A 144,179-nucleotide genomic window follows, 5' to 3' on the forward strand; every position below is an offset into this window, starting at 1 on the left:
AAACATTTCTCTTGTCAGAAGCAGCTCCTTTCAGCTGTTTGAGTAGCATTTACAATGTTTATCATGCATTGTGCATTCTTCATGTTCAAGAAGGTATGCTAAGGCAGTACTGGATTATGAGTCACAATAGGTTTAATGTTTCTGTTTTCTTTACCTTTGTATGTTTCTGTAGTTGCCTGGGCATTTATAGTTTGTTTTTCGAAGCTCTAGTACTCAAATAATAGGGGCATGAAAAAGAAAAGCATGAGAGGAAAAGAGTGATTTTTTGCTTAGCTCTTTATTTTTGGAAATGACATTATTATTATTCATTCCTCCTACATACAAATTAGATTCAGATTTCAAATATTATTAAGAGGAGACTTAAAATTCATCACTCTGCAGTTGTTTAATCCATTTCCTCTTGGCTTGTCCCCTTGGCAACAAAAAATAAAGGACAACCATATAATGAAAAAAACAAATTGCACTCATCTGAGCCAGTCTTTGCATAACGCATTTTGAGATTCTGACTGGATGTAGGCAAATGTTGTCTCAAGTCATAAAACTGAAGGAAGTCTATTATAGCTTGAGATCTCACCCTGTGCTCTGCACATTGTATGAATACTTCAAAGGCTAGAGAAAACAACAAAAAAAGTGATACTTAGCCAATAAGAACAGCTAGACCATCTAGCTAGAAAACAAACTATATTTTGCATACAAGGTTTTGAGTACTGATAGGTAACTGATTAACTCCTGAAAATGAGGGATTGGGTGGCTTGGATGAAGTATTGATTCTTATTTTTACTTATATTGCCAGTTTCTGGCACTTAATGACCAGATGAGGGCAAATTTGCTCATTGAATTTCAAAGTTTTTAAGACCTCCTTATGACAATATCACTATGAGAAGGAACCTTTATCTGTAGGAGAAGCAGCTGACCTAAACCAAAGTGTATTTTAACAGAAAAAAGGCATTTACTGAAATAGTTTCCTTCTCTAACAGAGCTTTTAAATGTTGCAGTTGGACTAAATCTAAATTTGTTTCATTTGCTAAAATGATTTTCACTTAGTGTTAAATTCCTATTTAAGAACAAACTAAAATGAAACTTCTGTTTGTCAGATATTTGTATAAATGAGCTTATTTCAGAAACACCAACCATTTTTATATCTTCTGGTCTGCTGAAAACTCTTTTCTCTCTGTGTTTTTTCATAGTGTTAGTACTTTCTGGTGGCTTGTAGGAATGGTGAACTCTATTGCAGCACTTGAGTATCCACAGAGGAAGGAAAGACCTTCCACGTATCGAAGCAAACTGTAATGAATTTATATCAGTGAACATTATTGAGGCTCCAAAAGCTTTGGCCAGTTACAGACATGCTCATATCTGGGCCCATAGTCTGTAGCACAATGCATCAGAAGTTTCCTCCTTACATCCATCTGGCTAAATAGGAGATATCCTCAATGACAGAAATGTTCTCCCCACTCTTCTTCTTTTTACAGGTGCCAATCTTGCTAGACAAAATAGCTTTGATATAGAAGGACAGGTATAATAGCTAATAAAGCCTTTTTCCTGGGAAGTTCTTCAAAAAAGCAGAGTGGCCTTCTTTGGACATATCATCTGCCATCCATAAATGACTTGGCTGATGTGAATGAGCAATATTTAGTTTTCAAGTTCACAGGCAGATGGATATATTCTTTGAATGTTTGGATTTTGGACTCTCTGTACTTAGAGTCCAAAACACCAAAACACTGGTGTTTGTTTAATGCTGATAATTTGTAGACTGTAGTAATTACATTTTCAATGCAACTCTGTAATTGTATGAATGGTGGTTAATAATAGTGGTAAATACTAATAGCTTTACTTCTGACCCAAAGCTCACCTGTTCCATAAACAAGATGAAAGGACACAAATGTACATTTCTGCCTCTTCTCTACATGTAAATTAAAACTAAGAACATGCAGAGCCATGTGGAATCAACTCCTTCAGAAAAGCAATGGAGCAGGATTGTTTGCTTGGTCTCTCTGTTACACACAATGACTTGGCAAAGCTAACTGTAGAACTTTACTGCCTTCTCAAACAGACTACAGCTCCAATACTAGTCCATGACAGGGACAGTGTAGTGATACCACATTGATACCACTTTGATGGTCTGTCTTGGTTTGAAAAGACAGGTGTCTGCTAAGGAAGGCAGGAGCATTCCTTGAAATGGAAAATTTAAACCCCTTCCCTCTGAATTATTATTATTTTTAAATTAAGGGGCTCTTAGGAAAAGATATGGGAATAGGAATAACAGTTCTTTACTAGGAAAACTAAAAATACAAATGTAATAGTACAAAAAAAAAAAAACAAAACAAACTACTGACAGAGTCTGAATATGGCCTGACACCCTGTTGGTCAGGGTGTTGGTAGTAGTTTTGATTAAATGGTGATTGTAGTCTTTTTGGAGTGATAGATGTGGTTTTGTTGAAGCACTGATTTTGTAGAAGGGTGTAGTTTTCTTTTGAAGGTCTGGTGGTGGTGTAGAAGGGTCTGGTTTTCTTCTGGGAATCTAGTGGAGAAGACAGCTGTTCTTCTGCAAATCTAGTGGGAAAAGACTGTTCTAAATATCAGGTTATATCCAGGTCAGAATGCTTGGCTCCTCCCCCTGGGTGGAGTATCACAGTGGGATGATGCAATTTTATCAGTCATGCAGTGAGACTCAATGGCCCATTAACAGAAGATATTTCTTGGAGGTAGGGTTGTTGGTGGAAGAGATAAAGAAAACTGCCTAATGACAGAGGATAACCGGCCCACTTCTAACAGATGGCAAATACATAACCCAGCTAAATCTTTCAACCTAAGACATGGTCCAATATGTAGAGAACTACTTATCCAAAATGGGTAATATCATGACTCTTTCTGGGAACAAAAGACCTAAGACTGAAAATTCAGAGATGTAATTTTTCCTAAGATTTCAACTCTGAACACCACTGAAAGCAAAACATTTCTCCAATTTCACATTTGGATCAGAAGCAGAGACTTGAATGCAATCTGCATTGTACACTGCACAGGGCAAGATACCAGATACTTTGATTGGTTAAATAGTGCATACAGAGGTAAATACTATTTGGACAATGATAAACTGCAGAGGCATACAACAAATCATTCTGTACATATTGCTGTGCTTTACTTTAGTTTTACCAATTCATCTGTCCATAAACTCCTGAACTAGACAGGTCAGGTTCCTTCCATTCTAAATTTTTTAACTCTAAAGAATATGTCATGCAGGACCTCCCAATATTGCTAACACAAGAATTGCTAATAAGATATTGCCCTATCTTTTCAAATATTGGAACAACTGTTGCATTGACAAGTATACCAGAGCACATGTTGCTCTGGACAACATCCCTTGAAGGACTTCTGAGGAAAGCTTTTAAAATTAGATTGTCTGAGAGTGGGGTCTGTCAAATATGTGGCAATCTTTAGCAAAATACAACATTTTAAAAAACCAAAACCACTATAATCTGACAAAACCAGACACTCCTTGTAGGTATTATGTGTCTGAAGAATTATGATAAGGTTAATATGCTTTGTCACTTATTTGGCTTCACTTCTCTTCTACGGGCAAGGCCTGTAGCTTTAAACAATCCTGTTTGTGTGTAAATAAATGCCCTTTTAATTTGTCATAATTGCAAGTATTTTGTTTTGTAGTTATAAATAATTAATATACCTTCTATGATTTTTTTACTCTGTTTTACCTTACAGGGCATACTTCCCCTTCTATTTGTATGTGCAACCTCCAATAGCAATAATAACAGTTACGAAGTATGTCCGCAGGGAAGACCATTTCCCAAAGAATCTTTAAAATGTAAATCTATGCACCATTCTTGCCAACATGTATGCTTCGGTATGTGAAACTAATATTCACTACTTGCAGCATAATAATCCAAAACCCGTAAATTTCAAACATAAAAATTATGAGAAAGTTTCCGATTTTAGCTCTGTATAACAACATACATGGTGCTACCTCCAGTAACAGAAGTAACTGTGTAGTTATACCATCTGACTTTTGAAGTGTAACTTTTATGTTGAAATGAAGAAGAGTGTTATATTTAATACTGAATGCTTCTGCTAGTATAACTTATTCTACTCTTGAGAGCTCCATGAAAAAAGATGGTGATCCATCCTCGTTTGGATAAAGACAAAATGCATAACCACATACTTAATATATTTAGATTAGCAGCTATAACAGTTAGGATCATAGTTACCTTTGATCTCAGATTGGTTTTCTACAGCTTAATTCCACTTAATGCAATGGATTACTCTTGCATTATAGAACCAGGACTAAAATTTGATCTATAGTAAATTATTACCATTCTCTAAAAAGGAAAATGGTAATTCGTGGTTTTTAACTTGAAATTTGAGCAAATGCTGTAATGAAAAGTTTAATATTGTGTCTATGTATGTATATATATACATATGAATATACATTAAGAAAATTATGCTGTAATATTGAAGAGTAAGGCTATAAAAGAGAAGTACATACAATTTTTAATCACGGTGGTACTTATGAAAAGTGTTTATTGGTCCCTTTTCAGGTTCTTTTCTAAGTTCAGGGATGGAATACTTCAAGCATAAATAAAAAATTTATAAATATTCCTGAGTCCTTTCTCACAGGGTACTTCTAGGTCCCTAAAATATATATTCTACCCATTCTTCAGTGGAGCATGCAATAACAATGACCATGCCAAATATGATACACACAGTGATGAAACGAAACAATTATTGTTATGAACACTTTTTTTTTTAGGGAATAAATAGTTCTGTGTCAAATAAATGTAATCAAATGTGTTTCATAGTCAAAATCTTCTCAAAGTGAAGTTAGTACTTGTGACTCAGAGCAGAATCAGACTCTTATTTCATTGGCTAGATCCTGTTCCCATTACTATTTTAAAAGGCTGCATCCCCAACAGCAGCCTAATGAATGATTTAATGGACACACAGCCTTGTTTCTGGTGACCCTGTTATATCTGTAAAGACTTTTTTTCTCAGTTTACTTCTCCTTCATGTTTTTCAATAAATCTAAGCAGTGAATCATTAATATTAACATTTTATGTATTTAAGTAAATCAGCAAGGCAGGCATCTCATCCAATATTGATACTTTGACCATGACTATATTATAAATTGACCAGAGAAATGAAATATATCAGAATGTTAATACTAGAGAACATAAAATGAGGGTCTCTTTAGATCCCCTTCATCTTCTCCTTAAGAGTCCTTTCTGACAGAATATTTTTGTCGTCATAGTAGTCTTTTGAGGAAGGTTTATGATTTAAAAAGTTGCTTGCAATTTTTATTTACAATCACTTGAATAACATGTGTAGACACATCAACCATTTGTAGCTTGTTAAAATATTTAGCCTTGAAACACAAAGTAGATTCTCTTTTCTCACATTTGAAGGATCCCACAAGATTATAAAACACCAATGGCCACACTCTTTCCACTAATAAAGCTGTGACATAACTTAAAACATTGTGTGTCACTGTACATGACTTAACCCACACTAACAAAATCATTGATACATTGTGACCCTCTTTTTCTAGGGAGGGGCTGGAGAGGTCCTATTTTATAACAAAAAGAAGAAATAATTAAATATGAATGTTGGATGTCTTTAAAATTAACTTTCTAAAGCTAGTACCAAATATATCCATGAGACCAGTTGTGTACTCTGAACCCTAAGAATTTGCTTTGCTATTTGCTAGAACTGTGCCTGCATGGCTCTTCATCAGTGTCATCAGCTACTGTCTGCAAGAGGCCATTAGATTACTGTGATGCCAATTCCCATTACAATTTCATGTTTATTGTATGTACAGTTGTATGTTTACTGAAAGGGCTCAGTTTCTCTGTACAGCTATGTTGGCATAAATATACTCATGCAAATATTTTTAATACAGGCAAGGCCTAATGGAGCACAACGCTCTGAACTTCACTAACTATCATCTACTTAATATATACTCCAAGGATTTGACAAAATCTGAATAGAATTTAAAATGTATGTCTACTTTAGAAAAGCAGTCTGTATGTTAAAAAACTTTCTGAAAGGTATATCCCATACAAAGACAAATTGCACTGGGAAGAGTTATTACACAAGTGATGCTGTTGTACATCGTGAGTACTGCGGCACTTTTGACCATTTTTTTTGTCCAAAAAATTAATAGAATCACTGCATTTTGTTTTAGTCATAACCCATAGTTAAATCCTGAGCAACAGGAAAAATAACAATAACATTCTCATCTTATCTAATCAACTGTGGCTTATTCATTGAACAATGATATATGGAAACAAACTGTAACTTATTTTTTAAATTTTATTCTGGATTTAATAAAGGCTCATGTAATACACAAAGTTGGCGGGACAGTTATAGAGCATTCAATGTCCTAGCTATAGCAGAGCCTCTGTGTTTGATTAAAAAAGCAATATGCTTTTAGCACATGCCAGACTGAACAATGGAACCTGTGAATAAAATCTTGAAAATTACTTTTCCTAGTTAAAAAGTGGAAGAATTATTGTTAAAAATATATATTATATAATACAAATATGTATAATATAAATGTGTATATTTGAATATTCAGCCGAGTGATTCAACCTTTTTTCAGGATTTAGTTTTCCAAATAAAATAATAATTAAAAAAAAAAAAACAACAACAACAAAAAAACAAAAACAAAGCATGCAATGTACAAAGACCTGTGTTTCTTAAAGTTAACATGTAAAGTGGTCTGCTTAAGAAAGTGTTGGTACTGGGATTGCATTTATTGATACTATTGAAAATAGATAGGGCAGTACTCCATTCTAGCTTCATAACATTAGGTTTCTTTAAAATTTTTGTGTGAGCAAAGAAAAAAAACACCAAACCACCAAACACTCAAAGAAGCTCATCAACCAAACAACACCACCACCCCTCAGCCACAACTACCAGAACTTTTGATGACACTTAAGGTTAACCTCTGTTTGGAAAAAGAACCAAGCCATGCCAGAAGGCAAGCAGATAAAAAGCTCATAGAGTCTCTGCAGAGCCAGAGGAGCAGCCAATATGCCTAGTGGAGCAGCCGTGGTCCATCTGCAGGGGCTTTACCTCAGCTGAGCTGCCTGAGAGCACTGACACCAAAAAATTATCTTATGTAAAGGAATAGGGGAAACCATGACCCTGATAATATTAGTAGAAGCAATGTCAACAAATAGCAAAATAACCTTTAGCTGAACTTATGTTTTTGGGTATTTTGTGGTTGCTGCAAACATCTCTGCATTATGTCCTTCAGTCTTAGACATATATCTGTGAAACACACAGCATCTTCCTTACTTCTAGTTAACACAACAACCAGCTGCTGCATTGAGGGAAAAGTCATCCCTTTATAAATTCTAAGACTTTTTAAATCATTTTGTCTAACTTCATGACGTGTTGTTTGGTGAACTTGTTTTGTTTTTGGTTTTTTTTTTTTTTAACATTTCCAAACATTTCCCATTTTCTCCCGTTCCAGGCCAGGCTCATCTTGTTGCACCAGAAGGGGTACGGCGGTGGCTGGGCTGGGCTGGCAGCAAGCGGGGCCAGGCCCGGCCGCAGGCGTCACCGCACCGCTGGAGAGAGGCGGGGGCCAGCCTGCCGCCGCCTTCACTTCGCAGGCGAACCGGAGAGCTAAGCCGGACCAGCCCGGCCCCTCGGTGTCATCCCGGCACGGCGTGTGCTCCGGCAGCCGGGGGGAGACAAACTCGGCGGCAAGGGCCGCGAGGCTACAGGCCAGCAGGGACGGGACCGGGCACTCCGAGCGTACCCCGCTATCCCCCAGATACCCCCGCCCACCGTCGCTGCGGGCGGCCGCCCAGCCCACCCCGGTGAGACCCGCGGGCGGAGGGTGCCGGATTAGGTTTCAGGCCGCCGGGGCGTGCCCGAGCGCGCTGCCCCCGCGGCGAGGCTCGCTCGGCGCCGCTACTCGGGGGCGGGGAGGGCGGAAAGCCGGGCCGGTGGCGGGGCCCGCCGAACCGCTGGGGTAAGCAGGGTGCTGCTGGGCCGGGTGGCGGGGAGCGGGGAGAGCCCTCCCGAGTCGTCCCGCGGGGATGCGGGCCGGGAAGGGCGGGGAGGGTCCGCCGCGTCGCTGGAGTTTGAGTGACCATCTAAAATGCGTTTGCCTCTCGAAGTTTTATTTATTATTGTTCATTTGATCCGAAGGGTTTTGCCGGCGGGGGGGGGGGCTGGAGGAGGAGAGAGGCCGCGGAGCCGCGGGCCGGGGGGATGAGCCTGTTGCTGTGTCCCGGCACATCCCCTCTTCCTCCGCCTCAGCCGACCGCGGGCGGCGGGAGCGGGTGTGGGGGCCGGGCTGGGCCGGGACTCTGGCCTGCGGCGGGCGGGCGGTTCGCGGGCTCGGGCGGCCTGGCGGGGCGTCGTCCTCACGTAAACAAAAGCCAAACCTCCCCTACCATCTGCAGGGAGCCCCGCTGCCCGTTCACGCATTCCTTATATATCTCCCGCGGGCATTTCATGACGGGAGGCGGTCTCCTTCTCTGCCCCCGCTGCCACCGACCTTAATAGCGGCCGCGGCCCGCGGCCGGCGCTTGTGGGCGGCGGCGTTGACTCTCGCTCGGAGCCACAGCCGGACCGGAGGCCCCTGCGACACTGGCCGTGTCCTCGGGCTCCAGGCGGGGCGGTGGCCGCGGTTCTTCGGGACCTGTTGCCGTGCTGGTGTCGGCGCTGCCCGCAGGTCCGACCCCGCCAGCAGCTCCCCGGTAACAGCTTTGGCTGGGTGGAAACGGAGATGTGCTCTTGGATGAGCCTGGGTGCGCTAAGGAAAGGGATGGTTCGTTTCGCGTGTCCCCCCTTGCTGCCAGCACCTCCCTGTGTTACTGGAAAGAGTATTAGGAGGAAGGAAAGAAAAAGAAAAACTCACAAAACCGACCTTTTGAACTCCGGGTACAGCATTTAAGAGGTTTGATTTGCCGTTTGGCTGAAAAACGTTGGTTATAATTTTTTTCCTTTTCCTTGCCTTTTGCTTTTATAAACACTGTATCGTCCAGCTATATTTTTCTGTCCTAATACGTGTAGAAGATTTTTTTTTTTTAATTACCAACTGTTGGATAGGAAAGGTCCTTACTGGCTTTGGTCCCTGAAAGGGTGTTAGGAGTCTGTCGCAGTAGGAGAGCAGAGATTTACTGAGATAAAGAGGAAGGGTCTGAATTCTGCAGTTGCGGAAGTTCTATTGTGTGATGCCCTGTGGTTTTCGTATCACTTGTGCGTTTCCTTAGGAAACAGCAACTCCTTGGTAGGGAGGAATCTAAACTGGAAAAGGGGAAAGTGGTAAAATGCTTTTTGGGAGTGTCACTTGATGCTTCTGTGGAAATTGAAAGTAATTGTCGCACTAAAAGAGAAGAATGCAAGTGGAAAAAAACTAAGGACATACCCACCTTAACAAGCAGCATTATTAGACAGAGAACATAATTAAAAACAATATCAATTTTTAGTTGCATATTTTTATGTGTCGTATCTTGTTAACAGTAACATGCATGTAACATTTACTGATTAGCTGTGGTGTTTCTAATGGTTTCCTTAGTGCTTTGAAGAGGCTTTTCACTAGGAAATGGGTACATTCTCCCCCCTTCGTGCGGGAAGTGCACTACGGAAGTTAGATAGCTGTCAGCACTAGGGAAAGAGAGCTGCACTACGTAGATACTAATGGATCTTTTTATTCCACCTGGCCCTGATGGGGCCCTGGTCTGTGAATTCTTCAGGCAAGAATGCCTTACATCTTCTCAGTCATGCAGATAGCTGTAGATGGTTTTGTTTTAACAAGTAGCACTTAATTCAGCATATTGAGAACTATTGTAAAGACCTTTTTAATCTCTGCTCCATGTTTCAAACACAAAAAAAAAATTAAAATTTTGTGAAGTGCATCCAGTACATTTTCTAATTGGCTTTATATTTGAGCATCCTGGTGAAGCAGTTTTGGCTAATATAATGCCATGCTGGCAGGATACTATATTATCATTGATAAGGACAGTCTTGTTTCACTGCTGGTGTTCCTGACAAGTTGATAGGAAAATGCGCTATTTTTGCCTTGGCAATAATAACATATTTCTTTTGTAGGCTTTTCAGACCCTGTCCTTATATCTGAAATCCCTTGCCCAGTGGTCTTGTTAAACAGTGTTATGATTTTCTGTATAAGTCACTTGTTATTGTCACAATACACAAAGAGAAAGTTCTGTTTTCAGTTTGTAGGGAAAATGATGACTCTTTGTTGATGCTTACTAGCAGCTGTTTGGAGAGGCTTTGCATTTATTCATTTATGTATGCAGTTGTCACCTCTGTGAAGAATCCAATACACATTGAGGTGCAACTGCTGTAAAATCTGTGCTTCATCAGGTTTAATTGAATTTAATGAATATGGTTATCATTTGCCTATGCTTGAAAACATAAAGAGCCAATATTAACCATGCCTGTATTTCATCAATTCAGTATATTCAGTAGCATCCCCTATATTCTGTATATGCTAAAAGTTGCTTTTCAGTTCCTGAAGCTAATGTGAAAGGATGCCAATTGATCTTAATTTAAGATATTTACTGAAAAAAAAAATTTTTAAAGATGATCCGTTTGTTTCATTAACAAAAAAAAACCCAACAAACCCCACCAGAAACACCCTACCTTCTATGCTGTTGTTTTTGAAATGGTCTTTGCAAATCAATTTCAAATACACTATATCACACACATTTGTCAGTAGGTGCAATCATTATGGATAGTTTAGTCCCATTTCCCAGTTGCAATTATTAGCATGTCAGTTACCATGGATATTATATCTTATGCTGATGTACGGCTTCTTACATGTTACAGAAAATTATTAATTATACACAAGGAACAGATTGCCAGTTCATGGAGAAGGATTTTAAGTTTCTTTAATACATTAGAGTGATGCATACAGAAGGTTAAAAGTAGTTGAATGTTCAAAATTCTGTTTTCGTAATTGATTCAAAGCACATGGTGCTGTTCATCAGCTCTATCGCAGAACTTTCCTTCAACATATGCACCACTACCTCTATATGTATTTTTGATGCATTCAGCATTTTGCTAAATTCAAAGAGGCAAGTAATGTTTTTTCAAAGTACTTAGAGTCTTAATATAGGCTGTGCGATACTGCCTTTTTATTTCTGCTTTGAATGTTTCAGAGCAATTTTCATTAGCATTCTTATCAAATGTAGATGTCAGGCATCTCTTGTTTGCTTGTTACATTCCAGGTAGTTGATGGAAATCTGCTTTGTTCCTTGTGGAACAGTGCACATTAATTTTGCTTTTTCTTTTTGTTCTCTTTTTCCCTGTTGGTCATTGCTGTCTTGCATTTATTTTCACACCCTTTGTGTGCTTAAAAAGTACTGTATGCAACAGCAAAATTGCATTTGTAGAAAAGTAGCTAGGGAAAAAAACATAGAAAAGCATGAGATCTTTGAATTTACTGTGAATAGTTTTCACTGCCTGAATTTTCACAAGACTGCTCAGTGTCTGGGGATCCACCTTAGTTTTCCTCCTGGGGTTAGTAGACATCTTTAAGGAAGTAAGTGGGAAAAATGGAAGAGCTCTTAGAATCTGCAGGGAAGGCAGAAAGTTAAGCAGTAATGAGCATCTTTCACTTCCTGTGTGGTTTGGTTTCTGTTCCTGCACCGCATGGGTGCTAACATGATATGCCTATTTGAGTGATAGCCAGAAAACTGGGGAGGAAGATGACATGGGATAAAAATCATGTACTAAAGGATATCTTCAGCCCAGACAAACACAGGCCAAAGTGTTGGATTAGAAGTTCCAAAATACTCTCTTTAGCAGTTGTAAAATGCATGTTGTAGTTACTTTGCTGCTTAATTGAAATAGATTTAATTTTAATCTCATGCAACTCCAAGCCAGAGTTTGGGCCTAGAGATCACTCTTAAGATAGGCATTTCTTCTGTATACTCAGAGTATTTCAAGTAATGCAGGAGCTATGGGGCAAAGCCTATTACTATGTTTTCTATCTTTGGCATTGCATGTTTCCTAATCCATGCTATGAGCATTAGTTTCCAAGGTATTACCTAAAATGGCTTTGTGAAACAGTAGATGGAGTATCTGTCAATGAAACAGAGTAGGTTTCCTTGTAGAAACTAAGCGATAGATGTGAAAGAATGATCAATGGAAATGGGTTGCCTTACCATTTTCACAGATCTTTTGTCTGTTTAGCTAAATACGTTCTGCAATTGTAGTGGAAAGGAGGTGATCAAATAAATTTCAGAAGTTAAAAAAAAATCTGCCACCTGTGCATTTTAGTGTTTCAGAAGTGGACAGATAGAAACCAGAGTTGCAACATGCCACCTGTTTTTTGGCAACCAGTGTTATCAAAGAAGGGTAGCATGGAGAGTGGTAAAAAACCCCATTTTTGTTCATTAGCATTGGAAGAATCAAATTTTGAAAGTGCAAGCTTGAAAAGGATCATCTTTAACTTTGGTTTGTTCTTAGAGTGAATATGGTGTGTTTGTCACCTTATACCTTATTCCTTGTGTTTTCTATTCTAATGTTCTAAAACAGCAGAAAAGCAAGAGATCATGAGGTTTCATTTTTTTCCTTTTTTTTTCTTTTTTGGTTTGTTTGGCTGTTTGTTTTTTGTTTACATCACAGCTTTTACCTGTGTGTTTAGAACTTGAACATAGATTTAACTTGCTGTTTGCTTAACTGTCTTTCTTCGATTTGCTTATAAAGTCTTGACTCAGACAGCCGGTGTTCTTATTACTGTGAAGAGATTAATGAACTTAGCACTGAAATACAAAAATAGTTAAATCTACTTTGAGCTAAGCTCCTAAGCTCTTTGAGGTGTGAAGATTGTTGTATCCTGTATAGAAGGGGTGGTTTTGGCTTCAGGTTCCTGTGATACAGGAACCTGTATCCTCCTGCCAGGAGATTGCAAAATGCGGAAATCAGAACTAAACTCCCCACTCTGCATCTAGAAATGCCATTATAAAAATATCCAGTATAACAGAATTAGGCCATTCAACAAGTGATCATGCATTCCATTCTACTTCTCACTAGCATGTTGTTGCTAAAATACTTAGAAGCAAGCTGGTTTAAAGGCCAGTGTGTCCTGTAGTGGGTGGGGGTGTTTCTGGATACGTCTCTGCAGTGTATTTTGGAGAGATATGTGGTTGCTTCTCCAAGTACTTCACTATGTTAATGTGCCACTAAGCTGGTGCTGGCAGATCCCACTTGTTAGCATGGATGCGGCACAGCAGGAGCAGTCGTGTGTCTATATGTCCGTTCAGAGTGCAGGGAGAGCGAATAGGGGTCATCTTGGCCTCCAGCACTGTAGAGGCAAACATGGGTGTCCCTCAGTGCATTGCATCTGCCTCAGAGGAGGTGTCTGAGGGAAAACATTCTGATGACAGTTTTGGTCTTTCTCATGCTTATTGGTGATGTCGACAAAAGCATTAAGCTGACCAGCTGGGAAGGGATTCCCTACTAATATAAACCCAAATAAAGCGAATAAATGGAGAGTTCAAAATGGATTTGCTGATACTAGCATGGTGCTAGAGCAGTATTCACTCCTCTCTAAAGCATGAGATGAATAGAAAGTAAGTAATGAGTGTCTTAGCAGAGCTAAGGACTTCTTTTCATTGCAAATTACATGGCATAATCTCAGCCTATAGATAAGTTTAGGACTTGTGTCTGCTTGTAGAATTCTCTGCTGTAAGTTGTTAGTGTTCATATCTTCAGAATTACATGAACACAAAGATGATTGTGGGTACTGTCACTTGTAAAATTTACATTTCTCGGCACAAGAAGAATGAAATTTTAGTCAAATTGAGTCATAAAATAAAACAATATCCAGCTACCCCAAAAGGTAGAGACATTTTAGAGCTGCATCTCTTCTCGAGGTTCTTGCAGAGCTAAAGCAGAACAGTGACCCTCTATTTTTTCCTGAGTAGTTTCATCTGTGGAACGTAAGATGTTATGTGCTTATGCATATAGTGCTGTAATAAATGAAATAACTGAAAAAATACTCAATTTCTTATTTTTTGCACAGCTCTCTGGTTCCATCCACTACACAGCCCCAAGGGTAGGTATTGAGAAAGAACTGGAACAGTAACACAGGAAAGAACTGCTTTGATTTGAATTGGTACTGAGGAAAACATCTACAAGCATGGCATAAATACCTCTGATTTTAAATAGTGGCTCTGAATAGAAGTGATAGTAGTTTTTAATCTAGAAAGAAAAGCTATGGTTGATAAAGATTTGGGGAAGTCAGCTTCTTTCATAACATTTAAATAATCTCATCCAGCCCTTCCCATGTAAAATAGACTGTTTTGTCCTGTTTTATAGAGTGACAAGGTGAAAAAAACAAGATATATTTGAGTAGTTTTTCAGATCTGGTAATCACATGTTGGGATTTTCCTTGCCAAATAAGAAAAAAAAAAATTATAAAGGCTTATTTTTATTTAAAAGCATAATTTGGACCATGGAGTAACATTACTTTGACAAAGTCAGGTTTAAGGGGTTTAATAATAATCCTAAAAAGGATGATCAGTGATTCTGTATCAATGTATTGTCAAATTCAAATGTAGTCTTCAGAGAGGTTATGTACTCCCCATTCTTTTACTGGGCTGGACTGGGCTCTTGAGTAACCAGATCTAGTGGAAAGTTCTCTGCCCACGGCAAGTTTGGAACTAGGAAGCTTCAGGCATATTGAAACTAGGGAAGTCATATTGCTGGAACTTGAAACCATTTTAAATCCATTTGGTTTGCTTTTTCTGCACAAACTGCAAACAGTATAGGCTTTACAAAATGATCAGATTCTATAACTAATGATCCTGTTAGGCTGTCTTATCTAGTGATCTCTCAACATCATTCCTTTTCCTCTTTTTATCCAATGTCTCAAGAAAGAATTACTTTTCTTGAGTGCTTTGAGGTCACAGTTCTGCATGTTTTTAGGTTCTCCAGATTCAAGAGGGAATGCTGTACTGGTTTTTTCCTACTATAAAGAAAACAAACTATGAAAGATAAGATCAACAGTTCATACACCTGCAATGATATTTGAACACCTCACTTCTCATCTATCCATCTCCATCAAACGTGTTCTGTCACTGCAAATTTCTGAGCAATTGCAGATGTACATTTTTAAAAAGCCCCAAACAACCATTAAGAGCAGCAAAAAAGGATAAGCAAAGCAATTTCAGAATTTCTTCCTCCCAATGTGGAATTTCCTTCCTGGAAACCCACACTGATAAAAACTCAGCTATCTGAGTGTCAATTCCATTAGATGTTAATAGTAGAGGCTCTAGTGTGAGAATCCTACAAGCTTGTAGCCTTGTGGTTTATATGACCTCTCTTTCAAAGGTGACTGTAAAAAGTGTGCTGTGGCTCATGCGCCTGAAATTGTCAACACAATTGACAATTGAGCTTGAAAACTGATCCCGCAGGGAATGTCTTTTTGTGAATCACTGAAAAGGAAAGCAATGAAACTGTAAAATTTCAGTGGCAGCTATGATTCATAGTGTCTGATTAAAGCAGTGCAGGACATGTTGTGCAACAGTATGCAGACAGCTACTTTGATATGGAAATGCAAATAAATTACAAAGTATATTCCTAAAGCAATTTTCAGGAAGATTTTGAACACCAAAGTGAGTCAGACTTTGACTTTGAGGTTATTTTAATTATCTGTGAAGATGGGTTTTTTTCGTGGATCATTATTTTGCAGTTTATTGCTTTCAAAAGTCAACCTCTTTTCTTTCCCTTCAGAGCTTAGTACTTCTATAAATGTGACCTTTTTTTCTTTCTGTTACTTTTCAGGGAAATATTTACAGTCTCTTTCCAGTGTTGAAATTGAAGCTGAGAAACAGAAAACATGTTGGAAACAATTGGTAATTTTTTTTCATTTGTATTACAATATTTTTGTGGCCACATTGAGTGGGTGTGATAGATTTGGGATAAGGGTGTATACTGCTGAAAGAGGTTTTGAAAAAAAAATTATATACTGTGCTTAGAAGTGCTGTTGTGTTTGGGTTTTTGTATTTGAAAACAAAATTTGTACAACCATATGTTTAGTGTATTTGAATTTGAGCCTGTTGTCTTGATTTCATTGTTTTATTCTTTTCTTGAATTAAAAATTTGCATAGAAAATAAAGATGTTTTCTATTATGACTATCTATGCCCCTATTTATTTGCAGTGGACTGTAGCCACAGTTCCTGTAACTGAATTTCAATTAAGGCTCTTTCATTTTGTAACCCACTTCTTGATGGACAAAAATACAATTTTCATTGGCTTCTGATTTATGCAGTCTAGAAACTGCTGCTGACTAGGAATGATTATTGCTACAGATACTCATCGGGCCCTCCAGGCCATGGACCGCTTACAGACAAAACTTCGGGATCGAGGTGACATTGCAAATGAGGAGAAACTGAGCCTATTAAAATCAGTGCTGCAGAGTCCCCTTTTTAATCAAATTTTGAGCCTTCAGACTTCTGTTCAACAACTGAGAGATCAGGTAGGAAAAGTAGTCTTGCAAGTGCAAGGGGAAACTTGCTAAGGTAATGCAAATATGTTTGTGTTTCTGCTTTTTGAACAGTGAAATAGCTTAAACTAAACATCTGATCCAAAGGTCTGGGGACATACCACATGGACTTTTTGGGGCTTTGTTGAAGCTATATTTTGTGTATGTGATTTTTATGTGTATGTGATTTTTATGTGTATGCTCATTACTTAAAATGTGCAGTGTAGGGAAATGGTGATATGGGTGGGGGGGTAACATAAAGCTTTTTTTCTCTGACCTTCAAAAGGAGCATGCTTTCTATGAGGTCTAGAACTTGTTTCCTAGGAGCCTTTTATTGCTCCTTTGTGTCTTACCCTGCTAAAATAAGGATGTAGAGGGAAGCTGTAGGATGGTTGACTTCAGAAGGAAACGAAGATCTATTTTGTACTTTGTATAGGAATAAAAGATCAAAGAGAAGCCAGAGCTCTTGCCTCCTTTTTGCTTGCTCAGGGTATTAAGTATTAATTTTCTACAAGTTTTCAATGAGCTTGAGAAAAGGGTCAGCAACTTGGCTAGATTGACTTTATTTGTGGCTATAATTTTCTTGTCAGCAGAATAAGAATTTGAATAATATAGAAAGTAGTTCAGTAACTGAATTAGGACTAAACTATGTATCTGGCTTTGCAAATTGTCATTCCTGTTGACTCCTCCAAGATGGCCAGCTCTGTCTGGTATGCAGAATTGCTGGTGGGAGGGAGCAGACTCTGCACATGGACCTTATCATCAGTGTGGAGCCTCATCTGGTCTCTGACCAGACTATGATGAGACGGATTCCTCACAATACTCACAGTACTTCAGCTGTGCGGCAGAAGAATGTACTGTAGCCCTTTATTGCTTCTTGTGGAACATCTTGATGCTATTTTGCAAGACAAGAAATAAATTAGAATGGTGTCTATGTTGTATTCATCACAATGGTTTTCAAATTTTGTCTGTTTAGTATTTAGAGACTTAATGACATTGGAGTAATTTAAAAAATCTCAGGAAAAAAAAACTGTCCTGAGGGTTTGCTTGCACTGCCATTTGGAAATGAGAATTTAACAGTGACATCCAGAAATTGTGTGAGTTACATGAAGAAGACCCTAGGAACATGTAGTGAGAAGTAAAAGTATGCCTGAAACATTAATAAATATTTTTTAAATGGCAAATTAAATTTTCACTTTTGGACATTAGCTGTGAAGTTAAAGGATGGCTATCTTTTTAAGTACACTTTCCTAAATTAGAAAATGAAGCAGAAGATGCTAGGATACGTAATTTAAGTCATGTATTTTTTAAAAAGCAAAGAATAACTTCACTTTCTGTCCTGACTCTGCAGGTTTGTCTGTGAAGTAACTTTAGTGATCTGTGCATGTTGCATGGTATGTACCCAGGTCTATTTGACAGGGGAGCTATTTGGATGTGAATTCCTTTCTTTTTTATGTGTGCTTATATGAACACTTACACGTGTAAATATGTGTTTCCAGCATTCTTAGATTTGTGTCAGTTCTTTATCTTATATTTTTTCTGTAGAATTTCTTCCCTACAATATGACATGAGATTATTTGTTTTTATTTTGTGGTAAATATTTACAAGGCATACTGAAACAGGACAAAGAATAAAAGCATAAAATAGGTAGTTATGTTAAGAAAACCTGTGTTTTCATAGATGCACTTTTGAGGACACCATTCAAGGACACCCTTTTTACAACTGTCAGGGTACTGTGCTCTTGAAGCTCTTAAGCAACAGGTTGATGAAAGCTGCAAGGCATGTGAGTAGTGACCAGTTTTTTTTGGCCAAGCTGTGTCAGACTAAGGAGAGAAGTTGTATCCCTACAGTTGCAGTCAGAGCCACGTTCGAGACAGGATGACAAATGGTGCTGACTTGTGCAATGACAAGATGTTGCAGCTTCTACCCACTGGAGATAAGGATGGCTAATTTTTTTTATGTATAATGATGAGCTGCAGTGACAGTTTAATGGCCATTTGATTCTTTTCGAGGTGAAGTGTGACAGTCTGTTTAACTGCCCCTCTCTTTTCAATGAGTTTTTAAAGAGCTACAAGACTACTGCAAAATTCTTGAGGAGGTCATCTTTTAGGACAGTGTAGTTTAAAAGAGGGGATGGGAGCAGGGAAGACAGAATGGCAGTTTACTTTACAAGTCAAACAGATTCTTTGCAAGTATCCCAGCAGAAGTAGGTCAACCAGTGAGACTTCATTGTGGACCTCTAGGGTCATCAATAAATTTCAAGGTAAAAATGTATTCCTGGCTTGAGGCATTGTGTCTTGAAAGCACAGAGATGACAGTGGAAGTCCTGCCCTCTTTTTGGGCAGTGTGTGGACTGGGTGGTATGTTGCTTTACCTTGAGGCATGGTCTAAAGTCAGCAAATCTGATGCCTTGATTCTTATTAGTCGGCTTTAATGTTGAGGAGCATTTTTTTTCCCTAAATGAGCAAGCAGGATTTGTTTGTACTGCTAAACTGTCATTGTGAAGTTAACTGAAGTGAAAAAGTCTAAGCACAACAAAGGGATTTTTTTTGTGAATTACTGTTTTGACTTCAGAAGTCTCTTGAACTGGGGAGCACTGAAGGAAAAAAACATTTTTTTCTTGTCTCTTTCTGTCCTTGTTCTTCAGTTAATGCTTGTTTTCTGATGTTGAAGAGCAGTCTTGTTGTTTGAAGATAAGACAGAGACAGAGAAGAAAAATAGAGATTGTGGTGTTTAAAATATTTTAATAATATTTTATTTTCTTTATGAAATATTTTAAAGAAAATGGTTGGACTATGTTAGCATCCCTGTCCCCCTTCTTTTCTATTCCTTTTTGTCTCTCAGTTGTTCACCTCCTCCTCCACACCTTCTCCTATCTCTTTTCCACTCCACAGCCACATAGCTGTTCCTGAACAAAATATCTAGTGGTTGGCTCAGATGGCAGGGCTGCATTTCTCAGTTTTGGGGTTGTTTTTGTTTGATAGTTTGTTTTGTTTGGTTGGTTTTTTGTTTGTTTTGGGTTTTGTTTTTGTTTGTTTGTTTTTCTGTTGTGTTTTTTGGTTTCGTTTTTTTGGTTTTACTTGTGAGTTTGACCATAGTTTTTTCTTCACAATGTAGTGAGGAAAAAGGTAGTGGGTTGCAGCTGGGTGTCTGTACAAGAGAGGATTTAGGGAAGAAGTGGGAAACTGTCTTTTCCTATTGCTGGTGAACACTTAACATTGTTAACTCAACTCTGTATTTTGGACAACTAGAGATTTTTAGTTCATGTTTTGAGCCCCTCTTGGCAACAATACTGTTTGTGCTTTTAAATGAAGTGATAACAAGAAATGCTAATTTGGGATCTACTTCATCTACTCTGCGGATGGAGCCATAAAGGTGCAGCCAGCAGAGTGGTGCTGGTGCCAATTCCTGTTCCTGGCAGCTCAGGGCCCTTTCCTGCTGTTGTGCATGTTCTCTGGCTTGTGCTTCCTCCCTTCCAGTGTGATTGCAGTTGCAGCTGGCCTTCTTGCTACTCAGGAATCTTGAAATCAGTCTCGTGCTTCTTGGGGTGTCCAGGGTTGCTGCTCAGTGGCTGCAGTGCAGAAATACTGAAAATTTCTTTTTGTTGAATAAGTTGAGACCTAGAGATGTTGAGGACACTGCTTTAAGTTTTGATACAGTACAGACATGGCTTGTGTTGCTTTTTTGTTAAAGTATTTTGAGCTACTGCCTGTAAGCACTACTTGTTTGTATTCTCTGTCTGTGTGACTAAAACATATATTTTGTCATAATAAGTGGTATTTATGATTTTTTCTTTTTATCTTATGCAATTTTTGTCCGTGATGGAAATGTTTATACCAGCAGAGAAAGCCAATCAAGGAAAAACAGCATAAGCAAGCTTATAAAAAAAGGAGTAATGTCTCATTCCGTAATTATACAATCAAGGGGCTATAAAGCTACTTTTTAATGGAATTATGGTAGTTTGCAAAAGTAGTGCAATTTGTAAGTTAAGAAAAATATTTCATTTTAAGATTTGCGCTTGAGGTTTATTGCTCCCCCTGGAATGACCTATACTGCTGTGGTTAGCAAGAATACATAGCAGTTGCTCTCTAGTTTTTTGTGCTATAAGCCTGGATTTCGTGAGGCATGTGGAAGAGAGTGGTCATCACATTTCTGCTTATAAATATGTCTTGGAATTCTGAACTTCTACATTAAGAACTACCGTAAATATCACTATAAATGTTTTTATAGTTTTTAAGGTGTAACCATGTCTGTTTCAGAAGAGGAGATGTGAAATGTGAGGTTTTTGCACAGACATACAGAAAACTTTATTCTGTTAACAGTTTAACTTTTTTTTAGTTTAATTGTTTCTTGGAGTTTTTGAGGTCAGATGAAATTTTATGTGAGGTTGGCTTCATGCACTAAGCACATTCTCCATTAAATATGAGCTGTGTTTGTTTAAAAAGGGTGTAATGAAAATGAGATGTTGCTGTCAGTTGCTGTTGATGTGACTGTCTTCAATACTGTGTTGTAACTGTGCGGTTGTACTGAAATTTTGAGGAGAAGGTTTTAAAGTTCTAGTTAACCTAGTCTGAACTGGAAGGTTATTTTTTCCTTTTCCTGCAATATATATAGTATGCAAGACTTCCTTTCAGTGGTATTTTAACCATTGTGCAAATAAATATAATCCAGTTTTTTTCAGAATAGTGCAGTTGTTACTTCATTATGTGTATTAGAAAAACAAGAACAGCTTCCATCTTTTGCTTTGAAAAACAATGGGAAAAGTCAGTCTATTCCTGTATGTCTATATACTCAGAAAAGTATGGAGAAAGGATGAACTTTCAAATGGAGGAAATAACCACTGTATTTGCCAGTTTGAACAGGACTTGGTCAGTGAAAACATACAATGTAGAAACTAAAAAAATTAATTGGCCTGTAGCTACTTCTGTTTCAGCATGAGAATGTGCAAATTCTCTACCAGGGGGAAATCCAGAATTCCCTAAGGACATTGCCTTACCTTTTTTGAAAAAGTCCTTCAAACTTGAATAGAGAAAAGCACGGTGATACTGGACAGATGTTCAGGTGGAAGTTGAAGTGCCCATCATGACTACTCTGCTCTTAGAACACTGCAAACAGTGCAATGAGCTGCCTAAAGCAATCAATCCACTGTTCAGTAGTACTAGGAGAACATACTTAAATCATAGTACAAGTTTGAGTGGTACAAGTAGTATTTTGGTTTCAGATTAAGCATGTAATACTAGTCATAACGGCAATATGTCATACTCTAAAACCTTTTATTTTTGATGTGTAGTTCCATTTGTTCTTTGGTGATTATAGATACAGAGAGTCTTTTATGGTATACTAGAGAAAAACAGTATCATAATGCAAACACCATTTATAACATCCATACTATTTTAAAACTGACATAATTTTGTTTACTGTGGTTTGATGTAGATTTTTATGCATGATTTTTCTAGTACAACTTGCTCCCTACACATTTTTGTGTTAAGAAGTACTTTAGATTCATAAGGAACATAGGCTTTTTATGCCAAGAGAGGTTTCGCAAACTGGGACTGTCTCTGCATTAGCAGTCTGAAACATTGTGTGGTGTCGTGGAATAAATTCAAAGCAGGGGGCTCCCAGCTACAGTCAATTTCTGTGACATAAAATTCTGTTTCTCTCCTTTTTGGCCAGTGTGGCTTGTGTTTTGTAAAGTAGAAGGTGCTCTAGCTTTCTGTACATTTCAAATTTTGCTTTTATCATTATTACAGAATTTTCCCTCTTTTGTCTGAGAAACTGACTACACACTCTACTCAAAGTGGGGAATTCGCACACAGTTGGGTTTTATAAGACTATCAGTAATACCAATGACTTTCTACTTTTGCCACCCTGAAATGTGAAACATCCAGAAACTCCTGGATGAAGGAGTCCCCAGGACAGAATAATGCAGTTAGAATGGTGCTAAATGAAATTGCAGACATTTAATGTATTTTTCTCTAGGTGTAATCATACTGATTGAAGTCAATACCATGCTCAGCTGCTGAGCCTGGCTCACTTAGTTTGAAGTTACCACTCCAAAAGCTGCGCCAAAATAGTTTAGTGAGCCCTCACTAATGGACATTGGATAAAATTGGTAGTTTTTACTTGTACTGTTCTGTTCTTTGTTTAGGCTAACTTTGCTGGCTTTGCCAGAGCAGGTGATTAGTTCTCTAGGGACTCCTTTAACCAGGAGTGCTCTGAGGATGGTAACTTACAGCAGAATGGGTAACTCTGTGCTATTTTCTGCAATGACCACTGCGATTTAGAAAGAGAACTTGAATCTAAGACTTACTAACATTTGTGATACCAGACCCTGTATACTATGGCCTTTAGGTGCACATGAAAGGTAGTTTAGGTGTGTATCTAATATACTCTTAGGCTGTTTCATATGAATGGTTAATTGCCATAATTTTAGATACTCCTAGGGTTAATGATTTCACCAATGACCATTTTTTGTGGGAAGAAGCATAGCAACAGCCTCTATAAGAAGATTTGAAGATGGAGGAGAATAAGAAATAAAGCACATAATTGACCAAGTTCAGCTATACAGTTTTACACATTGAAATGGACAACATTGTGAAGGTGGAAGTGAATTAACCTATTATATGGCCTTATGTGGATAAGAAACACAAGTATGTCGTAGACTTTACTAGTTTCAAATCCATTCATATAATGTAAGGGGAAGTCTTGTATTCTCAAAAGGGTAGAATTTGATTATCTCTCTGTGTTTTGTTATGTGTAATGAACTGTGAAACAAGGCTTATCTATCTGTGCATTACAAGCTTTCCAACACGAATGTATGCGGTCAAAGAAAGTGCATATGTGTACATTTTAGGTGTTATAATTTGTTTGAAACATAACCCAAATGATTCCTCACAAGTATGGATAAAGAACATAATTGTTGGGATACAAAAATCACTGCATTCCAAACATCAAATTTTCTTCTTTACAGTTTTTTTAGGTCAGAGCAGACTTAGAAATGCTAATGAAAACTCTTCTTTTTAATGCTGACTTGTGGTATTTTTTCTTTAACTTGAGGGCCTTCCCAGCCATATAAGTTGTTCAACAAATTATGTTTGTTTTATTGCATTTTCCTAAAACACTCAGATGAGATGGAATTGTATGATGAAGAACAATATTGACCTTTTAATAACTGGACTGTTGGAGAACTGATATGATAAACCCAATGGATGTAACATGCTTGAACAATTGAGACTGGTGCAGTAGATATTTCAGAATAAATTTACTGTTTTGAAATTTTTATGGTACTTGAAGTATAAAATATGACTTTAAGGAAGGAGAACCTTAGGTTTCTGTACTGTGATGCAGAATGCTAGAAAGTGTGCGTTGTCAAACTGTGAAAAGCATTTGAAGTTGCCATAATAGTTAGTATGCCAGGCCAGTAGGAAGCAAATTTATCTGGAGTAAAGCAGTACCAATTGAAAGTCAATAGGCACGTGGGACAAAAGACAAATGAGGGTTTCTGCTTTACCTGAGCTTTATATCACCAGCAGCTATTAGATTAGTTGGCACATATCTGCTGGGAAGAGGTGATTTACTATGGCTGTGCAAAACAGTTTTTTTTCTTTTCTGTTCTGAGAAAAGTGGCTGTAAAGTCTGTGTAAGTGTATGATTGTGACTTACAGATCAGCCTGGTGGTTTCAGACTTGTTCACTAATCTTGTATTTAATCCTAGCTCATGCAGATAGTAACATTGGTAGGTGTAGTACATAGTGATGCAGAAACCCTGACCAGTGAAATTTGTTCTCTATGTAGCTGTGTGATTTACTTATTTTTTCATCAATTTGTGCATGCTTCTTTTTAAAATTGTAAAACAACTGATAACATTTTTTGTTTTGTTTTTTGGGGTTTTTTTCCTTAAATACTGATGTTGTAGAAAACCTTTGTTCTTGTTTACCTCTAGCATAGTGATGGAGTACTTCAAGATGCTATGGTGATGGGATGAAATGAATTTTAGACAGAGTACAGAAAATAATTTTAAGTTACTCTAATCAATTTGTTTTGTACTTGTAGTGTGCAACTCAGTTATACTCAATTGGGTATAAATATTGAAGGTAATTTTTCTCCTTAAAGTGTCTGTTTAAAATTGCAAATTGGAATTTCAAGTACTTCTGATGGGCAGTTGGCTTATGATAATGTCCTTACCTAAGGAGGTTTCTGCTGTGTCTATAAATCTGTGTTGCCTTCAATCTTTTACAGGTAAATATTACTCCTTCCATACATTCCAGTGGTGAATTCCCTCAGCTTCTCCATCATGGTGTAAACATGGGGTCCTTGCCACTTAATGAGTCATATTTGTTGGCTCAGCAGAATGGCAACCCAGCTAATGTGTTAGAAACATCAATGAGATCCATTACTCCTCAGATTAATGGCAAATTCTCTAGTGATGACTTCGAGCAGCTGATCAGAAACATGTCCCAGGTAACCCTATCATATAATAACTACAAAATATGAATTACTGATTATATGAAGATTAAGATACATGTGTATTTATTTAAAAGCAATTGAGTTACTGTACAAACCACAATACCATTTATGTATAAATAAAAGTAACCTTTTAGTTTGAAAAACAATTAGTAAATGAGAAAGCAGTTGAAAAACTAGCCCTAACATAGTCATTCCTAAGCTGTCCTTAGCTGAGCAGTGTGTGTATTACAGATCAGCATGCCATTATTTTTTCATGCTCATTGTAGAGCTGCTGCTCTGTGCATGAGGGAGGTACTTTGTCAGAGCATGCTCTTGTATGCATAATTAATGAAATCTATCTGTTTCTTGGAAATAAAATGGAAAATTTTGACCTTGCTGTGTGCTGTTCTCTAATCTTACTACTTTCCTGTAGTAGGCAGAAATGGTGCACGAGTCCCTTCAGTGGCTGGAGCTGGGAAAGCCCAAGCATATTTTCTAGGATTTCTCTATTTAATCTGTAAGAGAGCAGGATAGGAGAAGTCTAATGGTGTTCAGGAGAGCCTTTTTGCATAGTCCAAGTTTTTTTCATCTTTCTGAAATTCATCTGTTTCTAGTTTTGCTTGAAAGTTGTCCTGTATCCTCTAAAATAGATATACATATATATATATATATATATATGTATATATTATTCAGTCACTACTAAACCAAAACTTAGTATATTTATCTTTTTTCCCTGATTTCCTCTTCTGGGCTGTAACAATATTTATTTCTCAAACATTTTCTGTATGATAGCAAGAAATTGGAAAGGAACAACTGTGTTTCAGTTATTAGCTTGTACGGTTTTGCCCAGCTGTAGGTGTCATTAATTAGTGACAACTTATTTGTTTCAAAAATTAATTTCCAAGTTGTTTGCCACGTTTATTATTGCTGCTTTTCAACATTTTTAACCTTTGTTCATTTTTAACCTTTTAACATTTGTACCCTTTTTTTAACTTCTGCTAAACAGGGTCGTCTTGTTGAGATAATTGACCTTATTAAACCTCTAAGTGGTGGTCTGGGCTTCAGTGTTGTGGGACTCAAGAGTGAAAACAGGGGAGAACTAGGAATATTTGTGCAAGAAATCCAGGAGGGAAGTGTGGCACATAGGTAATATTACTACTGAATATTTTACTATACCAAGTGTGCATATGACACTGCAGTTCAGTTGTGTTACTACTGTTTTTTTTATTATTTTGTTATTTTTTACCTTCTGGTACAAGGAGATGTTTACATGTTTCTCTCTTCATATTCTGAGCATCATCACAGATGTAAAATTACTTGCCACAATTGATGTGATGTTGAAACAGTCATCGTATGAACTGTTCTTAATTTACAGAAATTACAGATGACTTTCTCTGTGGTTTTAAATAGGGAAAAAGAGGAAGCTACTGTTCTGTGTCATGCCTTTTAAAGTAGAAATACATATTTTGCCATTGTTGAATGCACTGAAGAACAATTTGATGCAAAAAAGTCAGCTGTATCTGGCAGTGTTATTTGTTAGGTAGAGTCCCATAGAGCAGGTGTGAAACCCAGATTTGAGGTCAGGCAAGTCTTGCCCTAAAGTCAGGGATATTCACAGAGATACTCAGCTGATATTACAGAAGCTCAGCAATAATGGCTTGCTGAATTATGCTTCAGACTTAAACACAGATTCCACAGCTAATGTTGAGAGAACTGCCGAGGCAGCACACAAACTCAAAGGTAAATGGCAGCAGCACTGGTTCACTGCGGACTAGTAAAGTGTGTCACTGGTCCAAGCTGCTTTGTGGTGTACTCTGTACGTTGTGTGGAGAGCCTGAGTCATGTTGGTGCTGTTTCTCACTGTGCTTTAGGGAGATATTTTTGGATTATTTGTGATCTGAATATTCACTGTAAGTCTAAAAAGAACATGGGCAAGAGAGACAAGAACATGGTATACAGACTTAATTGTAGTTAATCAGGTACAAAATGTGGCTTGCTTTATACCCTACAATATGTTTTAGTCTCCCTAATTTCCACTTTCTCTTTTTGTTTTCGTTTCTTTTGGTTTAGGCGAGGTGGCTTTTTTTTTTGTTTGTTTTTTGGGTTTTTTTTCTGTTTGCTTGTTTCTTGCAAGTTGAAGCTAGTTTTTCCCTACCTTGGTGCTCTACCTCGGTTTCTTGAGTGGGGGTGCTCACAAAGGGTGTTGTAATAGAGATTCTTGTTTTCCTTGCTGCCCTTTTTTATCAAAGCATTGCCACTTTGGGATGCAAAGAAGTAGTGGAAGAAAGAGAGGGTAATCCAACTATGTAGGCTTCATTCATTTCCTTTGGAGTAGATATGAGGAAGGACTCAGTATGTGATTTTACAGTGATGCTTTCTTTGTCAGAAAGTGATGAGGTTTTTTTAATTTGTTCAGGACTTTTGTTTGGTTTCTTTCTTTGTCCTTTTTTTTCCCCTTCCCCTCCCCCTCCCCCCCTTGTTTTCCAGCAAAACAAAATTTGTTTCTGTAACATAGTGATGAAAGTGTGTTCCGCTCCATGGTTTGATGAATATTTAGAATGGGTGCACTGAACAAAGTGGAGCACTTGGTCTGTAAAGCAAGATGCTCAAAGTCTAGGATAAACATAAGTTCCCAGGCTGTGGTTGGGAGCAACTGAGATTAATATACTTAGTCTCGCATGGGAGTTCAGGGAGAGAAAGCTGGCTAGGGGGTAGTCACCAGGGGAAAGTAGCAGTGGGATTAGCTTCAAAGGGAGCCATCACCAGGATGCCACATCAGCTCCTTTCAGCAGCACTGCAGGGGGGGATTAAAAAAGTCAGGGGAATTGAGACCAGGTTATTAAAAATCCTGTAAAGTTGTCAAAATACTGCAAATTCTGTGGCAATGCTTCCTTGATTTTTCTTTTTTGTTTATTTTGTCATCTGTTTACACCTGTGTGACAGAGATGGAAAGCTGAAGGAAGCAGATCAAATCCTTGCTATTAACGGACAAGCTCTTGATCAGACAATTACACATCAACAGGCTATCAGCATTTTGCAGAAGGCAAAAGATAATGTCCAGCTAGTTGTGGCTAGAGGCACGTTTCCTCAGATCATCAGTCCTGTAGTTTCCCGGTCTCCATCTGCTGCTAGCACAGTTTCAGCCCATTCCAACCCGGTGAGTATAGCTCAAATATCTGTGTATTCAGTTCTAGATGTGCATGTACTTACTGCATATAGTCTTTTGAGTAATTTTTTGTAACTTGAATGTACATTTCTTCACAATTCTTGAGGTTTTTCTTCTATTTATCTTTATTATACCTTTTCCCTTTAAAGACTAGAAAATATTCTGGCTTGCTGGGGGAAAAATCTTCATCTTGGATGTATTCCCTGCTCCCATCTGCCAAATTATCTGTATCCACCAGTGCAAATGCAGCATGTTTACCTTACTTGATGAAGCATTATTTTGAGGTTGCACTAAACAGGATATTTTTTTCTTTGCATTCTGCTTAAGCAAACAATTTTTTGAGGCTTTGTAATCTGATCTGCACCACCAGCTGGATGGGTGCTTTTGTGTTTGTTTCTCTGTTGTCTGTTAGCATGGGAGCTCCAGTGAAATTACAAGATGTGCTTAAGGACTCCCTAAAAAGCAGCTCTACTACAATTCCTTTCTTATGAGAGCTTTTGCACATCTACGTGTAGACAGCACAGTTCAGAAGCATGGTGATATCAGGCTGATATTAACTGTACTTTCTCTTCCTCTTACTTCACTCATGTAATGGATTGTCCTGGGATGAAACAGCCTATATTCAATTTTTTTATATTCAAGTTCAGTCTTCTGTGGCCCTTCTTTAAGGGAGTCAATTACCAGAAGTGTAGAGAGCAATCATTCTGGAAAAAGGAACTGTTTAATATTATTATTATTATTATTATTATTATTATTATTATTATTATTATTATTATTATTATTATTATTATTATTATTAATAATAATAATAATAATAATAATAATATGATTATTTATATAATCATTATATATATCATTATATTATTCCTTTAGTGGAGGAATGTCAGAAATGTTCTTTATATCTGTGTACAGGAGGGCAGCTGACTGACCTAACGTTTCCTGCCAGAACGTAGGGGAAGCCTGCTCTTTTCCAGTATTGCTGTGACAAAATTGTTATCTATGTGATTGCCTCTGTATTCGCTGAACAGCTTCCCTTGAATGAAAAGATGTTCCTTACAAACATTCCATAGCTGCTTCTGGTTTGTTTAGCATACCTTTCCCAGTTTTCTTGTTCTCTTTGCTTTCAAATGCAACATACTAGGAGCCATTCTTTTTCCTTCTGGCTTTGCTTTATTATACTGGCTTTATGTTAACACTGGATTTCCAAACAGGTACCACAGGGCTTTGAGTTTGCGATACCTTGATTATTCAAAAAAAACTTATTTTAAGATTATACCTGGTGTAGCACCAGCTGTGGTTTTAAATTTCAGACGAGTTTACTGTGGAAGTTCTTGTTCAGAAGAAAGAGTACCATGAGCTTCCAGCTGTCCCTTCAAGGAGTGCCCCATGTGAGTGAGATAGGATTTGCCTTTCTTTCAGAGCAGTTTTGCCCCTTTCAGAGTACAGTCTGCCATCAGAATGACTTCATTCTCATGCTGTTGCCATCAGACAACCCAGAAGAATACTACATGGGGTATTTCTGTTACTACCTGCCTCACAATATTTAGTTCTGCTTTCACACTTAGAAGTACTGAATTGGGATTTTGGTTTCTCTTTTGCTTTGTTGTAATGGCTGATGTGAACATGCCTGAAGAACAGACCTGAAAATTTTAATTTCCAGTCCTGTGTGGTTTTCTAGAAGCAGTATTTACTGGCTGCAAAGGGGCATGAAGGTGGGCAGCGCTAGGCTGCTGCCTGTATTCATTCAATGAGTTCTTGGAAGTTCTGACTCATTATTCAACTCTGGTTTGTATCAGAGAAGCTCCACCTGTTATAGAATTAGTAATTTACTGATTAAATATTATGTAATATCACACCTAATAGTAATTTTTGAAAAGGTATTATATGTAAATCTTCCTCCAACTTTCCATTATTAAAAATATACTCAAGGAATACAAGAAAATATGCTGCAAATTCCTATATGCATATGAATAGTTTGACTTGATAATCTTAAAGGCCTTTTTACACCTGAACAATTCTATGATGCTATGTTTTTAATCATTTGCAAGCTTTTATTTATTCCTTTTAGGTTCACTGGCAGCATGTGGAGACCATAGAGCTGGTCAATGATGGCTCAGGTCTGGGATTTGGGATAGTGGGAGGAAAGTCAACTGGCGTGATTGTTAAAACCATCCTTCCGGGAGGGGTGGCCGATCAGGTAAGTTCAACCTACCTCTCTGTTACTGTTCAGTAAGGTGTGAAATTACTCATTACTTTTATGATCAGACCAAATAGTAGTAGCTTTTATCCAAATAAATGAAAAAAAAGAAACAGTAATTATGGAAAATTTTCCTCTGTAAAGGTGTCTTTAATGCAGGAGTCTGCATTTGAATGTTAAAGATGAATTAGGTTCTAAATTACATTTTCAAATCTAGTAACATTATACATGTTGTGTGGATTTACAGTCTTAATTCTTTCACGAGTGTACTTTCATGAGTGTATGAGGTTGTAATCAGGGGTGGTGAGGATTCCAAAGATTGACTTTCTGTGTCCTAATAGCTAAGAGCATCTGCTTTTCTCTGCTGAGCTTACTGAAATTTGGAGCAGGTATGTGGCTTCATGTGTCTTCTTCAAGACATGGGCTCTGCTCTTGCCTGAAGGGGTCATGTGAATTGAATTTGGTTTTCACACCTGATTTCAAGCTTGTTCATTGGACAGGTACCTTGGGCTGCATTTATGATGGTCAAGGATTGGGTAGGCACAGAGACTGGTCAGTCTTCCAACAATAGTAGTAGTGGCCTGATAACAGGGCCTGGAGAGGCATGGACAGCATTTACTGCTGTCCTGTTTCCCCTGAACAGGTAGATAGGTTCCTTTTACAAACCTGTCTTTTTAACACTCATCATATGTCCTAAATTCATATGAAGCTTTTTTATTAATTAAAGGTTAATCAGTAAGAGACTAAACCAGTGTAAATCAGTTTAGATAGCTGGATCACAGGAAGAGAGAAATGAATTTTATTTTGAAGTCATGGTTAATCCTGTTACTACTAGTAGTAACTTTTTAGTATCAGTGCAAACCTTAATATGCATTTCTATTCTGTTTTTTGGACGTGTGCTTGAAAATGAAACCCAAAGTTCTGCAATCTACATGCAGTTGTTAAATACCAGTTTTAAAACCAGGAGCTGGTAGCTGTAGCACATTTTTTGTAGCTAAGCACATTTTTTTCTCTGTGCTTGGGTGATGTCTTGAAAAAGGATCTCCTGGATATCTCTGGGAAAATTCCTAATAAAACTTAGGCTGCCATTAGGCAGCCTTCTTTTCTTCTCCATGTTATCAGGATATTGACTTGGCATCCAAAAAAAGTCACCTGATTCATATGTCATAAGTGACTAAAGCTATGTGCTATTTTTCTAGTTGAGTAGTACATGGGAGAAATGGCATTTTTTTGTATTATTTTTCCTTCAGCATGGAAGACTGTGTAGTGGAGATCACATCTTGAAAATTGGTGATACAGACCTAGCTGGAATGAGCAGTGAGCAGGTGGCACAAGTTCTAAGGCAGTGTGGAAATAGAGTGAAATTGGTAATTGCAAGAGGTCCTGTTGAGGAACCCCTTCTACCTGCAGTTCCTCCAGGAACACCAGTACCCACCTCTACACCAGAGAAACAGGTAAGCAACAGTGAACATATGTAACACATTGCAAACTTCCTTTCTTTTTAACTGCTCTTTGAATATCTTTTGTATTAATTTTGTATCTGTTCTCAGAAGCTAGGATTTTCTTCCCCAGTAGTGCAATTCTGGGAGAATTTAAATGTAATGAGTCCACAGTGCAAGGAACTGTATTCTTGAAGACTTTTGGGATTAAGGTTTAGGACTTCAGTAAGTATAATCTGATTAACAACTTGTTCTGAGTTGCTTGTAAGGGTATGTTATTACATTGGGACAACTGAAGCAACGCAGTCTTTTCTTCAGGACTGAGCTAGTTGAGTCTTTAGCATTTCTCTGTCTGCCTTTTTTCTGTATAATTTCATCTGTTCATCAGAACTTTTCTCCCTGTGCCAAGCAGCACACAGATGCTAATCCTTTCCTACATCACCTGTCACTGCTCATTTGCTAGATATTTTCTAAAAAAAGTAAGCCAGCTGCTCCTCTTACTCCCCTGCTGATGATTCTACTTCGTATCTTTACTCCTCTACAAGTGTCAGCCACTTAAAAAATGCTGTAAATATTATCATGACTTGTCAGCTCAAAACCTCTACAAAACTGGTAATTTGCATGTTTGTAACAAAGTCTGGTTTCATGGGATTTAGAAACAGTACTGTTTTGCCACATACTGCTATGGCCAGATACATTAAAATGTAAATATATCAAGTAAATTAATGAGAGAAGAAAAGGTTTGTTGTTTTTGAGCGTATCCTTATATAGAATTTTTTGTTTTACTTTTTCCTGTTGTTTTTCTGGACATTTTCTTCAGTTCCAATGTAGATTTGAGTCAAGTCACATATGAAGAGAAGTCCTTGCAATTTATGCATGGATATTATGTAACAATTTAGATGGTGTTACCATCATTTTGTCTCTGTCCATTGTAGTGATATCTGTGAAAAATTAACATATATTCATCCCCTATTTTGTGGCTATAAGGCAAAGAAAGTTAATTTTAACATGGAGATTTTTGAGCATTAAAGATAAGAAAGAAACTAGTACTTTTGTGTCTTTACAGCTCAGAGATATAAAATCTTTCTGCATTTTAGATAGAGATTAGTATTTAACACTAGTATTACTTGTCTGAAATGCATCTCTCAAAATAAAAGCTGAATTTGATAATTTAATCTGTGCATTAATTCTGCAGTATTTGCCTTTTTGAGGTTACATGATGCAGTGTTAGAAGATGTATCTGCAGCTGCAGAATATATGCAATTTCGAGTACTGACAAAATAGCAAAGGGGCGCAATTTGAGGTTTTTGCCACCTTCCCAATTTCCATACTTTTCAAAACCGTTTTCCTGGCAGGAGGCAGGCTATTTTTAAGCTGTTCCTGCCTACACAAAGTCATGTTCTTGGAATGAACCCCCGTGTTAGCAGTCACGCAAAACTCATTGATTTGGGTCTGGAGTAAAGATGTTGATTCAAACAGCTTGATTTTTAGTTTCTTCCTATCAGGTGCGATGTAGGTGAAGTCTTCATGATGCTCTTAAAACTATTATTGGGACCAGAATGGCTTTGCAAAATGGGCACTTCTTGTCATGTTACCTGCAGATGTCTATCTTGTATAAATTCAGGAGGCTATAAGAATTGGATCTTTTTTTAGTGGCATTACTTGTGGCCAAAATAATTAATCATCAATGAGAGGGATGATTAATACATTAGAAATTTTCTTTTTCTTGTGTTCAATTTGGTTTCTGGTGGAGTCGCTTGGATAAAGAGCTCAAGTCAGATTCTGTTGGGAAGTAGCATCATAGTTCTCCTGAAACCTTTTTTGGTCCATACTTACCTAGTCAAACTGGCTTTAGTTAATATCTGCCTGGTTGCCATATTGTCACTTAAAAAAAAATAGCTACTATTTGGCATGCAGAAGGGGCAGAATAAAAACTTCTAATACAAATCCCCATTGTTAAAATAGGATTTTAATATGTATTCCACTTTCATTAACAACAAGTAATTAAATAGACCCAAAATCCATTGGTACTGAAATTCAGAGAGTTATAGCAGGTATTAATGAAGATTGTAATTATTTAGCTAGCTGGAAATATAATTGTTATATGCTAAAATGAAATTTTTAAGCCTTTCAAAAGTAAAAAATACAATTGCCTGACTAGTGATAGCTTTTAGCATATTTTAAATTTGCAAGTTTTTAAAAGACACCTATAGTTAATGAACAGAAATTTATACAAGTAGAATAGAAAATACAATTTAGTTTTTTTTTCTTCTTTTTAATAACACAGCAGTCTAAAGCTAGTTCTGAGGAGATCCCAGAAAATCAGCAAGCTACATATTCATATACATATATATGTAACTTGCGGTACAAGAAATGAATTGTTCAATTTGTGCAAATTTTACCAATCATTTTATCAATTAAATAATGATTTGATAGGTTGAAGGTAATATCCCAGAGTAATGGGGTGAAGGAGGACATGACCTGACCTGCATTGCTTTACTGTGAGGAATGTTACCTACCTCTTGTTTGACAGATGAACAGCAAATAAGAACAGAAGCAAATTTCATACTTCCTTTTTTGTGGTTTTATCTAATTTTATGTGTTACTGACATTAAAGAATGTGGTGAATCTTTAAAGAAAAAGAGCTTCCTTTCTAATCCCCCTTTTCTTTTTAGGATGATGCTTCTGCTGATAGCTGTGAGGATGGGGAGAAATTCAATGTTGAACTCACTAAAAACAACCAGGGTTTAGGAATAACTATTGCTGGTTACATTGGGGACAAGACATCAGGTAATTGTTGATTCCTGCACTTTATTATGCAGTCTATTCCATACTATGGTATATGTGCATCAAAGACTTAATTTTGATATAACTTATCTTAAAAGAACCCTTAACCATTTAAAATCTATTTGAAATTTGAAAAGGAGAAAAAATGGTTTTCATTTTTTAAAAAGGATGTTCAGAATAAAAGCAATTGATATTATTAAAAAATCCCACCTCAGTATTTTTAAATCTCTTTTTATCTTCACTTTTGGCTAAACTCATAGTTGCGTGTTTTTGAAAAGCAATGGTAAAATAGTTTGAGCCCTTTCTGTTAGAAGTAGCCTTCTTACAGGGCAACACAGTAGCATTCTGAGTAGTTTTTAGAGATTGTTACTAATTTTTAAACAATGTCCATAATGCTACTTGCACATCCCAAATTCTTTACTGACTTCTGGATGTAATAACTGTTTCTTCATCTGTGTGCTATGGCAGACAATAAATAAGTTTATTTAAAGAAATAAATGCAGAAATGTTCATGGACAGTTGCTTATTTTTACTTCGTAATTTCCACTACATTTTTCACAAAAATAATTCAGATCTCTCTTAGGCTTCTTTAGGGGAAATTTGGCAAATTCAGTGATGCTAGGAAGGGATGTCTTTTGAACGTGTCATAAAGCTTCTCAAAGAGCTGTTGCTTTGATTTGTATATTGTTTGAAAAATGTATGGATTATGGTACATTCCATATTTTTGGCAGTTCTAGCTATAATTTTTTGGATCAGAGATAACTGGACTTCCACGGGACCAGACAGTCAGAGTTCATGAAAGTCCACTCTTTAGCAGCTTCCAGTTGAATTTCAAAAGACAAATTTAGATGTAGAACATGTATAGATCTGAGGGCACATTTTGACTTATTTAGTATTTGGGTGTCATTGGTCTTCAGTTTGAAATTACTGTGTTGCATGTAGCTATGTTAGAGAATATCCGTGTCTCAGGAACTAGTTAGGTAACTCAATTTTGTGGCATAACAGTTACGGAACAACTTGGCTGTCAGAGAAGGAGTTGTCATGTTATCTTACAGCTGTTACAGGATATAAGAATGCTTGGAAGTTAGGAGGACCAGCTTTGTAATTATGCACAAAGCCTGGGCAAACAAAAACCCACCCCAACCCCCTGCCCCCCCAAAAATAACCCCAAAACCTGACAGAAATAGAGAGACTTCTCAATGAGATGACTTGAATATATATGTAATCTTATTTTTCCTAAGCTGAGTTGAGTCATTAACCCTCCTTCCTTATAACTTTTGTCATATTGAGGGCCATTAAAAAGATAGCTTGAGGTCTGCAAAAGGTGTGACAGCTTTCAAAATATATTTTTTAGTGTATTATGTTCACATCAAGTATATTCATTTAATAGAGTGAGAACATTTATTGAGAAAAAGTAGATGCTGTTTAGATTTCTGATACCAGTGTTACAGGCCTGAGACCATCAGAGTGATTTCATGCCTGTTTACGCTGTTATTTTTCCTGATTTAATGTAAGCTGTGCAAAATGTTCATGTAGGAACTCCATATATTTGTATTTTATTGAGCTGTTGAAGTTATTTCAAAGCAAGTGTGTTTTTCTTGAAATGTTTTCTTTTAGTAAAATGTCCCATCTGTGGGTGTTTTCTATGTATTATTTTCCTTTTGATTCAAAAGTAGTAACTAGTTAGTAACTAAAATGTTTTTGATGGATGTTTTTTTGTTTAATTTTGTTGTTCTGTTTGAGTTTTTAAAACTTTGTGACCTTTTTATTAAATAGTGATAACGGCAGTTAAAAATTGGTTCAAACGTAAAGTTGTGTTCCTGTTCATTTATAATTTTATCAATATGGCAATCCAAGCATGCATTTTTTTTAAGCTGTTATTAGGTGCATAGAAAATTCAGAAATTGCCGGATTAGTGTACTCAAGCTGAATTTTCTGTCCAAATCTGGCAAAAGTCAGAAATATGTTTTTTGTCTATGCTGGTTTCAACATTTAGATTAAAGGAAGTTAGAATATTTCTTGTTTTGCATCAAGAATATTTCTTGTTTTGCATCAGGAATTGTGTATTTGGCATTGTAAGGTTTTGAATTAAATCTGATCCAATGCAGACAGACAATCTGGCTCATTGTTTAAGATAATAATATATATGTTTTTCTTAAATCATTGCCTTCTTTATGATTCTTTTATTATCTTATTTTGGGATTGTTTTTTCTTTATCTCCTTTATTGATTGGTGCCTTTAGTTGCATTATTTAAATTGTTTCTTAATAAATCAGTTAATTTAATTTTCCCTGTTTTTTTCATCCCAGAACCTTCTGGTATCTTTGTGAAAAGCATTACAAAAGGCAGTGCTGTTGAACATGATGGCAGAATCCATGTTGGAGATCAAATTATAGCTGTAAGTAAACGCAGGATGAACTGAGATCGCTTGTCTACAAGACTCTGCTTCCTGATGTTGCAAAGAAAAGCTCATGAAGTACTTGTTTAAAATACTCAGGATCAGTGTTCTGAGTCCTGCAGTTCTGAGTCCTTTCCTGACAGAGTATCTCACCACAAGTTTTCTGATTATGCTACCTGCATGTAACTTATAATTCTTAAAAAAAATCTTGTATGTGAGGCTATATCATTATATATCGTCCTTATCAGTAGGAGGTTGGTAAGTGTGAAATTTCAAAATCTGATTCAAATTGAGCAACTGTTTTCAAAATTATTTTAAGAAGTTATGTTCAAAAGTTTTAGGTGTTCAGAGAAATAAGAACATATTTTCATCTATAAACTCTTGGTTTTGTGGTGGAAATCAGGTCCTGAGTGCAGGGAGTGCATTTTTGTGTCTCTCATATATCTGTCCTTGCATTTGTGTGAAAACAGCTCTAAGAACAGGTTATGGTCTCTCTCCAGAAGTGCCTGCATGTTTATTTGTGGAAGTACATATATTTTTTGTAATGATTTACATGCTGAATACAAATGGCTAAAATGGATTATTCCAAAGTTTGTTTTCTTCTTCTACTCCAGCTGCAGAAGGAGAAAACTATTTGAGTGATCTCAGACACTGAAGAATGAAAAATGTTTTTTAAATATGGTTTTAGTGTGGAGGAAAAATTAAATAGTCACACCTTATTTTTAGTTACTTTAGAAGAATTTCAGAGAAGGACAACAAATGACTAAGGGTCCAGGAGATTCATTCTTCATTTAGGAGGACTTAAAATAATGAAGGATGTGTTTTGTGTAGATAGGCAGAAACAAATACAGGAGTCAGAGAACATATTATTGTAAGAAGTATTTGAGACATTTAAGGCACTGTGAGGTAGATGTAGGAATAATAGAATATAATGGAGTTTGCAGGGAGAAGAAGAATAAAACATGGTGGGTGCTAGGTAGGGGTAATGGGATAGAATTAAGAAATGTCAAAGTTTTGAATTTCATAAAAAAAACCCAAGTTAATGAGATAATAAAATAATTCGAAACAAAAGAGGCAGAATTTTATTCTTTAAACTCTTATAATGATGAACCAGCGATAATGTCTACTTGCTTGCAACAGTGTTCTGTTTCTAAACTGGAATTCATGGTGTTCATTGGTAGGCTTCTCTCTATCTAAGTTTATTTGACCTCAGAATGACTGCACTCTGTAGGTCTTTCTGCCCTAGTGGATCGATGTGTGTCTCCTTGTTTCTCCAGAACTCCTAGCCATGGCTGTGTTGTTTATTCACCCAGTATTATCCCTCAGAGGTAGGGATGGCTGAAGTGGTTGAGTGACAGGCCGTACAATATGCCCTGCACAGCACATGCTATATCCTCTCCCACCTTGCAGAGCAGATCTGCCTGGCTGCATCATGGTGGATGCTCCTCCCCTCTTTGCTGTGGTGCTGGTTGTCACCTAGCTCTGGGCTACTCCAGTGGGTGTGCTTAGCATATCCAATTACATAAAACGGTATAGGTTTTGTTCTTGCCCCTCCACTTACTTTTTGCTTAGGCTAACAAATGCTTAGAGCTCACTGCATTGTTTTGCCCTGAACTTTTTCTCTGTGGGTGAGCTGAAAAGCTGCTTGATCCTGCAGGTGGATGGAACAAATCTTCAGGGTTTTACTAACCAGCAAGCAGTTGATGTTTTGCGGCACACGGGACAAACGGTTCGGCTCACTTTGATCAGAAGAGGTCTTAAACAGGAAAATCGTATTCCACCCCAGGAAGACTTCAGTGCTCCTGTTGAGCAGGACTTATTATTCCAAACAAGGGATAGTACCACAGCCAAAGGTAATTAAAACTGGCTTTGCTGTTAAGTTGGCTTGAAACATTTTTCTTTTCAATTGCAAACTGTAAGTAAATGGGCCAGATTCATTCTGGTTAGCCATTACAGATGGTAATGGTAGCTGCTGTACATAAGGGTGGAGTTTTGTCTGCAATGGTTTGATTAATCTTTTAGATACAGTGGTATTATTTGCTGCATTTTCAAAGTGAGTGTTGAAAGTTCTTTCCTGCATTGCACTTCTGTCTGAATTGCTTCAAGCCTTTGATCCTGCAAATCTTTGAATGGTAAGAAGGCAGCAAATGTTTTATTCATACTCAGGAGTGAGAGCTGCATTCAAAAGCAATCAGAGAAAGACCCTCCTTGATGAGCATAATCAGTCTCATCCCCTTTTACTTTTGCTTGTTACAAGGTAGAGGAATGAGAGGAGTAGCCTGTATTTAAGGGCTGATAGGGTATTGACAATGCATGTGTAAAATGTTCAGATGCCAAAGACCAGTAGTAATTTTGCTGCTGATGACTTGAGACTAGTGCAGCTTTATCTTACATATTCTGCACATACTTAAGTATATGTGCCATGTCTTGAAAGTCACTGTTTGAATGAAAGTTATGTATCTGCACAGGGGCTGGAAGCACAAAATAGCTGCTTGTGTTATAGTTTGATGTCAGTGAAAGTATGTCACAAGTAGTCAACAGAGGCTTAATCTCCATCTTGCACAAGATTTGCAAAGAGCCAGTAGCATCTTACATGTATTTCATCCTCCCACTCCCACCATTAACAAGAGGTATAGGCCAGTGTTCAGGATGCTGTTTCTCCAGCCAACAGGTGTTCGAGACATCTGACAGGTCACAACAGACATAACAGAATTTGATGGAAGGAGAGGTTTTCTACATATGAAAAGTGTGCCAGCTATACAGCTCTCCAAGGCTGAAGCATTTTTGTTTCCAGTGTCAGCTTTCTAAATTGCACAAAGGAAAAAAAAAAGAAACAAATACAAGAATGTTAAAGAATGTTATATTTAGATGTATTTTTAGTTAGTCATAGAAATGCAGGTACTGATGGTTGTGGTGGGTTTGTTTGTCGGATTTTTTCGTTGAACTCACTGGAGAAGGCAATGCATTAACAGAAGACAGTGTCTTTGAAATGTGATGTTTCTTCTGGGCCACACATGCCAGATTCCATTTGCAAAATATGAGTACTCTGAAGTCCAGTGAAGGAGAGAGTTGGTGTCCCAGAGCATACCTGTGAGCTTGATAAGTATTATGACATATAAAATAGCTAAATAGCTGAAAAGATTTCTTCTTTTTTTCAGATAACAATGAAACAGAACAGAGATCCCCATCACTGCCATGCAGTGCCAGTGTGGTAAATATGGGAACTGACGAGAAACAACAGGAAACAGGTTCTCAAGGTTTAATATTTTATTCTGTGAAAATGCCCTTCTATGTGCTTACACAAAGATCAGGTGTTTTGTGTGTCTTTCCATCTTCTGCAATCTCTGTAGCTGAGGTAGAACTAGAAAGTCAGAGTAGTCATACATTTAATCATGGGCTCTCAATTGTAAGTTTTGTCGGAACAGGACTACTGTATGTGACTGAAAATAATTATATGCTGAAGATATCACATGAAGCAGTCTGCTTTGGCTACTTGCTCAACCCTCTCCTAGTCTAATTTTGCATATCTCTTAGTCTAGCCTAGGAAAAAAAATGTTTCTTTCCCATTCCCTGTTATCTTTACAATTGTCTGCAGCTGTGCAGCTGCATTCCAGCACTTCTGCATCTTCTGATGAATTTCCTTTTCCCAAATTCTTGAGCTTACATTTCATTTAGTATTCTCTGGTAATGTCTGAAATTCAGTCAGTTCTGGTTTACTGATACTCTCCAAATTTTCCCATACTTTTTGTCAAAATTCCTATTTTCTATGTTTTTCCTGCTTGATCTTCTAGAGCACTGTTCAGCATTTTCAGAAGTCCTGTGTGATGATATGCTTTTCAGATTTAGACATAACTTGATGTGTCAACTTGATGGGTAACATTTTTGTGCTTCTGAAGTAAAAGGAGGAACTGAAAAGTTCTGCGATATATATCTTTTCATAACTCATGCTTTCTGATCTTCTTGGATAGCTGATGGAATTTCTTTTTAACTTCCTCCCTTCAGATACTGCTGTGTCTTGGCTTTGGGGAAAGTATTGTCCTCCTTGAATACAATGCAACATCTGACTTTATATTTAGTAATGTCTCTGGGCAATGACTAGACTTAAAACACTGTCTGAGGCTCCTAGTCATTTTCTTTTCTTACTATAATTACTTTGAGATTTTGAGAACTTTGTAATGAAGATTCTTCTCCTTGCTTGTGATAAGCATTCAGATCTGAAGAGTTTATTTTGATACTTACTGTAGACACAGCCTAGACCATGGACCTTGAGTATGTAGGATCCTGCTAAACTTGCTGTGTTTGCTGGCAGCTGTATCTAAATACTGCTTTTTATTGGTTTCTGCCATAGAGCCTAGACAATGTGAATGAGGGGGAAATGAGCAGAAAGAAAGCATTTCTCTGTTTTTAAAACCTGCAAATAAACTTTCAGTCAAATTAAGATTTGCCACAGTTTACTACCTAGTCTGTCACTGTATCACTGTACTTCTCCCACTTCCTTCCTTTCCAAGTTTGTTACTATTCTTTAGCTATTAAAATAATTTTTTTAAAAAAAGCAAAGAACTTGGACTTCTTGCATTCTGTTACTGACCTTTAGGGCTTACAGTTTCAGAAAGGTCTTTCACAGTTGTTCTCATGGTTTTAAAAATAAAAAAAAAAAAGATCTCCAGATTGTGTTTTTTGGACATTCTCTGTAAAATACAGGGTCTGTCCAAAAGGATCAGTGTGCATTTTTAAGCCGTATTTTAGCCGTCCCCCTGAATTAATCTGACCAGCACACATGTAGTCTGATTTGACATAGGGCTTGAATACAACATTTTCATTTCCTTTGTGTCTATTATCTTGAAAAATTGCAAATACTTGACTTAACTCTGAGGCTAGTATGTATCTTTTTTCCCAGCCGCCAAACTATTTGACTGTTCATGTCTTTCAAAATACACAGTTTTTCATGATTGGAATCTTTATACTGCTTTGCGAGTTTTTGCTGTGGTAACCCCAAGCTTGGTGAGACTAAACATGCGAAATTTTTAGTCATATTTAGGGGAGTTCTGACATCATGGGAATGATTGTGTCATTGTGCATGTTCCATATACTTTATCAGTTGTAGGAGTTTACTAGGTTTTTTAATTTTTTGTCACAATAATCTTAAATATAAATTTTAGATTTCCAGCTAACTAGTACAGAAGAAGCAGCTGCAAAGATAAAATGGCAGAGGATTATGGGTTCGAATTATGAAATAGTGGTAGGTAAATTTTGTTTACTCTTGTTAAATATGCATCTCTTTCATCTGTGCATCTATTATCTTGACAACATATGGATAGAAATATGCTTGTATTGCATTTGTTCCTTCATGTATGAAAATTACACATATGCTCCTTAGTATCTTCAGAAGATTATTCTAATTATAGACTTTGAATATAGATATGTATTTTTCTGTATTTTATCAAAACCATAGCAGACTTGTATGATTACTGTGCCCATGACTATTGTTTCACTTATTTTCTAGCTTCAGGAGAATAAATGTTTTTAGAGAAAAAATATTTAATGTGAACTTCAAAGCTCACTTCATTAGCTAGGACTTGAACCTTCATTCTCATTCTGCATACTGAGTAAATGATTTCACGTAATGATCTAAATAATGCATAGAACACATACTGTAGATACAGAAGAAAAGTAGTATCTGATTTTAGGAGATCACGTCACAGATGTAGGGTCTGCAGAACTAGATATTATTAGATACATTGTTGTCATAAGCAGTTCCCACTTGTGTATTGCAAAGTGGTCAACGAGTCAGTTTTTACCTGACTCCCTATTTTATGTGATAGTACTTCTGGTTTCTCACTTCTGGAATTTTGACCTAATTGCATGTTAATTGAAGTGGAAAGTAACAGATCTGGCTGTAAATATGACAAATGTAACCATTTCTTCATCTTATTTTAGGTGGCTGTGGTTAATAAATTTAGTGAAAGCAGTGGGTTAGGGATAAGCCTTGAAGCTACAGTGGGTCACCATTTTATCAGATCTATCTTACCTGAAGGGCCAGTCGGACGAAGTGGCAAGCTGTTCAGTGGAGATGAACTGCTAGAAGTAAGAATAAGTACTGCTTTTTCTTAGTCTGCATTCAGTAAAGTTTTTGAGCAGTAAGTTTGTTCTCATAGGCTATGACCATGGGAGTGATGTATGCCTAACGGCATGCCAGTTAGTGGTTGAGTAGTCACTTCATATATACTTACATATATTTATGTGAGTACATGTGCTTACATACATACATTTCTTAGCTGACTTTTCGATAGTCCAAGGTCTCTCGCATAGTCTAAGCTCAGCTGGCCAGTAAGCACCATGCAGCCACTTGCTTACCTACCCTACTCACCCCCAGTCTGCTGGGATGAGGAGGAGAATCAAAAGTAAGACCTTGTAAGTTGAGATAACGGCAGTTTAATAATTGAAACAAAGTAAAGTATAATAATAATATTAGAAATATTAGTAGAAAGGAGAAAAACCTTCAAGTGATGCACAGTGGAAGTGTTCACCACCTGCTGATCAATGCCAGAACCTGTCCCTGAGCTCTGATCAGTGCACTTTCCCGTTAATTCCCCAGTTATATACTGGGGACATGACGCTCTTGGGTGTGAAATATCCCTTTGGCCAATTTAGATCACTTATCCCTGCTGTGTTCCTTCATAGCTTTTTTTTTCCTTTTTTTGTACCTCCTCACTGGCAGAGCATGAAACATCAAAAACTCCTTGATTCAGCTTAGCAGCAGCCAAAACACTGGTGTGTTATCTAATCCAAAACTGAATCCAAAACACAGCACTGCACAACTAGTGAGAATAAATTAACCCTATCCCAGCTGAAACCAAGACAGTCACCAAAAAAGAATATGTAGCAAAAGTATTAAGATTTAATAGGCTTATCCCAACTCAGTGAATGGACTATACATCTAATTACTTTTCTAAATTATTCTTTTAGAATTAAGATGCGAATTTCGTTTATATTAATGCAAGAAACATGAAGGTACATTGTATATGGTGTTTGTAGGGCAGTGTCATGCAATTTAAAAGACCGTACATACATTTAGTTCAATACGTATCTTGGTACTGAGAACCAAATTGAGTAGAAATTAAGGGTTGGAAGTGTCTATTAGCATGGGGATTTTTGTTGCTTTTATTTTACTTTTTTTTAATGAGGTGATTAGTGAGTTGGGGTTGGCTTGGGTTTTTTTTTACTCATTTTTGTTATTGTGCTTCAAATGAACACTGTAGTTCTAATCAGTGTGTATTCTTTATTTTTTGAGGTGAATGACATCTCTCTGCTTGGAGAAAACCACAAGGATGTGGTCAGTATCTTGAAAGAGCTGCCTATTAAGGTGACAATGGTGTGCTGTCGTCCAGTAGCTCCACCTGTTACTCAACCAGAAATACTAGAGAGTCTAAGCCTATCTGAAGTTCAGCTCACAGAAAAGGTATTTTGTCTTTAAACAATCACTGAAAATGACAGTTTCCTTGAGAAAAAAGAAGATTAAGTTCTTCTATATGATTAGAAATATATTTTAATATTTTTGGAATTGGAGCCAGTCTAATAGGAAACAGCAAATAATGTTTATATGCTATTTTTAGGCCCCCAGAAGATATGAATTCTGGCTGGTCACAGGCAAAATATTCTAGGATGTGGGGCTTTCTCTCTAAGTACTGTACTTCTTGTCCTGTAGGCAAGATACAGGAGTATAGCAAATTGAACTTGGGTTCTTTAGAATCTGAATGTATTTAATCTAGGTTTGAACATTACTACCTGGGTTTGCATTGCACATAGCTGTGTTTGCTTTCCTTGACTTACGCTTCTGTCACTTGTAAGTGCACAGCTCTGGGCAGCCTGGTGAACTAAACATGTAGGAATAGCCTAGGGTGTAGTATACAAAGCAATACCATTTGTATGAAAAGAGAAACAGTTAACTCTGAGTTCTGAGCAAGGCACCAAATTCAGCTTATAGTTTCTAAACTTCTCTATGAAACCAAGTGAAGAAAAGTCTGTGTATGTACATATTTGTTTGTTTTTACTTTTATTAAATATTCTGGCTACTATCAGTATGATTACATTTAATGAAGGCATATTTTAGACATAATATTTAATAACATATATTTCCCATATATTTGAATGCATATACTAAAAAGGTTTTTTGAAGATTTTCATTCGACAGAATTTTCTAAATATTTTTGTCGTGAGTAGTTTAATATACTTGCATCTTGGCTATGAAGGATATGAATTTTACACGAGGTTTATCAGTGTTTGTTAAATCTCCTGAGTGCTTGCACTTCTTCTGTGTTTAGAGATATCACTTAGGTTTTATCATTTTTTTGTAAGCAGGTTTTTGTCTCTAAAGATTCTCAAGTGTTTACATTTTATTGATGAACATTTACTGTTTTTCTCAGGGTCATATAGAGCTTGGATTTGTCGGCTCCTCAAACACAGAGGGAACAACTTTGGAAACAGCTGATAATGGTCAGAGTATGGAAGAGGTGCAAAGCTCATCTCTGGCAATGTGGGAAACAGAAATACAGCACATTGAGCTGGAGAAAGGGAGTATGGGGCTTGGATTTAGCATATTGGACTATCAGGTAATTTCTGCACTTCTTTGGATGGAGGACAAAATACTTCATATTGTTTGGATCTTGCAGTATGTTCTATGCATTTTAAGGGTCAACATTAATTGAAACCAAGCAATAAAGTAGAACTAATCACAACTGGTAGGCATTCCAGTAATTATATTACATATTTGTCTCATTGGATTAAGACTACAGTTTTGAATGATAGTAATACCGGTTCAGAAAAACAGATGATCCATTATATGCTAGGGTTTTCAAAAACCTGTCTCCTAGTGATCCAAGGACAAGAAGTTATGTAGACAGCATATTTAGGCATTTAGCCATATATTTTGCACCTGCAGTGAGGTGTTTAGGGCAAGATCCAATAAAGGACTTAAATGCTTAAAGCAGGATTTACTAAAATCCAGAACTGTAATTCTGAAATCCCTTGCTTAGCTGCTGTGTGTCGGGGACATGCTTAAACATCCCCATTCATTTTGTGTTTGACTTCAGAATTCCTGGATATCTAAAATACGTTTCTTGGTGTGTCCCAGTCAACAGCTTACTGCCTGTCTCTTGCCTTCACTTGGTAAGGATGCCAGAACAAATCTTCCTCCTGTTCCCAGTTTTCCAGTGGATAATTTTTAATTGAATATCAAGTAATTTCTCCCTGAGGTCAATGTAGGCTTTTGTGGGGGTCACATCTCTTTCCAGGTTTCTGCTCGATCTTGTCCATAGAAATGCATTTGCTTCTGGAGATAACTTCCAGGGGGAAATTATGGCCCCAGGGCACTCCTTACAATTAAGCTATGGCTTAGATTTTGCATTTGCACACTGATAAAATGAAGAGCAGTGTAGTGTAATAATGTGAAGGATAAAGGCATAGTAAAGTGTCTTTTATGAATGCTGAGCACTGACTACTTTTTAAAGTGTTGCTCATGATGCTCTGCAGTGAGACATCACAGATGAGCCTGAGTGTTTAAGTCCATGTCAGCACTCAGTAGAAGATCTTTTTGCTTCAGCCTCTTTTGAGCATTAACACAAATGGTGGGTGCGTATGTGGTTAGTGACTGAAGTTTGTTTATGGATAATAGTACTATAGGCTTGTGGGAAGTGCCTTAAGCTGGTTAATGTATTTTTCAAATATAAGGTAGTATAACTTATATTTTTCAAATAGAAGTTAGTCTTCCAGCTTTACTCAGCTTTCTAACACTTAGCTTTTTTTTGATGTTGCAATATTTGGGTACTGTCATGTGTTCTCTCCTTTGATGTGGCAGTAAAAAAATTCCACTCTGTCACTGAAGTTTTTTTTCTTATAAGACTGTGAACAGTAAATTTACAGGGAGATTTACATTTCTATTTTTCTGTTTCCATCAAATTCTCAATTCATTTTCAGTGAAGGGTGAACTAAACTTAAGGAGATTTGTGCTCGTACTAATGCATTCCTTATGTTTTATACAATGGCAGGCCTGTAGAAAGGTCTGCATAATTTCTAACCCTAAAGAGGACTGTCACATAGACGAGAGAGGCTTGTTTCTTTTTTTTCCCCCAAAAATATGTCATGCAGTGCCATCTAAAGTGACAGTGTAAGTATTTACTGTTAAAATAGTAAGGAAAATGTCAATGCTCAGCAGCACTGCTAGTTACATTTTGACTTGGGAAGTGTTTTATTGCTCCATGGCATTTTTTTTTTACTGTCATCAAGTGCTAAGGGTCTTCTTGATGTCCTTCCTTCTTTCCCTCACTCCCTCCGTCCCTCTCTCTCTCCCTCCCTCCCTCCCTCCATCAACACTTCTCTCTCACACCAGCTTTCAGCGGTCTCCGTATTCCTGTGGCATTTTCATGTTGCTTTGATGGTGTCTGTCCTTTCAGATGTACATCTTGACATAAAAACTTGTTACAGCTGCATGCTGGTCTGTTCTCTACTTTTGCTTTCAGTAAAACTGTTACAGGGTTACATTTTTTGGGGTTTTTTTTCTGTTCATGCTCTTAAGTGAACTGTATGTTGGAAGTATTAACATGATGTTCCTTGTGAATGTAGTTCTGTAAGAATTGCAGAAATTTTTTGCGTATGTGATAATTGTTATAGAAGAATTATATATCCCTTTTAATAGTATTTGATGCTAGTTTTTTTTTAATAAAAATCAGTATATTGGAGGATGGTCACTTAAAAGCAGTTTTCTTCCTTAAAAGCAAACATCACTTTGTTTTGTCTTGCTGATTAGTCCTATATATTGGTATGTTCTTCTCTCATATAAGTGTTTAATTAGGCATGCACAAGACCTTGCTTCTTGAAAACTACTTTCTCATTTGAGCAATATCATGAAGTACAAGTCAGTTATTGAAAATAAGTAATTCATTCCACTAGAGTGTATGTGTTACATTTGCCCCCATCTACATTCCCCACCTGCATCCTCTGAGTGCGAGGGAGGATGGAGTTTGCAACACTGTTGTTACAGTAGGAAGTCTATGAATTTCTGATGTGCATGAATGACACTGTGCACATATAGTAGTATTTTAAATTGGAGATACATGATGGAACATCACTTAGACAGGAGTAATAATTTTTACATTTAAGAATTGAAATTAATGGAGGTCTAAATGTATGGAGTGTACAGACAGCATGGTTTGCTCCTACTGAGGGTTCATCTAGAGGAGAGCAACACTTCTTAATAACACAACTCTAGTCAATAAAAGGTCATGAATAAAAATTGTCCTCTCAAGATATAAAAGAGTAAAAAAAATTAAATATTTTTCTTCCCTTTTATTTAATTAGGATCCTGTTGATCCAGCAAACACTGTAATTGTAATTCGCTCATTAGTTCCCGGAGGTGTGGCTGAGCAAGATGGCAGACTTCTTCCTGGAGATCGGCTTATGTTTGTCAACGATATCAACTTGGAAAATGGCAGCCTGGAAGAAGCGGTGCAAGCACTGAAAGGAGCCCCAACAGGAACAGTTAAAATAGGAGTTGCCAAACCATTGCCTGTAAGGATTTGGGAATTCAGTGTGTATTGTTCATATAATTGAAGCTGGTACACGCTGATCCTGACTTCTCCATACATTTGTGTGTTTTGAGGTACAGTTGGGTGGCCCAAATATTACCTCACATGTAGGAGTAGCCTGGGTAGTATATTGCTGGTGTAGTGATTGCAGGACCTAGCACACCTGTCCTGCAGATGAAAAAACAGCAAAACACCTTGCAAACAGCGGAGTCTTTCAGGGATGAAAGTTGCCATAATATTGTACACTGTACACTTTACATGGTTCTCTGAATGTGTGAGATGGTGACATAAAAGTTGGTTTTGATTTGTGTGGAATTTACTGATTCTTTGCTCTACAAGGTATAGTATTGTTACAGCTGCTATTCTGCTTGGGGAGGTTGTTTTATTTATTCTGGGTGTTGTGTGGGAGAAACAAGAAAACATTCCAGAGGTTCAATAACAAATTTCTACTTGCAAGCTTAAGAACCTTAAGGTAGAATAATACTTGGCTAATTTTAAAATGTAGGTATTTTAGTTAGAAATGCAGCCATATAAAAGCAAAAAAATAACACTTCAGAAAATGTATATGGGAAAAGAGAGAAAAAGAAGGGATAAGGGTAGAAAGGTATGTAGTCACCACCCATGGATCCAGTGACAAGACTTGATTATTGCAATTTCAGTGCCCCTTCAAAGTGCTGGTCACAGTCTTGATCCACTGGGGATGGGGGAAACCCTTGAAACACAAAGTTCAAAGAGTTAATACACGCTCAGGCTAGGTGAGAATGCCCAACTACCTCCCATGAGGTGGAGAGTTTTACACTGTCTCATGTAACACCATAGATCATGGGGCATTTCTCCCTTTGATGGCTTATGACACCTAAGATGTTACAACTTCCTCTCAGGTTACCATAATGGAGCGAATTACAGCCCATGAGAAGGCATGAATACCTTCAGGCTTTATGTGAGTGTCCTGGTAGGTCTCTAGAGGGGAGTTTCACACCTGAGCCACTTGTGTAAGGACATGGATATGATAAAAAGCACCCTGGCACCTTGCAGGATTTGCTTTTTACCAGCCTCTTCCCTTATCTGGCTCAAAACCCAGCTTGTAGCCTTGGGTGGTGGGTGTGCACCCCCTCTGTAGCTGGGTGGTTACTTTGTGCTTGGTCAGCAAAGTGCCTGCTGCTTCTGCAAATGTTTGATGCGTTGACGATTAACATTCCAGCCCCTCACACGTTTCTATGCAATCTTTGTATTTAAATAGCACACTTTGTTTATGTTATATTGTGTGGTCTTCACTTTATATACATCTAACTGGTTATTTCAGGTTTGGTTTTATAAGGCAGTCTGGAAAAATTTGAAAAAGGAGGTTAAAGGTTACCTATGGTCACTGAGATAGTATCGCAGTAAGAATGCTAGTGAACGAGCATCCCTGGTGGGTTAAGTTCAAATCAGGAGAATGGCATTAGTTCATACATACAAGGAAGATACCTTTCTCTATATTAGTAAGTGCAAGTATAGTTTAAGAGGTTCATTTTTGCCTTTCATAAATTTATAGTCTTGTAACCCTTGTGGATGTAGATACCAAATTTTCATTCTTAGTAGATCTTTGTGGAGAGAGTGGGAGGGAATGTCTATTGTTTAAGTTCCCAGAAACCTTGCTTTTTATAGTAAGAGAGTACATTTTAACTTGCTCTGCTAAATTAATTTTTTTTTAATTGGAGACTCCATATTAATTGCAATTGAAATTTCATACTCTAGAAGATGCCACTCTAAAAGAGAAAATGCATGTGGTTTTGTTTCCCTAAAGTTGTAAACATATGGCATTTGCACTTCGATATTTCATGTACTAAGTTTGCCAAGTAATTAAATGTTGCAAATAATCCCTGCTTCTTTTGCAGTACTGGACAAATGCACCTACTATCAAATTATGTTGGAAAAAGGACTTGGTTTGTAGTCAGATTACATTTTGTCCTCTAGAGGCTGACAGATACAATTGTGAAACACAGAGAGTAGATGAAGTCTTCCTGCCTGCAAGCAGGATTGCTCTGTGGCTAGCAAGATTATAAAGACCTCTGCTGTTAGGTTCTTTCTCTGTTGGCAGCTGTGATGGCAGTTTTAATTTATCTTTATTAAGACCAGAAATTGAAAATGAGCCTAGACTTAACTTGTGGGCTCTCTGGTATACCTGGACAAACCTTTTTCATTATTTGGGGTTTTAGAATGAGGTGTGAAGCTGAATCAATTCAGGTAAATTAAAAAAAAAAAAAGTCTCTTTACCCACTGGATACTGTGACTGTGATTAAAATGATCTCTTTGCTGCATTTGGAATCCATTTGCTTTTCTGAACAGCCCCCTGCCCCTCTCACAGAATGCACACTGCACCTGCTGTGTCCAGGCCACTCATCCGACTCAGAGCTTCGTTCTTTCTGCAGCTTTCACCTGAGGAGGGCTATGTCTCTGCTAAGGAAGATTGCTTTTTCTACACTGCCCAGTCACTTGAGGAAGAGGGGCCAGTTGATGCAGCCCTCTTCCATGCTGAGCTGGCTCTGGTTAGTGGCCCAACTTACCACAGATTTCTTCAGTCTTTGCATTTTGTAGTGAAAGGAGTTGCCTTGTCACTGTCCATGCTTATTTTTAGTGTGCACTGTCTCCACATTACTCATCCACCATAGGTGGGATGGATTCTGACTTTGTAGAAACTGGTGTCTAGAGACTTCGTCTTTTTGCATGAGCTGTGAATCTGGCCTCTGATATGTTCACTGCTGGGGAAAAAAAAAGTATTTTGCTGATGTTTTCAAAAGTGCATGGCTATCCCCTTGTCCTTGCATGCACTGAACAGCCCTTTGGAAATCTCACCTTTTCAGATGTGCACCTTTTCATGTGCCTATTTTTCTATGTATCGTAATACATCACTTTTCTACTGTGGAAGGTTTTTGATATTCCCTTTTTGCATGTAATCCAGCGTTACAAGGAATACTCTATCTTCAAAAGCTGCAAATACTTCCTCCTAATAATATTCTTCAGCCTTCAACATCAATCAGTGATTATGAGATTTACAAGGTCAAAAGGTCTTCACTTGTACGAACAATGCGGCTTACCTGAGCATTCAGTGCCTTACATAGCCCAGAAGTTGCCAATAAGAACTCAGATTAAAAAGACACAGGACCTAGGGCACAGCAAAAAATCCCCCAACCTCTCCTCCCACAGAATAAAATAAAAAAAAACAATGAAGCGACAACCCAGAATACACATGTATATGTATGTATTCTAAGTGTGTATTCTCATGGTTGTTTGTCCTGTTCTGGGTCTGATGTTGAAATTATTAGGCCCTCATTTTCTGGGCACCTGAGCAGGGAAGCAGCTTCTAAACATGAGAACTTAGTTCATTAGAGAAAAAGTCAAAATTGAACAAGAACCTGAAATGTATCCTGTCAAGGAGAAAATCTCTGCATTACTGCTTCCAGCAGTTTTGCTGTTTTTTCACATTTGTATATGACAAGCTGATTAATAGCTTGCTTTTAAACAAGACTGCCTGTTTTTAATTCTTCAGTTTGTTACCTTTAGCAGTTAGGTAACAGTATTTTTCTTGCTCCATTCATTTAGAAGAAGCACGAGTTTTGTATTCTGAATAGCCTTTAATTGAAGATATGTTGAAATGATCAAATTCAAACTGTCTAAAAAATTTGACTTCTATCTGTGCTTCGAATAAAAAAAAACTTGTGAAAAAAGCAATGAAAATACATGGCTTAATAAAATTGTCAGTCAAGTTTGTCAGTTGTCTTAATTAAATGTGCAAAATGGGAAATTAAATGTGTAGTCACCCAGCTGAAGATATGTTTTGAGAGTGCACATATGAGATACTGTTTTTCATAGACAAATCGGTACTCAGATTTTACAGATATGTTCTGAATTTTCACAATATTTTTAGGCCATAGCTTTGGTAAAATGAATATGCATTTTCAAGAAGATGAACTGAGAGTAAGTTACAGCAAAGAAGCAGTTTGGATTAGCAGTTAAGTCTGTGGGCTTGAAATAATAAAAAAAAAATAATTCTTTTTACCCTGAAAAGGAATCAGTGTGTTGAATTACTGCAGATTGTTGCTACTGCTATAATGGATTCATAATATGATTAACCACAGGGGCTGAAAAACAAGTTAGATCCCATCTCAGTAGATGGGTGCACTCATCTGCTTCATACAAGTTTATCATATGAGGATGGCTTTTAGTCCAGTGATCATTTTGTTGGCCTACAATATGTTCTTGAGCTCTGCCAGGGAGATGAAATAATAATCAAAGTCTAGTGTATGAAGCACCATAAATTAGGGGTTTTAGGGCTTAATTTTATTCTCGTATTTAAAAGAATATGAGTCTTTGAAAAAAATATGTTTCATTTTTAAAAAAAGGCAAAAATACTACCCATGTCAATGTCTGAAACTTTTAAAAATTTTATTTCTCATGTAAGCATAATAGAAATGTACAAATCCTTATTGTAATTTTGTTGTCAAAAGCAAAATAATTTAAAATCTGTTAAAAAAATCACATAAAGATTTTTTCTTATAAATTCACTTTAAAGCTCTGTAGTTTTCGAAATTGTTTTTAAGAGAGTTTAAAAATAACTGATCCTAAGAAGTTGAGTGAAGAGAACATTCCTGACATGTGGCACCAAGTGAAGTTCACTATTTTTTCCATGCCAAAAAAATATTAAAAAGAAAAAAGAAAAAAACTCTAAAGAAATCAAAATATAGACACTAAAAAGTACAGTGGAATTCTACCAACACTTTGTACTTCTAGTAATAGGCATGAGCATGCCTCAGCCCCACAACTTACTCTGGTTCAGACTCTTGCATTACTTCAGATATTCTTTGCAACCTTTGAAGAAGTAGTAACACAGATTTACTGGAAGCAGAAAGTTTTTCTTCTGCACTGTGCAAATGTAATTTCAATCTAAAACATGGAATGAAAAAGAAAAAGATGAAAAGTCTCAGTATGTAGTGGCTGGTGTGCATGTGTTTGAGGCTTATGTGATGTGATGGCAACAGCCTGGCTGATTGAATTGCTTTTGTTGTTAGGTGGACTCTGGCGAGGCAGATCTAGCGGATGAGTCCACCTTAGAATCACAGTATTCTCTGGAGAGAGACGTCTTCCAGGACTCAGTAGCAGCTCTGCATGACAGTGCCTGTAGCAGAGAGGTGAACGACAGCTTCTCTCTTCCATTATCAACTCCCAAGGTAAAATTGAGGATGGTTTTATTGATGGCAAACTTTGATTTTAAGTGTGAGCAGGCTGTATTATCAGATAGAAATATTTTGTGTCATGCTGCTTCAAAATGCTCTATTTGCTAGCAGGGTAAAATTTTGTTTAGAGTAGTGCTGATATCTTGCAGATGTCTTTGTTGACGAGAGAGGCACATAGAAGGCACAAAGCTTGGATTTTTGCTAGATAAAGCATGATTTAGCCAGAGTATGGTGAACTGTTTATAGTATTAAAGGTGTGGTGAGCAGTCTGCTAGAAAAATATAATTGTCATTCAAAGTATAGTAAAGAGTGGTAACACAAAATTACTCTGTTGCTCATATTTTAGTATGAAAAGCAAGAGTAAATTTTCATCCTTATTTTTACTTTTATGCTTCATAATTTGTTTGTTTCTGTGGTTTTGAATGAAATTTTCATAATGATGCTGTCATGAAAAGCAAATCCTTGTATGTCAAAACTCTGGTAATAGTTTTTATGTAAAGCAATAAATGAAGATTTATTTCAGAGTATTAAGAAGATAATAGCTTTTTTGGTTCTTAGTCACATACCTATAATCACCTGATTGTGTTATCTTTCTTTCCATGGTTTTTCATGTTTTTTTTAATCTTTAGATTTTAATATCACTAACCTAGAGCTTTCCAATTCCATTTTCCTAGCAGTCTTCATTGAAAACCACTGGGTTTGCAGTCTGTGGTCTTGAATCGAGTAGCTGCTGCTTTTTCTGTCACACCTGAGCTGCAGTAACTCCCATTAACCTTTCTGGAATATGTTTAGCTCTTACGAGGTGCTGGTTAGAAAGCAAGATTAATCTTCTAATGGTTTCTCCTAATCCACAGAAGAGCACATTTCTGCTGTGCCAGTGGGACAGCTTGCATTGTTTAACTCCATAATTGTTACTTAAATGGATTATGCATTTTACATGCTTAGGAGCATTTTGTGAGATAGAGACTGGATTTACATTATATATTGCATTGAGGCTCTAGAAAGTCTTTAGTTATTTTCACCATTGACTTAAAGATAGCTTTGGTTTACATACTCTATTAAAATACCATGGTCCTGACTTTTCAGTGTCCGTCTCTGTACACTAGTATGAAGTGAGTACTAAGTTCTCATCAAGTAGCCTATTCATGATTGAAAAAACAAAATAGTGGGAAGATCTGTCTGATGAAGACTTTTGAAGCAAGGAAAATGCAGTAAAAATTAAAACAGCACTGTTTGATGCTGTGAGGAATTCAAAGATATTTCAGTTATTTTTTCAGTTATTTCTGGCTACAGGGCAGTTGGCAGATTCTGCCAGGTCACTTTGGTGTCACATTAAAATAGGTGTTGAAAAACCTATTTTAAATAATGCAGATGCTCTAGTAAGGCCATATGTTACTGTAGTTATGAAATCCTGGGATTGTGTTTGTCCTAAAAAATTTCATCATTGGCTTTTCTTTAAGTGAAACAAAAATAAAAATGAGCATATGATGCAACTCTTAATATATGGCATACAAAATAAATGTTGAGTATGATTTGATGCTTGTTTTCACTGATTTGGAAATGGATATGAAACAAGGTTAAGAGTAGATGTCCCAGCTGCATTTGAAACCTTGTAAAATAATTTAAATAGATTGTAATATTGTGTTCTGTTCTCAAAAAGGTAGGAAATTATGTCATTGATTGTATCATGCAGATTAGTTGTATTTAGGCTCTACTCAATTATCTTCTCAGCTATTACTTAAACCACTTATTTACTGGTAAGCCTTTTTTGATTCTTGTCTGGGGACAGAGCAAGCCTGTATGTACTTCATGAAAGTTGACAAAAATGAATTCTAGGGCTCTTGAGACAAAATGTTGCAAAATATCCCCAAATCCTGGGAAGCACATCTCCCCAGCTTTTTGGAGAAGCAATAGGAGAATTAATAGGACCAGTGGATAACAAGACAGATAGAGGTAGTTGATTTTGAGCTCTCTTATTGCATTTCAGAAAAAATCTCTAATATTGATACAGAGGCTCTAAGTCTAACTTCTGAGTCCTTGAGATACCTTTTTTAAAATCTAATGGCCTAACTATTTTTAAAATAACTTACTTTAAAAGGTCAGCTAGAGAATATTTGAAGTGGTTTTTCTTTTTTCCAGAATGTTGTGATTGTTGAAATCCCTTGAAACATTTCAGTCATAGCCTCAGAATTTTGTGTAGGGAACTTAGTCCTAGTAGTGCAGCCATAATTGGTAGATTTGCAATAGTTATTAACTAGTAAGCTTCTGCAATTGCATTATTGTATTTCATTGTTGTCACATTTCAAATCCCCCATATTCACCTTTTGCTGAGGTTTGACCTAGTTTTTACTTGTCACTCTCTAAGGAAGAGAAGTCTGAAAGTTTCTGCTCAGTTAAATGGAAGATAGCATTACATTCTTATTGTCTGAGCTGCTTGAAATTCCTCTTTACTTGCTAAGTGTGCTGAAAGTATTGCAGAATTCTTTCACCTGAGAAAAACAGCTGTATGCTTGAATTTTAAAAACTTAATGGAGTTATTCAAGTTAGAGTTAGTAACTTGTACTGATTTCTGGTGTTATAAAGCAGAAGAAATGGTCTAAGAAATCAAGTTCACTTTATAGTAGAATGAATGCCTGTAGGGAACTGCAGATGACGTTGGTCTTGCTGATCTCACAGCAATATGTTTAAATTCTATGAGATTAGTTTTTGTTTAAGGTTTTAGCATGAAATGTGGTTTTGAATAATACTACAAATGAATGGTGATTGTTTATTGTCTCCTGTGTTGAACAGTCTGTTGGAGAGGAATGCCCAAATGCTGCTGGTGATTTCCATGTATCTGAGAAGAATCTGTACAACATGAATCTGAATCAGAGACTGAAAGATGAAAAATCTGTAGTGGACAGTAGCCTGGAAACTGCAAGTGATTTTACTAAAATAGATCTTCTGACTCTGGAAGTTTCAGATATCAACCAGAATGAAAGTGAAAATACAGCAACATGGGCAACATCTCAGACAGCATCAGAAGTTGTACTAAATACAAGCCTTGCTACTACCACACAGCTTGATCCCAGTGAAAAAGTAAATTTGTTTGCCTTTTTTTTTTTTTTACAATCATTTAAAAAACATACAGAAAGGCTGTAATTAGACCAAAGAATTTCCTGCAGGAATTGTCACAAGCCAATAGCCATGTATATTTCTTGGATTATTAATTTCCTTTGAATATGTTAGCTCACATCAAAACTTTGGGACATAGACCTTTCCAAAACAAGACAGAATTTATTTTACTGTCATCAAGACAGTATTTTCTCAGAGGCTGGCGGTACAGGGGTATATACAAGTCTTCTCAGACCCCGCATAATTGACACTGCTAGGCACCTCCTGGGAGGGATGGGAGTTTGCTTAGCCCCTGTTAACCTTTACAGGGACATGAGTGCACGTAGGAGGTGCACAGCTGGAATTGGGCCTAGGAAGCCGAGGGGGGGTGGTGTGAATGTCTTGCATCATGCTGTTCTTGTAAGCCTGTGCAGTTCAGCTCACAAACTGATCTGTGATAGTGCAGTGTGCAAACATAATTTTCCTTTATATGACAGTCACTGTGACATGTATTTCTTATTTATTCCATTCAGTGATTTATTAAGAAATGCTTAAAAGAGTTGCAATTTCTTACAGGATTTGTTACTTTGTACTGGCAAATTGTTAGACATCTGTGGTGAATGATTGTGAAGCTCTTGAATTCATTGTACTAATTTTGATATCTCTAAATTAAAAGCGTGCTTTGTGATAGATGTGATACATTGCCTGAATGAAAACACAATTTATGATATTTAATGAAAATATTGATCTTTGGTGAACTGACTTTTCTGTCTGTATAAGGAATCTGACTTATTTATGTGCATGGGTTTTGTGTAAGGCGAAAGTAGTTGAGATCAGTGTGACCAATCATTTTTATCTTGGTAAACTGAGCTGGTGTTATTTTCCCTTATGTTAGGATCAATTGCTTTTAATGGAAAAGAGATGCCCAGTGTCTTTGGAGGGAAATTCCACACCCCAAAATTCAGTCAAAAACATGTATGAGAAGACTATCACTATTGCAAAAGGCAATTCAAGCCTAGGTAAGTTAGTGAACTTTTTTTGTAAACTCTTCAGGAATAGGGCTATTGGTTTCCCTTGTACATTCCCTGTTTAATTCGTAAAAAATAAGTATTTTCCATTTAGTGGGAACAGGACATTCATTCTTTGCTGCTCTTTCCCTGTTTGACAGTGATGGCACTGGATCACACTGTCGTTGTGAACACAAAAGTGAAATGTGCAGTCCATCTGACAATCTGTTCTCCCATAAAGGAGTTTAGTGTTTCCTAAGTGTTTACAGAACAATTTTAATGCATTGAACTGTAGGTTCAATGTACTAATTTAGTGGAAAACCAAGATATAGCCAAGGAATGCTGTAGAGGAACACTGTGGTCAAAGAGCTGAAGATGAGACTTTCAAATATTTGTAAACACAAAATGATCTTGCTTCCTGAGGATGGTCAGATCGGACTAAAGAAGCTGCTTGCTTCCTTGCCTCAAGTTTGAATCCAAAGTGCCTCAATGTTTCTAAAAATCATGTCATTGATAAATTTAATAGGCAGTATTTTTGGCTTAATAATATTATCGTTTTGTAGTGAAGTTCTAAGTTTTTCAATATCTGCAATCTGCAACTTCCTGAGCATACTGACTAGAAACATATTTTGGAGTGAACACACACAACAGATGATAATGTTTTTAATTGTCCTATCCTACTCTCAGGTGTGGCCCTGGGCCGTGTGAGGAGGAGAACAGGAATAGAACCCTCTGAGAGCCCATACTTTGTGTTGACAGGGAAGGCTTTGTGTTGAAAGGCAGTGATGTATGCCTCCTGTTTGTGGCTTGTTTGTTTATTTGGTTTCATTTAGGTTCCTAGTACTGTTTCTTCCAGCCAACTGCATAATATTGAAGACTCTTTGGGATTGGTAGAGCAGGACTTTGTGTGGGTGCTGGCTAATAACTCTGCAAATGCTTTAAAATGGGCTGTCCACAGAACTGGATGTTTATAAACAGTCCCAAGTCAGGACTTCCTTGCTGTGCAGAGGTGGATGTCAGTTTTTTACAGCTGTGATGCTGTATTTCAGTGGGCATCTTGACCTAGAATAAACTGCTTTCTGATGGCTGGATGCTCAGTCTGCCACATACTACCTTCATGGAACAGCCATCCTTCAAAATGGATCTGGTTTAAAATCAGGATCTGAAAAATTAAAAGATGTAGGAAAGGCTGATATGGGTATAAGGTTTATCTTTCATTGGTGTGAGAGGCTTGGTTAACTACTACCTTTACTGGCCTCATTGCCAGGCTGTGTGAAGTGTACGTCACAATGCATTTCAAAGCATCTGGATTTTGTAAAAAACGTTTCCTTTGCAATAAACTCTTCATTCAGTGGAGTAGGTTTTCATTTATGGATGAATATTTTAACTGCAGTGAACATCAAAGCAAATTTCATCTCAGGCTTGATACGGCATGAAAATACAAACTTCAGCAGTGTCAGCAGGGTCCATATTGGCAGACATTTTATGCATAAAAAATAAGACTGGTCTTGATATGTACAAAATATGAATGTGAATATTGCTTTCTTCTGGCTTTTGACTGAAGCGTTTTTCTTCCAGTCTGAGTGTGCTCTGGCCTGGGAAGCAGCTTCAGCACAATGACCAGTTTATGCACATGGCTGCACTGCTTTTACCCTTCATTTTTAAAAAAGCAGCTAAGTCAAGAGCTATGAATGATGTTGCAAGCTGCAGCTGCATGGATTAAATAATTGAGGGTTAGGAACTGGCACTTCTTTTTTCCTTTCAAATGGTGTCACCCATATTTTGCAGCAGCTCTTTAATGCCAGCCGCTGCTGGAGCTATAACATTTTGACTGTGATTTTTTAAAAGATGAGAAGCACCCAAATGCAGAAGGGCTGAAATGCCATTGTCCTGCAAAAAGTTTGGCAACTTTACAGTGGAATTTGCATTTTTAATCTGAAACTGTAGGTTTCCAAAGTGTGACATCAGGCTTTCAGATCTGTAATGATGGTGTCAGCATAGGAAAAGGGAAAGAGTGTCTGTTGCATGTGTGATGTTTTCCTAAAGTGCTGTTATACTACCCTCAGTAATGTCTGTTACTATTTTAACCAAACAGCAAGGTTAGGTTCAGAATTTCAAACCACATTTTGAAAAAATAAAAAGTTTTTATTAAGCAGTATTAAGATAGTGGAAGTCCACTGAGTGGACTTCAGGGTTCCAGCCCTGCCTTTCCCACTGCCTTAGTGAAGAACTAAGTTTTTCCTGTAACTGATATTAGGGTCTGTTTCATGAACACTAACTGCCCTGAAGATAACAGTGACAACTCATGTGTGTAAGAACAGTCACAGTGATGCATGAAGGCCATCATAAGTCAGTCCCTATAGGTTCCCCATGGGAGAGGAGATGCCAAGAGGATATCTGTCTTATTCCCATTACTGGAAAGAAAGTGGAGTTAAAGGGTATAAATATTGAGAAGCAGTATCCTTCTGTTTAAAGTAAAATATTGGGCTGTATCCATTAGCAATGTACAGACTTTCACAGAAGTCAGAATGCTCTTCTGGGTCTAAGCTAAGGCCTACCTAAGAGAGCGGGAAGACAACCAGCATCTCAGTGGGATCTGATTCATGCTTTCTGTGAAAATAAGTGTGTATTTGCTTTTGGCTAATAATTACCTGTTTAATCATTCCACCTTTCCAAATAGAGTTGTCATAAACAAAAGTAAATGTGTATAAACTCAGTGAACCATTAAAAGAGTGGTGATTTTAAATGGTTTTTAAGCAATTTCATTATCTTTCTTATTTTTTGCTTAAATATTCCTCTGTCTTAATTTTTCTTGTATTGAACTGAGTATGTAAACTGATAAGAAGGTAAAGTTACTGTAACTGTGATTTGTAGTTGCTGTCTCAAAGGAGGAGAGTAAGAGCAATGTTTATAGGCTTGGTGATATTGGCAGGTTGGCTGGCTGACTTTTCCTTTCCCTGTGCCCCATTTCTTAATCTTGGCACCCAGAGCTGTGACTCAAAGAAAATAACTGTTTCATGTGTTTTTACTATAGGGATGACAGTAAGTTCCAATAAAGATGGTTTGGGAATGATAGTTCGCAGTATCATCCATGGAGGCTCAATAAGTCGTGATGGACGGATTGGTGTTGGGGACTGCATCCTGTCCATTAATGAAGAGTCAACCACTAACTTAACCAATGCACAAGCCCGGGCTATGCTGAGACGACATTCACTCATTGGACCAGACATAAAGTAGGTAAAACTAGATGATGAGTTATGGTAGGAAAAAGCTGATAATCAGTTATTTTTTAAATTTGTGCAAGTCTTTAAATGAAAATTTCGTTATTACACATCAATTTAAGTTGCAGCATCAGATGGATAATTCACCTTCAGATTACATTTCCATGGATTTCAAAGATGAGATCACTTAAGTGAGAGGCTTCAGATATTCTTAGAAATCACTGTCATGAGTATCATCATTATTACTGTCCTGCCTAGTTTTATGGAAAAAATAGGATTAGACAGAATTTTGCATTCATAGTATGACTCTTCTGAGGAAAGTTACAATTTTCTCAAGATGTTTGTGGTTCTTGAAGGTGAACTCTCCCAGCCGTTGCACAAGTAATTTCATCTAGTTTTTTTCATGGCTTTTGGTTTTTGGTGCCAGACAGAAAGTGTGAAATATGATGTCAGTGCAGAAAATTAATGCTTAAAACATTTCAGTATGTCTATGACAAACATTAGAAACACTGTTTTCTGTAGGCACTTCCAATTTTTTATTAGTACACATGAATGAGCTGGTGCTCTTGTGCACAACTGTCTGCTCTTGGTAGTGGTAGTTTCAAATTTCCAATAGTTAATACAAGTTTTGAGAACCCCTTTTGAGGAGAAAGTTTCTCTTCCTCAGGTTCACAAAATTGCAAAATTTTAACTGCTTTAAAATACAATTCTTTCTAATTGCTGTGGTTGTGGAATTAACTTTGCCTACAAGAAGCATCTGGGAATGAGGCTGTTCCTGAAGATGTGGGTGGAACTGTAGGAACACCAATGCTGAGTTTACAGCTTCAAAACCTAATGACTGTTTTCTCTGTTTAGCCTGTGGTAACATTTATTGGGTCAGATATGGAAAGGGATTAATGGAGTTGTTCGTAATAGACGCCTCTACTTATTGGTAAGGGTGTCCTTGAAAGAATCAGTCCAGTCCCAGTGTGGTTATGGGTGTAACTGAGGTTAAAACTGGGTTCAGAATGGACAGCAGGGTATTCCATACTCGCCCAAAGTATTCTAGCTTGGAAGAGATCTAGTGTTTTGGGAACAGGTGGGCAAAGTACCTTCACAATGGCTACTGGGGTTACTTGCCTGCCCCATAGCTGTCATACATTTAAGATTATGATTTAATGTAAGCCTGTTTAAATAAAGGGATATGCTCATAAAATGAATTACATTATTGTTAATGCTCTCAGGAATATAAGCGAGTCAGTGTTGATAAAGTCTGACATTGATAAAGTCTGATTATTACTGTAGGGTTCCAAACTGTGACTCCCTATGTCATGATTGAAGTCAGTTGTATGTGCACATGCATGTGTGTGTGTATCTGCTCAGAGACACAAATGCTGCAGCACTATTCTTCTATGAGGAGTCTTTCTTCATGCTATAGTTCATAATCATAGTACTACATAGTATGTTCACTATTTGTGCTTATGCTTTTATAGCTGCTCTATTTTATGCTGGGTGACTACAAATTTTGTTTTGTAGTCTTATTCTTTTGCAGTTATGTTGAAATACTAAAATCTTGCCTTAGGTGTGGATATTCAGATTTTCCAGAGAAAAATGCGTCCCATTTCTGAAAGATACTGCAGAAAAGGAGTGATTGCTATTCATATTCTTACTCAATATTTTTGTCTTTTGCTTTGTATTTATGTTCTTTTTTGCATTCCTGTGACAAGTTTTAGAGTTTTTTCCCTCCACTTTAGAAAGTATTTTTCTCCACTTTAGAAACAGAAAGACTAAATCCATTGGTAGTTTCTAAAGGAGTCTTGCAAGAAAAATGACAGTATTTTTGTGACTACATAGTTTTGCTGTAGTACTATTCAGCATAATCAAACTTTTGTTTAATTTTTAGCTTGAACGAGCAGTACAGGATCCCAGAAAAATATTATGATACAAACATGAGGCTAACACCCCAAATCAGAAATTTGGAGATGAGGAGCTTCATGTTAAGCTTCACCCCTCCCCCATTCCCCTCCCATATTTGTCAATTCAGAGCTGATGTGGTGCATCACCTTGCAGCATTTTTGATTTAAGGGTCATCATTTCAAAGGTTTAAGTTGAATCTCTGCTGTCTTCCTTGGAAAACAAGGGTATGCTAGCACTCAGACGTGACCATCTAGATATCATTCCTCTTAGTCCTTACTTCAAAATTTGGCCTTTGTAGATTGAGCATTTTTTGGGTAGCTGGGTGGTCCAGAAAAGTGATTAAGCAGAAGTATTTTGCTTCCAAAGCTGTATTTCAAATAGTAGCAAATAGTATTTGCAGATAGAACACAAAGCTATTCTTACAGGCCATGTAAAGGCATTCTTTAATTCTGTTAAAGGATATTTGATTTTCAATAGTTCAAGAACAAGCAGCCTGAGTTTTAGAGTTGTGTATTTAATTTTTTTCCCCTCTGTGTATAGAAAAATGCCTTACTGAATGCTTTCTGTTTCACTTCTCACTTTACCTTGCCAGAACCAATTGTATTTCTGTAATAAAGTCAGTGTTTTATGCTCAGAAGCAGAGGCTTGAAACATCTGTCAGATAATTATAAAGCTGAATTAGAATTCACCTGACTGAATGGGGGGGATGAATTCCTGATCAAGAAATGCGAGAGATTGCAATTCCATTTTTCATGCCTCTTAATAATCAGTGCTATAGACAATAATAAAGAGCAGATGTTTTCTGGGTTAGATGTAGATGAAGTGGAGGTGGAACAGGAGAAAAAAAAAGGAAAGGAAGAAAAAAAACCCAACAGCTCACACTTCTATGTACATAAGTATGCCTCTCACATTCAGCATGAGACATTGATATTAATTAACACCATTGTAAAAAGATGCTGCATCGTATGCTTCACGTTCTAGATCTTCTCCAGCACCTGCTGATGATCAGGCCCTGTGTTATGTGTGAGTATTGGCAATTCAGAAACTCATTATGGCTCTGTGTTGCAAGTTGTCTGTAAAATCATTCCATGCTTTTATGATATCAATAGTAATGTCAGGGATATATCCAGATATAGGTACATATCCTCTTTCTTCTCATGTATATTTGTCTGTGCATGCACATGTGGCTGCACATGCGGATGTGTATATATATTTTTTAATTAAGAAAGATACAACTGTGTGTGTATAATTGTATTATATATTTATATGTGGCTTTAAATTTGAAGATTGGAGCATGCTTTCTAAGTCTGGAATGAAAATACCTGTATTCTAAAAAAAAATATTGCTAATATATTTAAATTTCATCTATGACAGCCACCCAAGATGTGCTCAGAGCAGGTGTGCATATTGTGTATATGTGTACATGGTTCACTTCTAGAATTGGCATGAGTACAATGTACTGATATCTGGATTAATCTCAGTGTCATATTTTCTGTGGCACTTACATTTTCCTTCCTTCATATATGCAAAGGTTCAAATTGAACCTTAAATGTTAATTACAGTAATTTGTCCTAAGCATTTTCCATACTTGTAATTTATTTGTTGGTGTTTCAAGGTTTTGTGTGGCTGTTCAGTCAAGCATGTGATAAATGTTCCTCTGTACTGCATGCAGTGTTGTGTTTACAAGATACTTTCATAAGTAAAACCATTGGTGTTTCCATTGTCACTGCTTTAGTTGCTAGTGCATATTTCTGGGGGTAGGAGAAGTGGTGATAGCTCTTAAGAAAGAAGACCAGAACACTTTTCTTTCAAGCTGTACAGCTACAAAAGAGACGAAGATGGTTAAACCATGCATATACTTTCCTTTGAAATTGTTGAACTTTTATTTCTCTTGCAGCAAAGAAATATGACACAGAAGTGGAGCATACATTTATTTATTTTGTTTTCTCTGCCTTCGTGTCTGTTTTCTGGCCCTTGTTTCTCTTACGTTCTTCCCTGTAGCTGTATTAAGACAATTACCAGTCTGTTTTGCAGATGAACTGGTGCCTTGGTGGGGTTTTATTTCTGCTTTACAGCACAAAGTTCAACAGAGTTAGCCAGAGGAGCCAAAAACACTTCTTGTTCTGTGCCCCTCATCATCCCAGCCACTGGCTGAGCTGTTCAGGATGATGCTGAATGTCTTCAGACCTCACTTTGACCTCCAAGTGAGCTCCAGCAGCAATCCAGCAAGTGATGGATTTGATAACTGTGAGGTGTCTGCCCATGAGCACTAAGCAGGGCAATACTCTTTCATTTCAATAATAACAGGCAGAATAGAGAGAGTAGGAGGACAGTCACATCAGTAATACAAGTAATAAGAGCAGTTAGTGAAACCTTTGCTGTTAACTGGACTTTAGAAATCATGAGCAAGATACAAAGATGGACTCCACACAGAATATAACTTTTCATGTATTTGATCCATGTAATTTGTTTTTCTTTTGTATGTTGTTTTTGTGCAAAATGCAAGTGTTCTGGTTTAAGTTTGTAAAATAACTGAAGTGTTACAGGGACCTAGGTAAGAATGAACATGTAGATAAGAATGAGCTGTTAAAACCATAATGAATGTTCATTTGAGTGCTTTATACTAGGCTATTAGAACTGTAGTTAAGCACTAGAATACAATTAATGTGTTTTTTCCAAAGAACTAAAATGTAACAGGTGCCAGTGAGATTATCTAAATTTTATTCTATCTGTGGAAATCAATTAGGATAATTCAGATGTTCAGTTTTAGATCCATTTTTTAAAACTGGTAAAACAAACCTATTTTCTTTATAATTCCAGTGCTGTACACAGAAAAGGAAGCTAGGGCAGCTTTTCAGAGACATTTCTAAGTAGCATTTAAAACTCTTGGAGAGCATCCTTTGAGTCATACCTTTTTAATGATTCAGCACAATGTCAGTTATTTAATCATATAACAAAACACAGTAGGGTATCCCAGAAGTTGGAGTGCATATGGTTTGCCTCCCCTTGAGATCAGCTGATCTCAAGTGCTCATGCATTGGGTAAGGACAACTGTCATTGGACCTTGGCACTCTGCATAATTGCTTGCCTTGTGCTCCTTGCAGAAAAGGACTAGACAAGAGTTGGTATATAATGGCACTGTACTATCAGAGGTCACACTCTGCTATATATATTCAGGCTGAATCTGGGATAACCTATTTCCTTGGTAGGACTGTCCCATTCTCCTTTTCATACTTACAGCTTCCAGCTTCAGTTTAGCATAAAGGAAATTGTCCAGGCCTTCTAGCCAGAAGTTCTGGTTTCTTAACTGTATCTTTCTGTCAAGGGAAAACTACATTATTTCCTACTTATTTTTATAAGTGATGAATATAACTGAATGAATGTTACATTTTCTTACATTGAAATGTAACTTACAGGTCTTAACAGTTTTTGTAGAGGCAAGGTATTCTTGTGAACCTGTTGGGTGAAGCTGCTGCATCAGCATTTGACCCATGAGAGTTTTGTGAGCATAATACTAGTATTTCGCTGTAGCTCAGTACACTTGGAGTTGGAGATGGCTGAGAAATATTAGTCATTATTCTCCAAAATTCTTTTCTCTCTTACTTCTTCCTGTTTTACTGCTGGGTCTTTGCAGAATAGATGCTGCATGTCTTTAGCATTTTGCAGTGCTAGAATGCCCTCAGGAAAGGCAGATAGTGCTGAGAGTTTGTTTCCAAGTGTATATTAACTTCTCAGCACTCCAAAATGAAAATATGTTGTGTCAAGTGGAGTAAGACTTACATGTTTGAAAAAAGGCCAATGCAGAACAGGGAGATTTATATGGATTTAGAAATGGTTATATGGTTTTAGAAATTTCCATTAAAAGAACTAGGAAGTTCCTTCTGTTCAGCACCCTAGGCACTTCTTTTCACTTTTCTAGATATGGTAGGTGTGAGAGAAGGTAGGGAACATGCTTGGACACATACACAGATGGACAAATTAAGGTGACCCTTATAATAGTTTTTGGTAGTGTTTTAGACTGATAGCATTAGTCATATAAAATTTTATTTGCGTTTGTTCTGATGCTTGATGTATTCAGCAGAAAACTACTGAGACAGTGGAATCAGTGGTAATCAGGGTATGACAAAGATGGCATCAGTCAGGAATGATGGACAGGAGGCAGCTCCATGTGAAAGCCTCAGACTTGAAAGGGTCTCTTCCCAGCAGCTTACATATCCTTGTGAAGTGGCCAAGGCCTTTTATTTTTGATTAGCCCTGTCTCTTCTGTGGGGAAATATGTGTGACAGTGTTCACAGGGGTTCTTGGATGAGGGAAGAGACGAGGATCTGACTCCATGTTTCAGAAGGCTTGATTTATTATTTTATGATATATATTACATTAAAACTATACTAAAAGAATAGAAGAAAGGATTTCATCAGAAAGCTAGCTAAGAATAGAATAGGAAGGAATGATAACAAAAGTTTGTGGCTTGGCTCTCTGTCCGAGCCAACTGGGCTGTGATTGGCCATTAATTACAAACATCCAACATAAGCCAATCAAAGATTCACCTGTTGCATTCCACAGCAGCAAATAATCAATGTTTACATTTTGTTCCTGAGGCCTCTCAGCTTCTCAGGAGGAAAAATCCTAAGGAAAGGATTTTTCATAAAAGATGTCTGAGACATATATTTTTTTCTTTGAACAATGTGATGTATGGCAAAAGAGACTTTTTCCTGCCATTTTTCCATCAGCCTTACTTCTTGATATACTTTAGTATGATAGCTAAGCTGTAGTTTTTTAGAACTCAAAGGAAGGCTACCTAAGTAGCCCTGCTTATATCATGGAAGATACTGTCGTATCCTTTTGCCTCCCAGATGGAAGCTTTTCAAGAAATATTCTCCATGTCTTAATCTTTTTTCCCCTCTTTGTTTCACTCTTCCCCAGTCTATTGGACTGTTTCTGGCATTCAAACATCAAGTGGAGTCTGTACATCATTTTTCTGATGAAACACGACTCTCTGACTGTTCTAAACTGGTTAGAAGTGTATGAAGATCTGGGGGAAGGAGTTGAGCAGGGGATTGGTCCCTGTGGCATAGGTGGTGTGCCTTAACACATTTTTATGTCCAAACCTATGAAGTATTCTTCACTAAAAGCATAGAAATCTAAAATAAATACAAAACCACCCATAAAAGCACAAAACCTCCTACAGGCCAACTTTCAGAAACATTTTCAGCAGTCATTAAGGGTGGTAATGGTGCCTCAAACCTCACAGATCCTTCAATGTTTCTCTTTGCATGATGAATCTATGCTTTGAATGAAGCTGGATTGTCTCTTGTTACTGTCACTGTTCAAGCACCATTTACTTTAATTACAAAAAATTATGTGCTCTTCAGCTACCTAATTTGACTATAGATGTATACTTGTTGCAAAGTCGCAAAGGATTTGTGTAAGTGCTTATTCCCAGCATACCAGCGCTGTTGCTTTGAAGTCAAACAAAGTAGTCTTGAGTGGCTTCCTCATATCCATAACTCACACCCACTAAAGGGAGGACTGGCATTCCCTATGCTAGTTTAATCATGTCCCATTTTATTGCAGTATTACATATGTGCCAGCAGAAAATTTAGACGAGTACAGGGCCAGTCTGGGACAACAGACAGAGGGAACAGTGCCACTTGAACTTTTTCCTTCACATATTGTGAGGTGAGTCGAAAGGCATACAGCTTTCTCCCAACTAGCTTGCTTTCCATACACCTTGCACATTTTGGAAATAAAAGTTTTATTTTAGAAGAGGTGAAAGATGGATGATTTTCTTCAGACTGGCAGCAAAAACAGTAAAAAGCTGTTAAAAATAGAGTTTTTGCTTTGACTAGCAAATTGTTAAGCGTTTTTACAAGTCTCTTTGATCTGTCCAAAAAGAAGTTTGAATTCTTTCTTATCCTAAATTTCTCTTAAATACTATGCAATTGGACTTACGGATTGCCACAAATACTGAAGTGCTTCCAACATAAGACTTTGGTATCAATAGTTATTCCAGAACATAACTGGAAAGAATAAATTGTGTCATTCTTTTCCTTCAGTTTCAAAAATTCATCGCAGTTACTGTCCAAAATTTCAAAGTGATTAATACTCGGATTTTTGCAATTTATCTCCAAAAGCAGTAAATTTAGTTGAGTGCTGCTATTGTAATTTCTTCCATTTTGAAAACAGTAAATTACCTCTAGCTTTGATTTGGTTGTAGTTCCAAATTGCACTTTCTTGTTCTGTGTTGCGGATAGAAACTTCATTGCAGATAAGAAGTGGATAGGGAATCCCTGAACACCGTATGTATTCTAAAAGACATGAGAAAAAGAAGTTCCTTACCTGAATCCGATGTACAAATTCTGAAACTGTCAGGGTTACTCAATATATGAAATTTTTCAGAAAAATCTAGTGATTATTTGGATTCTTTAGAAATTAATTGCATGCTCGTGTTTATCATCAGGGAACTTCCAGAGCTTCCAGAACGTGAAGAGGGGGAGGGAGAAGAAAGCGAACTTCAAAATGCAGCTTTAAGTAACTGGAACCAGCCCAGAAAGTAAGTGCAGATCTTGAACATTATAAAATGTCATCTGAAATTCAAAAATTCCAAAACATATTTTTAGAAGAAGAAAAAACAACAGAATTCTTGCACTTATGTATGTTGTGCATTGCTGCAGTAATTAATGATTGACTTTTACTGCCATTGAGCTAAATCCCTGCAGTCTAGAAGTGTCTTGATTGTTATAGTAATTTATCTCTGCTTATTCCAAGCTGACTTGCAGGGATCAAGTCAAAAAAGAAGAAGAGAAAGATTCAAAGTTTCTATTAGAACTCAAAACAAGCTGACCAATACTAAACTCAGAGTTTCTGATCAATCCAGTAAATAACTTCCACTGAAAGACAAAACTTTGCAAGGAGGAGTTATTTTCAAACAATTTTTCAAAAGAATTTTTCAAAATAATTGTGCAAATCCAGGTGTCTTCAGTGTGCGTCTTTGTCATAATCACAACAGATTTTAATTTAGTTTGGTCCTTTTCTTATCACAAAAGGGTTGAACTCTGGAGAGAGCCTAGCAAATCACTGGGCATCAGCATTGTTGGAGGACGAGGGATGGGAAGCCGCCTGAGCAATGGAGAAGTGATGAGAGGGATTTTTATCAAACACATCCTGGAAGACAGCCCAGCTGGCAAAAATGGAACACTGAAAACTGGAGATCGGATTGTAGAGGTACCATCTGAATGCCTTTTGCTGCAATTCCCCCCGCATCTCAGGAGTCACTGAGATGAATGTATGGTGGGCTGACAGCTGTGCAATTGCCACAGCTGATACCACTTGAACCACACAGACTGTAGTACCATCTGCTGATGTTTGTGTGCAGACAGCTGCCTGTTAAGTTGAATATTCAATGTGAAACATATGACTGACTGTGTGAGCAGGGGTCTACAAAGCCAGCAGTTTGACTTGCCTATTTGAAAACCAGAATGTGTAGGAAAAAGCTTAAGTTTGGTGAAACAAAAAGATTTTTCACCTTTTGTACTTTTTCACTGGGTAGCAATAGAAACAGCCAGTGCAAACCATGTAAAATGAATGCCAAGGTTATTTCCATCAGAAATCTTAACTGATTCAAATAGTTCTTATGTGTCTTGTGCAGGAGTAAAGGGAGGCACATTTTTTTTTTTTCCTGACATGAAGAAATCTGTGTTTGATACTTCAGACATGAAGAACATTTTGCCCATTCCTCAGTATAATGTAGCCAGTGGTATTGCAGGGTAGGATTTATCTTCATTTCTCTTCTACATAGCTAGTCCAGTGCTCATGCAGCCACTTGTGCTTTTGTCACTTAAAGATATTGCAGAATGAACATACTGAAGGGAATAGATCTTTCCTGTCAGACATTGCCCTATCTCCAGTGTCAGGCTAATAGAAACTGCCTCCATGTAACCCTACTGGATGTCCTTAGCTGACTGTCCATCAGTAAGAAGCCCAACAAGCAGAGTGATGGAGTTGGTAATTCTGGCTCACACTGGGCTTGACTTACATGGTGGTACTAAAACTGCAGTTTGCTGTTTGCTACAATACCGATATTGAGGATCTTGAAATAATACCTTAGTATAGGTGGCACTTTCTATAACAGGATGGAACAATTTGCAGTGTATAAGAAGTTGGGAGGTGGAATTTTGCTTGAAGGCCACAAAGTTAAAAACATTCATTTCACCTGAATAACTGGATTTTTGTGAGTGCAATTGTCTCTGACAGTGATGCTTGCGGAAACTTGAATGGGTGAGTGAAAACAAAATGTTATGTTAATGTGACTGTTTCTGAATGAACGGTTTCAGTTTCTCAAGTTCTGGCGTATGTAAACTTCCATCTCTGCAGTGCATACAGTTTTTCAGACATGGGAAGTTGGAGAGTATTATTGTTCTTGCTCAGTTGCTCATAGGTTTAGAATTTCTCTCAGATTGTTTTTGTGCTATCTTATTTGCATTGTGTGATAAAGTTTAAGGTAGAGTTAGACTATTAAAAAGTTGTAGGGGTAATCTTCATCATATAAGTTTGTGTGCTTATAATTGTCACTAACAAATAACCTTTTTGTGTTAGCTTCTAGCTTTTATTGTGGTCATTGTGACAATACTTTACTGATGCTAACCTCACCTTAACATTGTTCTTACCTGGATAACAGGACAAAATGTTTTACACACCCATACATATACAGACATGAAAAATAACACCAACCAGGTGCAAATTTGTCCTTAGCCATCCTGTGTACATGCATTTTTCCAGAAGATAGAAAGATTTTCAGCTCTTAAAATTTAACTTCTGAAGTGTCTAATAGCTAAAATTAATCTTATTTTGCTTTAGGAAAAAACAAAACAAAGCAACAAGATAAAAGAAAAAAGTACACTGTACTGGCTTAATACCCCATGAGGAAAGACTTTCCAGCACGTAACAAGTTTCAGTTTTAAAGTCTCATAAAGTCCTGGGTAATAGTTTTTTCTTAAGGTGGGATTTGCAGGATGCAGTATTTGGTAAACACTCCTACTCTCTTCAGATTATCATCTCTCTTCTGTTACATTGCTTGTGGGAAAACTTAGGGAGTCTGAACTAAAAATGTTGGAAAACATTTTTAAAACAGAGGAATAAGAGAATATTTATTTGATGTTCTGTTAGTGCTCTTGGAAATCCTAAACCTGTGTTTGAAGAACCTCAGGCCAAATCTGTAGAAAGGTCCACTAAAAACAGAGGGTTGGGCTTAGGTTTTAGTCAAAGTTTCCTAACAAAAACTCAGAACCGACTCATGACTCTTGTAGCTTCTTGCAATGTTAAGATGAGGCCTTCCAATTACAGGTGGATGGAATTGACCTCAGAGATGCCAGCCATGAACAAGCTGTGGAAGCCATACGGAAGGCAGGCAATCCTGTAGTCTTTATGGTACAGAGCATTATAAGCAGACCAAGGGTAAGCATAAAGAATGTGAAAAGAGATGTAACACATAGTAATAGATGAAGCAAATGTTCAAGATGGTGGTATTTGGGAATGGGATATTTAATCCTGAAAGTGCCATCTCAACTATTTTAGGAACAAAGATTTGATTTAAGTATTATTTCCATTTAGAATGAAATCGATTTGGATTTGGAAATACCCTCCAGCACGCCGTCCTCAAACTATTTTGAAAAGCCTCAAGAAAGATAATTTATTGGGGGGCAGAGTAGGAGTCTAACTAAAACCATCTGTTAGAGATTGACAGCATGTCTGAGGAGCGCATGCAGAAATACAGCACCTGTTAAAAAATTCTGTGGACATTAATGAAAAGACCTAGAAGTACACGGAAGTTTTCCGTCACTAAGCTGCATGGACGTTGCAGACAAAAGCTACAGTGCTTTAATATAAATTCCTTGCATCACTAGAAACTAAACTTCCTCTTTGTAGAGTCTGTGTAAGCTGCATGTTTATTTACTAGTTGTCTCATAACTCTTGTTCCCCAGCCAGAGTCTCTTTATAGCCCTTCTTCAGCTTCTGCTCCCTGTGGGCAGAAAACTACTAACCCATTTTATCGTCAGTCATCTAAGGTAAAGTTGCATGAAAAAGCTCTGTTGAATGTTGATTATTGACACTCAAACTACTAAAGTAATGCTTTTGTATTTGCTGTCATGTGAACAGAATTGCTGCTACTGAATGTTTATGCCAATTTGGGATGGAAATGATGCCATTACTATATCACTACTTTTATTTAGAGAATGCTCCTTTGTTATTTTTGATTGTAGATCTTTATTCTCTATTTTCAAATTAAGCTTGTTGGTTATTTCTTGACTGTACTAACAAACTCTTGTTTCTCTGTAAGCAGAAACATTGCAAATGCTCTTCCTGTACTCATACATTATGTTGTGATCGTCATAAATGGCATTATGTTTTTATTTTCATCTTTTGAAGCTTGCATTTGTACTTAATAAGATCAAGATCCTACTACATAATACGAATTTCCTGCTTTCATTTGTGTCCAGTCACCCCCATAGCTAGCTACCTGCACACATGAGCTATAATTATTATGGTACCACTATGTATTTAACCAGGCAGTTGGTTTTAAGTGACATGTAGCTAATGAGTCCATTTCTTCTGTTTTGTTTCATGCAAGGTTTAGCAGTTAAGAGAGAGCCTGTGTGTACTCCAGAACAGCCTAAATAATGCAAGTGGCCTGTGAAAAGACAGTGGTAGTTTTGTTAATGAGGAGTTACCCATCAAGTCTGTGTTTCATACCTATACCCCTCCGTGTATTTCCGAGTAAGAAACAATATATCACTGTGATTATGGTCCCATAGTAGTGTTACAGCATTATACTGTATGAAATGCTAGCTAGTTTCTGATTACTTAGCATCTTGGACACATGGATAAAATTCTGAATGGAAGTTAGTTGAAAAAAGGAAATAACAGAAAGAAAAAATCCTGTTACTTTAGGCTGTGTTTTGAATTTTAAAAGATAAAGAGAGAACTCCCTTTATTTAGCATTTACTCCTCTTGTCCTAGACTGCACAAAAAGTATGCTAAACTGAACTGTTCAGGCAAATTCAAATGCCCCATATTTTGTCATAATAGTCAGTTCATATTAATACAATACTGTTGCATGGATTAGTATTAGGGTTAGTATTTTAGGACATCATGACAAAATGAAAAAGGCACGATTTTGAATGACTGTAGCTGAACTTTTGTTGTTTTACTAGGATTGTACTGTTGATTTATGAAGTGTTTGTGATACTTATTTTAATTGCCTAAAACTTCAACAAGATATATTTTAAATTTCTATGCAGAGAACATGTAAATTTTAAAGTGTAATAGGGTGATTACAGTAACAATTTACTTTTCATAAACCTTTCTTCATAATATTAAAAATCAAATGGGAATCACAAATACAGAAAATATTGAACCCTAGGGAAACAGCCTGTTGACTTTGAATGACTTGACAGTGAAGAAACCTTTGTCATTCATGGCATTACTTTGTCACTGCTGAAGATACAGTAGAGCCAAGACATTTGCTGTCTTACCAAATAGAATTACTTTTTTGCAACATGGTATTTGAAAATAAATGTTTAGAGATGTGTTTACTATTTTCAGGAGCTTTTAAAAAAACAAATGCTTTAAGAAATTTTTTAAATAGCACTGTAACTTTTGATTAAATTACTCTTGGTACGAATGATCCTGGAAGGTTTTCACATTTCTGTCCATACTATTTTCCAGCAGTGTTAAATTTACAGCCCTTAGACTTACAGGTAATTGCCAGATGGATACAACCAGTGTAGAAATTACTTCTAAGTATACACAGTATATTTCCAACATACTATTTGAAGTAAAAGCTGTTTCCTCCTTATTAAGCAGATTCTGATCTCAAAATAGAATACAGTACAAATACTGCTTAAGGAGTATAAATGGTCAAATTATATCCTTTTATCTGGTCTAAATGTGTAAACTTTTTTTCTGGTAAATGGTAATGAGAGAGTACCTTGCTTCAGGGGAAGACCAGAGTATTTTGTTTCAAGAAACTATAAATTCAGGCAGTTACACATGCATATATGCATATACAAAGTGTTCTGTGAAATGTATTATTAGATATGAAATCTGCTTAGTCATGCCTAATATTATTATGCCCTCACTTTTTACAAAATAAACAGTGAATGTATTACCACAGAAGTTAAATCAAATTATGAGAATCTGTGTTTTTCAAAATAAGACTAAAGCTATTGCATTATTACAGATATTTGTGTTCATCCTAACCCAGAAATCCACAATTAATTAATGTCTAAGAGTGTCCCATATGTTTGGAAAAAATTTTTCAAATATCACAGCAACAGCACATAAATGCAGCGTAATTCTGCACTTGATGTACTTCATGGTCTAGAACAGGTGTGAGGATTGGTGCTTTTCCTCTCTGCTGACAGAGTATCAGAAACGCAGGGCAAATACACTTTCGCCCAATTTCACGTATCTGTGGCACGTGCAGAACTTGGACCTTGTTCAGTTAGCCCAGACAACAAAATGAATATGTTTTGGTTCATGATTAAAAAGGGTACGTTTAAAACTTTTTTTTTGCTTAGTTTCTATTATGCTTTCCTTTTAGAACCCTTCCCTGCCTTTTCTGCAGAACAGTGTTTTCAGTAGGCCAGCTGTCTTCAGCAGCACTAACCCATTTGCTGATTCTTCTCAGTTCAACACTGCTAAGGTTGGATGATGACACACTATCTTTTCACTCACCAAACATCCTATGTGTGCTTTTTTCCCATTGGTGTCTCTCTGCATTTAAATTCTTTTATACTAGTTCGAGTTATGTGCTGTGCTGATGAACTTGAGAACTCTATGTAGTGAATTTAAAGACAGAGACATGCATATACATAGAAAAGTTATGGAGAAGTTAAAAAATGCCAGCTCCATTAATCATAACCACTAAAGCTGATCTATTCAGAGCTACCAAAGGAATAGGTTTTCAATTATAAGATCAGTCCCTGATGTATATTTTAAAATACCTAAGTGTAACTCTCTCATCAGTGTAAGGTCTTTTGCTGCTATGTACTTCTTTTTGGTTTTTTGTGGTTCTGACATTCCAGCTTTGATATTTTTCTTTTATTTTTGCATTAAAAAAACCCCAAACTTGCAGCTTTTTTTTCATGATGCTTCATGGAAATATTTTCCCTCTGCTTCTTGAAAATTCTTTTCATGCACCATGATTAGGATGCTGAAGTCTTTGGAAATAAAAAAAAAGTTAGACTCTTTTTTTTTTGTGTCTAGTGCATACTTACTGCATGTTATTCACAATAGAAACAGCGCTAATCTCTAATAAAAATACTTCACCCTAATATGCATGCATTTTTGATTTAATAAAATAATTTATAGCTGGTTTTACATCTTGCAACTGATTGTGCCCTTTGTCTATTTTCCCATGTTGTTGAAAATATTGAATGTGCAACAAACACTTAAGATATGTGGTGTGTAATTGCATGTGTGTTTTGAAATCTCTTTTTGTGTTTGTTACAGTTCTGAGGAAAGGGAGTAGACATGTGACATAAATGATGACTTATGTTTTCTATTTTTTTAAAAGTATTTCTGAAAAAACATTGCATGCATTTTAAGAGAAAACCTGATGATCCTGTAGTTTATGCATAATTCCTTTCTTAGCGTTGATGTAAGAATGGCCTTTTGTCATCTCTCCTTTTCTGAACTCAGGTTCATGTATAGTGAGAAACTTTGATGAATCAGGGTCCTTAGTAACCCCTCAAATACTTTTGTCCGTTTATAAATCAAGTTAATAAAGTTGTTGAAGTTAGCAAAATGAATCTGTAATTGAAAATGAGATATTGGTTAATATTACTGTGTATTGCCAAAGATGCTATAACATGTGGATTGCTGTTTTCTGTTACTGTAGGAGGTATCGAATCCAATTAGGGTTACCTTCCGTTGTTCCCCAACTAACCCTTTTGCTCCCACACCATTCAAGGTTTGTCTTAATTCCCGTCAGTTGGTCCTACTGTATGTGTGCTGTACATTTGTACATGGACCGTGATAACTTCTGGAGTACTGCTTCTTTTCTGCCTGTTCCTTCAACTTTTCAAGTTCGAGACTTGCTGCAATTTTCAGTATTTGCTTGGCTGTGACCAGAGTGACCCTGGTAGCTAAATGGGTTCAGCAACTGTTGGATGCTTTGCATTTTAAATGAAATACTGTGGTGTGGCACACTGAAAGTATTTCATGAGTTAAAGCCTTTTAGGTTTCTGTGTGTTGCCCGATTCAGGGAGCAAAAGTCTTATGTGTGTGTAAACTGTGGGAACTGGCTTCTGCTTCTGGCTGTTCAAATGTGTCAGGCTCAGTTCTGCAGGCAGGACATGTTCCACTCCCCCCAAATGGCATTGTAGCACAGTTTTTACCCTCCTACAAAGGACACTTGCTTTTACTTTCATTTCAGCATTTTCTTAAACCTCAAAAATGTTCAGATTACGTTATGTTGTTATACATTCACAATGGTACAAAAAGATGCTTTTTTTTGTCAGTCCTATTATGGTGGCAGCAGTTAATAAGTGCTAATCTGTCAGGATGTAGCCCAACATCCACACCTTGCAAATCTTCCAGAGATCCTTTACACCAATATATTGTTCCTTTTTTTGGTTTCATTAAGTTTTGCTGTTCTTGGACACTGTCATTTACAAACAGTACCTCTAAAGTAATATATTAATTTTGGTTTTAAAACATGAAAACTAAAGTTCGCTGATCTGGTTTGATCTCACACTTGTACTGGATTTGTGTTGCAAGATAATGGTAGTAGGGGAGGCTATGGGGGTGGCTTTTGTGATATTTTTTCTCCTTTGTCCAGCCGAAGAAGGAAATGATAGAGCACCTTTGGTGGGCACCTAGCCTTCAGACAGGGTCAACTCACCGTGATGCCATATTTCCTCATTTTTCCAGCATATTATTTAGCTTTAGTAAAACTCTGAGAAGACCTCTGAAAAAAGAGTTTTTCTAGAACGTCTCTCCCTTTTGCCCTTTCTCAATGTGGAGGTATTACCAACTTTTCTTTTTGTGCACACATGAATTTTTGATTGTGAAAAATAACATTTAATGTTACTAGGCAGTGTTTCTACTGTTCTCTGATTCTGGTAGGTGACAATGTCTGTGCTAGAATTTTGTTGCTTCAGCTTAGGAATGTTAGGTATCATCTTAGGTGGATGTCATTTTCTTAGATAAATAATTTGCTTTGGTGTCACTTCCCACACTTTTGAGGTTTAGTGACTTCTTAGTTAAGTTCCTCTAAGAAGTTCCTAAATGAAAGGAGCTCCTTTCCTCTTCCTCGAGCAGAAGCAGAATGAGAGAACTGAAATAGGGCATTTTCAATATCTTTATCTTTGGAGTTAATAGTGAAGATAAGTAATTTTTGTTTAGACATGGGACCTTTCTTAAATTTCAAAATGAACTAAACTGGTAACTTCCCAGGTTTCTCAACACCTCCAGTTTGAAAACTGATGAATTTTTCCAAGGTGTATGTTGTTATTCATTTCACTGTTGCCTGTGAATGAAGAGATTATTACCTAAGTGATTTTGGCACCTAAAGGCATGATCGGAGGTACTGTGTTCAAATTTTATGATGAAAGTAGTGAGAACTGAAATGATGAGAATAGGGTTATGAAGTGAGGGCAACACACCTGAAAACTTGAGTGTTGTAAAAACTTGGTTTTTATTTAAAATTTTGTTTACTTCAGTAGCCAATCTGCCAAGTATCAAGGTCTCTTGGGCGTACATAAGTAAAGAATGATGATATTCAGTGAGAGGTTTCTTGCTTGCATGTTTACTTCAAGCAAGGAAAAATTATACAAATTTCACGTAGCAAAATTCCTTATCAGACTCCATATTCCTCAAGGAAGCTGTCTTGAATGAAAGCTTTCAAGGCTGTGGATTTGGGCATTTAACCATTATATTGCAGTAGTAGTGCATTTATACCTCTTAACTTTGTGTGAATATGGATAGAACACATCAAGTATCTGTCTCTTGTGATTTAACCTGTATCCTCATTTATTTGATCTTCTCTGTGCAGCTGGTAAGAAACTAGTAAATGAGACTGAAAAGATCCAGTCACTATGGATTTCTTCTGTTTAATTTTGTTTTTTAACTCTCCTTTCAGTTAATATGCCAATTGCTTTTTTTTTTCCCTGTAGGTATTTTTGAAAGTTCCCAGTTTGGTTTTTTTTTGCTTTCTCTTTCCTCATATTTGGCTTCCTAAGCATATGATTGGAGGGAATTATATGTGATGACTCTTAAAATTGGTTATAAATCTTTCACAAATCTGACATTAAAACAAAAGCACTTGAGTCTTTGTTAGAGGCTTTTTCTGAAACATAAAGTGGCACATAAAACTTTACTGAATTGGGCTTTTACTGTGAGTTGTTTGCTTCCAGATACATTTTGGAGTGATGTTTTTTTCTTACCTTGCCTGGTGTTTGTTTCTGTCTTTGATCTCTCTGCCTTTCTGTGTGCTGTTATTAATTTAGAGTTTCAGCTGCTTGGTATTGAAACTTTGAAGCTATAGTCATTGCCATTTTGACATTTTTGTGTACTAGTTTGCCCTACAGAGAGCCTGCATCTTCTTAGTCACTTCATTTTTCTTATTCTCCACAGGCATTTGGTCAGTCTGATATGGAGCCAGAAAAGACTTCGCTTTGTAACTTGCCTCTGCCCCCTCCTTCACCATTTTCAGGAATGAGCTCTGATGTTGCACAGTCATCTTCTATCAGAGTCCCAGAAGATGTGGAGAAGGAGGATGAGTACGGTTACAGCTGGAGTAAGTTTTTCCTGTGATAATATTTGAAATGCTTAGTATTAAAATAGCACTGTAAAAAACACAGGTGTGGAGGCATCCAGTTTGAACTGCTTCTTTCTCATGTGCATCATGGTTTGAGTGCTAAGGTTGCTATTTTAGTTGTGCTTGGTCAGATGCACATAGTAAAAAAAAAAGATTTTGTCCATGGTTCCAGTTCAATGTAGGACAACTTGAAGAATTTCAGTATACTCCAGGTAACTGTTGGCAGTGATCAATATGATAGTATCTATTACCTGAAAGTGTTACTGGAGAGAAGATTGCTTCTTTTGTGTATGAATTTTTTTTAAAGAAAATTTATAATATTTTCTGAAGGTATAAGGAAAACAAGAAGCTAGAAATATTATTATAAATCACCTAAGGCTTAGTTTAAAAGAGGGTGTGGTTTACACTGAAAATTTAATCATCCATTTTGGGCTTCTTCTGTCAGATACTGCACACTGATCTTGACTCTAGGTGACTTGTGAAACTTTCTAATGTAAATCCAACCTCTGCTACCTTTACTTTTACATTTAGAAAAGATCATGCAGCGCTATGGAAAACTACCAGGGGAGCTACACATGATTGAGCTGGAAAAAGGAAAGACAGGTCTGGGAATTAGTCTTGCTGGTAACAAAGACCGATCCAGGATGAGTGTCTTTATAGTGGGAATTGATCCAAATGGAGCAGCTGGAAAAGATGGGAGGTTGCAGATTGCAGATGAGTTGCTAGAGGTGAGTTTTTGCAATTTATACTGAAGCCCAAATGTACTGACTTCAATACCAGATTCTTGCTAAATTGTGTATGTTTTTCAGTAGACTTTGAAATCCCAAGTTTATCCAAGTTCATATCACTATGCTATAAGATTTTCCTTTTGATCTATGCCAAATAGGTGTAGTGGATTTTTTCCTGGTTTTAATTACACCAAGTTATGGGTTAGATCCCTGTATGCAGCATTCACTTAAGAGTGGGACTCAATGATCCTTGTGGGTCCCTTTCAACTCAGAAGATTCTGCAATTATGAATGAAGGTGTGTTGAATAGAAATATGGGACAACAGCTGTTTCTGAGTTACTGAGATGTGTGGAATGGCAGTGAATTGCAGGCATGAAAAATATCGAAGTCCTTCAATCCATCCATCTGTGCAGTATTCTAGACTTTCTAATTACTTCCCTGTTTACTAGAAGTGTGATAATAGCAGAATATTTTTATACTGCGTAACACAGAATGTGGAAATTAAATTGGGGAAACAGGAACGGATCTATTTTTATTATAGACTTCTAACTCATTATATGTTTGGGTGCTGTTTTCTAGTGGAGTAGAGTGACTCAACCACTAAACATGCAACTAACATTCCAAGTACATGTGTGAGCATAATTTATGTTTCTATATTCCCACAGCCCAGTTGATGGTACTTGGAGATGTATTCTCTACTAGAGCTTTTCCCATTCTTTCTGATAGCAGTAGGTAACATTACCCTCACAGAATTGCTTTGTGTAACTTCAAAGCTCTATGTGGAAGTATTGGGGATGTACTGGCAAAGTGGTACAGAGTGGGAATGGTGAATCCAAATAAAACTTGAGGGAGACATTGAGAAAGTAAATTACATTGGCTGGAATTTGCAGACTAGGAAAAAAATTAAGGGGTTTTTGGCACTGTGGACCAAGACTAATGGAAGGAACTTTGTTGCAGATTCCAGTATTGTGAGACAGTTCACTTTAAGCATCCGTTTTTAAAATCCCGAAGTGGAAGAGGTGGAATATTCTGAAAACATGTTGATACATGTCTGTCTGAAGCTATCGTCTTGTGATTTCTTGGTTACTGTCCACACTATAAACTTGCAGACTACTGCTAAGAAATTGCCTCAACCTCTTCTGAGAGGAGATGTCTGGGCCAACATTGAGGGCCATGTCCCATCCCCCCACTTGGCAGCCTGACCATGTATTTTTCATAAGGCTGTGGCAAACACTGGAAGGAGTGCTGCATTTGGGTTGTGAATTCCGGTGTAAAGGACAGAGCTTGGAATCCCTGCAACCATGCCTGATGCACACACCCTGCACAGGAGGTGGTTGGTGTTATGCTCATCCCTCAGTACAGTGTCTTGCATCTGTTGCTTTGCTGTGTCTTTGCTTCTGTTAGTCCTACCTATGTGCATTTTATTGCTTTCCCTTTGTGTAGGTCCAGACTGTCCTTTTTCAGTCGTTTCTCTTTTCTTCAGTTAACTTCAGCACTGAAAAGTTTTTTTTCATTTTTTCAAGAAAAAATGCAACTAATAAAATGCAAACAAATAATGGGCTTAGTCTGCAAATTCACACTAATAGCTCCTCTCCTGTCTGAATTGTAGGCATTTCAAGGTGTTACAGTGACTAGTCTGCTCTACCAAATGGAAAAAAGATTGCCAGGTCACATCTTCAGATAAGTGTGGAGTATAGAATGGCTAGGGTTGGAAGGGACCTTAAGGGTCGTCTACTTGCAAGTCTTCCTCAATGGCCTGGGTTGCCAACCATGAGATCAAGTTGCTCTAGTCCCATTCAGTCTGGCCTTGAACACTTCCAGGGGTGGAGCATCCACAGCTTCTCTGGGCAACCTGTTCCAGGACCTCACTATTGTCTGGGTAGAGTTTTTCCCTGCCATCTAATCTAAAACTTCCTTCTTTCAGTTTAAAACCATTGCCAAAACCAAACCATTAAAACCTTTGTCATAAACCTATCACCCCGCATAAAAAGTTACTCTTCCTCTTTTTTGTAAGCTCCTTTTAAGTTCTGAAAGGCTGCAGTAATGTATCTCTAGAGTTTTCTCTTCTCCAGGCTAAACAACCTCAACTCTCTCAGCCTATCTTGACAGGACAGGTGCTCCAGCCCTCTGATCATATTCCTGGCCCTCCTGTGGAACTGCGCTGACAGATTCACATCTTTCTTGTGCTAAGAACTCCATAACCAGATGCAGTACTTGAGGTAGGGTCTCACGTGGGCAGAGTACAGCTTCCTTGACCTTCTAGTCACAACTCTTTGGATGCAGCCCAGGATGACATTAACCTTCCCAGTCCGTACTCTTATCTTAGATTGTCCCAACCCAGGTGCAGGACCTTGTAATTGGACTTGTTGCACCTCATGAGATTCCCGCAGGTCCATTTGACAAGTGTGTCTAGGTCTCTCCAGATGGCACCCCATCTTTATGTTGTGTCAGCTACACCATTCATCTTCATGTCATCTGCAAATCTGATGAGGGTGTACTTGATCTCTTCATCTGTTTCATTGATAAAGATATTAAAGAGCCCGTCCCAGGACAGAGCCCTGACTTGTCACAAGCCTCCACCTGGACACACAGCCATTGATCACAGCTCTATGGCTGCCTCCATCCAGCCAGTTCATTATCCACCAAACAGTCCACCCTTCAAATATCTCTATCTAGTTTGAAGATAGGGACATTGTGTGGACCTTTGTCAAAGGCCTTCTAGAGGATTTAGTAGGTGTCGCTGGCTGTGCTGGCTGAGATCATCTCCTTGTCTTCTATGTGCGTTAACATTGCTTCCATGAGGATCTGCTTCATGATGTTTCCAGGTACAGAGATGGGGCTCAATGGTCTGTGGTTTCCTGGAGGTTCCTTTCTCCACTTTCAAGAAATGAGTGATATTTTCTTTTTTCTAGTCACTGGCGACTTTACCTGACCTCTCTGACTTCTTAAGTAGGATGGAGAGTGCCTTGGCAACTCCATCAGCCAGTTCCCTCAGGAACTTGGATTGCAGATCATCATACCCCATTGACTTGTGCCTATTCAGTTTCATCAAGTGGTCTCAAACTTGCTTTTTGCTTACAGTGGGAGAGACTTTGCTTCTCCCAACCTCCACCTAGAGGTTCAGTAACTTGAGAGATGTGAGAAGCCAGACTGTCATTGAAGACTGAGGTGAAGAACTTTAGGAGTTCCTCACCCTTCTCCATATCCATTGTCATCAACTGTCCATTCTTAATTGTTAGGGAGGTACACTCTCCTTGGTCTTTCTTTTCTGACTTCTACTTATAGAACCCCTTCTGATTTCTCTTCTCATCCCTTGCCAAAGCCTCTTTCTTCTGTGCCTTAATATTCCTAAACCCATCTCTACACCCATCCAAACCATATCTATGTATTCTTCCCAGATCATCTGTCCCTAGTTCCACTGGCTATGCATTTCTTTCTTACTCCTCAATTTGAGGAGCAGGTCCTTGTTCAGCCATGTTGGTTTCCAGCTTGCCTAAGTTGATTTCTTACACACGGGGATGGAGAATCCTGAAAAAGCAACTAGTGCTGGTGAGGTCCTCTGTCCCTAAGGACAGTTTCTGAGGGAATCTCATCCACTAATTCTTTTAACAGATGGAAGTCCCTTATTCTTAAGATAAGGGTCAGTTCTGAGTCTGCCTTTTTTCCAAGCCCACGTTCCTTGAGATCAGTAATTTGAGCAGGGCATGGTCACTATAGCCAAGGCTGCCTCCATCTCAGTCTTACCAACAAGCTTATCTGCACTGGTGAGCACCAGGTCCAGTAACACTGCCTCTCTGGTTGGTTTGTCCAATACCAGGACCAGGAAGTTGTCCTCAGTGCACTCCAGGAGTCTTCTGGATTGCTTGCAGTCAGCTGTACCACTTTGCCAGCAGACATGCAGGTGGTTGAAATCCCCCATCAGGATGAAAGCATGCAAGCATGATGATTTCTGTATCTCAAGTAAGAAGTCAACAGACTTGCAGATATCAGGCACCCTGTGGTAGACCCCAGCCACAAATTGTCCCTCACTGATGCTGTCCTTAATTTTTACCCACAAGCTTCTGAGCTGCCCCTTCTTCCCAGCCTCTTTCTTCTGAGGTTGTAGCCCTTGATTGAAATGTTCCAGTTGTGTGATTCATCCCACCAGGTTTCTATGAGTATAGCTAGGTTATAGACTTTGAATCGCATGATTCTGGTGCAATCAAAGAACTGGTTTCAGTTCCTCTTGCTTGTTACCCATGCTGCCCATACTGGCGTAGAAGCACTTAAGCTGGATTGTCAACCTCTTCACCTTCTGAGAAGAAGCCTCCTTAGTACATCCCCTTCCCTCTTCCTCATCAAATCTAGTTTAAAACTCTGCTAAATGTACCAGTGTTCAGACTTCTATGTAAAAAGTGCCTGGCTCAGGGATTTGAGGTGCCTGAGATTCAATAAAGAATAGCAATCTCATTGCAGGATGTAAGCAATTCATTTATTTGTTATGGTTAGAATTTCCCATGGCCCTGCTTAATCACCTCATCAGTCATGAAGTGATCAATGGCAAGTGAAAATAGATTATGTGCCAAGTCAACCCAATATAACTCAGAGAATGACATTTTTAGCACTGTGAAAGTGTTAGTCTGAAGTCAAACCATGGAGAATATTTTTACTGAAAAAAGGGAGTGAAATTATGACATAACATAACACTTGTTTTTATACAGTTTCTGTTTAGTCAGTGATATGGATTGTTTTAAGGCTAAAAAATTAGTTTAAGTATAAGGAATTAAAATATTTTGATAAATAATTGCTGCTTTTCCTTATCTAGATAAATGGCCAAATCCTTTATGGAAGGACTCATCAGAACGCTTCTTCAATAATCAAATGCGCACCATCTAAAGTTAAAGTAATCTTTATCAGGTAAGTTCTGATTTAAGATTTGGCTGGAAAGGTTTAATTTTTAATGTGCTCAAGTTTCACATAGCGTTTGTTATTTTTAATTTTGGTAACTTAGATGTACTTTTGAAGACAATCTTACTACTTGTTAAATATATCTTGTAGTTTTCTGTTTTGATATTTGTATTGTGAGTGCCAGAAATTAAGAACCAGACTTAAACTTGTCCTAAGAAATATGGGGCGGTACTATTGCCTTCTTATTACATCCTTTAACTGAATATATTGCAGAAACAAGGATGCAGTAAATCAGATGGCTGTTTGCCCTGCAAAGTCAGTAGAGGCCTCACAGTGTACTTCAGGAACACTTCAACATCAAGAGGTAAAGTAAATATTTGTTTTCCTTATTTGACCAAAATACTAACATTGTTCTGGATAGAGGAGGATCCTGTCTGCTTAGTAAATACAGTAAAAGAAAAGGAAACTCATAGAAAAACAAGTGAGATTTTCATAAAGTTGCTAAATTTAGTACAGCTGTCATCAATTTTGTTTCGTTTTATATTCTTCTATACTATGAAGTAAGTCTAATATTCCCATCAATAAAGTTTTAGAAGCTTAGGCAAAACTAGAAAATGAGCAGACTTGCTTTAAATATTTGCGCACTACTTTGTTTTGGTGCAAAATGTTGGATATAGTCACTTACAGTTGCATTTTATTTTTCTCTTAGATTGACATCAGTGTTGCAAATCCGAGTGCATTTTCTGACTTAAGTTCATGTAAAAACATTCAGTATGTGGAACTTCCTAAGGTGTGTACTGAATTTACATCAGTCAATAGCCATTCAGTTTTGTAATGCTGTCCCTCTTACAGCAGACAGACCCTCAGTTACTAGAAGTTGGAAAAGAGATTTCTAGAGATCTACTCTTCCTGTTTGGGAATGGATCTCAAAGTTTTCCTCACAGAAAGACTGTTTTTGATTTGCTAATTGCTTTGTGTCTCTGGAAGAAGTATTCTCTTGTTCTATTTGCCCAACTTCTTATAACCATCGCTACTGATGGTTCCTCAGGTGAAATCAATGCCCTAATTGTTCAAAGTAAACAGTGAATAACAATTTACCTTGTAGATTTCAAAGGAAGGGATTTGAATTTAAAAGTGTTTCAGATTTATCTTGGTAGTCAGTATACTGTTTGTTTGGCAGAATCTATTCCAGAAATAGTTTAAAACAAAAATATTGGTGCATTGTGAAACCTCAGACTTGATATATCAGCAAGCTTCACTAGTCTTTAGTGATTGTATTCTAACATTTTGATGTCACAGTATTTAACCATTTGCATTTTCTGTTTGCCCCAGGATCAAGGAGGCTTTGGAATTGCCATTAGTGAAGAAGACACAACTAATGGAGTAGTTATTAAAAGCTTAACAGATCATGGTGCGGCTGCAAAGGTGTGAGAACATTTAAAATCTAATAAGGGAATGAAGAATGTTTTTTGGAGTAGCATCCATAGTTTATATTTTTTATTTTATGTTTTTCCAGGATGGACGTATCAAAGTTGGAGATGTGATTCTGGCAGTTGATGATGAAATTGTTGTGGGATATCCTGTAGAAAAGGTGCTTCTGAAGTGTCAGGAATGTTACAGAAAGCACACTTCTTAATGTAGGAGGTGATCGTGTCTTAAACTAGTGAAGTTCTCATGACTATACTTAATTTTCAAACCTGACTAAAAAAATCAAAGATCTGCAGGCACTGTCTGGAAAAGAAAACTACTGCGAAATAAGCTAAAGCCTAATAAATTTATAGCTCAACTGTTATTTTACATTAAGGCACTCCATGAATCCTCCTATCTCTGCTTCAAATGTGATTTTATTTTTCCTGTGGTTCAGACCTGATGATTGAGAGACTTAGTAGTGTGATAAAAGCCATGAACTATTGCTCAGTAATGACTCTGCATAGCTAGTCCACTTTAAAGGTGTTAGAACCAGTAAAACTAATAAGTGTAAATTAGCATGAGTGTGTTGTTTCAGTGGTAAATCAAGTCATAAACTGTGCTTATCCATGGGAACTGTCTGTAGTAACAGTCTCATTATATTCCAAGCCTAGTATTTCAAACCTTTGGAGAAAAATACCTCCATTCCTAAATAACAAGATTTATTTCTAGCTTCTAGCTCTGCAAACTCAATTTGGGTTCTGTAGTAAATCAAGGAGGCTGTTTTTCTAGCACCTACCTTGCTACCAAGAAAAGTGATTCTTTAGGCATGAGTAGATTACTTTCTGTTTATTAAAGGGCAATTAGCAGAGCATCAATCTTATTCTTTGATGTGCTGCTATCTCTGAGGCAGTAAATAAGTAAGAAATAGTGAAGTTGCCTGTAAGGAGGTAGGGGCAGATAAGCTTTGTAAGAACAGAGATTGAGTAAGTAATTTCTGAAACTATCTCTACTGAAATGTAAAGTCTCAAGAGGATTTGGTGTCTGTTCTGTAAGATGGCAATTGATTTTGGAGGGTCTTCAGTATCTCTTTGAACTAGATTTTGCATTACACCTTGGTGTCTATCTCTCCTTTCCATAGTTCAGGTAGTATTTTCAGGCTTTTCTTCCAGAATGACAGTTGCACATTTCTTTGGTTCACTAGATATTTTGGCATTGACTTCTGTGAGATCAGAATTGGGCTCCACCCAGCATTAAAAGGCAATACTTCTGTTTCTCCAATAATTGCTATACAATATAGTATTTTGTCTAGAGAAACCATTGAAAGACTGCCATATTGTCATCTACTATAGTTTGGCAGAGTTTCATGGAAAAAATTTTCTTAGAAAAAACATCAATATTTGTGTTTGTTCATTATGAGAAAACCTGCAAGATTGTGACAAGTAGCTCCAGTTTGCAGAGCTGTTACTCTACTTTATTTTTGAACGATCCAGTTACAGTTTTCATAGGCTTTTCTCTTTATAATTCAGTTTATTAGTCTCCTGAAGACATCCAAATCTGTGGTGAGGCTTACAATCAACCCAACAGAGACAGATAACCTGACTACAGCACCAGCCCTTCCCAGCACTGTCCCAGCAGAGAAGAGGAATATGCAACCACCAGCAGCTGTCCCAACTTCGCGCTCACCGGAACCAGAAGCAGTCAAAAGTATTGTTTTCCTTGTGTGTCTGTATTCCTATGTGTGTCTGTATTACAACTGGGGTTGTAACATAAAAACAGAGACCCAGCTTGTAAGTTTTCCCCTTTTGTGTGCACTGAGTTGTCTTCTGCATTTTCTAGTATTTCCAGATTACAGCAGCAGATATGCAGCAGGTGCCTCTGCTGTGGTTGTCTAGAACTAAGTGAAAGGCATTCCTTTAGGTGAGAGAGAAATGTCATGTCAATTTTTGTGGAAAAAAAGGATGGTTGAGAATGTCTTGCCATTTATGACTAGCCACATTTGGCTCTTCTCCTTCAGAGTGGAGTGTCAAGATGTTTCTGATGGATCATAGTCATTGGTTAAGCAAGACACTTCAAAGTTAATAATAATTCAAGTAATGCACATATCATATAGATTTTTAACTTAAGTTCTATCCTAAATAGAGTATGTTGTGTAGAATGTCTGCTTTGGCTGTCAGGACTATAATCCAGGTACTTGATGGCATAAAAGCTACAGGAGGCATGGCAAATAAAACTACAGGATAGTATTTCTCTGAGGAGGAGGGAGAATTGGGACCATCATTCTCTGTGGATCAGATGTTCAGTTACTGCTATACAGCTGTCACTGTATACACTGCTATACACTGTTACTGTAACCAGGATGTTTCATTGTTGTTTTAGACACAAGCAGGTCTTCAACTCCAGCCATGTTAATCTCTGACCCAGCTACTTGTCCCATCATTCCTGGATGTGAAACAACCATTGATATCTCCAAAGGAAGGACTGGTCTTGGACTGAGCATTGTTGGAGGAGCGGACACTTTGCTGGTTCGTTGGAAAAATATGTGTCAGTCATGTGAAATAACAGTAATGAAAATAAAGTCTGATAGAAGAGATTTTTTGTCATTTGTTTTAAAGTATAGACACAAAAGAAACAAAAACAAGAAAAAAACCCTTTCTAAAATTAAAAGTAAAAATGAGCTTCGTAAATATTTTGGTAATTCTTCATCATGCATCTGACTTTCATTCCATCTGACTTTTCACTGATGAATTATAGTAGCAATTTTCAGTTACTTTTGGTTCAAAATGGTGGCTTTTCTTTCAACATGAAATTTTGATGTTGTTTTTGTTGTCAGGGAGCAATCATTATCCATGAGGTATATGAAGAAGGAGCAGCATCTAAAGATGGACGACTGTGGGCTGGTGATCAGATACTAGAGGCATGGTGATTTCTTTGGTTGTTTTTGTTTTCATTGCTGGCTAAGCCTTTTGTATTTGTCTGCTGGAAGATGCTGCACAATTTGCCATTGTACACTTTCATTGCAGGTGAATGGAATTGACCTCAGGAATGCCACACATGATGAGGCCATTAATGTCCTCCGTCAGACACCCCAAAAAGTTCGCCTGACTGTGTACAGAGATGAAGCCCAGTACAAGGAGGAAGACATGTATGATGTGCTGAATATAGAGCTCCAGAAGAAGCCTGGTAAAGGCCTTGGGCTGAGTATTGTTGGGAAAAGGTATGTAATGTACCTGGAGATTCAGTGTCTGGAACTTGCTTATCATGTTTCTTTGTGGTTTGGTGCTCAGATCCTGTGGGCTTGAAGGCCATACATCTTATTTTTGTGCTTAAGCTAACCAGTCTTCCCTGGAGGGACTAAGCCAGTGTTATTCAACAGAAAAATGAGACAATGTTTATCTGCGTTCCCAATAGAAATCCATAAACATTGCCATCAAACAGTACTTTAATGTAAAATTCATGTGTGTATTTGCAGAAATGACACAGGTGTGTTTGTGTCAGACATCGTCAAAGGAGGAATAGCAGATACAGATGGGAGATTGATGCAAGGAGACCAGATATTGACAGTGAATGGAGAAGATGTCCGAAATGCTAACCAGGAGGCTGTTGCAGCTTTGCTAAAGGTATTGGGGAAAAGAGAAGGTGGATAATAGTGAAAAACTGAGATCCAGGTTTTTTTAAAGCTTTAACTTTATTCAGACTGAGATGAGACTGTTACTGAGATGTCAGTGAGATGACTTGGGGATCCAGCTTTAAGTTTCCTGAAATCTAGAGCACTCAGATTTTGAAACTTTGCCTGATAAAACAGAGAGTAGTGGTGGTGCAGAAAGCCATATATTAATGAACGTGGGGCTGATAGATGACCTTTATAGAATATCATTACCTAGAACAGCTGAAAACTTAGCACTGTATTCTGTCGAACACACTGATAGCTGGTTAACTGTTTTGCATTTTCAGAAAGATATGCAGAACTGACTTCGAATGATGGAGAATTCAGCAGAGTAGTTGTGCTAGAAATGACTACTTTCATAGTTTATTTACAAGGCCCTGTAGTGACAGGACAAGAGGATATGGTTTTAAACCAGAAGAGTAAGTTTAATTAGTTGTTAGGCATAAATTCTTTAATGAAAGAAATGAGGAGGGAGATGAAATGAGGATAGTGAGGCACTGGAATAGAATGTCCAGAGGAGTGTGGATGCCCTGACCCTGGAAGTGTACAAGGCCAGGTTGGATGGGGCTCTGAGTAATCTGGTCTACTAGGAGACATTAATCTTTTTTTTTTATTGGTATGTTTTGTACCACCTTACATCCATTAAATTGTACAATGCATTTTTCAGTTACCAAGTATTCAGTATAAGAAACTGCTTTCTCAGAGTTTGCTGAGGTAACTACCTGCAGCTCTTGGAGACAACCTATTCTTGATAATTTTTTTTTCTGATGTCCTTCCCCTATTTGCAAATCAGAATGAAGTCAGATACACAATATTTCCTGTAGTCTGCCAAGAAATCCAGCTGGTTAACCACCTTGTCTGTTTGTCAGTCCAGAGTTTTGAGACATGCTGCATGGTAAGGATTCCACTGAGTCAGCATTTTCAATGGAAAACTGTTTCACTGGAAAAAAATTAACAGATGTTAGTTGTAGCTGTCTCTTGCATACATAGGCACATGGTCATGCTTCTTAACACTCAGATTCAAAGGTATATTTTTTCAGATCTTGAGCAGGTCCTTGAGATTTTGGATTTATTGGGGAGCAGGGGTCCTAGGGGAGAGCAGTGGTCAGAAAGGGAGATATGAGGACTTCTGTATTTTCAGTCTGCGCCCATTAGTGAGAATGCCGGAACAGGATCTATGTTGTGACACTGAACTTGTTAGTATACTCTTATTTGGTTATAGTGCTTTTCCCTTCTTACATGATAGTTTTGTATTTAAGAACACAGCATTTCTTCTTCACATGCTGTACCTCTCCTCTGAATAAAAATGCCTTTACATGTGGGAAATTTTTTTCATTTTGACAAGCATTTTGAAGTATCTAACTGATTCCACTTACCATTCATATATTCAAGTTTTAAGTACTTCATCATCGCTCAGTAGTAGTACTTGTAGTTAATTGTCATAGCCCTGAGGAATGGGCTTTTAAAATATCTTAGGCATATTATTGTTAATAATTGTTTTGTTTACGTAGTGTAAGTGGAATAAAACATGGTCACTCCCATGTAGTCACTATTTCCTGTTCAGGTGTCCATTAGGTTCTCATTCGTGAGAGCAGGCTCTAGAGTGAATTGTTGTGAACTACCTAAAATGTATTTTGCTAGAAAATTATTTCATAATCTTTGGAAAATTCCTGTGTATTTTAAGTACAATGATACAAATAGAATGTGTCATCAGTCTGAGAATTCTGTCTCTCTTGCAGTGTTTCTTTTGAAGTATCCCCTAAAGTATATAAAAAAACTATCAGCTTTTCCCCTCACTAAACTTACTGGATCTATCAAATGGGAGGATTTAGGAAGAGGGAGAAAGGCGTAGTAAAACTAAATGCAAATTGATTTATTCAGGAGTCCCATTGGAAAGTATTACCTCCTACTTTTACACAATTCTAAAATCTCATTTGTGGGTTTGTGTATTCGTGAGGATGTGGTAATTTTAGATACATATTTCCTCCATTTTCCACTTTGAATAAGAGTTGTCTGTATGGTTTAATGTGACTAAATTCATACAAGCAGAGAAGAATGGTTTTGCCTGAGCTTTGATCAAGTTTTTCCAGGACATTGAGAAATCAACATTATTTATAAAATAAAAAGCAATTTAGTAATAAATTTTTTTAGTGTCATTCCTAAGAGAATAGCAACAGGATATGAGGTATTGAAACTTTGTTTGAATGGATATGTCTGGTTGGTTTTGATATATTGGCCTAGTACTATGGATTTTTCTGACAAATGCATGAATCTCTTTTAGGATAATAAAGTTAAAACATGGCAAATACAGGCAACCTCATGTATTATTAAATTATTTGAATGCAGAAGTTTCCTCTTACAACTTGCCAGTGAAAGAAAAAAATCAAAATTACAGCAAAACTGAAATTTCTGTATTAATACATTGCAGATCGACGTCTTCTCTTGACACTACTTGTATTATGTTGAAAGTCTAATTTTCTTACCCTTGTGGTAATAACTTTTCTGTTTTTTCAAAATAATGTTTTTATTTTGAAATATTTAATTGTAGGATGAATTTTCTTCTGAGACATGCATTTTATGTAGATGCGTGAATACTCAATAGAGTAGTTAAAATCTTAAAGGCTAGTGAAAGGACTTTCCAATGTATAGTCAATCCATATCACCCAGCTTATTGCTGGGAGTCAGATGCAGAAAATTCACTTAAACGATAGATGTTTAGGAAATTTTCTGCCCAAAATTTCTTTGTTACATTGGTGTCTATCCAGAGTAACAAATAATTTCAAAAGTTAGAGAGAGATGAGTAACTTCCAGTTCAATTACCATGTTCTCAGTCATATTAGAGATAAATAATGATTAAGACTTTGATGTGTTGCAATGGTTTTACTTTCTATTGTAAAAATGATATGTTGACATTTCAGTTCAGAAGCTATTCCTTATTAAGTGCAATGCTATAGAATTATTCCTCTTGTGTGATTTTCATGTCTGCATTGTAATACTGATTAATCCAGTATTAAAAAAGTACCCTTAGTATTGAGTACCTTGTTGTGCTTTGTATGTGTCACTGGTCCTGCCATGAACTCTATCTGCAAAGCGCTCATTTCAGGATTGCTAGTCCATGGGGGTTTTTTTCCATCTGTCCATGTGGTTTCTTTTCTTCCTCCACTTTCTAGAAAGTCACTTAAATATTGTAGTTTTTACTCTTGTAGAGAGGAGAGATATGTTACAAGTAACTGTTTCTTTAGTGTTCCTTAGGTACAGTAAGACTAGAGGTTGGAAGAATAAAAGCTGGGCCATTTCACTCTGAAAGGAGAACATCCCAGAGCAGCCAGGTATGTAACTATAAAACTGGTTAATTTAGGAGAAATAATGTTAAATAAAGAAAGAATAAAGATAATAAATAATGAAAAAATAAAGAATAAAATAAAGAATAATGTTAAATAGAAAGATCGGTTTTATGATGACAGTTATTTTTTACATGCCTGATCCGAGATGGAAAAATTTTGCAGCTCTTCCGTAGCCATTTTATGTTCAGTTTAGCAAATGGTATCTGTTATAGACAAGATCCAGCCAAAAATATAATCCAGAAATGACTTTGCTCCAGACTCCAGCTTGGAAGCATAGAGAACTCCAGTTCTAATGAATACCAGAAGAAGTTAGAATCAACTTTAAACCTGTCTGAGTAGTTGGCATGCAGTGGAGTATTGCTTCAGTATTGCTGCAGTGGAGTATTTCTCCATTCCTTGCATGTCCTTACTGTAATCTTGCCTGCCAGAAGCAGGAAACATGTGCTCTTTCCATCAGACTTCTCTTACTTATTTTATTGTTGGTCTGATGGTGAATTGTTACAATCTCAAATCAATTTCTGTATTTGAAAGCATCTTCCATGGCATAACAGCTTGCACTGTGATTCTATCCAGTAGGAGCTATGGTTCTGAAAGCTCACAAATTACCTTAATAACTTCCCTTGATTGTGAACTGGGGATGAAAATTATCAAGTATTAAATATAAATAGTTTTAAGACATAATTAAAATTCAAGTGAGCAGTTTAGATAGGACTGACATTTTAGACTATCTTCAGAGTTAGTATTGTTAAGTAGTATGAAAACATGCAGACTCTGGCTGATCTTATTCTAAGATGAAGTTCACAATGTTGAATGTTTTGAAAAGTGCGTCACAGTCAGTGGACTATTCTAATAGGAACCATGTTGTTCCTTTACTTGCCCTTCAAGTGTAGTGAAAATCATCCTGGAAATTGTGCAGGTCAAGTGGAGTGGAGAGCCTGATCTTGGTTGCAGCTGGTGCAGTAGCTGAACATTTGAAAGCCCTCATGAGGACGTACTGATACCTGTCTTTTATATTCTGTCCTTACTGTGGTACTTGTAGCTAACTTGCAGTAGAAGACCTCTATAAGGTGATAGAAGGTGCAAATACCAGGACCTTGTTGGCCCTCAGAAGAAGCTTTTCAAAGATTTGCATGGGGTTGTAGAAGTACAATCTCTCTTGGTCTGATGATGCTTCAAAAAAGAGCTATCTACAGTGACCAAAAAATTTGTGTTGTTCTCTGACTCAGTTTTAACTGGGCACAGAAAAAATAAAATACTGCAGAAAATAAAATTAATACAGTGAGTTAGAGTTTTACTTTTAGTACCTGGGTCAGTGACTCTCATCTCTAATCCCACTCTAACATTGTGTGTAGGTCAGTGAAGGAAGTGGAAGTCTCTCATCATTCAGTTTCCCAGTGTCTGGGTCTGGTGCACCTGAGGTCTTTGAAAGTGGCCTAAAGAGGCATACCAGTAAGTTGTAGAGTTTTTTGGTGCTTTCAGTATTTTATATATGTGAACTGGTAGCTGAGATCTTTCTGTTAAAATGCTATAACTATGTGATGTGATGCTTAAATTTAGAACAAAGTTATTTCTGATCATAGTATTGCTAGAAAATAATGGTTTTTTTCTATTCCATTTGAGCTTAGCAGTCTTATTCCAAAAATTATTTAAATGGAGAAAATGATTGATTCTTTCACCTACTCTAGAGGTATTTCAATCCAATTATTGCAATGATGGTCACTATCAAAATCGGATTAAAATGTATATAACAAACAAGCAAAAAGGTAGAATCATCATAGTGATTTGGATGACTTTATTGAAAAAGTTCTCTAGGAATGCTTGTTTAACTTTTTTTTAATCTATCTTAATTCATTTGACAGCAGCTTCTGAAATACAGGGACTAAGAACAGTTGAAATAAAAAAGGTAAGTTGTAGCTTGCAGTGGCATATATCAGGAATAGGTTGTAGATGTTTTCAGTAGGTGTCTTTACAGAATGAAGTAAGTCTAGGCCTATTCATTGTTTTAGGAAAGGAACAGGACATTAATTTGTCTGTCTTTTCAGTTTCGGACTGTACAATCTGCACTGCCTATATTTTTATGTAAAGTAGTGTGACTTATGGTATCATGTTTTGTGAGTTGTGTTGAAAGTAAAGGAAGAGATACTGGGACCTAGTTTTATTGTTACCAGATTGAGTTAAATGCAGATTTTGTTGTGGTAAAGTCAGAGGAATTGTACCAAAGTTGGAAGGCTGTTTTTTGATATTTGATATTTTTCTTCACACATATTTTTAATTAGTAGGCTCTTGCATGACAGCTGCCAGGTTTTCAAGTGTGAACTTCAGTCACCTTCATTATGCATGTGTGCTTAGTCACAAACTGCATCTAATTTTCCAAAATATTTATATGTTTTTGCTTGGCATCTAGTTCACTTGATTACATGGATTGTATTCAGTCATTCTTTTAATAGTAGAATCTGCAAATAGCAGTTTGCAATAGCAATTTTTCCTGTGAAGTATTGGGTGTGGTACAGGGTTTCACAGCTGGTTTCGCCCTTCAACATTTGGGCACTAGGGGGAGCATAAAGATTAATTCTAGTCTTCAGGAGATTCATAACAGGATATACATATAGACAGTACTAAGGACAGCAATCCCATCTCATTGGTTTTCCTTGCTCAGACCTCTGTGCTGACATTAAGAGTCAGGTGCTGAATTCTGTAATTATTTTGTTTGGTTATGATAAAAAACACAACTAAATCAGCAAATTTCCTCCTACCACTGAGAGAAACATCAATTCTGGTCTCTCTGCTTTCTTGAGGTAATGCAAAGTGTGTAAGCTTAAAAACTGGTTTGACACAGGAATTCTAGTCTTCATAAAATAGGGAGTTTAGCCATCTTCTGAGGTAAGCCTGCCATTCTGTGTTTTTCTTTCCAGAAAAAACTAATCTTTTTTTCACTACTGTAACAGAACCCTACAGATTCTCTAGGCGTGAGCATTGCTGGAGGTGTAGGAAGTCCTCTTGGAGATGTTCCTATATTTATTGCCATGATGCACCCGAATGGAGTTGCAGCTCAGACTCAGAAATTAAGAGTAAGTTAATTATTAAGAAGGCTGTAAAGATTGCATGGGTAATGTGATTACTCTAGACAGGCAGTAAACTAGCAGTTCAGTGATACAGTCATAAGTGCTTCTGGCTGTGGAAAGAATTCTTGCTGTTTGGATTGATGAAAAAGGAACTCGGATTGGTAGCATGGGAAAATGTAATTGCTGACATGTGCTAACTTAAGAAAGGAGGTCCTAAAGCAGTCTTGGATCTTACAGTTAGTCAGCTTGTGAAAATTAAAAGCATAGAAAGTGGTACAGAAGGATGCATTCTATAAACAAGTGCCATTGCTGAGTGTAGTGATCATTCCTGCAAATGTAGGTGTGCAGTTTGCTTTATCTCTTGTGTTTCCTATACTTAGGATAGAAAGAGTACATTTTAGGCTCTGAGTTAGAGTGAGAGATTTTTAAGCTGTATTTAAATGCATGCTGTATCCAATCTGCATCAAAAGTGGTTGAATTTGGCTCAAGTTTCTTAGAAAATGTTATTTCAAGATGAAGTCAGACAAAATCTCTGATGATAATTTGCTACATCAGTCTGCCTGTCTTTAGGTGACATGCAAAATGCGTCTCTGTTTTTTAACGTATATTTCTAGAGTTTTAGGATCAGTTCTGTGAAGCATCAGTACCTTTTACCCTGATTACACTAAACCAGTGTAATTTGCTAATTCTAATGTTGAATTACCTGCCTTCATACTGGGCCATTCGTAGCTCTGCTGTTGTTGAAAGTGACAAATCTATGTAACTAAGTTAGATTTTCTACATTTTCTTCTGTAGGTTGGGGACAGGATTGTTAGCATCTGTGGAACATCTACTGAGGGCATGACTCATTCCCAAGCTGTTAATATCTTAAAAAATGCTTCAGGCACTATTGAGTTGCAGGTAAAAATTCCTCAGTGACATTTTGAATATTTTCTGAGTACTGTTTTGCCAGCTGCTACATTGAACTATTTTAGTGTCAGCATTCTTATGCCACTGATTTCCAACCTCTATTCCTAGGTTGTAGCTGGAGGAGAAGTGAGTGTCATAACTGGTCAGCAGCAGGATCCACCTACTCCCGGTCTTTCGTTTTCAGGACTAACTTCAACTGGCATTTTTCAGGATGATTTAGGGTCAGTAACTATAGAATGTACAGCCTCTGTAGCCTGTTACTTTAGATAATAATCAACCTATAAACCTTACAAATTCTACCTAATAGTGGGTGGCATTTTTGGCTTAATCATGATTAACATATTTGGTATACCTAAGACCTGTGGGCCATAGGTCCTCTTCTGTGTTTTTCATTATGCAATTTGCTGTGCTGCAAATTTTTTGACTCTCTGTAGACTTGTGATCTGATGTGATCTGATTTCTTCTACAGCCTCTATTGTTTCACTGAGGCTGGGTAGCTAGGATTAATTGATATGCCCAGAAATTCTCTTTCCACTGTTGTATCTGTGTTTCTGTATTGTGCTCTCTAGTGCTGGGCAATCAGGAGTGTCAGATGTTTCTGGTATACAAGGTATACTGCTTCTGGTATTCTGCAAGGTGCATTATGTAAACAAGTTTTATGTCAAACTCTATCATAAATCTGAGGCATTTTTTCTTTTAGGAAAGGGGAAAGAGAAGTATTCTTTAGCCACACATACCTACTTTGAAAAGTAGAATTCCAAAATTTCTTACTATCAAAATATATGTGGGGAAATACACCTATAAATGATCTATATAATAAACACATATATACAAATACACAGTCGTCTATTAGGAGAGAAGCAATTCAACCTTAATAGCGTAAAGTATTTGAGCTTATTTTAGGCTTTACAGACTTTTTAAAGTAGATGTTAGGGAATCTGGAGATACTGGTAATAACTCTAGTTCACTAGTAAGCACTATTGGTGGCACATAGCAGCCATAACTATGCCCTGAGCTGTGTATTTGAAATAGCTACTTTCTTATAATAATATGGGCATTAGGTAGTTTACAGAGTTTTACATTAACTGCAATAGCCCATTCTTTATAACAAAAGTATTTGTAGTTATAGTGGAAAGAAAAATATATTGGTTAGCTTAAAAGGAGTAATGTTTTTTGTTGAATATTAGATGTGTTAAATCTGAAGTTCAGACAAAATACTCTTTTCCCTTTTCTTAGACCTCCTCAGTACAAGACCATTACTCTGGACAGAGGACCAGATGGCCTTGGCTTCAGTATTGTGGGTGGCTATGGCAGTCCCCATGGAGACTTACCCATTTATGTGAAGACAGTGTTTGCAAAGGTAGGTGGAAATTTGTCCAATCAATCCATTCACTGCAGTTATTGTTCTAAATTTTGGCCTGGGTTTGCAGTCAAAAGATTGTTACAGTTTCTCACAGCTTTCCCTCTTTAGTGCAAAGGCTGATGAAAATGTGCTTGCAGCATTTGATGGCTGTAGTCTTAAAAAGATTGAGAATTTCCAAATAGACATGATTCAGCCCTATCAGCAGAGTCTTGTCCACCTGTCAAGACTTGAATTGTGTAATACTTAGGAAGAAAAGCTCTCTTGCCTTATATTTAGAGTGTGTTTACTTCAGGTGGTAGACGAAAGTGTTTTATTGAACTCAGACTGGATGTTCAGAGAAGTTCAGATGCTGACCTGGATTTGATAATTTGGATGGCTCTAGGAAACAACAGAGAGTCAGAGAAAATTGGAATCATGAATGCTAAATTTTTAAGGTATATCAAACTATAAAGCTGTCTTTTTCACCTGCACTTGGTGAAAAGTTCTGCAGGTCTTGAAAATGTTACTTTTATAATACTAGGGTTTAAATCTTACACTAGCTGGAAAAACAGGGTTGAGGGAACCAAACAATCATGTAGTTTCAATTTTTAGATGTGGAACTTAGACTGGGCAGGGAGTATTGCAAAATTGTCAGTCTTCTCAGCAATTGGTTCTGTCTGTATCCCTGAAAATGAAAAATATTGGTGGACTGTTTTCAGGACTGTGTGTCAGGGAGAAAAAGAAATGTGTGAGTCTGCAGTTACTTGTTTTATCATTCCAGGGTGCAGCAGCAGAAGATGGACGCCTCAAGAGGGGGGATCAAATCATTGCTGTGAATGGGCAGAGTTTAGAAGGGGTGACCCATGAGGAAGCAGTTGCTATTCTGAAAAGAACAAAAGGAACAGTCACTTTGACTGTGTTGTCATGAACTGGCTGCCTGACAGGCTAGGGTCAATGAGACAATATTGTTTACTTTCCACATAGTAAAGAGAATGGAAATGTTTGAGTAGTCTTCTTACTCTTTCAGCTTCACAGGACTGTGTTACAATGCTGAAGAAAAATAACATTTAACCATATTTTTGTATACATTAGAAGTACTTCTCTTCCTGTCAAACCACTGGAATGAAATTATGTTCACAATGGAAACACATGGATATTTTTCCTATTAGTAATTCACCACGAAAAAAATGCTGCCATTAATAACCACACAAGAAAGTTGAAAAGCAGAGGCTGTATATTTGAATAATGTTGGAAAAATGATAAATTCACCAAGTCAGCATGGAGGTTGCAGGTGTACCAGTAGCCAGAAAACAGGAACAAGGTTATTGAAGAAAGAAAATATTACTAAATCAGAGATTTGGGAGATAAGGGGAAAAAGTATGTAATCTGGAGACAGATGGTTAATAGACTAGATGGTTCTTTGGAACTAGACAATTTTTGAGGTTCCTTTTAACCCAGACTGTCCAATGACCATATTATTTCACAATGCTCAATAGGAGAAACTAGTTTGGTGACCTGGGTGGATTTTTTTGCTTGCCTTTTTGTGTGTTTAAATTTTTCTAAGTCGTGGTGTATCTGAAAAAAAAAAAAAAAGAACACTGTGTTTCACTTGGCTTAGGTTTGAGGGTTTCATTATTTTGGTGTCAGGGGGGTGTGTTGGTGGTGGTGGTGATGGTTTTGTTTTTTGTTTCTTTGTTTTGTTTGTGGGTTTTGTGGGACTTGTGCTCAGGGCTGAAAAATCCATTACTAGTGGGAACTTCCTGGTGATTGAGAATGCCCAGCAACTGCAGTATTAGAAGAACTATATTTTTAAAGTAGGAATATTTTATAGTCCTTATGGGTGAAAACAAATTTTCTAATATGAAGTTTTTTGTCTGTAAGCAAAGGTTGTCCTCTTCCAACATGCAACACCACATACAGGGTCAGTGCAGACATTTCTGCAAGCTGTTTGCTTCAGAGCCTTGAACAAACCTCTCAGAGCAGCTCTGCTTAGCTGCCAGCAGATGTCTGGATATTGCCAGTGTGGAAGGAGTTGACATTAATGGTGTTGCTGCCATTATCACTAGCAGCAAAGGTAGAGTCCTCCTTGAACTGAGGAGGCATACAGCCAGGAGTGATGGGTTGAGGTTGGGTAAAGACCTGAAAATGCCTCACAGTGGAGGTGAGTTGTAAGACAGTAGTGAGGGTTTGCATCAGTAATAAGCAGAAGAGGAGCTTTGACAGCTGCAACTATTATTTTGGGGATATTAATTTTAGAGGCACAGATAAAAGCATCTAGTAAGTACAGTGCAACTGTGGAGCTTTCTTTGATCAGCAGCATGGTCAATAAATGCATCACTTTCTCATTACTTAAACTTTATCTAAAAACTGCACTCAATGAAACACTTAGCTGATTGTAACCTGCCTGCCCTTGCCTGCCATGCTCTTAGGAATCTGGCAGATAAAGCATGCTTCTCCCATGATTTATTTTCCTGCAGAAAAATTTAGCTGAGTCTTTTGAGAGAGGAAGATACCAGTCAAACTAGTATGCTATTTAGTAGCAGGAGGATGCTTTGTGTTAATTAACAAAAATGGAATTTTAGCAAGAAGGCCATTATTTCAACTATCACTTACGAGAAATATGAACTGAAAATGCAGGCAATGGTCAGGCCATTATTAGGGGATAATACAAAAGACTAGCATTCATTTTAGTGGGTCACAAAAGCAGTATTAGGAGTGTCTGTCAAATAGTGTTAACAAATTGATAGCTATGTGTAAGTGAATTAACAAAAAAAACCCGCTCTTTGTCTTTTTAACTATTCTAGAAGTTACATTGTGGTAGGCTAAGATGCAATAAACTAGATGGTGCCATTGCTGGATGCTGCTGTTATTGAATTGCTTTTGTACTTATTCCTTGCATAGAGTGAGAAATGCCTACGTTAGAGTATGTAAAGTCACTTTAAATAGTATCTATATTTGTAACAGAAGTAGTGTACAGCTATTTTGTTACTGCTCTTGTGTCACAATGGGGGATTTAAATTAATAAATTTCAAACTGTCACGATGAAGTGAAGTTCTGGCTTTGTTACTAGTTGCTTTACAGTAGCATGTTTTTATTATTCATTCTGTTGCAAAAGATTAATTCAAATCAATTTAATAGTTGAAAAAAGGCATTACTCTTGATGTAAACCTTAAAGCATCTTCTAAAAATTGATTTGTTTTTTTAAAGAAGTTATCTTCACTTGCAAACTCTTAGCAAATTCATGAAACTGTGAAACTGTCTTGCTTTTTTGTAACAGACCGTTAATCATTGTTAAAAAAACCATTCCTTCAGGCATGGGATGTGCCACGAGGGACAAAAATAGTGGGCCATGGAGCTTGGGGCTCAGAGAACGGGCTCTCCCCCAGGCCCCTTGCCATGAAATTGTTGCATAACAACTGCTTAGTGGCTGCCATGCATCGGACCATGTAGTAATAGACTTTTCAGGCTTAGGATGTTTGGTTTTCTTTATCATTTCATATTCAATGCAACTTTCCAGTCATAGGAGTTAGTCCTCTAAGGTGCTAGATACTGTGGGCCAGTTCTGCCAAGTTTTATGGTTTTGGTTACATTTTTTCCATGTTACCATGTTACAGGTTTGGAAGGGTCTGGCACCTTAAAGGCCCCATCCCATTGTCTGGGCAGATATCCAGCCCTTTTTTTAAACTCTCAACTATGTATTGCTGAGGGGTAATCAGAGTGGTATTAATGAAAAGCTCTTTAATTTTAGAGTGGTATTAATGAAAGGGACTGTCACTTTTTGAAAGCATGAGTCTGAACAAAGGACAGCTGATTCATAGGAATGCACATATTTCATTTCTTGACAGTGACCAGGTATTGTTGGCATGGCTGCTTTTCTGTTCATTCTTCTGTTAGATTTTATTTCTGGGTTAGCTTTATGGTAGCAGTAGTATTGTTAATTCTCAGCTGAGAGAAGGGTTGGAATTTAATAGCTGATCCCCTTTCCTTCAGTCTATTCAGTCATTTTTTATAAGGAAAAAAAAAAGACACTGTATATTCTATAGACCTAGAAGAAGAAGAGAGTGTCATCCTTGTTGTTAAGCGTCAGGATGTTTTGTTTTGGTGACAGAGACTTGCAAGTAATGTGGAAGTACTTAGGTCATTTAATAGTGATTTGCAAAGAAAGCCTTACCTCAGAATGGGAGTGACACTGGAAAGGGGCATTTGTTAGATTTCTACACACGCTTTTTCTTGCTTTTTAAAAACAAATAGTTTGAAGCATCTAAAATATTCCTGTGAAGAGGGCACTTCTCTTTTAAGCTCCAACTGAAGCTACTTAGAATAAAGTTTTCACATTCTTTACAAATTTTATTAAAATGGTAAATATTTTTAATAATAAACAGTATTTTCCTGTTTTGAATACAGGAAGATATTCAATACCTGCAGTGTGGATTTTTCTTTTGTAACTGGTCATCATGCATGCTTCTCAACAGACATGTAGATCTTTAATATAATGTGTTTTAGTCCATAGCTGGTGTTGCAGGGTAATGCATTTACTTGGGAAGTTTGGCCACCTGTATTCATGGAAGTGGCAACCATGACAGGTAAGAAGATCCAATTCAAACACTTGAGAAGAATACACCTAGTAGAAAATGATGCCCAAGTAGATTGAGGTTCCTGTGTTCTTATTCTCCTGACATAAAATCTTCCTAAGCTTTCTACTCTCTGTGAAAATGATTGTTTGAAATGGGGGGAAAAAATGTAGATACTTCTTCTCATGTCTCAGTAGAAAGGAGATTAAATTCTGGTAAGATATTAATTCTAAAAGCTGCATATGCCTGAGCTGAAAACAAGAGTTTTCCAAACTAAATTATTAGTTTGCAAGTTGGTTTGTGAAAGTGAGCCAAGCAGGTTTTCACTTACTATTTCACTTCAGACTACTTTCTGTTCAGTCCATTGTTTTTGATCTTCATATAGGTGGCTTAAATGCATAAATTACCTAATAAATATTTTTTTTATTACATCAAAGGAGTGTTGGAATCACATATAAAAACAGGTAAGTTGTTTTTGTGATTGCCAGTACTATGTGGGTTTTTAAGTGCTTGCAATTAGATGCCCGGTTTGTCCATAGGCAGACAAGAGAAAGCTTTTTATTTAAGAGGGGAGGCTTTGAATTTGTTAACAGTGTTTAGTATTTTCTGGTATTTCAGCGTTTGGTATTTTATTCGTTATGATTGCACTTCATTAAGTGAATTCAGTTTAATTAAAACTATGCTTTGACTGACCAAGGTAGATGTTATACCTAAAAGAGAGTGAGTGCTCTTCTCGAGTATTTCTGTGTGATGTCGGTTGACTTTTTGAGTTCTGTGCAGCACTGTTCAACAACAGAGTGTCAGTTTGGTGTGTTGTCATAGCGTTTTCTTCATGCTCCTCACTGTCCACAGCCACAGAATGATGCCGGGACTCAGAGAACTGAGGGCATGGGGTACATTTAAATGATGCATTATCGGATTGCCACTACTGTACACCAGTTAGAGGTAAAGAAGTTTCTTCTTTGGGCACCTCACACAAGCACTTAGACTGAGGCACATGAAAGGTCTTTTCAGGCTGTAACTTCAAAATGCCTTGTCATCACAGGGATGCCAAAGCCACTGTGTCCAACAGTTCAGGGTTTCACATTGTTGGGAATTTTACAAAAGCATTGGGAGCAGCACCTTGGGTAGTTAATAGGTAATAAGCTGTACTCTCTTTTTAGGGGAATATTTATCAAAAACTGTCAAAAACATATGCAGTTTGTTTTGACTAAAAAAAAATGTATTCATTACTTGTTGTTAAATGTGAATATGTCTGTTGGAAGCAGAAAGACCAGTATTGCAAATGAGAGAGAGAGGGAGAGAGAAAGAGCTATAGATAGATAGATAGATAGATAGATAAGATAGCCCTCAATACAGTCATAACTGTTAAGACAGCAGATGTTCACTGGAATTCCTGTTTGTGACAGACCACTGAAGATAGGTCATAGTAAAAGATTGTCATATGGGAAAAGCATTAACCTTTGTTACTGTCACCAACACCAGAAGAAGCATAAAAATGCTAGTATTCATATTTACCTCATAATATATTTACTTTGTACCCTTTTTAAGCAAATACATAAGGAAAAGTACTGCACTTGAATTTATTGTTAATGTAGACCTAGAGGTTGTTCTAAGTATGCATGTTGATTATTTCACAAAAATGTTTATGGACACACTCTCATGATGAGACTTTTACAGCCTCTTTCACAACACTGAATGACAGCAGTGATTGCCTTTTTGCAAAATTAACAGAACCTTTGCAATAAGGACAAATCTGGGCAGGAAGGAGAATTGCTTAAGACAAGGTAGGAACCTCCTGGTCTGAGCTGATTTTCCTACTGTGACTGAGCATGCTCTCTTTAATCTGTGCCTTATCTTCCTAGGAACAATTGGGCTTTTGTTTGTTTCAAATTGAAGCTGACCATCAGAATTCTATGTATACAGTCTCCCTCTGAAAAAAAGCTTTTTTTCTATTGTAGTTGCTAGAGCAGGAAGAAAAAGAATACAATTGGACCTTTGCTTTGAGTGCAGATTTATGGAATATTAACATTTAGTAGAAATAGCTCATTAACAGTTTGTTTGCTGCAAGATGTTCTCTACTTTCCACTCTTAAGTCAGAGTCTCTTCAAAGCATGCTATTATGCCAGCAGCCAAACCATTCTTGTCTGCACTTCTCCTGCTCCCATTTCTTTTGATTGAAGTGTGTGCATTGGGCTGGGGTGGGGGGGGGGGAGGAAATTATGTGTGAGGGGAGGATGTCAAAGGCTCTGTGTGTGCTCGTGTACGTGTGTGCATGTGTATATCTGGGAATAGTACTGTGTAAGTGCTAACTATTGGCCTGCAGATATTTCCTGCCAGATATGTTAGGGTTTTTTTCTTACAGAAGAAATTTAAATTGGTACTCTAATCCTATTTAATATATATATGTTCTCAAAGGATTTTTAGAAAGAGAATAAATATCTATTTTAATGTCAGAAAGAAACTGCAGCAGAGGCATTATCTGTTTTTTCTTTGTGATTCCCAGTGAACCTTTTTCTAATGTGAATGTACATCTTTCTGTTAGTCTGGTAAGTTTAACAATGGAACACATTCCAGGTTCTGCTTTCAGGACAATCAAGTCCTATTTGAAGCTGAGAAATGTTTGGGTCTGGGATATGGATGCTGTGTTTCTGGGGCAAAAATCACCTCATGAAGTACGAATACACTTCACAGTTCCTCACTCATAGAAGCCCTCTGTTTAGGCCCATGTTGAAGACCTCACATTCATAGGATTGTTCCTTTTATATACAGGAATTATACTCAGTTTTACTTTACTGATAGCTTGAACTCAATGTACATATATTATGGACTTTCACTTGAGTGTAAACCTTGAATCTGTTGGCCAAGCTAACAAATCTCTTATCGAGCCAGAAGTGGCAACCTGAATTGTGTTGGTTTCATTCTAAATGTCAAGGAGGAGGTGAACCAAACAGAAATGCTGGGCAGCCAGCAGCAAGGAGACAAAGGTATTTACTGACATCTGGCAGCCTGTGTAGTCTCTCTGTTTTGAAAGAGGGCTGCAACTGCCATAGTACAAACATCCAATTCAAAAGTGACTTAACAGGAGAGGGGTAAGTTAAATTAAGGGGTAGCAGGAGAGGGGAAGTGCTCACTTATTTAAGGACAAATAGGCATGGAGATGGCTCCATGAGTGTTCCTCTTGTATTACAAAACCAATAAGCAAAGTGTTCATGCAGTCAGTGGCTGGTTTCAGCTTGTGCACTTAGCCTGGGAGCTCCAGGTGCTGAAGCTTTGTGGGAGAGGCTATTTGGCTCTACTGCACAGCCCCATAGGTGTACTTTGAAGTCAGACTAGCCCCGTAAGGAGGACCTAGATTGGTTGATAAAAGCTGACTTGTATTTTGCTACATTTATACACATTAATAATTTTCAATAATAGCCACTAGATAGCACTAGAGAATCAAGGTAAATCTCAAACTGCATGGGTTGCAGAGATTTAAACGAACACAAGCACTCCAAAACAAAAAACCACTGGAGCTTGTTGTTGGTGTTCAGCTCATATCAGCAGCCTAATGGAAATTATTCAGTCAGGAGAATGTTATTTTACCTTCTGATGTATTTAAAATGTCTACACTGATATATTTCCAAGCAGAAAACCACATAGTAGTTGCTTGAACAGTTGCCCTATTCTGACCCTGGTTTTAATGCTTTTGAACTTTATTGAAAACCACAAGCTTCAACAAAATATGCATTAAATCCAAAATGTTTTAACACTGGGCATCACAAAATGAATGCTTTAAAATAAAAACACCTCTAAAAATATCCATAGGGATAATATGCTTTCCAAAAACATGGCTCAAAAAAATCCTCAGTTTATTTGTAGAGAGAATAAAAAGTCTCTCACTGTCTCTAAGTTTGTCCCTTGCAAAATAATTCATCATTTTTAGTTTTTCAAGTATAGTTTAGGATCTTGAAGAAATCTTTACTGATGACCTCTATGAGAATGCAGGGACTGATCTTTCTAATCTCTGCTATGAAAGCTATAAAGGTACTGCTTCGACTTCCTTACTGATAGCCTTTCAAGAAGTCCCGTATGAACTTGGGTTAGGAAAGGCATAAAGGTTTTCGGAGAAATACATGGGTTTCTGCCTGCATCTACAGTGCAGTTTCATAGGTTTTGCAGTCCTCTTTGCAAACCATGTACTTAATGCACGCAGGTAATTTTGTTTTGCACATTCATAAAGTTTTTTGTGGCAGTCTTGAGGAATATCCACAGGTATGCATGGTGCTGTAGGTGCTGTTCGAGGTAAGAACTTTGTGTCTCCTCTGAAAACTGCATTCCTCAATTCAGTTTCAAAGTAACTTCAAAGTAATCACAAATTCTTCTGTTATTTATTAACAGAGGTTTTATACCGAATGCCAAATCCTCCCTTGATAATGTCTTAAGAGTTTTTCACAAGGATCTAAAATCTGAAGTTTGATGGTCTTGAACTCCTAGAGTAATGTGGCCTAAATGCTTGTCTTGAAGGAGAGATTCATAATCAGCTCAGGGCATCTAGCGCTTGTGGCTTGTTTCTGAAGTACATTAAACAGACTGATATCAAACTGTGCAACTGTATTGGGGCTTGTTTGCTATAGGTATGCTTCATCTTAGGTATGGGGACTTCAAACACCTCAGTCTTGGCTGTCATTGATAGGGGCTCACACGAGTTCCCAGTGGACTGGGCTGATGCATATGTGAACTCATTCAGCCAGTGAACTGTTTCTTGCAGAAATGACAGCCTGTTATCAGGAGATGCATGGGCTGTCTTTGAGGCTTGCTTGCACTTGCAGCACACCCAGAATATCATTACCTACCAGTTTCTATAAATTCACCTTTTCTTGACAGTATGTGAGAGGCACATGTTTAAACAAGATAAGAAATTTAACGGAACTGAAGGTTGATCATCTGTTTCTCCACAATTTAAATGAAGATTTTGCAGCTCTCCTGTTTCCTCCCACGCCAGTTCCTCAACTTCAGCTTGGAGAGCTGAACTTCCTTAGTGATAAGAGTCCATTACGCGAGGATGGAGCTGAGTAAGGTTTTCAGTCACACTTTCAGGCTGCTTCGGGCATCCTTTAGTAGTTGACAGCTATTTGCAGTTGCCAGGCCAGTAAAGCCTACAGGACTAGGAGGTGAACTAGTGTGACAGTGCAACTAAAGCAAGACTGGCAACTGACACTGTACTAAAAATCCTTCCAACCCCTTTTTGGCCTTATAGTTATTGCACATGTAAAACCATACTAAGCTTGTTACTTCATTCTCAAAAGCAGCTTGTTTTGCTCCAAGTGCCAGTGGCAGGGAAGCTGTTTTTTTAAGTGCTATGAAAACAAGTTCCAGCAAAACTGATCTTTATCAGATCCCATTGAAAAGGCTGCACATACTGAATAGTGAAACAGGCCAGTTAAATTTTAATCTGGGTTACATAAAAGGCTGTTCTTAAAGTGGCACATACTGGCATTGTTCTCACACCCATTAACTTACAGCCAGACAGTGAGAAGGCCAAGAGACGTGTAAAATCTCAGTGTGAATCCATCTGTGCATGTGTGTATAAGCAACTTCTAGGTATGGTAGAGTACAATCTCAGAAACCTATCTGCAGCATCCTGCTTATTGCAGTTTGGTTTTTTTTTCCCATGTGGGTTGTGGGGACAGTGCCTTGCAGATTATGAGTTGTGTAATTCAATAACTCTTTTAGGGGGGAGAGTCCTTGTTTTGGAAACCTGCTGTCAAAACACTGAGAATCTTTTTCATGTGAGTTTAGAGGCCTGTCAAGGCTGTGCCCATAAGCTTGTGTGTGGCCAGAGTGGGGAAGATTTCCCTAGTAAAGACAAAGGGATGAAACACTTGAGCATAAGACAACCTGCATTCAGCATATTAGAGGCGGTAAAAATTAGTTGAATTGCCAACATACAATTCTAGCCAGTTATTTTTGAAAGTTTGGAGCCTTGTTTGCCATTCTTTTTGAAGGAACTGGAGTTACCACTAGGAACTAGTAAGTGAAGGCACACATGCTTTGTAAACCAGACTATGATGCCTGGGAGCTGTAGGCTGGCATTAGTGCAGAGTAGGAAAAATGAGAACAGAAACTGATGTTTTAGTTTTTTGGGGTTTTTTTCTGATAGTATTTCTAATCTGTAGTGAAACCTGAAGCAAGATTTTTTTTCCCAAGTAATCTCTGATCTTTAATATATAGTTTAAAGTATTTATTTTCTTTATAAAAGGTTTCTTTTCCAATTAACTTAATTTTAAAATTACATGGAGTATTTGTAGGGAATTAAGAACAGTTTTCTTGTGTTATAAAGTTACACTTTAGGGTATTTTAAGATCTAAGAGCAAGTAAGTTATAGCATGCCAAATTGAGATATCATTTACATACCTGTGATGCCTATTAATCTACATCAGAGGTCTTTCATATTTACTCCTGTGTAGCTCAGATGATGAAATGGCCTGAGGCATTTGGTTACCCTTTGGTTTCAAGTGCTCTTTCATCAGCATTGGGTATGACTTCATTTAGATGCAGGACTGCTTCTCAAATAACCATGGGTAAATTTTTCCTTGTTTTACTTTTTGCATGGGAATTAAGTCATAATCAAAATCCCAGGAACACTGCTGTAGCTAAAAGTTAATCAAGCAGATTGCAATGGCCAGCTGCTGGGTGAAGTAGTAGGACCAGGTGAGAATGGTACATGCAGAAGCATCTGAAGTGACAGAATACAAAACAACCTCAAGAGCTGGAGGGCCAAACTTAATTTCCTTAACCTATTTGCTGCTGTATTTGGGAAGACACAAAACCTCCTTGATAACTGTATTTGGTCCTTAATACAGTGTTATCTGTGTCTGCAATGCACTGAAGTCTCAAAATGGTAGGTCATTCAGCCTTCATCTGTGAGAAAAGGTCAGAGCAGGGGGGAGAGTAGTGATAGTGAGATGGTCCTCCATTTTGTCACAGAAGCTGGGTGTTTTATTAAAGCTTGATTTAGGTTCAATCCATAGCCCAGAAAAGCTAACCACACAATAAAATAGCATGGTTTGTTGAACAAAAACAATTGCTGAACCTGCACTTGACACATTTTAATGATTAAACCAAACTTCCGCTGCTCTGTTGCTGTGGTCTTACACTTGCTTGCACCAAATTTGTGTGGGTAATTGTTTGCTTGTATACACCACCAAGCATTATTTAATTTTAAAAAAATGTGCTTGGCAGGGGGATTTGGAAGCTGGAAAAGACAGAATTTGTGTCAACACATGTGGTTCCCAAAAAAGCAGAGTGAACGTGTGGGATGGCAAGAGAGATGGTGTGTGCAAGACATAAGCAGTGCTGTGTGTGGTTGCTGACAATCACAAAAGCAAGCATTAGCAAAGGTATCTGACTGAAAACTTTAGGAGCCACATATCACTATGCTATCCTGTCTCAGGAGAGGTGCAGGCAGGCTTTGCCTTTCTGGTGCTCTGTAGACCCTGGTCTAGTGCTTACATTACATCTGATTAAAAGGCCCAGCTCAAGAAAGGGTGAGAACATTCCTGCCTAGGTGTTTCTGCTGATAACAAGTAGCTTGGGAAAATCATGCTCTATGACATCTGCTAAACCATCTCCATTTGGTTTTCATTAAACAGCAGACCATCTTCTGCATGTCTTACAAACACACCAGAGATTGAGACTGCTGTATTTTAATCCCTGAAGACAGTTAAGATTAACCAGGTATACCACCAAAATAAAACAGAACTACTTGTCTTTTTCAAAGTGTAGCGACCCCAAAAAACTGCCTTTGGATTATGTTGTGTTCAGAGGAGAGATGTGGTGACCTGAAAGTAAGCCGCATAGAATCCAAAAGATGGGTAATGTCTGAAGCTAAGCACAGCTCAAGAGAGAAGTAGTTACATGTTTTGTATGCTTTATTGGAGTTAGGTGATGTGGGAAAATAAATCTGAATTTCAGCTGGAACGTTTTCCCTCTCTATCCATGTAATTATTGTTTCCTTCTTTGCTTTTCCAAAGACCTACTGCTTGAGCAGACAAAACATGCAACCGGAATTAAGACAACTATAGTAAGCAGCTGTCTTTGTGATAGTGAACTAGTCAAGCAGGGCAGATCTGAATTAAATTTGCAAAGTATAAATTTTCCTCATAGCCAAATCAACTGAAAGTAACTCACCCCTTAGCATCTGTTCAATAAAACTTTCCAGCAGTTGTTCTGTAAATATACCCAGAAACTACTGTTATGGAAAAATAATTGTTGAGCAGTCCAAATGCTTTAAGGCATGATCAGTCCAGTGGTGTCATCAGAGCTCCCTGGCCCTCAAGGGGCCAGAGCAAATGCCCATTTTTCATCCAAATGTATATTTTTTCAGCCAAAATGTAGTTGTGATGAGATTTCAGCTGCACAATTTGACCTATTAAAGGTAAAAATTCCTATTCATTGCCATGGGTACATCTTTGCACATTATTAAATCTATTCTCTATCTTGCCTTAATATGTAGTTATTGCTTACTGCTTAGAAATGTGGCATTTTAATGCTCTATGAAATGTCAAAAATTACAGTTTAAACCCTAGAATCTGTATTATACATACTTTTTGCTTTAGGGAATGAAAAGGACAAGGTAATAGCCTCTGTGTGCCAGGGAAGATGTGTGAGACACCTGTTTCTGTTCAGAGGGAATTACAGCTGGACTGGAGAAACAGGACAGGCCTGGCCCAAAAAGCTGGTGCACTTTTTTCATCAGCAGGGATCCCCCTCTATAGTGCTCCACATTGCATGGTGCATCAGAGCAAAGGCAGGTCAAATTCCAGCAATTTGCTGGAATTTGTGTCCTGGATCTGGCACACCTGGAAAGATGAGAAGCAGTATGCACTTGTCTTTGGGTTGTCACATGACAGCTCAGGACAGCTCATTCAAAAAAGGACTTCAGTGCAGGTGCTTTGGACTTGGAAGAGCTCCATACAAACTGCTTGGAATTCTGGAAATGACCAGTTCACTGTAAGCCTAAAAGAAAGCTGAACTTGGTTATGTCCAAGGAACCCAAATGGTTGTCCAAGTAACTTGGGTGGTCTTAGTCCTCAGACCCTACTCCTCTTGTCCTCTCAAATACTGGAGCAAAATCAAAACACTTGTCATGGACAAGGTAGCACTTGCCATTTCTCGTGTTTGATGTGCAGAAAAATGTCAGTAGAAGCAGATCTTTTCCACATGGCAGTGACTACTAGAGAATACAAATTATCAAATCAGTTCAGTCAAAGAGAACAGAGAAGGTGCAAAATGTTTAGCTGTAGAAACGATCACAATACCACTGTTCCCCTGTGTGTGTGTATATAGTCTTCTAGGCAAGGATTTTTTTCGAAGTAGCACTTCCTTAACTTAGAAGAGCTCTGGCACACAGCATTCCAAGTATTTAATTGTCTGAACATCCACTGGGACTACCAAATGCCTCTTTACAGAATAAAGGAAAAGTCAAATATCCACAAGAAGACTGTACCAACAGTTCTCAGATTAATTTGCCACCCACACTAGTTAACTGAATTGCTTTCTTAGGTTTTACACATCACCTCAGCCTTCATTCGGTTAAATGTCTTTCCAGTGTCCAAAATCTTGAACCTTTTCCTCAGGGCAGGAAAAATCATCCAGGAAGACATTACTTCCCAGCACAGTGGGGAAAAAGGCTGACGTCCAGCTGTTTACCTGCGGCACCACTGGAGCACCTAGCAGGGGAGTTACCAGCTCACAACTGCCTTAATGACAAACCATATGATGTCCTGCTCTATGCAAAGGACTGGAAATTTCTTTGGGCTGGCACCTGTAGAGGGTGAGACTACTTATATTGCTCACTAATTGCATACCTTAATTTATAGGTGATAATTATAAAGCTATAAAATTTTTAATGGATTTAAATTATTTAAGCTATTGTAAGATATTCAGTGGAAGCAGCTTTCCCTTCTTAATAGTAAATTAATAGAGAATTAATAATAACTAGGACTGGAAAGGCAGTAATGCCAGCACCAATGTTATTCAATAAAGGTGGGAAAGTGTAGATTGTTGTAGCAAGATACTGGATCTGATACAGAGTTGACCAGGGAACTTGTATTTGGTCTTGGAACTATTAACACAAGAGAAATGTTAAAATGTTCAAGGAAACCTGAAGCATGGTTTTAAAATTGATGGTCATTTCTGAGATTGTCGAAGACTTTGGGTTAGCTGTTGACAAACTGAGATGGGATTTGGTTTTGATGGAGATGGCATAGAAAATGGATCACATTTATAGGCTGAAAATTCCATCATAGCTGTTCTCAAGCTTGAATCCTGTGGCATTATGCTTCATATAAACACACTAATTGGAGTGGTGAGGAGAACTCCATTTATCTGGAAATGTATCATATGTCACTCCATTAGTATGGTCAAACTGTCAGCGCAAGATCCACCTCCAGTTTGTCAGAATCAGTGGTTTGGAGGGAGGTGGTAGGAAACAACTGCCAGGATATCATCCCAGATATGTCAGTGAAATTTTTCTTCATGTTGGCTCATAGCCAACTGGGTTAAACTGGGTTTTCCTATATAACCTGCAGAGTTGCCCCCAAACCTGGCAAGTGCCTTATGAAAGACTGAAAAATACTCCTTGTTCTCAGTCCTTCAGCTCCACAATTTGCAGCACCACGTGTTGCACACGCTTAAATGGGAAGTCCCGGACTCAGCAGAATAAACTCTGACCACACGGAAACCGATCTCAGCACTCTGGTTTTTGGGAAGGCAGTATTTTACTGGGGAGGTCTATTGCTTAGTGTCAGAAATGGCAGAATCTCAGCAAGAGGAAAATAAAACTTCTTTAAATGAGGCACCGCAGAGAAATAGGAGGTTGTGCCAGAATTGTTCCCATACCAGCCCTGAAGATGTCATACATAGAGCCAGGTAAGCAGCAGTCCTCACATAAGGCTCATTTACAATTGCTGTGTGATGTTGACTCAGTTATGGTTGCTGAGAACATTAATGATCTATTTAATGCAGTAAGTGTGATGGGTTAATAATTGAAACTCTTGGCTCTTACTGCAAGGACATGAGGTTCAGCCCTTTATTCATATCAGAATTTTGGCTGTTAACTGGCGTAGATTAACTGTGCACTGGGATCTCTTTTACAACAAGGGCAATAGTTACACATTCCAGGAAAAAGAGAAAAGACAAGTCAATGAAACAAGCTGGAAGAGGCCCATAAAATTTTGTTTCTAGTAAAGAACAAAAAGTAACAGTTTTAGATTTACTTCTGAAATAAAGAAAAATGCAGTTTGGTTGGTCAGTATGGATTCATGGATAGGCCTGGAGCAGAGAAGTAGAATAACCAGTGGGACTCCATAATGAATTTCCCTAATAGGCTCAACATGAAGGAAAATTAATTGGTGCTAAAATAATAAGTCATTTGTGTTCAGCCTTTTTTTCTATCCAAGAAGTTACTTCATGCAAGAGGGAAGCTTACAGACCATGGGTAAAAATATCTTGACCTTGTTTGTTGGAGGTTATATGTTTTCCCAGATAATTATCTTTCTGCATTGATGAAAACCTATTGAGCTGTTATTTAATGCTTAGCTACTGCACTATGCTTTTGAAAAGGAGGTCAAAAAATATTTTCTGTCTCTTACTGTCATAAAATGGTGTACAACATTTTGTCCTGAGTCTGTTCTCCTTATTTCAACTGAAGTTTTTAGTTCTTTGAGCTAAAGAAGTTGCTTTCCTCTGAATCACGGAAAAATACACTTGCCTGTGACAAATCAGTGATAAAAATATACAGGTAAAACTAAGCTAATTAAACACCACTGTTCAGTCTCAGATACTTTATCTGAGACATCTCCATTATAGTGGAAGAGTAAGTTCAACCAAATACAGTTAATTTTCAGGGCTTGCTTTGTCCAAGAATGTTTTGTTGTGCCTTCCACTTAAAAAGCAAAAACTCCTGTGAGAAGGAAACTATTGATACTTCCTACTCATTCCTAAAGCCAGAAATCATCCTGAATTATGTGAATGCATTTATCTGCTTCTACCTGCATTTCAGAGCAGAAGTTCTGGCAGAAAAAGCCATCATGCCTCTGATTTCAGAGGCATGTGCACTTGGTCTAATCGTTCTGGTGCGCAGGATTTGCACCTGTGTCTATGCAAATCTTCTTAGTTCATAGTAAAGCAGCATACACACCACTAGCCAAAAAGTAGCAGCTCCTGCCAGGGAGTGGTGGGCATCTCATACTGAGAGGTGGGCACATTGTCTACGTGACACTGATTTTAGGTTGTTGTTTATACCCAGGCTGCCTTCTCAGTATACAATTATTTAAGAAATTTTACAGTCTGATTTTCCAGTAAGTTCAAGAGTGATAAGATGTCTAAATAAAATCCTGTGATTCTGGAAATTTGTCTGCAATTCATGGCAGCACTTTTAACCTCACTGAACTCTCTTTACACATTTACATTTAAATGAACATGCCTTTTGGTGTTAATTCCTCTTAAATCTTGACTGTAACAAGTGATTGATACTGTAGCAGGTGTTTGATTTTTTTTTTCTTCCATTGGCTTATTTAAGTGGTTTTTTTTTTTTAATTTTGTTATAGAAAAGGACCCAAAATGCATGAAAAGGAGTAGTGTAGGCATTAAAAATGTCGGGAATCAGGAAGCTGAGAGGGTCAAATGAGTCAGGAGGAAGAAATTATAGCCATTCCTACCTCTCATAATTTTGACTGTGTATTATCCCTACAGATTTGAATTCTCTAAAACAGTTCATTTGAATTTTTAAGACAGTCTTCATTGCCAGATGAGATAAATAATACCATTATATGTATTATGCAAAAACTTTTGCACTTTTATCTGGGGTGTTCATTTTGCTGTTCCTAAAACCTGAGTTCAAGCACTGGAAGATCCTCCTATCACAGTAAGAATATTTTGCAATTCAGCCTGGTTTCTGTCAATCTTACTCTCTTAATGAGGGATTCTTCTGTTTCTCCCAATTCTCTGACTTCCCCTGAGATAGTGAAGAAAATTGTGGATAAGATTTCTGTAAGCAGTATCCAGATATGATTCTACTGACACTCATTAGAAAAGTGATCTGCATTCTATGGGGAAGTGCCTTCTCCAAATAGGAAGCTCTGTCTCAGAGTAACCATGCTGTTTAGGTGGGATGCCCTAGCAGATAAAGATTCAGCTTGGATCCCACCCAGCTGCACAATCCTATCTCAGAGAAGGGCAAACACCAACAGGGAGCAAAAGTGAGCAGAAAAAAACTTTGCAGAGAAATAAAAATGAGAATTTTACAAACAGATGGAGGGTGATTGGAACAGCACCATGAGGTGTATAAAGATCAAAGAGGATTTTCTAAGAGAGAAAACACCTACATGAAAATTGCAAACTCTAAAGAAAGAAAGCAAGATCATAATCTAAGGACTATTTGATACCACCAAGCCACCAGTGTAAGGATGTAGTTGGAGCTGGTGGCAGAGGGCAGAGCAGCAGGAAGGAGCTGGTCTGGAGAGCTCCAGGCAATGACTCTTCTTCCCCAGTTCGCTGGTGCTTTCCTCATCAGCAAAAAATCTGTAAGTGCTTTATCAGGATGGCAAGAATATCTGAATTCTCTTGTGTATATGTGATCTGACAAACATCTGTTTCATATTTTTTATTTGTGCTTCTCTTGTCATACTGTGCAGGGTTTTTCCATATGACTAAGGGACCCCAACTGGACTCACCCAGAAGATGGTGAATTTAAAATTGAATAAAGGGGGGGTTTGTTAGTTTGTTCTCTTTTTTTAGTGATCGTTATTTATTTGCAAAATTTTCTGGATGTGAATGCACTGAATGTCTGAACTGAGTGATTGCTGAAAACACATTGCTTGAAGCAAGCTGGTTGTACATGCCTCTGTGATGGAAATGACAGCATAGAATGCCCAGCAGGCATACTGGGTTAGGAAAAATATATTAGGAATCATTATCTCTGACTATTTAACAGGCAGATTTCTGTAATCAGTCAAATTAAAATAACTGCCCTTTTTTACTTGGAAACTGCCCTGTGAAAATAGATGCCCTCCCTTTCTGCCCACCCCCCCCCCCACCCCCGGCCTTTCTTGTAATGTTTTTTGCTCTTTGGTTGTTTAGTTCTTCAGATTTGTCTTTTTCTTCTTCTTAGTACTTCATCAATTATTAACTAAGCCCTCCCCAGCTTCATGTATTTAAAACAGCTGTGTGACTTTAGCAGTCCTTCATTATGTTTTTGAAACCTGGTGATTTACAGCTAAAAATAAAAACTTTTAGGTTTTTTTTCCATCACTTAATTTGTAACAGTTGTCTAATGGTGCTTTTATGTAATCTGAGACAAAAATGCTACATTTACAGGCTTGGGAGTTTGAACTGCTATACTAAGAAAAGTTTCATGCTTGGATTTAATGAGTAGGAAGTCATAGGTTAATTCTGATATAGCTTCTTGGAATTCAGCATGGCCTATTCATAATGCTGTGTCTAACCTCTTCTTCATTCTTACAGGTCGAGGAAGAAGAAAACAAAATCTTGGTCCTGGGTTTGCATTCTGGGAGTTAAAGAGCAGCTCAGTGAGATAGCTTTTAATTTGGACCCATAATTTGGTCTGTTCATTTAAATGCTCAGCTCCAGATATTTCAGTTTTAACTGGCCTGGCCTGGCTGTTCTGAGAAGCTGTATCCCACTGCTCGGGGGTGCGCGTTGTTGCTCGACCCGGTGTCGCTGAGCGCAGTTCGGTCACTCGGGTGTACTGCCTTCAGTGGCAGGCTTACACACAACCCCTGTGACTCACCCTCTGCTGACAGGACTGCTCAGACATTGCCCTCCCCCATTTTCCCACACAGACACAGCCTTTCTTTCTCAGGAAACAGGAAGGTACTGAGTGTTAAAGCTTTAATTCTCGAGAGTGAATTTCTACTGGATGACCATTTCAGTGACACTGCTTTTCTTCAAGGCTGATGGCACTGTCCAGCAGCCTGCTTTGTGCAATGCTTGTTCATGTGGCTGTCATAGGTTAATTGCCATGGTGTTCATTCATTCTAGTGGAGGTTGCATACATTTTTCAAGAAATCAACATGGTTTGCATTCTATATTTGTATTATTGAGCTCTCTACATAATCTGTTTCAAACCTTTACTGCATGAAGTACTTCCTTTCCTGCCATCAATGCAAATAATTTTTGGAATCAATAGTAAATTCTCCCCAGTTTGCAATACCAGACTGAAGCTCAGCTTCACCAGATATTTTTGGGTAATGAGAAGCACATAATATGTTGTTTTGGGCCTGTTTCATAAAATTTCTATGTATGTCCATATATACCTTTAACTTTGCCTCACTCTGAATTAAATATTTACATTGTGTTTGATTCTTAAAGAAGCAGATGACATCTGGGAGACATGACATGGATTTTTTTTTTTTTTCCTTGAGGATTGGGGTTTTTTTTCCAAGAATAAAGGCTTCTCATTTGCCTTTAAATTTTCTGGTAACTTGTACCTATTAAGAAATGGCATCTTCCTTTTTTTGGCTCAGTCACCTATCACAGGTGAGAGCAAGAAAACTCCTTCAGGTGAATGGCAAAACAAAGTTAGTGCTAGGATCTTCCAGTTCATAGGTATCAGAACTCGATGAAAGTCCTTTTTCCATATTTTACTGCCAAATGATTTGACCATGCCGTATAGCATGGTCATACTTGCATGTGAATGTGCACATGTAATACAAGATAGTATTGTTCTAGGAATGGAATTTATTTCCTGCAGGTACTGCTCCCAAAGACAACAAAGAAGAAAAGTAATATTTCACATAAAACAAGAACTTTTTAAAGAATCAAGCATGTTAGTGGTGACTGTTGTACTTCAGCTTAAGGCCACCACATAAATTATATGTAAAAAATTACCCATGGAAGGTTATGCACACCTGTTTGTGTCAGTGTTATGCAATACTAATTTCAGTGTAGCTTCTGTTTAATTGAACATGTTATTGCCTTCTGAAAGTTATTTTAGGGTATTCCTTGAGTTTAGGCAGACTACTTATTCTTCCCTATCTTCACTTACAACTGATTGAGGCAAACATGTTATCTCTCCCAATAAACCAATGTCAATGGTCCCCATTGAGAGCATCAGTTAAACTTACAGAAAATTCAGGTGCCATTGATTTGCTTTTCTACATAAATTACCTTTCATGCTGAGGTTACAGACAGAACTCCATTGATTGGTTTTTTTAGATGAAGTTGTAATGCATAATGTATTCCTGTTCACTTGATTTTTTTATTTACTTGGAAGATTTTCAGCTGAATCCTGTGCATTCAACTACCTATTTTTAAAAAGTTTGCTAAAATATAGAAGTGGCTGTTGACCAAGTCTGAATCGAAATACAAAATTAGTGACAAAAAAGCTGGTAGGTGGTATTATAGTATAGGCATAAACAAATTTTCCTCTCTATAAATTACTGTAGCTACATTGACTAGTCCATCTGCTTCAGCATGTCCCAGGGACATTACTATTTTTTTAAATGTATCTGTGATCTTATGAGGACTGTTAAAATCTGGAGTTGTAAATATACTAGTAAATTTGAAGCAACAAAGATTTATTGTAAATCCATAGTACAGAGATGTTACTGCAAATTACAGAGAGCATGTATTTGAGCTGTGCCTCTTTCACCCTTCCTCTATGCTGGACATTTCTCTTGTGTACCCTATTGGCCAAGAGGTGTTGTAAGATATCTGCATATTGAAGTAAGTCTTCCCCCAACCCTGCAGCCCCTCCCCTCCACTCATCATCCGTTCCGCCCCAAAAAACAAAATGATATTGCAGTGAAAATATTTGGGTGGGCACTCTAGATCTGTGATTTACCACATTATCCTAAACCATGGTTTGGTTTGTGCTAATAAGATGACACTCAAGACAATGGATTGAGGGTGATATTTCTTCTATTAGGTCAAATACAGCAGTGACTCTTTCCAGAATATGCAACATTTCTGTGAGGCTTTGCACTGTGGAAAAATATGGCACAGGTGCTTGGAACATCTCTTAACACGCTGTGTTTTGAAGCACAATTTGCACTCTGCCTGTGTTGCCCACAGCATTTGGGAGCCAGACTCAAAGCTCAAGCCAAAAGAGGAATTTAGTTCAAACTGCTTTCTCTCCTGCCTTCACTACATCTGGTTGATGTATATTATCAGTGCTTGGCCATTGAATGATGTGAAAAACAGCTGATGAGAGCTTATTGGTAATTCTCTGTCTAATTTCACACAGATGATTTGAGTAAATGTGATTCTGGAATTCAGGATTCAGATGAGAAGTGATCTTCTAAGGAAAGTGTGTTTGTTTTTTTCCCAATGCTGATATGGAGCATACGGCTTCTTTGCCCTTCCTTGCTGTTTGGCTTGCTGCTCATCTTGTGCTTGAAGGATGTATTTATATTCCCTTTGCTAGGCATGAACTTAGGGGTATGTTTTTTGACCTTCCTTTTTCCCTGGGAAAATGCCCAACTATGACACATGGCAGTGTTGTCTTCCTGATCTTACAGCAGGCCTGAAAAACAGGTTGCAGAAAACAGTGCACATGCTTCTGCACTTTGAATTTTAGTGATATCAGTCAAATGCTACAAATGTTTCCCTTTCCAGCTGTGGGAATCCTTCTGGGAACTGGGAAAACTCCATGGAAACTGGGAAAATATTGAACCTCCTTGCCTTGAACTGGAATTGTATTTCATCAGATGTACTTTAAGCCATTTTTCTCCTCAGTTTCTAAGTCATTAGAACTCATCATTTGTCATTCATCAGCTCACAATTAATTAATAGAACTGTGTAAGAATTACCAGACTGCAGCATGATACAGATCATGGCACAGCTGATCATTTTATGTTCTATTCCAAACAAATATTCTTCTCCTGTATTGGGCATAGTGATGACATTTTTGTGACACTACATGATGCTCCATGATTTATCACCAGCCTGCAGTGACAGCAAAATGATTGCCTTCTGGAGAATCCGTGCAAGCACCTCCAGGGTATAGGAGATGTTGGCAGATGCTGTTTTTGGCAAGAAGGAAAATTGACAAGGAGGTAGGAGATGGTAAGAAATAACAAGAACTTTGTGTATGCCCTTTATCTGATAATAATACCCTCCAAAAATTTGAAGATTCCTGATAGAATGCTACATAACTGTGTTCATACTATATTTTCATGCTTAATAACTTAGGTTCTATAAAATGCATTTAAAAATAAAAAGAAAATAATTTTGGACAACTTCATTCTGTGGGGAAAAAATCCCCAAGTTCTCACTGTTCCCACAAATGGAGTACAAAATAAAGTTTTCTTTGATGTGAGGGGAGAGACAAGATGTGCCATAAAGTTAACCAGAGGTGACCATGATGCTCATTTTTTATTTGAACTTGTGAAAACTGCACCATAGTGCATTTGGTCTGCAATGAGCAGCTTGCTTTTGTGTTCTAACTGTTCAGCATGAATTCAGCATGTAGTCGGTTTAAGAAAGATGCTGAATATTTGCAAGATGGTGAAGGTAGGTTATGAAAAAGCTGGTACGGAACATCTTACCTGCACTTCCTAATATGGAGTGATGATTTTGGATTTTCTGTTTTGTTTCTTATCTTTGTGCCAGCTGTCTAGCTATTCTTTCCTTGGTGTGTTTATCTGGGCAAATCCAGACTGGAGTTTCCATGATATCATCATGTAAGAACCTAATACAGCACATTTTGTATGTGTGAGTAATACTCATCTGTGTTAATGATCCTGCTGGAAACACTGATGCTATTCACAGGAACAAATCTTGAAAAATCAGATCTAGACTTACTCTGGTGAAACTGGAAATGTAGGTAAAAACTCTTTGGGATACCATATTTGCCACTTAATATAAACTGTGAGGTAGGAAGGAGCAAGAAATTGTATGAGTCCCTTTTGCTATCTGGTATTTCTCAAAACTTGTTATGACCATTCCTCTGCTATCCTGAAGATAAATGGTCATTTTCCTTAGACCATTTTACTGGAAGGGGCTCAAAGCATGCCACTAAATGCAAGTGACACCTCCATTATAAGTGAGGTAATATTATACTGAATCCTCTCCTCTCTTTCGGCTATGGCAAAAGACTTTCTAATCCATAGCCTGGCAGTATTTGGTCTTTTTTTTAAATTCTGTTCAGCCAACATTCTTCCACCTGGTATAGATGCGATGTGTTCATCTGAAGCAGATGAATAATTTCTCCTTTGTTAAATTTTAGATGACTGGAGACCCAGCTTGTTTAGATTGCTAGTAATTTGGAAGATTTGCTCTATTTCCTGGTACACGGGATTGCTGGCTACAAACAGGCATGCGTGAAAGAAGCCCTTGACAAGGAACCTACTTGACTTGCTCTTGTCAGAGAAGTCAGCCAGTCAGTGGCTTCTGGGAAGACACTCCCCAGAGTCCCTCAGAAGAGTGGGGGGACAGCTTCCACACTTAGCACCAGGATCTCAGTCTCTGCAGGGATCTGCCTTTCTATAGACCAGACTCCCGAGACAATGACACAGTCCCTTTGGCATCTGCTCTGAAGCACAAGAGTTTTTGTGTGGGAGCTTATGGAAGAATGCAGAAATCTCTGAGCCAAGAGGTGAGATCATGATGTGCATTTAAAATAACAACAGAAAATTGCCATCTCTAGGGGCAATGGTGTCTTAAATATACTCTTGAGCAGCATAAGTGTTGGAATCATCCTATGGCTGCAAATGTGCAGTGGCTGCTAAATGTCTTGATGCTTGGACACTACTTTATTAAGACTGATTTTAGGCAGCTACTAATTAGTAACATCCACACAGAGGAATAAAGTAGTCATGTGGGTGATAGACCACACCACTTAGAGAGTGTATTTGCCAGAACTTCTACTGTGCTCTAGACTTGGCCGTTAGTAAAAACAAGATTTGTAAACTCCTTTTATTACTGGAGTTTTATGCAATGGGCTATTGCAATCCACTCTAATCACAGAAGAGCAAAGAGAACCAACTCTCTGTGAATAAAGCAGAAAGGACCCTGAAATATTCCCAAAAATATTATTAAAACCAAATGAGGTTAGATGTTGACACCAAAAAAAAAATCAATATATTTTATATAAAAGTAGAAGAGGGAAAGAGAAAGAAGGAGAAAAGAAAGAGAAAAGGAAAGAGAAAAAGAGACACAGAGAGAGAGAAAGAAAGAAGAAGGAAAAAAGGAAAAGGAAGAGGGAGGAAGAGAGAGGGAGGAAGAGGGAGAGAAGGAGGAAGAGGGAGGGAGGGCTGACCAGAGGCCTTTTGTGGCCATGAATCCAACACCTTTCTCCATGCCCCTGGGTTAGGGGAGTGTGCAAGCCTGGCAATAATAAACATGGGACTATAGCTGCCACCCTAAGCTGCAGGTCTGAGCCCTGCCGTGGGTGCTCTTCCTGTCTTATCCATCACTTCCCAGATGCTTTGAATAATAGTGTCACTTTTCTTATCTCTGTCACCTTGCAGTTCAGGGCCTCAGTCAAGAGGCCTATTCAGGGTGCAATGGTCATCTGTGCAGCTTTTTTTACACAATTTTTCTATAGTGAACAAAAGTCCTTCATGAAAATAGCCGTAGACCATAAAATTTCAGTCTCCCACACTAGCTTCAATTAATTAATCCCTGCTGGGTCCTGCATGTGCATTGCAACAGCCCCAGGCAGAGCTGCAGGCTTGGGTCAGAGTGACTTGAGAACTGCTGGGCGGAAAGAGCCTGGAGGGTACTGATTAACAGCCAGCTGGAGATGAGCCAGCTGTGCCCAGGGGGCCAAGAAGGCCAGTGGCATCCTGGCCTGGATCACCATAGTGTGGCCAGCAGGAGCACGGCAGGGATTGTCCCCAGCGCTGACTATACCCTATATCCAGCACTGGTGCGGCTGCGCCTCGAACTGTGCATTCAGTTTTGGGCTCCTCACTAGAAGAGAGACTTGGAGGTGCTGGAGTGTGTCCAGAGAAGCACAGTGGAGCTGGTGAAGGCTCTGGAGCACAAGTTCTTGAGGAGTAGCTGAGGGAGACGGAGGTGTTTAGCTTGGAGAAAAGGAAGCTCAGGCAGGACCTTATTGATCTCTACAACTGCCTGAAAGAAGGTTGTAGCAAGGAGGGGGTGGGGCTCTTCACTTGAGTCATGTCTCAAGTGAAGTGGTGAAAGGAAATATCGGGAAGTTGTGCCAAGGAAAGTTAAGGTTAGATATTAGATTTTTTTTTTTTCCCTGAAAGAGTGGTTAGGTATTTAAATAAGTTACCCAGGATATGGTTGAGTCAAGAGTTAGATCCTCTGTACGTGGCACTTGGGGGTATTTGGTGGTTAGAGTCCTCTCTACACTTGGTTTAGGGGTGATTATGGTGGTGTTGCATTGATAGTTGGACTTGATGATCTTAAAGGTCTCTTTCAACACTGATGATTCTGCGCTTATATGTATTAACAGGTTTTTCTTTAATTTAGACTACCATTGAAGGTTCTGGTAGTTTGCTTTGGAGAACAATAAAAAACCTTTGTTTTGTGGGTGCAAAAGAATATTAAAAAAAATCAAGTCATGACATGATGTACCGCAGTGAATATATAAGGGAAAAAAAGGGAAGTAGGTAAACAAATATGCTTTTTCTTCAGCTCATTATTCACAGGATAATCTTCTTTAGATGTGGAAGTGAAATATGAACAAACTTCCAAGTTAAGATTTTTATTCTTTGTTATGTTTTGCAAAATTATTTCTTAGAGAGGAAGAAATAATTTCAGTGGGGAAAAAGATTGATTGTCAACATAGAAGTATGTGCATAAGGTGTAAAAATCTGTTTCTTGCTACCTGTGACCGAATGGCTGAACACTTATGCTTAAGACAGGGACAACACTCAAAGACATCTGGTACATTTGATGTCATGCCTTTCATACTTTTGTTTTTTGGATACACTGCTGTTGAATTTCATGCCAATTTTAGTTTCCATGTAAAACTTAAAGATGTGTACCACTTCTACTTTTCAGCACTATACATATGAGAATATGTGTTCATCTTGGTGCCTCTTGTGCTTCTCTTCTGCTCTTTGTGACATGACCCCCTTGTCCTTGCAAATGACAAAGTTAGGCGCTGTTACAGTAAAGACATTTCCAATCACAGAGAAGATTGAGATAAGCCTTGCAAAAAGTCTTTGTGGATCAGATACTGTGATCTCAGAGATGATCTGAAATAATCCTGTAAGTGCCTTGTCATTGTGGAAGTGTGCATAGTCAGGGTCTGTCTTAGTCTTCTTCCAAAACGGGTTGAAGAGGTTATGCTTGCTTTCCTAAATCAGGACATCTCTAGCACCTTCACCTGCCAAGGTGCAACTCTCCATGTCCTCTGCTTGGGTAGTTTTATCTCCTCTCTGCATGATTCATGTATACACCTTTCAAAAACTCACTGACTATGCTGTGTGAGGGAGAAATCTGTCATTTTGATTGCCCCTTTCAGAAGTACAGGGTGTCTCACAGTAAAGTCTGTGGAGGGGGTTTAATATCCATGTGGAGGGGGGAAGAACAGACTCCCCCACTCTCAATGCTCTGCCCAGAATACAGAGATGGAGCACGTGCTGACTTTTGATGCTTGCCAGGAGATGCTAGTGGCAGCAAGGGACTTCAGTAGAAAAATGCACTGGAAGACGTACACAATATATCTCTAACACAGCTTGCCAGGCCTTTTTGTTTCAATATCTGCTAGCATAAACATGAGAAAATCAAAGTTCTTAATTTGAAGAAAGAAAAAGGGAAACAGGCCATAGATTTTTATCCTAAAAGCAGATGTTGGGAATGTTTATGTGTGAAAAAGTCAAGTAGGTCTGTCAAGACTGCCTAAATACTAGGGCAGATGGAAGTTTTGAGTCAAATTCTTTATTTTTTTTCTTTTTTTTTCTTTTTTTTTCTTTTTTTCACTACAGGTATTTCTGAAAACAGTCACAATTTCTTAACTGTGTTTTAATTTTGTCTGGATTTTACTGGTCTATTTTGCTCCACTTAGTCTTTCTCTCCTTCTTATTCACATGGAGTATAAATTCATGAAAGTATTTGGATCTTAGTCTACTTAAGCATCATTATATTAAAAAAATCTTTTGGATAATCATCTGAAACTATACTTAAGGAGAGATATATTTTATATAAATATACATACATATTTATGTCTAGATATCTGTAGATGGATCATCTGCATCAGACAATGGAGTCTGGTGTGTAATTGAAATACAATATAATATGTTTGTGATTTGGGATCATACCTGAAAGTTATTCCATTGAAATTGATGCAGAAAAATCTAGATTTCTGCTGGGATTAATCAAATTCAAGAGCTTTTCCTGTATAAAATACTGCAATAGCAGTCCTCTGTAAATTTATTTGATAGCTATGAAACTTTTGACTAATTCTGACTTGTTAATTTTATAAGAAAGTTAAAAAACCCTATGAACGTTGGTGAGAGGCTCTGCAGGAAGATTTACCAGCTCTTGTTAGTATAAATATGGCTTGGTGTAAAGAAGGAAGCTTTTTTTGAATAAGTTGCACTCAGGAAAAATCACTGTTGATATATAGGAAAGCAGACATATAGGTTGGACTGGAAAAATAATAATGATATAGGAACAGTGGTACATGGGCTTGGTGAATAAATAAGATAGAGATAAATATTTGATTTGAATTTCTGACATGAGTTTGTTTGTTTTGTTTTTCTTTTTATATTGTGTTTCTCTTTGGAGTCCAACAACTTTTTCCAATTTACTGCATCAAGCTGATACATATTGGAAAAATGATTTGCTGTTAACCAGGTGGAAAACTTCACTTGTAAACATTGACAAGGAAAACTTCTGTGGAAAGCCAAGTGCTTAATACTGTGCTTTTATGACAGGCTTTGCTCATTTGGCTTTGGGTGTTTGTATATACTCTGACTTAGATCACAGAATACATGTTTTTGTAGTGCTACTTGGCATCCCATCTCTGACTTCCCTGCTCCAGTGAGCACTAAAGCAAACACTTCAAAAGAACAGTGGTCTGCTGCATAGACAGGACTTTAGGACAATTATTTTTATTTATATTATATCCTCAATACTGCTCTTTTCAATGGAGCAATATTGAGGAGATAATATAAATACAATGAACAGACTTGGGGCTTCATGGGACAAAAGCCCTCTTTTAATGTGTTTTGATCATGTGGGAAGTGTGGGAAGTGATGCTCTGGAGAAGAAGACACATGCATGTGTCAAAAGGTTGAAGAAGTTGAAAAGCACTGCATCTGCCCACAAGTGAAGGAAAAGGAAAGCAAGTAAGGGGGCAAGGTCTCCTCAAAATGTCAAGCAGAGAAACTGCTGTTTACCTGCTGGCTGTTGATATGCATTCTGCCAGCCCCTGACCAGCTGCACACACTGACAGGGTGCAGGTGGATATTTTTTCTCCATGCTACATGTTCTACCACCAGGTCGATGGCATTGACCCTCTTCATTTTTTCATTTGTTTTCATTTGGGGTTTTTTCTGCAGCCGTATGAATGCTTTAGACTTCTCACCTCACTGATTTTGTTCAGTCTGTTTGGCATCATAATCTGCCATGAGCTGAGGGAGTAGAATGCTTGAATTTTTCCTATTTGTTTTTATAGCTCATTTCTATCTCTCCGTAATTTTTTTAAGATATCTGATAGATAAAGTATGCTTTTAAGTTTGCCTGGCCTGAATTCTAAAAATATTTAGAAAGGATTACAGGACACTAAATGTCTCTATAACATACAACATGCTAAAAATTATATTTAAATTTATGAGGATTTAAATTTTCAAAATGCTATCTCTTAGTAGTCCTCTTTCACATTACTGCTTAGAAGCAGACAATTCAATACCTGCATTACTGAGAAGATCCGTTGCCTTGGTTTTTTTTTAAATAGCAATTGACAACAAAACATTAGAACAGCAATATTATTGAGATTAAAGAAAAGAAGAATGAGCACCTTTAAGGTTTTTACAATGCAATTTTTGGAAAAGTTCACATATACACCTGCTTCCTCAATACCTTTACATGTTATGTGTATTTTATGTGCATTTTTTCCCATTAATTGTGTACCATACTGTGCATTTTTCTTCTCAGGCTCTGATAAAAGAAGGAGTCCCTTGTACTTTGGAAAAATGAATAGCATATGTAGAAATATGAAGATTTGTGAATATGTGAAATATCTTAATTAGGGTTTTTTGGTAAATGGAAGAACCTTGCTAGCATGCATGAGTCTTAAACTTTTCATGTTTGTTAAATCAGAGACAAAGGTTTAACAAACAAATCCTACTTGTTAGACATATTCTTACTATCATAAATTTTTTAGTTCCTTTCAGTTTTGATTTTTGAGCCATGGTGATTTGCATGTTTTTTTCTGTTTAAATCAAAGTTTCTTTAAAATAATATAAGATGTAACTGAAGCCTAGTTATTCCTAAAAGATTTTAAGTTATTCTTAAAAGATTTTTACATCTGTCCCAGACTAAGGCAAGCACACCATGACAATTCTTCTGAAAGTAAAAAATCAAATATAAATAAATAAAAATAAACTGATTTTAGAATAGTTTGCATGCAGTAAAATTACAACATTTAATTTTAGTATGATTTACTGGAAAAATGATAACAGATCACATGAATAGCATTTTTATAAAGTTATGAAGGTCAGCTTACTGACTGTAGTCTCTGGCAATTAGTCATGTAGATAAGCATACAATGAAAATTTGACTTGCACACTGTCTTTGTCATAAGGTGCATTTGTTTCAAACTAGGCAAAATGTCATCTCTGATAATTACATTGTTTAAAAAGGATTTAAAAAATAATCAAACAAATAGAGACAACAGGGAGATCTCATTTCCCAGAGATATTTAGAGCAGATGAACCATTTTGATTGCAAGGCAATCTGGTGCAGGACTCCATCTTGGCTTCCTTTTTCCTTGTTCTTACATGCCAAAATGCAAACTAATTCTCTATTGTGCACAGATTTCATCCCTCAGCTACCTGCAGCTGTTGATTGTGGCTGTAAGAATCTGAGGCTGCTGGCTGCAGAAATTTGTTTGTTGTGTGACCACAGTGAGTAGAGGCTCCTCAGGCTCCCATCCCACTTAGAGCACCCCAGTGATAAGACAGCTGCCAAATAATCTCCTGTGTACTTTGGACAGAAAAAATCTTAGTCGGGAAGTGTTTCTCCATGCCTCGTTTTTGTTTGTCTTGTCACTACAGCAACAAGGAGTTGTATTTTTATGGTTCTATTATATATAATTCCTTTTCCTGCTGATGACCTTTAACTTGTAAATTTTTGATTACAAGCTGGTTTAATGGACACAACTCCCTGTTTCATTAAAAATAATTCTGAATTCTCCTAGCATTAAAACCCAATAATTTTACGTGGGCTAAGGAAAAAAAACCAAAACAAAAAAAAAGCCTGGTGTGGGAGAGAAAAGGAGAAATGTGTTTGGATTTGAATCTCAGGTCTGCTGACTTTATCTCAGATGCAACATTCTTAGAGATTTTTTATTCCTGGCAGGAGATTCCATCTCTTGCCAGGAATAAAAAAATAATCAGTTTTTTAAACATTTTTAGGCAGAGCAAATAACTAGTCTTCAAGCCATCCCTTTTCCAAGGTTAGCAGGTTGTGTTTCCAGAAATGATATTTTACTGTTTACAAGTATAGAAGTTCCTCACTAGCCAGTGTAATGTGTGTCATTACATTGGGGGTTGTTGTTGTGGTATTTCCCTCACTGATTTATAAAAACTCTGTAACTCCAAATCTATGGAAATTAGAACCCTGTTTTGCTAGAGACCCTGCTCTGTGTGAAGGCCTCAATAATGGAAAACAATTCAGTTCAGTTTCTGTAGCGAGAATATTTATTTACAAACATGCAACTAAAATACACTGACAGAAAAATGAACATTTAAATGCCAGGCTACAGACTGTCAAATCAAAGAAAAAGGAGAATTGGGTAGATAAACTAAGCTAAATTAACAGCATCAAAGCTTCCTGAGGGCTGCAGTCAGAAGCTTTGCGCATGAAATAAACAATTGAAATCAATACAAATATCATGCTGCAAGGGTGAAAGCACCATGGGGGCAGCTCATTTCTTCTGGCCTTCCCTGACAATCCTCTGCTGTGTGGGTGAAGAGCTATGAAGGAAAAGACCGTGTGCTCCATCTGGAAGTGAGGGGGCTGCACAAAGGACAGGGCTGTTCAGTCTGGAGCTTCAGTTGCACTATTGTACGAAGCACAGTACTGCTTTGCATGGGGAAACATGGTGGCAACCTCAAATATTGCCACCACAGTGTGAATCAGGTTTCCTCCTAGTATCTGCACACTGATTTTTGTAATTGACAACAGTAGCCCCTTATTTTCTTCCTTTTCAGAGGAATGCAAATTCTATGGTATTGAGTGGGATATAATCAGGGTATTTAGTATCACTTTTGAGTGTTTCAACACAGCAGCACTAAAATACATCTGTAATTTCATATGAAAATGATACAAATAAACAAGGCATAGTTAATAACCCCTGCTTGTGGAAGGCTTGGCTTTTGTATTATAAACAATTTCACTCCTGTTGAGCAGAGTATTGCATGTCATGGATTCAATAATTTGTTCTATAATTTAATTCCTGTAACACTGCCATATTAATAAAAACATATTGCTGGCCTTGCAAATTAAAAAAAAAACTATTCAAGTGACCAATATCTGTTGCTGATGCAGTGTTGCTGTCAGGGAAGACTTGATTTTGGTGATTTAAGTTAATACATATGTAATTCAAGTTTTTTAAACAGGATAACTACAGTTTTACTGCCAACGTGCAATGGTTAAATATAGAGCTATAGTTAGCTCTGTATTTCACACTTCATTGTAGCAGCTGTTCCACAAATAGACAACTAGACTGAGGTTGAATATTTTGTTTGATGTCATAATGTATGGTGTTACACATTTTATGGAAATTTAGACATAATCCCTTCAAGGACATTGTGGCTTCATAAACCACTCTTTAAAATAAATCAGGGGTTTTGAGGTAGTTAGCAAGAGGTCTACAGAGTGGGCTGTAGAGTACAGTTGTCCTTTCCAGCAAACCTCTTGACACGTGTGGAAGAGCAGCACAACATCTGCTGAGCCTTTTTGCTCAGAGCACTGACACTGTAAACACCACATCATAACAACCCCATGAGAGCATCTGCCCATCCTGCACAGCTGAAGAGTACAAAATCAGCTCCACAATTTGGAGTGGGTTAATGCTGTACACACAAGACAATCATGTGCTCTGCAAGGGGACAATGTAATAATGCTGTGGTAAAACAGACTGAACCCACAGTGGCTGCTGCTCTTTCAGATTAAAGACATTTCTCCAGGGAAAGTTTGGTTTAGGGCTTAGTTTACACTTGTGAGCACTGGCAATCTGTATGAAAATGGGTAAGAATCTTCCTATGAATGGGGTTAATTTTCATGTCAAATGAAGGTGGAATTATTAGCATGTGGTCTCTTCTCTCTTTATAAATGCTGATGTTGATTTACTGGGAGAAACAGAATGGCAGAAGAGACTCTTTTCCTTTGTTTTTCCCATAGATTTCCCCTGAGTGAAACCTGGCATTTAGTAAAAATACAATGTATTTTCCAGGCTGTTTATTCTGTGTGGTGAAGTAAAATATTTTCATTTTTTTCAAATATTTATTCTTTATAACCTTTATCTCCCTTTCTGAGAGCATCAGGGACTGCTTTTAAAATATAATAGAAATGAAGTTTGAAAATAATGATCTTCCACAGCCATGTGGCATAACCTTTGAATGAAGAGGTGTGTTTGAGAAGAATTGAGGCCGGTATGCAGCACAGGCTGCAGAAGGGAGTAGAAAATGTTGATAGCCCCAAAGGCATGGTTAAATTCTCCCTGAATAGTAAAAACATAATGTAATATAAAATTCTATCTATTTTCTGCCACTGTCAGCTGGATCTAGGAGTTATACTCAGGATAAATGGGTGGATTATCATGTTACAACTGGAAGCAGACTCTCTGTGTCCTGTTTTCTGTGTGATGAACTGCAGAATGGGGGGTTATGAAGTACCTTCAGCTTTTTGGTATAATGAAATAGAAACTTTAGGACTTTGATCTTAATTTTTCAAATTTCCATCTTATTGCTTTGGGCTGGCAGCCAGTGCAGTGACAGCATTTCTACACTGTATATCTACATTGTGAAGTACTAGGTTACATCCTCTCTCTACTTTAATATCTCACAATCTCCAAGCAAGGTACAAACTGTTCCATAACAACTCTTAAACATTGGTGTTTGGTAAAGAAGGGAAATACACAGCACCTCTCTTCAATGACTGAAAAAACATTGAGTCAAAGTGAATCATTCACTCCCCACTGAGTACAAGGCAAGATAAACACCTGTACACTGCACATACCCAAATCAGTTTGACAGAAGCCTCCCTTCTTCTGTGACTAGAGCAGGACTGTTACCAGCAATACAGCAGCAACAGACTGTGGTAAAATATGCTCCAGTAACCTCTTCTCTTCCCAGCTTTCATTCACATCCAAGTCATGACAAAAGACAGGAATCCTTTCTCCTTCTGTTGTTTTAAGAGGAGTAACCTTATTTCTCTGTCAGTAGTTAGACCATATATTTAGTCTTCAAGGATGCTGTGCAATTTCTAAATGTAGCTGTTTCACTGTTGATGGTGTGGGATCCTATCAGATGAGGATGGTTTTCAGTAAAGATGAAAAAAACTTTTTAAACTTTTGGCTATGATGTCTGTGTGACTGGTGGACATGCAAGCACCCATTACTGGCAGCACCAGAAGAACATTAAGAAGAATCCTGAATTCAGTGCAGGGTCTGAAATAAGGGTTCCCTTCTCAGATGCTTCTGCCATTAGCCCATGCATGAGAATTTTTTTCATTTTCTGTTCTTCCAGACATTAGAACATCCTGACATCAGTAAAGAAAGTGTTTTGTTAGCAATGGAGATATATTCTTTTGCTCTTTCATCAGCACTGTGTTACTATAACATTGCTTTGGAGGAATTTTTCCCTTTGAGGTAGGAATTGATCAGCCACCAGAGTTACTGCAAAAGGGAATGGAACGTTACAATTTCTGTCTGAGAAAAGTTATGCTTTGTCTGGAGTATAGTTTTACATAGCAGAACTAGGTTTACCCAAAAAGAGCTTTACCCTGTCAGTAGTCACAAAACCATCAGTAATACTACAATAAACTCCATTTAAAGTTGGTTTGTGTATTTCTAAATTGCAAAGGAATTTTCAGTGGCCATCAAAATGTGTATTTGGAACCTGCCAATATCACATCAGTACATATTTTTCAAACATAGCAAGTTAGTGTGCTCCTGGAAAAGGGAGGAGAAAGTTAGGGGGGAGAAATGGGATGTGGGGGAACATGTAGCTACATTGTGCTGAGGATTGGGAAGATTGTCACTGATAATTTTGTGTGTCATGCAGTGGGGAGAGTTAAGGAGCTCTCCTGGGACAGGAAAACAGATGTGTGGTGGGTTGACCCTGACTAGATGCCACGTGACCATCAAAGTCACTCTAGCAGATGAGCAGGGGAGAGAAAATACTACAAAAGGTTTATGGGTCAAGATAAGGACATCACGGAGACATCACTTCCACTTACTCTCACAGGCAAAACAGACTTGATTGGGGGAAATTAGTTGAATTAATTATCAATCAAATCAGAGCAGGATAATGAGAAATAAAAACTAAATCTTAAAACTCCTTTCCCCCTACATCTCCTTTCTTGCCAGGTTTTACTCCTGAATTCTCTAACTCCTTCTTCTAAGTGGAGCAAGAGGACAGGGAATGGGGGCTGTGCTCAGTTCATCAAATGCCTCCAAGGTTCCTTCAACCTCAATGGGAGGCCACTCCTGTTGACAGGAGCTGTCTGAACAGGATAGGATTGGCAGAAATTTTCAGGGAGAAATTATTCTGACAGGATTTTCAGAAAAAGAAAACAAGCTCAGGCAGGGTCATAAAGCTGTAGAAGACCTGCACCACTCTCTAGACTTGCTGCTCCTGCCAATGATGGAGAGAGAGAGATTTCTGTCACAGAAAAAGCCCTTTGGTCTTCCAACGTTCCACCAGCTTCCGTGGCAGACAGCCAGACTGGATTGGAGAGGGTAAGATCAATTTTGGGTAGCTGGGGTTTAACAAATAGTGGCTTTCTCTCTCCGTCTCAGTGACTGTTTCCATTCCATGACAGTCAGTAGCAGGGCCAATGCCATTCTCAGAATCACAGAATCACTAGGTTGGAAGAGACCTTCAAGATCATCAAGTCCAAACTGTGCCCTAACACCTCCCCTAAACCCTGGTACTGAGTGCCACATCCAGTCTTTTTGTAAACATATCCAGGGATAGTGACTCCACCACCTCCCAGGCAGGCCATTCCAATATTTTATCACACTTTCTGTGAAAAACATCTTCCTAATATCCAACCTATATTTCCCCTGATGCATCTTGAGACTGTGTCTCTCGTTCTGACATTTTTTCCCTGGAGAAAGAGACCAACCCCACCTGACTACAGCCACCCTTCAAGGAGTTGTAGAGAGTGATAAGGGCACCTCTGAGTCTCCTTTTCTACAGGCTAAACACCCCCAGCTCCCTCAGTCGTTCCTCACAGGGTTTGGGTTCCCAGCCCCTCTCCAGCCTCGTTGCCTCCTCTGGACGCGCTCCAGCGTCTCAAGGTCCTTCCCAAACTGAGGGCCCAGAACTGGACACAGCACTCGAGGTGTGGCCTCACCAGAGCTGAGTACAGGGGAGAATGACCTCCCTGCTCCTGCTGGCCACACTGTTCCTGACACAGGCCAGGATGCCTTTGGCCTTCTTGGCCACCAGGGCACACTGCTGGCTCATGTCCACTCAGTTGTCACCAGTACCCCCAGGTCCCTTTCCAGCCACACCGTCCCCAGCCTGTAACGCTGCAGGGGGTTATTGTGGCCAAAATGCAGGACTCAGCACTTGGATTTATTAAACTCCATCCCACTGGACTCTGCCCAGCCATTCAACTGTTCCAGGTCTCTCTGCAGAGGTCTCCTACCCTTCAACAGATCGACGCACAGTCCTTACCTTAGTGTCATCTGCAAATTTACTAATGAAAGACTCAATCCCCTCATCCATGTCAATAGTAAAGATACTGAACAGAGCTGGCCCCAGCACAGATCCCTGAGGACACCTCTGCTGACTGGCCCCAGCTGGATGTGGCACTGTTCACCTCCACCCTCTGGGCCCGGCCATCCAGCCAGTTCTGAACCCAGCAAAGAGTGCTCCAGTCCAAGCCTTTGGGCTGCCAGCTTGTCCAGGAGTGTGCTGTGGGAGGCAGTGTCAAAGGCATTGCTGTAGTCCAAGTACACAACATCCACAGCCTTTCCTGCATCCACTAGTCGGGTCACTTGGTCATGAAAGGAGACCAGGTTGGTCAAACACGACCTACCCCTCCTAAAGCCCTGCTGGCTGGGTCTGATACTCTGGCCACCCTGTTAGTTCTGTGTGATGGCACTTAATACAAATTCCTCCATTATCTTACCTGGTACTGAGGTCAGGCTAACTGGCCTATAATTACCAGGGTCCTCTTTCCCACCCTTTGTGTGAATAGGTATCCCACTGGCCAGCTTCTAGTTATCTGGAACCTCACCAGTGAGCTAGGGCTCTTGGTAAATGATGGAAAATGGCTTCACAAGCTCATTTGCTAGCTCCCTCATTACCCCGGGATGCATCCCATCTGGTCCCATGGATTTATAAATATCCAAGCATCTCAGCAGTTCTCTGGCTGCCTCCTCCAGGGGCATAACAGGGGGACCATTCTGCTCCCTGATACCACTGAGCAACCCAAGAGGGCAGTTTCCCTGAAGGCAAGTTGTCTTCCCACTAAAAACTGAGGCAAGAAAGGTATTAAGCTCCTCTGCCTTCTCCTCATCTGCAGTTACCAAGTTCCCTCCTGCATCTAATAAAGAACAAAGACTGATCTTACACTTCCTTTTATCTTTAATATATTTCTAAAAACATTTTTTATTATCTTTTACTAAAGTCACCATTCTAAATTCAAACTGAGCTTTGGCTTCCCTAATTTTTCTTCTACATGCCCTAGTAGCTCCCTTAAATATTTCCTGAGAGACCTGGCCCTCCTTCCAAAGATGATACACCCTCTTTTTACTCTTAATTTCCTCCAAAACCTGCTTGCCCATCCAGGCTGGGTGTTTGCCTTGTTGCCTTGTCTTTCAGCATGCGGGGACAGTCTGCTCCTGTGCCCTCAAGATCTCTGTTTTGAAGCACATCCACTTTTCCTGAAGTCCTTTGCTTTTAAGGACTGCTTACCAAGAAACTCTTTTAATAAGCTTCCTAAATAGGCCAAGGTCTGCCCTCTGAAGGGCAGTATAAAAGTCCAATTTAAAAGTCTTATTAATGTTTTTCCTGACTTCACCAAATACCGAGAATGCTATAATTTCATGATCACTATGCCCCAAGCGACCTTCAACCACCACATCTCCCACCAACCCATCTCTATTTACAAACAACAGATTGAACATTCTTTCACCAACTTGTTACCAGGATTAATTATCCAGCTTTTTAAAAAAGTTGCAGCCATGCCTGAGCAGCCTTTGTGCTTATTCATGGTCTAGATGATTACTGTGCAACAGCCAGGATGTAGGGGGATGTTTCACTTCAGTCCTGTGGCCAACAAAAGGGAGGTCAGTATGCAATGTGCTCAGGGGAACCTGCTTTGCTGGCAGCAAATCCCAAAGAATCTACTAGGATTGGTGCTTGACCTGGAATTCTGAGTCTGTATTTGGTGTATGTGGCTTTCCACAGCAAGATGAAGTCCTGAAGGAACCGGGCTGCTCACACAGCCCAGGTATGAGCACTCAGCTCTAATATACAGGATGAAGTTATCCCAATTCAAATGCAGCCACAACCACAATACACTGCTCATATCTGTCCAGCACCTTCTGGTACTAGTGCTGGTACTTCTGGAAGATCAGTGCTGTTGAGTTCATAAGAATTTTAACAAAAACGAGGGCTTGTGTTTAACCTCAGCTCACTTTTCAGTCATCTGGTAGCAAATTAGATTTAATTCATGTCATCTGATACATGGTTTAAAAGTCTGAGTTGCCTTCAAGTGCTTACTTTCAGCTACCCCTGAGCACTAACCTGAGTTTGCAGCTGTTTGAAAGTGTCCCAGAGTTGTGGACTGAGATATGCTTTGCAGACAATCCCCTTGCAAGGACTTATGATTTTGGTTACACTCTTTGAAATCCTGTGCCTGTATTTGGCAACACGGGTCCTTGGGCAGAAAAGCTGGAGCTGCATTAGTGCTTAGATTCCTCCCAACAATACTGGTGAAGACGAAAAGACCTACAGCATGTTCAGAAGTGGGTGGTGCTTTTCTTCTACTACCCTTATCCTGTAGCCACTATATCCTGTTATTCCTGATTCCAAATTAATTTTTTGAGCCATCTCCTCCACACATATTAAAAGTAATAGGGTTTCACTCCACTATTATCTAAACAGCAAATTGTTAATTGATTTTACCTTATATGACCTAACTTTGGTAAATTTTGACTGTACGATTTCCCTTCATTAATAAATAGCTACCTGGTGTTGTTTTGGAGCTCAAATCCCAGAGAGCATATTTACTTAATAATAGATGATCTATGCAGCAACATATGGGCAGGTCATTAAAAGGGGTTCGCATTATCTAGTTTGAACTAGTCCACTGTTTGACTTTCCGCACAGTGAATTAAGGCTTGGCTCATGACTCTGCTTCTCTGCTCCCCTGGGAGCTTCAGTTCAACACCAGGCTAAAACTTTAAGTGACCCTAGTTGAACCATTTTCAGCAAATTCTGCCTCTCAGCCCACAAATGACCGTCCCTTCCCAAGTAACCTTGAACTGCGGGTGGCTCCCTGAGGAGCACATGGGTGTGTGTTTCCCTTCTGCAGATTTTACAGAGCATCCTCTTGATGTCTATTTCACCATGGACAAGCCTGCTGGCTGTGGAGGCAGGAAAGGTAGGACATGGCTTTTAAATGTCCTAAGGAGCATGAAAGGCCACTTAACCTATGGTTAGCTATATCTATAGTATATCTATATCTAGCTTTTCTAGCTTGAGAAAGAGAGGGCTAAGAAAAGAAAGTTTAGAGGAAACCTTATCACCATGTTCCTATATTCAAAAGATGACTACAAAGAAGAAGGAGATTCCCTTTTTATGAGGAGTCAGACAGGAATATGAAGAGCAATGGGTACAAGTTACTTCTGGGGTGATTCCAATTAGACAAAAGAGAAATTTTTTTACAGTTAGAACAACCAACCATTGTAATAATCTCCCTAAGGAAATTGTGTATTCCTCAACATTGAACACTTTTAAGATTCATCCAGACAAAGTACAGGGCCATCTTGTCTGGACTGTGCTTTTGCTAAGAAAGTTTGGACCAGTTCATCCTTGAGGTCTTTGATACTTACTGCAGGCTTCTCTCAATCCTCATTATAGGTGATTATTTAGTGATGAAATTTATAACAAACAAGGAGTTAAGAAAAAGACTAACACTTTTCTGAAAATGTTATCCTGTTCTGCTAACTTAAAATTCCAGTAACTTTTTTCTACCTATAAACAGAGTTACAAAAGAACAGCACATGCAGTTTCTTCACATAATATTTTCTGAACATCATATGATTCAGCAACTGCTTCTCATAGCGTTTTCTTAATGCATGTGGCAATGGACAGTTCCTTTTCTCAACAGAGCACCATATTTCTATGAGGGGATTCCGAGGCTATGATTGATATACAGTCATTGTTCTTTAGTATATAGTCTAAATATAGCATGCAGTTAGATAAATCAGGGATAGAAGAGCTCAGAATACAGGATACTGATGGCAAGCTGGTTAGCTTCTGGGATGTGCTGGCCCAGGACCCACTGGAGGTCTATGCTTTCTGCTGTCTTAATTCAGGCTAGCAGACTCCAATGAACTGCTGCTGTATGATGGTTTCTATTTTACCTTTTGAGTCATGCTGAAACAATGCTGTAAAAACACTGTCTTCAGAATTATTAGTCTGTTGTAGGTTACTGTTGCAATTCTAACCCAAAACCAGAGATGTCATTTTTAGACAGTGATTTTTTCCTTTTATCTTTGTGACATCGTCCAGGGTGGATATGCGAGAGCCTTTCTCAGAGAAAAAACTTGTTTCTAACACATTATGTGATAGCATCACACCATGAAATTCTACGAAAATCCATTTTAAAAACACACTAAGAATTCATGCTTGAACTGGTTCAGTAGACATGTGAATCCTGAAAAGCTGTTCTCCTACAGTCTGTGAACAAGTTGGTACAGCTTTACACAAAACGCATTCCAACTTGTTCATTATTGTATCTCAGTGCCTCAAAGCAGGAGCTTCTGGCAGGTAGAACAGCTCTGGCAGTGGAGACCAGCTTATAGAGTAGTCATAGCTCACCTAAACAGTTCCAGGTTGTCTGTGCTTGCATGGACTCTCATAGGTTTGGGTAGAGTCCCTTTGCCAACTGACTCAGCCAGTTGTGAAATTTTCAGTTCCCTGTTTGAAGAACCTGTGAGATGTTGCCTGCTTCATCTAGGAAGTAAAAAAATCCAGGCTTACATCTAGGATTGGGCATAGCTCAGAGAAGCCCAGAGTCTACAACAAAATTCCAAAGGGCAGATGTGTGAGAGTTTTGCTTCAAAGAGGCAACTTTGGAAGCCCAAGGGCTCTGAGTTAGACGAGGGAAGTGCTGTGCATATATGCTGGAGCTATTTAATTTGAGTACATATGTGGTTCAAAACAGAAACAAAACCAACTCATTGGGACACTGTTTCGCTTGAACTGACTTCACATAACTTGTGTATGCTTTTTCAATGCACTTTTCCTATGTCTAGAATGCAAAGATGTCAGGAGACTTATTGAGCAACAAAGCCAAATGTTTCTCCTGGGCTTGTGGTGGGCAGGATGATTAGACTCAGAGATCAAACAGAGACAGATTTTTAAATTTAGACTTTTCATACATTGCCTAATAATAATGGGTGTCTTCACTAATGGTCCTATATGTTTTTCATTCTGCTCACAGCAGAATGCCAGGTCTTTTTGAAGTTCATCAAACTAATATTACAATCTAGGTAGAATTAAGGTGGTTTGCATATTCCTTTAGTTAGCTCATCATAAAAGACAGCTGCCATATACTGGAGTTATCTGACAAACAAGACATTAAATATTCAAGTAGCTGTACTTGTTTCAGTGGGATTAGTTATGTGCCTAAAGAGAGAAGCTGATGTGGATGTATTACTGGCCTATGGCTACTGTTAGCACAAACCTGAGTCTGCAGGAAATGCAGAATTAGTGTTTTGAGGCTGACAGTTTTCATTTTGCATGCTCAAGATTAAGCGGAACATTTTTAACATAATTGGGATGGGATAAAGGCTATGAACAAAGAGAGAGCTAAGTTTACTAGTGATTTATATTTTTTCTTTTGTATTTCCATTTTCTCCATTCACTTCTAAGTATGAACATCTTATGGTTCACTTATTCTGGTGAGACTTGAAAAGTTTGCACTAAACCACAAACAGTGACTAATGCAACAAACCAAAATGTATGGTTTGTTCAGATTTCTTTCAAATCTCTTAATCATCTGACTTTATGCAATAGAGATTCTAATTCTTCATCTCTCTAAATACAAGAGACAAATGAGATTGTACTAGTCAGCATATGGGTCAACAAAGATAATAGTATTTTTCAAGATTGTTTTTTACTGCAGATGTCTAGACTTTAAAAAAAGGGATAAAAACAAATATTGTGTGGACCACTCCAGGATAAGGACCAAAAGAGAGAAAAAAGGAGAAGGAATATTTTGACATTCCAATTTTTCTGCTCTATTATTCAAGATTTCATCTGGTGAATCAAACTAATGCTGAATTTAGACTTCTGCCACTAAACTTGCATTCAACTTTATTATGACAATATTGTGATACTGGAAATTTTCTGATGAGAGGTATTTCATTGCCTTAAATCTAACAATTACAATCTTATTTCAGCTTACTTTTCTTCTATAGATCTTAGAAAATAAGTTCTAAATGACTTTTAACAGTAAATGTTTCTGAGAAAATCACAAGAATATGAATGAAACTAACTACAGACCTCAGGCATCATGTTTTTAGTTATGCAAAACAGAAGTCCTCAGTTGTAAAAATGGAGGAATAGTTTTATTTCTATTGCTTAGGCTTAATAACTAGGCCCTGAATAATTTTTCTTCTTTGTGTGCTTGAGTGAAACACCAAAATTTAAAACTAATAACTTGCATGTCAGAGTGACTCACTTAGTAGATTAAGGAAAGGCTGGGGATGCTGTGTATCTGGACTTTATAGTAAAGTGTGCTGCACAGCATCTTCTTCGAGAAACTGGCTTCTCCTGCTGAATGAAGGGGTGCATCCCTTGCTTAATGAAATGCTGGCTGGACGGGTGGGTCCAAAGGGTGGTGGGGAATCCAGCTACATACAGCTGTCAGCCAGTCAGCAGCGGTGTTCCCCGGGAATCACTGCTGGGTGGAGTTCAGTTTGATACCTTTATTGATGACCTGGATGAGGGTATCAAGCACACCCTTAGTGAGGTCACAGACAGCAAGATGGGCAGGAATGTTGATCTGCTGGAGGGCAGGAAGGTTCTACAGAGGGATCTGGACAGGCTGGGTTGATGGGCAGAGGACAACAATATGAACTTAAACAAGATCGTTCAAGGCCAGGTCCTGCCCTTGGGTCACAACAATCCCAGGCGGTGCCACAGGCCAGAGGCAGAGTAACTGGAAAAGTTGTTCACTGGGAAAGGACCTGGGGGTCCTGCTGACAATGGCTGAACATGAGCAGGGTGTGCCCAGGTGGGTAAGAAGACCATTGGCATTTTGCTGTTGGCAACAGCTTGGCCAGCAGGAGCAGGGCAGGGATTGTCTCCCTGTACCTTAGCACTGATGTGGCCACACCCCAAATGCTATGTTCAGTGTTACACCCATGAGTACAAGAATGACATTGCTCTCTCTATCTACAATAACCTGAAAGGAGATTGTAAAAAGGTGGTGATCAGTTTCTTCTGGCACATTTCAAGTGAAAGGACAATAGCAAACAGCCTCAAGTGGTGCCAGGTTAGACAGTAGAAATGGTGAGTAGAGGTGGAGAGTCACCATCTGTCAAAGTGTTCAGGAGGCATAGATCTTGGGGATAAGGTTCAAGAGTGATTATGGTGGTGCTAGGTTGACAGCTGGGCTAGAAGATTTGAAGATCTTGTTGAACCTTGATGATTCTGTGATTCCGTATCTGGATTTTGCAAATTAATTGTGGAAAATAGGTTAAAAAACAATCTGCAGAGGAGGGTTCACAACCTATCTCAAGTAAAGAGGTTAGTACATGGAGTAACTGCACTTCTATTCTCCAAAATACCCAGAGTATTCTTTAATTCCTATTTCCTATAGAAAAAAAAGCTGAACTCTGGACACCCTATGGTAAACTGTGATGAGAAAAAAACCATGCTCAGTTTTAAATAGCTTAAGGCTGGAAAACATGCTGTCTTTAGATGCTCCAGGGTACTTCAAGTGGTAAAGTAGCAATTGTTATTTAAATACTCACCAGCTTTTAAAAAATTACTTTAGCTAATTCAGTATTTTCTTTACCTCAATGCAGCAAGAAGATTCTGATTACATACTTGATAGTTTTATTTCTTACATCACTATGAAAACACTCCTCTTTTAGAAGTTCTTGCTGCTCTTGGGCACTGCCCTAAAGTAGAGACAAAATGAAATCAAAATTCATGAGTGACATGTAAGATATATCAGCACTATGTTTATTGCATTCCTTCAGGATAGGCAGCAGACTAAATCAAGATCCAGCCCAGTATGACACTATGTTCATTGGGGGAAGACCAGCACTGCTCTAAAGGAAGACAGCACAATCATGAAGTAGGTTGGCAGCTTTCAAGGATGCATTCTTTGTTCAAGATAATTATTTGTACTATTAATGTCACTAAAGGTATTTGATGGCATGGATTGATGGATTTAAAGATACAGTGGAGAAAATCTTGGTTTAAAACTCCAGAAAGGGAGATAGAACTACACTAAGGGTTTTTTCTAAGAGTTCTAGTGGCAACTAAGCCCATAGCTAAGACTATTTTTTTGAGGAAATAATATACTAATATTTTACATACAATTCCTTTATGTGTTCCCTTTTGGAAGGAATATGTCAGGGGGAGGGGGAGAAGGTAGAGTAAACCCTGAATTAATTGTCTCTTCTTGACATACTCCCCAGTAAGATGGGGGGCTTTCCCAAGCAATTTTTTTTCATGAGCTTACATCAAATTTCTTGGTTAAAAAGGCTATTGCTTCAGTAGAGTTGATTTTATGATAACACAAAAAAAATACAGTTCATGGTATTACATGGAAGTTACTATAATGAATTGAAGTAATTGCAGAAGAACATATTTTGACATTGGAAGCCAAACTTCAGGATGTTAGGCCTTATTCCAAATTGGAT

At 37.9% G+C, this 144,179-nt stretch overlaps 1 protein-coding gene across 3 annotated transcripts; it reads left to right on the top strand.

Annotated features, from left to right (window-relative positions):
• The first annotated feature begins 7,792 nt into the window (after positions 1-7,792).
• MPDZ (multiple PDZ domain crumbs cell polarity complex component) lies at positions 7,793-102,144 on the top strand. 3 transcript variants are annotated; one of them, XM_066569847.1, is made up of 50 exons: positions 7,793-7,841; positions 15,790-15,860; positions 16,318-16,484; positions 24,729-24,950; positions 25,942-26,081; positions 27,879-28,092; positions 30,170-30,298; positions 31,549-31,752; positions 34,413-34,527; positions 36,833-36,921; positions 38,579-38,774; positions 40,080-40,178; positions 42,081-42,160; positions 42,859-43,005; positions 44,213-44,380; positions 45,345-45,530; positions 48,274-48,483; positions 50,912-51,028; positions 53,549-53,707; positions 56,504-56,791; positions 57,702-57,825; positions 60,848-61,046; positions 63,912-63,953; positions 68,505-68,609; positions 69,391-69,483; positions 69,977-70,154; positions 72,273-72,383; positions 72,911-72,994; positions 75,532-75,633; positions 76,831-76,902; positions 79,569-79,731; positions 80,284-80,480; positions 85,285-85,376; positions 85,641-85,731; positions 86,077-86,157; positions 86,700-86,792; positions 86,884-86,958; positions 88,304-88,481; positions 89,154-89,299; positions 89,608-89,691; positions 89,798-89,991; positions 90,247-90,394; positions 93,684-93,770; positions 95,138-95,234; positions 95,645-95,688; positions 96,731-96,853; positions 97,643-97,747; positions 97,865-97,977; positions 98,993-99,116; positions 99,880-102,144. In XM_066569847.1, the coding sequence occupies exons 2-50, from the start codon at positions 15,845-15,847 to the stop codon at positions 100,024-100,026; spliced, it is 6,438 nt and encodes a 2,145-aa protein (XP_066425944.1). In that variant the 5' UTR covers positions 7,793-7,841; positions 15,790-15,844; the 3' UTR covers positions 100,027-102,144. The 3 variants fall into 3 exon arrangements, with proteins under 3 accessions (XP_066425944.1, XP_066425945.1, XP_066425946.1); XM_066569848.1 differs by having other exon boundaries at positions 40,080-40,169; XM_066569849.1 differs by lacking the exons at positions 7,793-7,841; positions 15,790-15,860; positions 50,912-51,028 and having other exon boundaries at positions 16,302-16,484.
• The last annotated feature ends 42,035 nt before the right edge of the window (positions 102,145-144,179 follow it).

Source organism: Molothrus aeneus, chromosome Z (assembly GCF_037042795.1).
Source record: "Molothrus aeneus isolate 106 chromosome Z, BPBGC_Maene_1.0, whole genome shotgun sequence".
NCBI lineage: Eukaryota > Metazoa > Chordata > Aves > Passeriformes > Icteridae > Molothrus > Molothrus aeneus.

What these genes read in the sequence shown, in the direction of transcription:
- MPDZ (XM_066569847.1), top strand. An exon ending in AAGTTCAGCTCACAGAAAAG is followed by an intron (nt 44,381 to 45,344) that starts GTATTTTGTCTT and finishes TGTTTTTCTCAG; the next exon opens with GGTCATATAGAGCTTGGATT. An exon ending in GTTAAAGTAATCTTTATCAG is followed by an intron (nt 85,377 to 85,640) that starts GTAAGTTCTGAT and finishes AATATATTGCAG; the next exon opens with AAACAAGGATGCAGTAAATC.